We start from the raw sequence: 111883 nt of genomic DNA, 5'->3' as shown, positions 1-111883 counted from the left end.
ATAAGTTGGATTGGGTGTTTTCTTCTGATTAAAGAAACACCGAATTCATTCGTAAGTCTAGCAAGACAGTAAGATGGTAGACTAAATGTGTTCATGCATTTCGCAAATGACTAGATAGGAAACTATCTTTTTCTTAGAACAGAACTGAAAGAAAAAAGAAAGACCAAATTGAAAGATGAGTTTGAACATTCATTTCTGGTGCTTTGAATGTTTGCAGAACCATATGAAATAGGTTGGGGGACTCTCTAGAAGTAAACTCCTTGAATAGTAATAGTAAAAGCATATAATAGCTTCGGCTCAAGAAAAGAAAATCGCCTGTTACTTGCATCACTGATAGGAACTAAGAAAATGGACTCTGTAAGTAATTGCTTGATATTTCTTTCACAGATCGAGTGGATGTGCATCTAATTCTCTATCGACTCTTAGAAAACTCCAAAGTGATGGTCATCCATAAATAGCGTAAACGCCTTATTTTAGACTTTGAACCAAGAAACAACTACATAGAGTGTACATGTGTACCGCAGAAATGAAAACTTAGACTAGTTTGTTGTCTTCATCACATACATCAACCATGCTGACATTGATTGATGGAGCTACTTGAGGTGGGAAAGGTTAGCTGTGATCTCACGAGGTACGCAGCGATGACAAGAATTAGGGAGCAACAAGAGAGAGACTTGCCGTGTGGGGAAGGAGGTTGCTTGTTCTTGGGGTTCAAATGTTTGACTACCATTGACATCACAGAAAAATAAAAGAATACAAATAAGGCAGTGCAATAATTGTTCATTAGACTCTTCAGTACTCCTTAGGAGGGTATGAAACTTAAAAGGTGTGTATTATCTGATCGTGAGCCAAATTATCCTTGGAAAAGTTCAGCTTAAGGTTCATCAGGAGCCCATAAATGTAGACAAGAGTGAGAGTGCCAAGATGTAGAATGGTTTGCCGTTAAAAAAAGGATATTAGTTACCTTTGGGTTAAAAATACATGTTATCGTTGGAGGTGATTTTTTTCATTTCAATATTTTTGATGAAATCTTATTAGTTTGTTCAATTTATACTTTATTTCTTGAAAAAATGATAGGGCAATTCCTGCATAATTATAGATAGAATTGAAGTTTAAATAATCATGGATGATTGGTCCATAAAGTGGAAGTGCTTGAGTTTGTACACCTATAATAAATTAGCAACATAGTTGATTCAACATTCCACACCACCAAACAAATCTCAGCAAAAGAAAGAAAGAAAGAAAGAAAACTTTACCTTGTTTTACAGATTCCAAGTCAAGTTCATGTTCCTCATATTTTGAACTTCTTCCAAGGCCTGTTTTCCCATAACAGAACACATTCAAGTGGAATCCTTCTATTGCCATACATGTTGCTCTCTCCTGCAGTCAGTAGTAACGTAATCGATTTCTTTCAAGCTGCTGCTGCTGCTGCTTCCACCAGAATAGGGAAACAAAAATGCAGTACTCCCAAGGACAGCTTATTTGATGTGCCTGGCTGTTCCCCTACAACCCAGCTGCAGATCCCCACTCCCTTCTGGTAGGGCACACCGGTGGGAAGCGGAAGGAGGCAAGGAAAGGGGAAGATGGATGGCATGTGGCATTCTCTTTGGGCCCCGCTCCCCTCTTATGCTCGAAGCGATCACTGCGAGGTGTCAAAAAGTTGGGGAAAAGAGTGACCGGTGAACCCTTGGAGAAAGGTCTTTAGATTCCTCAGCTTTGACCACCGAAAACTTGCAATGAGGAGAAGATGGGTGTTGTTTTCATGTGGAAGATAGAAACCATGGCGCAAGGTAACAAGTCTGATCGTTCCATGTTGTGCTTGGGCAAAGGAAATTTTGTTGGTTTGTAGCATGCATGCATCACACACACACAACATTTACATGTATAAATTTACTTAGAGAAGATGTTAAAGTTTAGCAAACTTATTAGGAGATAGAGAGTGGTCATGAAATGAAAAGTAATTAATAGAGATGATGCCAAGTGATTAATACTTGATGAAAAGGAAACTTAGAATCAGGTACTATGGCTTGATGAATTTACCTCTAGTAATTAATCTCTAATTAGCAGTTATACATTAAGCTTGAAGTCTGACCATGTGTTTTAACTTCATTCATTATTAGGCCTTCTTGAGTTTACACTTTGCAACATGATATGGACAAAGAGGAAGAATTTTAATGCCTCAAACCATGAAGAGGACCACACTATATCTATCACTCCACAAAGTTATATCTAGATTGGCAAATAGACATCCTAATTTTGTGTGTATGTGGGTGTAGAGGGAAACAGATGCGGTTAGACACACTATTATTATCCTTAAAACACCATGTGATGTTTGTCAATAAATTAGTGTTTGTTCAAGACACAGTCGTTTGTATGTATTAATTCTACGTTACTGTGCAGGCATCAGAGGCCCCCACAAGCCTATCTCCTCTTTCTGTGCCCCTGACTGCTCTTTAACTCTTTAAAAAGGAGCAAGCAGTGGAGGAAGGGGAGAAAGCACTCATCTTGCTGAGGCTGGCAAGCAAAGCTGCACTCGTCTTCCCCCAAAAAAGGAACACAAAGTTTCGTCTCTGTGTTCTTTCTGGTGTTGTTGATTTGATGGAAACAGAGGCACAGGCTGTGGTGGCCAAGAGGTCATCTGCCTCGCGGTTCAGAAGGGTGTGTGTCTTCTGTGGCAGCAGCCCCGGGAAGAAGGCCAGCTACCAGCTTGCAGCTACCCAGCTCGGGCATGAATTGGTTAGTCTTCCATCGTGTTGTAATCAGCTCGTCGCCTGTAGGATTTGTAGAATTGATTCAGACCCATCTCCTCTTCGGCTTCGTTTTCCTTGACATCTTTACCCTGCACTATGGTAGAAGTCGTTGGACTCTGATGTGAGGACGAATGCTCTGTTTTTGCAGGTCCAAAGGAACATAGACTTGGTGTATGGTGGGGGAAGCGTTGGCCTCATGGGTCTCGTCTCCCAAGCTGTTCATGATGGCGGTCGTCATGTCCTGGGGTCTCTCTCTCTCTCTCTCTCTCTCTCTCTCTCTCTCTCTCTCTCTCTTGCTCTCTCCCTCTCTCTCTTTCTCTCATGTACTCATGTTGTTTGGATTTGTTGCAGAGTTATTCCCAGGACTCTAATGCCTAGAGAGGTATTTCTGCCTGTTTCTTATTCCTTGCTTTCTTCTTTGGAAGTATTAAGCTCAGCATCAGGATTTTTATCTTACAATTTCGACACTTAGATCAGGGGTTCTTATTTACCCCTACGAGAGCATGACCCGACTTCAACTCCTGGGATCTGCAGATCACAGGAGAGCCCGTAGGAGAGGTGAGGGCTGTCTCAGGAATGCACCAAAGGAAGGCCGAGATGGCCCGCCAAGCCGATGCCTTTATAGCTTTGCCCGGTAAACATTACAGCATAACTTTGCATGTACTTTTAGTAACTTAAGTGCGTACATATTGTAGATCGATACACTGCATAGCCTTTAGCATCGAACTCTCAACCATGCTTAGGTGGCTATGGAACCCTGGAAGAACTCCTGGAAGTGATTACTTGGGCTCAGCTAGGGATCCACGACAAGCCTGTATACTTCATACATCAACTGTACTGATTCTAACCTTTCCATCACCATCTCTTTCTTCTCACTCCATCATCTGTGGCTGTGGCAGGTGGGATTGCTGAACGTTGACGGCTACTACAACTCGTTGCTCTCCTTCGTCGACAAGGCTGTGGACGAGGGATTCGTCGCGCCCGCCGCACGCCACATCATCATCTCTGCACACACTGCCCACGAGCTGTTGTCCAAGCTCGAGGTACGGAGTTGATCGCTCCTTCCGCTTTAAGATTGACGCTGAGAATGCTGGTCTCATGCAGGATTACGTGCCGATGCATGAAGGAGCCGCAGCGAAGCTGAGTTGGGGAGTGGAGCAGTTAGGGCACCCACCCAAAGTGGACATCGCCCGTTGACCTCGGCCCTCCCCCACTCCCTCCGGTACACGTTGACCAACCCTCGTTCCCGAGGCCATTCTAAATTTTATTTCTCTCTTTCCGCTTTCTTCTGCTCACGTCGGTCATCGATGCCCCTCCGGTTCAGCTTTTTTTAACTGCTTTGGTTGTAGAAGTGGGTCCCACCGGTGACATGCCCTCCTCACCTTCTGTTCCGGTGGTTGACTTTTTTGACCTCAGACCGTGGGGTCAGATTAAAGTTGGAATCACCCAACAGGAAGTCTTGTCTCCTTCTGTCGGTAACCCTTTTCTTCCTCTTGTTCTGATTCCTCCTCCGCTCGTTAATCTCCCAGCTTGATGTGTAGAAAAAGGTTCTTTGTTCTCGAGTGCACCACGATGTATTATCCCGTTGTTTGTTTGTTTGTGATGAAATAAAAACCTGAGCCGATGTTCCCATCAGAGGGACACTTGGAGGGACAGGTGTGGTGGTGCATTGCACCGGTGCAAGCTCGGGGGGAGATGAAACGTGCACCATCGAGCACCATAGAAAGAGGATCCCGATGGAGAGAGAGAGAGAGAGAGGTGTGTGGATAAGGAGAGGAGGGGAGATGGGAGAACTGTGTTCACGTGAGGGAAAACCAAACCATCGATGGAGACATGACGACGACCCCTCACACACAGGGCAGCAGATGAGGAGTTGTTTGTGGTTGTTGATGATGATGATTGCATTCCTACCATAAATCTCATTGTAGTTCTTTAGTCATTTTCTTTCTTATTCTTTAAGTACATGTTCCTCAATACAAGAAGAAATCCTGACAACCATCAAAGAAGAGAAAATACATTCCTTTGTGCATAATTTCTTTTGGAGTGGACTGAAAAGACCATATTAAGTCCTGAAGATTTTCGACCAGCGAATTTAACTCTTTATGAGTTTGATACTTCGAATGCAATTAGTAATTCTTCACCAGAGTCTCAAATAGGGTCAATGTCCGAGTCCAGATGCCTATCATCTCAAACATGGAATTTCTTGGCTTATTCTTGTCTTCTTATCTGGAAGAACACGGATCCACTTGGCTTTTATGTTCCTAGTTAGTGCAGGTGATATTTTATGTGCTTAGCCACTTCATTTGTCAACACAGTACGAAGACTTGCTTGAATGTTAGGAAGAAAGATGCCTATGTTCTTCTTCACCTCAAGTGGTGAGCTTCTATGTTCCGACAAGGGATGTCAATTACCTACTCTCTACCTCCTCAATAGATAGAATAAAATTCTCATTGAGATAATTAATTCATTAATTTTAAATATAGATCTGAAACCATTGGTCTAAAATATTCAATCTGATTTATTCATAGTATATTCATTTATTTGTTTTTAGTTAGTCAATAATAAGTCGGTATTATTATGATCCGATCCCGTAGAATAAGTGATAGGATTGAAGATATAAGTTACTAAGATTAAATTGGGATAGTATACTTTCCTATTATCTTCAGCTGACTCATGGATGATATGTCTAACATATAAACCTCCAAATGGACTCTTTCAACCAAGAATATGGACTAATTCCAAGTATATGATTAAAGATGTCCCTCTCCTAATATTCGAACTTAAACCTCCAAATCGAATCTAGATTGTCATTAGAATTCAATCTATATTAAGTCCTCTCCTAATAATTTAAATTATTGGCCAAACAATAAAGATTTTATTATCGAACAAACAATTTGCTTTCACGATATAAACAAGATAATGAGAGTGTGACTGATGGTGGAGGGAGGAGGAAGACAAGGGCCAATGATTTCCTTTGTACTCCTGTGAACCTTTTCCAGGAGAAGAAGACCATGCTGATGATCCCCAACACAAGGCCTCGAGTGCCACAGTGATATGTTGGTTTGCTTCCCCTCTAAGCGTTCGAAGTGCTCATGGCAATAAAAGCCACTCGATGCCAGCAGTTGTCCTCTTCCATGCATGCATGTTTTAGAGGGTTTTGTTTGCATCTATATCCGACAGCAGAGGGTTGGCATCTATCTTGGAGTTCCACATGCACTTGCTGCCTGTTGAGAGAGAGCACTGACATGCGATGGGCATCGTTAATAGGTCCAACCAATACCAGTACAGCAAATGGTGTATGATCATTGGCATGAGAAATTAAGATCATATGGATTTGGGAGTGGTGGAGGATCCAACCTTGAAAGATGTCACTCACTCCATATATCCATGTCTCAAAGTAAAAGCTCATCAGAAGATCAAGTTAAGCAAAAATACTTTTTTATCATTTCCATGAAGGAAATAGCTCAACATAAAGGCCGCCTTTCAAATAGGGAGAAAAATTGAACCCTCAACCAGCTTAATTTATCAATTAAATTGCTTGATCTTTAAAGAGATTGAAATATTCTCAACTCTTAATTTATTAACAAATACATATATTTTTTTTAAAATTATTTAAATTTTTTATTATAAGGATGAAAGGGAACCAAATTTGAATATATTTGTTACTTTTTAGTCTCTGAATGTGTCTATTAAATTCCTATCATTCTCTTTCACTATATTGTAGAAACCATTTGTAGTTCAGCTAATTGATTATCAATTCGATTGAGAATGAAATTTAATCGTGTCAATGGCTGCTCCAATTCTGATAATTATGGATAAAACGTGATATGTTTATAGGTTCTTGGATTAAATAATAATAATAATGATAATAATATCTTTCATGAGAGCATGCAAGAACTGTGCAACAGCACTGCAACAGGTTCTACTAAAACTATATTACTAAGGGGATGGAACACCATCATTGTTTCATAGTTCACATGTCCTGTTTCAGACAACATTATAGAATACAGGATTTAGACTTTCAGAAGGTCAACGCAACATGCCTACAAGGCTACAGGAACTGTAGGTCAACTTTTATCCTCACTTGGGGGACAGCTAATAATGAAGTACACCTCCTTGTAGGAAATATGAACGAGTCCATTCATTTGCTACCATCAAAGCAAAAAAAAGTAAAACATGTACTTCCAATCAATCAAATGCCATCCTGAAGGATTCCAAGTAGGTAGGAAATGATATCTGTACAAGCAAGCTCTGCATGCTAGTCTTTTAGCATGGTTTGATTAATGGAAGCTGGCAATATCAAGTTAGACATTGAAAGAGAAAGATGAGGATGAGAATGATATGCTTCTTAAGCTATTTCTCATCCTTTGAGATTGTTTGGTGCTAATTGTTAGCATAGAAAATTAAAATTAGGTTTAACTTGGTTATTAAAAAACAAAATCAAATTACACATAGAAAGAAAAGATTCAGAATAAGAATTGGATGTGAAATATGCTTTTAAGGGAGAGACAAATCCCAAGAGTGTGATTTTTATATTCCTTGATTGTTTCTTTCAACTTTGAGTTGTAGACTAACCCTAGTTTATCAAACCCAAGTTATATAATAGTTTCCTTCTCTTTCTCAATCATATTCTAAACATATATCACTAGATTGATGGAGAATTATTATGCTGCATCATATAAATGTTCCTTTAGGCTCTCTAGATTTATGAGAGTCTGTAAAAAAATAAATTTGTTGAACTGAATTAAGAAAAAAAGACAGAAACAATTGAAAGATTAAAGGAAGAAAGAGAAGAAAACTTTCTTCAAAATTTAATATGGATTGATGATATAATGTTCTCCAGATTATTATTCTAATAAAGATATTAAGAAACTTACAAAATACTTCAGAAAGCATTTGATGGTGGAAACAAAGTAAGAGACATTTGTTTACAATCTTTACCAGTTAAGTTTGAAATATTATAATAATATATTTTTTAAATATATTTTTAACTATTTCTCAAATACCATTTCTATTATTCAGAAAAATGATAAAGAAATGAGTGATTAAAGAATAATAAACAATTATGATCTCTAGATCCAAAAATTTGCTTTTATAGTTATAATAATTGAAGAGTTAAAAGAGTTAAGACAAATATCTTTAAGAATTAATGGTTTCTCCCTAACTTCATGAATGAATGCTTGCAGAAAAGTGACAAGAAAGATCTGCCAAGCAAGTATTAGAAATCAAGCTTCCACTTTAAAACCAAAAGTAAATAAAATTAGTAGACAAATAGAAAATCATCATCTATATATTTGGATCAGTTGATAATTTCAAACCAATTACATTTTATGCCATACACCACATATATGGATATCTATCTTCTTGTTTATGTTTAAACTCTATTTAATTAAGTTATAATTATCCATGTGACCTTATAACATGTTTCGATAAATATGATTAATTAAGTAATTTTATTTTCTCATATTTTAATGATAAAATTAATTAATAAATTTTAAAAATTAAATCAAATATCAAATTGGAGAATCGAATATCGAGTAAGCGAATTGAATTTAGAGTTAAAAGATCGAATATTAAATTAGGGAATCAAGCGTCAAGGTTAAATACTATAGATAAATAAGATGTTTTGTTAATGTGTTAAAAGACAAGTTGATATGCTAAAGGATTGATTGACCTCATATTTTAGTTTCAATCTTGAAATATCCTTATATTAAATAATAAAAAATACATTAGGCTCGTAATTATGTCAATACTAAGGGGGTGGATTTTTTTTCCTAGAATATATATAGTTCATTGCAAATAATGTATTTCATGATCCTTTGAATGACAACAATTATACTAAACTTATTGGATCTTAAACATTAAGAATGACATGAAATTTATGTTTTAAGCACATCAATTGAAAGCAACTCCTCAACTAAATTCTTGTGTTTGTATTAAACCAGTGGCTAAAGATTTCCCTCATCAGCTACTAAAAGATTAAAATAAGGATTATAATTATCAGAAAGTTTAAATTATTTTTAAACAATTATTTTAAAATATAATCAAATTTGGTTTTATTCCAAACACTAACTAACCTTCTAAGTTTACTTATTGTTGGGCTTAGAATTGATTGATTGTCAATTTAGATATGTACTAACTAACCTTCTAAGTTTACTATTTATTTTTTTTTATAATATATTAAAAATAGTTAAAATAAATATTTTATTTTTTAAGTCTAACTAATTTTAATTTAATTTTATTTTTTCTTCCTCGTAACTCTTACGATCATCGTCTATGCACCATATCGCTATTGATACTCTTGCAGGTATGCTTCTTGTTATCAATCATAGTCACCTGACCTATGCTCCGTATCACTCCCTAGTTCATGCTTCAATATCGTTTTACGTTATTAGACCTTACTCACTGCCCTGTCAATACTTTTCTATCGAGAGGTACAAGAAACAAAAAAGGATGAAAAAGAAAGATGATGATATTGATGTGTATTTAAAAAAAAGATAATATCAAAATATTAAATTTTTTTAAAATGAGATTGTAAATAGTAACATCGCATGAGAAATTGAAAGATAATAGATAATGTCCTCTAAATGTAATCAATTACTATATCTACCCTTTTAAATTCCAGTTGAGTTAATCTTCTTTAATTAACTATTGTTTGGACTTTAAGGCAGTGTTTTGAATCCTCTAATGGACATTATGACCTTTCAAAACTCTAATGACGATGAGAACATTAAAGATATTTTATATAATCTTAATTTTAATTTAACTGAGTTTAATTAAGATTTATAAAGGCAAGTATACTATTAGAAACAATATATTCGCTCACCCCATGAAATAAGCCCAAACGGTGGGTCCTACCAAAACACAGGCTTGGCTAAAAGCCGGCCCCACACTTCCTGGGTTGGCGAAACCATCGTTGGTAGAGAATAGCTATAGAGCGTCCCATCGAACCGTCCATTCCATCTAAATTTTCGATCTCAGCCATTCGTTTGTTTTGATCAAATTAATACTATATCATCAGGTACTTCTTATTTAAACGAACGAACGATCGAGATCGAAATCCATGATGAAACGAACGGTTCCGATGGAATCTTCATGTCTTTCCCGTGGCGGAAGGCGCGCAGCCCTCTCGTTTCGTGCGTATCCTTCATGCAGCCGCACGCCCATTTCAGCCCATCGCATCGCCGTCCACAGTGCTCGAAGATTCACGCCCAACCTGATCTGCCGGACCATGGACGGTGACGATGGTCGCGCAGAGGAATAAGCTGTGAGAGAACACGTACGCAATATTTACTTGACCGGCTGTGACCGGTAAAACCCACGGGATCCACCGGTGCCACCCGGTCACAGTGTCACGTATTGGTTGCCGCCGCGTTCCCTCGACGCTTTAACGCCCCCTCGTCTACCGGCGAACGTAATGGTTCCATTCGATGCCCTGCAAACCGGCGCGGAGGTCGATATATAAAGTTGACACACTCCGGTTTTCCACTCCTCTCGTCCCCCCTCCCGTCGCTTTGCTAGGGTTTGTCTCGAAGTCGTTAGGCGGTGGAGTCTTCGATCGGATCTCCATCAGCTTCCATTCCACTTCTTCTCTCGATCGGACAACAGACGAATGGGTCCGAACGCCCGATCTTGCTCCCGTTTCTGTCTTCTCTTCTTGATTGCATCTTCGGGTTTTCCACTCGTTTGATTTTTCGTGTGGTTGCATGTGAGGGTTTGTTTCTTTGTTCCTCGATCGATCTGGTTCTGCTTCTCGTTTGTTTGCCATCTTTCGAAGCAAACCATTCGAGGTCGAGAAACTTCCTATTTGTGGGAATCTCGATGTTTTGGCATCCCAATGCAGCAGCTAAAAGTGGAAATCTTTCCCTGAACGTCGTGTTGAGTTTGCTATGGTCGACTTCTTTAATGCGATTATGAAACTGTTGCAATGTAATCCATCTGTAGAGATTTGTATGACTCCTTTATGCCAAAGTTTGGGAATAAGGGCGTATATTGGTTTTGCTGATACTTTGTTTTTGGGGATCGATAAAGCATACAAATGTACAATCATTAGAAATGCAGATCGATCAAAGTGGAAGATCTATAGAGATAGAACAAATTAGGATCTGCGGAACTAAACAAGAAAAGATAAAGACTCAGAAAAAGCATTTTAAATCCCTAGCTTCAACTTATGTTTATCCTCTTTCATTGAAGTCCAAATACGCTATGGTCATTGGGTTAAAAAACATTTTTAATATGGGATACAAGTGCTTTGGATCAATTGATTCTAATGTGAATAAATGATCATTTGATTTTAAATGTATCACTATCGTGGTATGAATGCTCGCGAAACTAATGTAGTTGTTGGGATGGCCAATTCTGATAACTCCGCCATAATGCCTGAAACTTATGTTGTCGATCTATCTGGAAGCAAAACGGATGTGAGTTGGTATCGCTGTAACAATTTGGATTTCGGGAATGTAGTTCACTGATATTTCACGTTTGTATCGCGCCGTGGTTCAACTTTCTTTTAACATAGTTATAGGGGTTAATTGTGTATTTCACTTGTATTTGATTGATCTGATTTTTCTTTTTGTCTTGAATGTATTCTATACAAATTTCATTAAAGATGAGTGATCTTTCTTAGAGAGTTTACATAGTTTCTTGAGCTATGATTGCACCTAGTAAGTGATAGAGAGGATAGGGTTTTTTCAACACTCTATTTCAGTCAGATCATAAACAGAGTTGGCGATTGTCTGTCTCTACCAGTTTTGTTGTTAGATATTGTTTTGATTTTCTAAGCAATATTGAGTGTTGTGGAATTTTGTTATAATTGTCAAGTATATTATTGTTTAAGCTTCTACAATTGACCATGGATCATCGTTTTTAGTGGAATATGGTCAGATTACTGAAAATATGGTTATTTGAGGCAGATTGCTGAAAATATGGGATATATGTTATCTTTCTATCCCTTTTCTGTTAACAAATTAAGTTTCATCTGTGTTGCTATTTTTTCTTTAAATTTAGATAAGCAAATGAAGCAAAGAGATAATACCTGAAAAGACATAGATAAAATTGGTCATATCTAAATGTGCAATGTTTAGAATTCAAACTTAGAAACGAAGGATATATCCAAACTGTAAATACGAAGTAAAGATTAAAAGGAGGAATGAGGGGACATGATTACATGCACATTGAAGGGTTGTAAATGCTGATGAAAGGTCCATATGTATACTAACGTGAACATGGTATGTTATCCATACAAATGCCATGCAAGAATCTCAACAAGTCAAATTGACTATAAGTGAAATCCAAATTTAATGGTCATTTGGTTATTGGAGTATCTGTTTCTTTTGTAATGTTAGATCTGATCGATTTAATTGATCTCTATGGAGGAATCTCTCTCTTTTTGGCATCTGTACCCTTCTCCTTTAAACCTCTATTTGGGTACTGTTCTTGGTCATAAAACTAGTGTTGGATGTCCAGTCCTGATCACTCAGGCAGAATGCATTATGTAACTGCAAACAATTAGTTGACTAAGTTTGGAGTTGTGTTTCAGAAGTTTAATTGCGATGTTGTTGCTTGCGGGGCCCTTGTCCCTTAAAGAAGTTTCTGATTTAATTTTATCTTTGGTGGTTTGTCAATTCCTCAAGAAATCTCTCGGTCTGGGACACCTAGACTTTGCCTATGTTCTTCTGATACAATTATTGGTGCTCTAATTCTTGCTTTTTTGTACTGGATGTATATCTTACCTCATCTACCTTGTTCGACTTGATCAGTGCAGACTGCTTGACACATCAACTAATTTTGAACCATCTTTGTCAACTTTCAGTTATGCCTTCCTTTACTGTGGATCCAGAGGATGATACTGAGAATAGTGGTACAAAAGCCAGGGAGTTAACTCCATTGAAAATCCAGGAATTTGATTTCTCAAAGCTAGAAATTAGGCCTAGGAACCATAACATTGATCGCCACAGGTCCTGTGAAGTTAAGGCATTATTTGAGCTATCCATGGCCAGTGCATCCCCTCGTCATACTTTAAAGAACCTTGATCACTTGAAAATCACAGAGCACCTAGAGAATGCTTACTCACCTTCTTGGAGGTCAAATGTGAATTCTCCAAAGGCTTCCATCAGTTCTCATCTACAAGCTGAAGCTTGGGAAGCTCTGAGGCGCTCATTGGTTCACTTTCGGGGACGTCCAGTTGGTACAATTGCTGCAATGGACCCTTCAGAAGAAGCACTTAACTATAATCAGGTTTTCACTTCTGTCAATAGTGTTCCTTTTAGAATTTGTTTCTGCCTCCAAATCAAAATATGTGAATTCTTGAATCTAAATTGGCATTCCTTTTTTATCTTCAGTTGCCCTGGCAATATATAATAGTCAGTTCCTTAATTCAATGCTAATTGACAATGTCTTGCTAAGAAAATTTTTCTCAGGGGTATACTGATCTGTCGAGTATTTTCTTTATATATTCTTATAAACATAAGTGGTATACTGATCTGTGAGTATTTTCTTTAGATATTCTTAGAAACATAAGTGGTTAACTCTACAAGCTAGAATGATGGACCAACACAGGGTTTCATGGATGTATAGTGGCTAACATGCACTGCTTTTTGTTTCGTGGATCATCCTTTACATCTTTATAAATTGCTCGTATATGCAAACAATTTTAGCTGTTTATGGTGAGTTCAAATCAACTGACCCATTGACATTTTACGGGGTACTGGTAATTGTTCTGCATATGATTTATGTATTGTTCTAAAGTTTTAATGTAGTGGATAGGTTATTGTAAACATGTCCATATGATGCGGTACAGTGCTGTTTTATTAGACTGATTTGGTGCTGCACAGCGTGAATGCTTCTCCTAGAAGATATATCTTAATACGGTGCAATATGTGGTAGCCTTACAGGTCCAGTGGCACTGGCTATTCAAATTATTTTAATTTCTCAGGTATTTGTGAGAGACTTTGTCCCAAGTGCCTTGGCATTTCTGATGAGTAGAGAGCCTGAAATAGTTCGAAACTTCCTCACGAAAACGCTTCGACTTCAATCATGGGAAAAGAAGATTGACCGCTTTCAGCTTGGAGCAGGTGTCATGCCAGCAAGTTTCAAGGTTTTCCAGGATCCCATCCGGAATACGGAAACTTTAATTGCTGACTTTGGAGAAAGTGCCATTGGAAGAGTTGCCCCTGTAGATTCTGGCTTTTGGTGGATAATATTACTTCGTGCTTACACAAGGGCTACAGGAGACTCATCCTTGGCTGACACCCCTGATTGTCAGCAGGGGATACGCCTTATTCTGTCATTGTGCCTCTCAGAAGGGTTTGACACATTCCCAACACTGCTTTGTGCTGATGGATGCTGTATGATTGACCGTCGTATGGTAATTTTTTCACTGCTTTTGACTTGATATCTTTTACATGCATCCTTTGCTGGACTTGAGTATGATTAACTTGGTTCACCAGCTCATTAGCATATGGTTGGTATGTATGTTAGCTGACTGCAAAAAGCCTGTATCTGATTGTACATAATTTAATTATATATTAGAAAGGTTCGCAAGGTTCACCTGAAAATTAGATTAAACAATTTTTGTATCTGAAGAACCTTATTAAATTTAGAATGAGACTTGTGGTAAAACAAAGAAAGAACTTTTGATAGCTTGACAAATAGTGTGATTGCCTACATCCTTTTTCTGTTTTTTACTTGTGTTGATTGGAGAAGCAATATATGGTCCATATGTGATCCACCAAATGGGAAGTTTTGTGATTTGAAATTATCTAAACTGTCCTGCTTGTTGATTTATAATCAGAAATTCAAATCAGGATCATGCATGTGCTATGAATGAATCATCCTACCAGAATGTTGGAAATTTAAAGAAAAACCATTTTGCAAAGTTTCTGACCTGCGAAAGTGAGATTGTGTTTGAATTTCTGAAAGAAGGAAAAAATATTATGCAATCAAAATATCTCCTGCAATTGTCTTAATACAAACTCTTGCTGCACAATATGTAACAACATAAAGTCATTGACTACTAAATAGACAACAACTCAACTATATTTCTGAAAATTTCATGCTTAAACCTTTGATTCTCGATAAGGAAAATCCTGTTTGCCTTACTAGCTGCCTGCTGGCTTGGGTGTCATTTAAGTCTTGAAGCTTGATCCTATGTTTAAGGAAATCTCCATCATGTTAGATAAGGATCACTCTAGAATCACATTGACACTAAGATAGTAATAAAGAAAAAGGCATTCAGCATTGTGCTTTTCAGTTTTAAAAACTGTTGTCAACTGAACATCAGTATGAAGTAATTCTGGTTTATTGGGCAGCTTTTACTGCTCTATTTGGCTTCTCTTCTGTCTTTAAAGATATCTCTTATCTCCATCTGCTGTTTTGCCTTTATCTTTATGTGGCTGTTGTTGAGCATCATTTCATTTTAACAATTCATGTTTCACTCTTTTGCAAAACAGAGCTAGAGTCCTTTAGGTTGGTTTAGAAAACTAAAAAAAGTGTTTCCTAGCATCATCACCCATCTTCTGAACATTAGGACTGAACTAATCGATTTCGCTGTTTAAGGTAAAAACAGTACTATTTTACTTTTATCTTTTTCTATGAACCTGGATAGCAATTTTTTTACACTTCACCAAGTTATACCTATTATGGTCACATGTGCGTATAAGCTATACCTAGTTGTCATTCATCACTTAAATACATTTATATCTAATGTGTTAGGCTGTGGGAACATTTAAGAATATCAATATTTAGCATCAGAAACATCCTATGAGAATGCACCAGATTCACATTTCTGGCAGACTGGCACTATGAACACAATGGTTAACAGAAACAGTAGGTGGTTCACCTTCAGCATATGGAAGTCATATTGCTTTTATGCATCTTGACTCTCCATCATAAAGAGAGCTGGTAGTTTCAATGTTAACATTACTGAAAAAAATGAACAATTAGCAATTCAAGAATAAGCTTAACAACACTTTCATAAGTTTAAAGATGAAATATATGGAAGTTGCATTTTATCAATTGGTGTGATATCAAATGTGCATATTCTCCTTTTGTTATAAGTTCAATATTTCATGGCTTTCTTTGTAACATTGGAAATTCAAATTGTTTGTGAGGCTTCTTTTAGCAAGAAATGCAACTGTACTACATGATTTCAACTGAGAAAATGATAATTTCTCTTGTTGCTTCATAAGTTACTCAGTGTACTGATTTAGTTAAGTGGTAACCATATTACAGGGCATCTATGGTTATCCTATTGAAATACAAGCATTATTTTTTATGGCTTTAAGGTGTGCCTTAAATTTGTTAAAACAAGATGACAAGGGTAAGGAGTTCGTTGAGCTTATAACTAAACGCCTTCATGCATTGAGCTATCACTTGCGGAGTTACTTTTGGCTTGACTTTCGCCAGCTTAATGACATATATCGTTATAAGACAGAGGAATATTCTCATACTGCAGTAAACAAGTTCAATGTAATGCCTGACTCTCTCCCAGATTGGCTATTTGATTTTGTCCCAAATCGTGGTGGTTACTTCATTGGAAATGTCAGTCCTGCTAGAATGGACTTCCGTTGGTTCTGCTTAGGCAATTGCATCGCAATTTTATCATCTTTGGCAACTCCCAATCAGTCTGCTGCGATTATGGATCTTATTGAAGCACGCTGGACAGAATTGGTTGGAGAGATGCCCTTAAAAGTTTGTTATCCAGCTCTGGAAAATCATGAGTGGCGAGTCATAACTGGTTGCGATCCAAAAAACACTCGTTGGAGCTACCACAATGGTGGTTCTTGGCCAGGTGAGACTTCACAAGCCATGTTTAACGGATCTAGAAAATAAATTCTTTTATATAACTTTTCTACTTCCACGCTTCTTGAATAACCTCACAATGCATGCTGCTGATATAGCCATATTTTATTCTTTGTAATATTCAAGTCATGATTCATCTTACCGGTCTATACCGGTGTATTGACTAGCTGTTAGTTTGGTATGTACCGAGCTCTATCGAGCATACCGATATATAGTATATTGGAGTGTATCGATGTATCACTCTGGTCCCCTATTAAACTAGTACATACCGCCTGTACTAAGCAGTATGTCATGGTATGATAAACCTTGATTCAAATATAAAAATAGTGTATAGGTTTGCACATGAATATAAAAGTATCTAATGTATAAAAGCATTTACTTGCTATAAATTTCAGCATACCTTTGGAATCTATTTTTGGTCACATCATTGTCGAATGTCATGTAGAGCCTAGGCATAGTTGAAGTGTTGACTCTTAATATGTCATGTAAAGGATTTTGGTCTTCCTGCCAATGATAGATTGACGAACAGACCTGGCCCTAGTCTTGCTCGATCGAACAAGTGGAGTTGGGAAGAGTAATGTCAACAAGAGGCTTGACCTGTAAGTACAAAGAGCATCAGAGATGGGCCCAACAGGGTCCCTCATTACATATATGTTATGAAGAGAGAGGGATATATCCATCTATGTTGTTGGTGTTGGACAATGTCTACATGTAGTGAGAGGATCAGTTGTCAAAAAAGTGTCCTGTCTCTTATCCACATCAACTCATATATTTATTTGTGGCTTGTCTTTAGAACCACTTGTATTTAAAATTTAGCATTGCAGTTGTCTGATGTTAGGATCAAGAGCGTACTAAGAGGGGGGGTGGTGAATTAGTGCAGCAGAAAACTTTCGTCGGTTAAAAAAAAACTTTCGTACGATAAAATCTGATTTCGATGAAAACCATTTCGGAAAGATCTTTAAATTGAGAGCATACAGAAGTGTAGTTGATGTAAAGCAATAAAAATAGTTTGCAGTTAAGATAAATGGTAGAAAGCAAATGCAAACCGAAATTTAGAGTAGTTCGGTCAATCTTGACCTACATCCACTTTTGGCTTCCTCCTCCGACGAGGTCACCAGTGTCAACTAGAGGCCTTCCTTCAATAGGCGAAGGCCAACCATCCTTTTACAGCTTTTCTCCTTTTGACGGGCTTAGGAGACAACCCTTATAAGTTTTCGCTCCTCTCTTGAATGATCAACACTTAGAAAGAAAAAGGGAGAAGAACTCTAGCCTTTACAACCCCGACTTTTAAGCTCTCAAATACTCAAGATTAAAGCAAGATTTCAGTGTACTACCGCCTAACAGTGCTCGAAGACCAAGCTCAGGTGGTATCAACGCTGGTAGTAACAACTGCCGCGGTAGCACTGCTTGATAGGGGTGGTACTATTGCCCAGAACTCCTGGGAGACCGAGTCTCCTGGGTGATACCACCGTCGGCTAGGAATTCTGGATTCGAATGAGCTGTTCCATTCGGCCTAATTTGGGTCTGTTAAGGGCTCAGTTGGCCCCTAATTAAGTTAGTGGGATCACCTCCCAATCCTAACTTAATTTACATTCTAACTACGACAATTAAGACATCATTACTACAATTCGTGTTCTGGTGCGTCAATCGCTTCTTCTGGCGAACATCCGACGAACCCTCGGCAATGCTCTAGAGGACTCCCGGCAAGCTCCTGGACTTCGCGACGATCTTCTTGGCGAGTTCCGACGAGCTTTTTTGGCAAGCTCCTGGACTTCTCGGATTGTTCCCGCAGAACTTCCGACGAAATATTGAACCCCCAACGTGATCTTTGTATTGACTCCGGCTCAATACCTGTTGCATGTCTTACTGCTATCGTAGTTAATCCTGCACACTTATCTCAATATATAGATTAGATACACAAATGACAATTGACTTCATCATCAAAATCCGAGATTCAACAATCTCCCTCTTTTTTATGATGATAATTAATTGATGACAGAGTTAACCTTAACTCCCTCTATCTATATGCCATACTTGAGATAAGTCATTCTTGAATTCAAAGCCTTTGAATTCAAGAGACATATTGATAAGTTAAGTTCATTTAAACTTATCAATACCCCCATCATGATTCCTATCATGATGTAACTTTCTGAAAATGATGTCAAGGCATGAAATCAATTTTCAAGTCTTATATTTCAAATATGAAGGATAGCAATCATAGCAAGTCATCATATGACAAGATATCAACATTGTAAAATTGCAATGTAAGCTCTAGATATCTTAACATAATGCAAATATGGCAATTCATTCTATCATCAATTTACTACATCTTTCTCCCCCTTTGTCATCAACAAAAAGGAGAACGATTCAAGCATATTTCAAGCATAATAATAAATGTGGTAAAAATTCATGTCATAAAAAAAAATTATACTAATCATATTTCAAGCATTCATGACATGGTTTTATTCAAAAGTTCTCAAAAAGGACATAGCTTTCATTACTTTTCCTTTTTTATTTATCATTAACACTTTGCATATAGGAGGAAAGTAAGGAGGAAAAGCTATAGATAACCAATTTTGAATGAAGTTTTATTTTTCATTAAAAATGATAAAGGCATACTTCATTTTTCACAAGGATTAAGATGTACATGTGAAATTAAATCCTTGCAAGTGTTCATCTAAAAAAAAAATCTTCCTTCATCAAGAAGGAATTCATGTAAGAATCATTACATAAAATCCATTTTTCGATTAAAAATTCAAAAGATAAATCCATGAGAGATGCATTTGTTAATTAATGCCATGTGTCAAAAATCATGAAGCATTGATATGAAATAAACTTGATATGACATAGGCTCATGAAAGCTCCATTCAAGAAATACATTAAGTCCGGAAGAGAAATATAAAATCATGCATTCGGACAATGTTTTGTTATAGCTTTTCAAACATAATTATGAAGGTAAAACATGCTCATCATCATGAAAATTTTTGGCATCAAGACACACAATTTCCAACATGTTATTGAAGCACATAATCATGTAAAATTCGTATCATAAGATTTTCTGCATTGAGTTTTTAAGTGATTGATCAAATAGTCAAGAAAGTCCGAAAATGAAATTTAACAAATTCATGCACTCAGCCATAGTTTTTCAATCATAATTATGAAGCCAAATTATTAGTGTTTTGTTATACTCAAAGATTAAGAATCCGATGTATGAACGAACCTTCTCAAATTCAACGAGAGTATAACATGCTCATCATGGAAACTTTTAGCACCAAGGCACAAAATTTTCAACTTTAAAGTAAACACGTTATTGAAGCATTCAATCATATCAAATTCGTATAAAATTTTCAGCATGGAATTTAAGTGATCAAAGAATTAGGAAAATCCGAAAACGAAATTCAATTAACATTAATATTTCTAACTCTGTAAATGCTCACCAAATAATACATCAAGTCATAGATACTAATAGTCAAACATATCAAGGATTTGCAATCATCAAGTTAAGTGGCATTGCGATCAAAGTGAGTAGCATAAGAAGGAATTGTGTTAACCTTTTCTACATACATATGCTCATTCAGGTGGTGAAAAATTAAAATGTCTAAACAGAGTGACAAACTGTTGGTGAATCTATTGCAGCTCAGATAAGATTTGATCTCGACAATGTTCAAGTCGATCTTGTCTTTGTTCAAAGCGATCTATCTGAATCCCTATGTCTTCGATAGATGATGAAGGTGCTTGCTTAATTGGATGTGATTCCTCAAAGGGACCAGTTGGAGGAGATTGATTACCCCTAAAGATTGGTGTTTTTGGTTCTGGTTCAGGTTGAGGGGGGTCGGTTCTTCTAGGAATTCTAACCCACATACCATTTCTAAATATACATATCATCCATCGAAGTAGATTTTTATTTATGATGTTAAATCTATCTAGCTTTATAATTTCTTCGTCGGGTGGAATTGTAATATCATAGGCATGGAGAATTCTAGTGATTATACCGCCATATGGAAGCATCATATCCTTTTTAGATATTTCTATCATGTTCTATTGGATAAGGTAATCAAAGCAATTGTTGTATCCCTTCATGATCCAATACATGGTTCCTAGTTCCATTTGACTTACTTCATCATGATGGTATTGTTTAGAGACAATGATACTAATTAAGATATGTTGAAGTATTTTGGTGTTTAATGGTAATAGATGTTCATAGCTTTTTGGAAGTACCATTAAGTTGAGATTGTCGAAAATTATTCCTAAGGCATCAACATATGTGGTCCCAACTGTTTCATTATCCCATTGTCCTCTAAAATAACAACCTCTATTTTTTACAGGTATGCTTATGATGTCGTAAAGGTATCTATCCGTAATAGATATATGACGTCCTAAAAGATAGGTAGACACCCTTTCTTCTTTATCTATATGTAGATTATTATAAAACAACCTAACAAGCCTAGGGTAGATAGGTTCACTTATTTATAGGATTGGGAGAAGGTCTAGATTTGCAAACCATTGAATTGATTCTAAATCACTTAGTTCATCTAAATCAATATATTTTTCCTTATGAACATTTCTAAATTTTATAGAAGCAAATTTTTGGGTATATAGATTTGAATAAAAAAGTATGGAATTATAGTTTTCTTCTAATCTCCTCTTCCTTTTATCCCTAGAGGATCTTTTAGAACCCATAAATACTGCTATTTAGGAAGATAAATAATGAACAAGAGTAGATGATACAAAACAGAAATCAAAACATTTTAGAGAATACCTTAGTTGAGATCTTCAAGAAGATGTAAGATTGATTCTTGATCTTGCAGGAAATAGGAAGTTTTGGGTAGCTAGAGGGGAAGAATGAAGTTGAATGAGGGTTTAGAGCTGCACGAGAGACACGGGAGAGAAGAAAATGAGTTGGGGTCGGTTCTACCGTCGGCCTTAGCTTGGTTTTAAAAGGGGGCACATTGCGGGCGGTGGCACCGCTGCTGGGTGGTGTAATCGCCTGCCACCCGTGACAGCTGATGTGAGTGTTTTCAATTTGAAAAGAGTTTTTATTTGTGGAGCAACCGACTTTGATTACATAATTATGTAAAAATTTTCATCACAAAAAAAGAAATTTTGTACATTCATGATAGATCTTGTGAAATGCATACTTTACTCAAATATTATATAGAGTTTTCAATGTGTTCATGACTCATCATGCAAGCTTGTAAGCTTCACTAGTTCATGATTTATATCATACAAGAATTTATATGTAAACTTGGCTTGCAATAAGTTCATGATCTTGTAAGATATAGTTGGATTCGAAAAAAATAAAGAATGAATGTATCTGATGAATTCGGAAATCCGGAGGATGTGTGAAGGGGAATTCATGCATAGGAGTTTACGAGTTTCAAAATTTGAGGGATCAAACTTAAGTATTTACCACACAAGATTGTATCAGTATCATTTTATAATTGATAGTTTTAAACTTTTAATTCTACTAATCCTTTTTTTTGTCATTTTAGCTAGAGAGCGTTATTGAGTCATTTTGGATCTCTGGTCATAGGCCTTGAGCACCCCAAAAGTAAGATATCATTCTTGCTTCTAACTTGTGATGATATATGTTTTTACAAAAGATGATGATTTTTAAGTACCCATTTGACCTTGGGTGCCTCAAAAATCGATCTAAATTGTTTATTATGTTGTATTGAGTTCTTTATGGTTCCTTTAGGAACCTAAATCAATTTGTTTAGACTAACTTTCTTGAATGGACAATGATAAATTCTATGTCCATGTTTGCAACAAAAGTTACATTTGTTTTGGTGCGAAATATGCAAGATAGGGCCTTTAATGAAGGTGGTTGGATTTTGGTGAGGGCTTCTCACAAATCCAATTCCACTTCTTTTATGAACATGACATTTATTTGTAAGGATTATGTTCAAGGACTTGCTACTAACCTCAAATTTCTTCAAGGTGTCCTTGAGTAGCAAGTTCACCTTTTGGAGAATTTCTAAATCATGGTATTTTATACATGTAGCTAAACTATCATTGTGCTCAAATTTTAATTTATCGAAATTACTAACAAGAGTATCATGCTCCTTTTTTAATAATTTATATTTTTTACTAATTATTTTATATTCATCAAATAAATTATAGAAAGCATTTAATAATTCATCAAATGATAAATCTGTATCAATTAAATTTGTTACCTCCTCTCCAATGGCCATTAGTGCATAATGAGTAACTTGCTCGGTGTTGGGCTTCTCTTCTTCGGATGCGCTTGAGTCATCCTATGTTGCTTTGAGCGCTTTCTTCTTTGGTGTTCTCTTTTTGGCTTAGGGACATTCACTTTTATAGTGTCCCGGCTTCTTGCATTCGTAGCAAATTACTTGGTCCTTTTTGGGTTCAAATTTATTTTTAGTATCATTTTTAATGAATTTTTTAAATTTTCTTGTTAAGTGTCAAGTCATCATCAAAGTTCTCATCACTTGAGTTTTCTCTCAAGTGGTCTTCTTGAGTTCTAAGTGTCATATCCTTCTTGTTCTTTGAAAGGGTGTCCTCATGTTCTTCATAAGCTTTGCAAGTCATTTCATAGGTCATTAATAACTCAATTAATTCTTCAAGAGGAAAGTTATTTAAATCTTTGACCTCTTGAATGACTGTGACTTTAGGGTCCCAACTCTTTGGAAGGGATCTTAGAATTTTATTAACAAGCTCGAAATTCGAAAAACTTTTACCGAGTCCTTTTAGACCATTGACGATATTCGTAAAATGAGTGTACATATCTCCTATGGTCTCATTCGGTTTCATTCGAAAAAGTTCATAAGAATGTACTAAAAGATTGATTTTTGACTCTTTCACTCTACTTGTGCCTTCGTGAGTCACTTTGAGTATATGCCAAATATCAAATGCAGTTTCACAAATCGAAATACGATTGAACTCGTTTTTATCTAGTGCTCAAAATAAGGTATTCATAGCCTTTGCATTTAGAGCGAAAGTCTTCTTCTCCAATTCATTCCAATCGATCATTGGAAGAGAAGATTTTGAAAATCTATTTTCTACAATATTCCAAAGCTCAAAATCTATGGAAATAAGGAATATCCTCATTTGAGTCGTCTAATAGGTGTAATCCGTCCCATTGAACATGGGCGAACGTGTAACAGAGTGACCCTCTTGGTTCTCGGCTAATGCTATCTCTCTTAGGTTTTAATCCAACTGAGAGTCAACCTTGCTCTGATATCAATTGTTATGATCAAGAGCGTATTAAGAGGGGGGAGGGGGGTAAATTAGTGCAACGGAAAACTTTCGTCGGTTAAAAAAAACTTTCGTACGATAAAATCTGATTTCGATGAAAACCGTTTCAGAAAGATCTTTAAATTGAGAACATACGAAGTGTAGTTGATGTAAAGCAATAAATATAGTTTGCAGTTAAGATAAATAGTAGAAAGCAAATGCAAATCGAGATTTAGAGTAGTTCGATCAATCTTGACCTACATCCACTTTTGGCTTCCTCCGACGACGAGGTCATCGGCGTCAACTAGAGGCCTTCCTTCAATAGGCGAAGGCCAACCACCCTTTTACAGCTTTTCTCCTTTTGACGGGCTTAGGAGACAACCCTTATAAGTTTTCACTCATCTCTTGAATGATCAACACTTAGAAAGAAAGAGGGAGAAGAACTCTAGCCTTTACAACACTTTTAAGCTCTCAAATACTCAAGATTAAAGCAAGATTTCGGTGTCCTTTTATGCAGGAAAAGGTGGGGTTTATATAGGCCCCAATCGGTTTGAAAATGAAGCTCAAAAGTGTCAATTTCCGGATTTCTAGGGTCCTGGCAGTACTATCGCCTGTTATCTGTCACTGAGCGATACCACCACTCTGTCTGGGCGGTACTACCACTTGACAACGCTCGAAGACCAAGCTCAGGCGGTACCACCACCTGACAGGGGCAGTACTACCACTCAGAACTCTTGGGAGACCGAGTCTCCTAGGCGGTGCCATCGCCGGCCAGGAATTCTGGTTCCAAATGGGCTGTTTTATTCGGCCTAATTTGGGTCTGTTAAGAGCTCAGTTGGCCCTTGATTAAGTTAGTGGGATCATCTTCTAATCCTAACTTAATCTACTTACTAACTATGATAATTAAGACGTCATTACTGCAATTCGTGTTTCGATGCGTCAATCGCTTCTTCCGACGAACATCCGACGAACCCTTGACAATGCTCCGGCGGACTCCCGGCAAGCTTCTGGACTTCGTGAGGATCTTCTTGACGAGTTCCGACGAGCTTCTTTGGCAAGCTCCTGGACTTCTCGGATTGTTCCCGTAGAACTTCCGACGAACGTCCGGACTTCCGACGAACTCTCGAACCCCCCAACATGATCTTTGTCTTGACTCCGGCTTAACACCTGCTGTATGTCTTACTACCATTGTAGTTAATCCTATACACTTATCTCAACATATAGATTAGATAAACAAATGACAATTGACTTCATCATCAAAATCCGAGATTCAACATTAAACTCTTAGATTTCTTTTTCTGCTTACTTTGGTTTTTGAATTGGAGAGCTTTCAACTTTTTATCTTTAATCTACATTATACTTATCAAATCTCTTGATTTTTCTTTTGAGTATATCTTATGTTTTTAATGATAAAAATCTTGCTCAATCCATTTTGTTGTCAGTTCAACGTTTTATGTATAATAAAAATTTAGCTTTATTATATGAATTATTAGCATTTACAGGATTCTGATATACAATCAAATTCAATTTAATAGAATAGTAAGTCTAGTAGTTGGTAGATCTAGTTTATTGAAAACTGTAAACAGACAAAACCGTAAACGGGGTGTTTGATGTAATGTTCATGTATGTCCGTGTCTTTCAGTTTTGTTCATATTTTGCACAGCATATAAAGGGCCAACAGTAGGCTTAACAGTCCCATTTTCTTTGGTTTTGGTGGTCGTCCTAGGCTTACAAACAAATGTTGTGTTATGTGAGCACTTGTGGGGATTTCGATTTGTAGTGGACCATTTTGGACCCTTTGTTGTGCGACTGTTCAGAGCTTGTAAAGTTTGTTTGTAATTTGCATTGACTATGAAGTATTTACTGAAATGATTACTTGTGGATCCCGAGTAAGACGTTTTCTTTAATCTATTTTCTTTTTTGTAGATCCTAAGGGACCAAAGGAGGTTTCGGGGAGGTTGACCTTTGCAAATGGACACGCGAGGGTGTCGTACGACTTAGGCAAAACCAGCTAAGTGCGTGACATATTGTCATGGACTTAGTTAGTTTTGCCTAAGTCGTGCGGCACCCTTGCGTGTCCGTCCGCAAAGGTCAGCCTCCCCGAAGCCTCCCATGGTCCTTTAGGACTTTTAAAAGAGAAAACGAGTTAGAGGAAACACCTCACTCGGGATCCACAAGTAAACATTCCAGAAAACACTTCATTGACAATGCAAATTATAAACAGACTTTACAAGCTCAGAACAATTGCACAACAAAAGGGCAAAATGGTTTATTACAGATTGAAAATCTCTCACAAGTGTCTACATGACCCAACCTTTATTTACAAGGCTAAATAGGCTACCAAACCCAACTAAAATGGGACTTTTAAGCCTTTGACAGTCCCTCTATATGCTGTGCAAAGTATAAACAAATAGAAAGACACGGACATACATAAGCATTACATCAAACATCCTGTTTCGAAGTTTGTCCGTAACAATAAGGTATCAGAGCGGGACAAGCACTCATAGAAACACTTGACATGCAAACATAGGGGACCTAGCAGGGCCACATTGAGAGCAGCCATCATACGTGACTGTTTGGGGGAAATGAGTATGAAGTTGTAGGAAAAAGGACTTACTCAGAGGAGCGAGCATATAGATTTGTAGTCTCAGATGCTGAAGCAAGGGGTTGAAAGGAGAACTGCTTGGAGAACACAGAGGTGTTGAAGTAAGGGGTCGAAAGGGGCGAGGAAGTAACGACGAGTCCAGAGGGACTTAGCTTTCCAAAAACCAGTGAGTCTCATGAGGGGGACTTGATCATACAAAGGTATGATCGGAGAGGCTGGAGAGTTGGATTGCTCTAGAGCTCATATTCGCTTAAGGGAGCCCGGTAAGTCAGAGGACAAGGTCGAGTAAGCGAATGTTGCTACCAAGGAAGATAAGGAGAACAGAATCAGCGTGAACCTTGTAACATGATGACGGAGGCCATGCATAGGAGTCGTAATCTGTCTTTTCATCAACTAAAAGGAACTGTTTGGAGAACACAGACGTGTTGAAGTAGGGGGTCGAAAAGGGTGAGGAAGCGACGACGAGTCCAAAGGGACTTAGCTACCCAAAACCAAGCATCGGGTAGCTAAGTCCCGCTGTTATGCCCATGGACCTAGCTAAGTCTCTAGGTGGACTTGGAGGATTGCCACAGAGGCATATCTACCGATCGCGAAGAAATGAACACGGATGCAAGGTGACCGATAGTAGGGCCATGGGCATAACAGCGTCATGGTATCGTAAAGGCGGGACTTCCGTGACGTCATCGATCCCTTGCTCTCATGGAGGGAAAGCACTTAATCATGAAAGGGGCCGAGGAGGTGGAGAATACTCCAAGTACCGAGACAAGGCTAAAGGACAGAAGCTAGGGAACTTCGTAAGACCGGTGTCAACGAACTTCTCATCAAAATAACTAAAAGTGAAAGACTTCGAGTCAATGCAAGAGTGCTTGACCAAGGAACGAAGTAGACAGTATGCGGTGTTATACCTTTGCAACTCAGAGGAGTAGGCAACAAAGATGATGGAGAAAATGGTACAATCCCAGAGGCGACCAAAACTACTAGAGAGTTGCTCCAAGTTGGGGTGAAAACTTCTTACATTTCAGAAGATCGATGACATTGAGAAGGTGAATCACAGTAGCTAAGTAGCTAACTCAACACAAGAAGTGCAAACACTTAGAGTGCAAACACTTAGAGTGCTTTAGAAGTGTGAGTAAAGAGCAGGCGAAGGCTAGTAACTAGCTTGATGCATAGAGTACAACCCTCGAGAGGCGAGCGAAGTCAAGTGACCTTTGCCTTCTCAACTCTTAAGAGAGTGGGCGAAACTGAGTACTCTAATTCTCTTATCTATTCAGCAAAGGAGCTCTGCACAGGTTTAAAGGCCCTTCGAAGAAACCAAATGAAAGACAATAGTTGTCAAATCCTCACGAATGATGATCAGTGCTACTGATAGTAGATTATCCGCTTTATTTCCCAACAGAATGTCATTCAAAAGTGGAAGTGATGCAAATGACTTTAAAGTGACGACTAAGTGGAAGAAGAATCGATAGGTAAATTTTATGGAGGAAGGATCCAAAAACTTTAAAGTCTGCGAGGCGATGCTCGTTAAAGCTCCAACAAACATTCATCTAGTTCAAGCGGCATGAATATTTGAGAGACTAATGCATACTAAGGATGATCTTTTCCTTCATCTGAGGAATCCGCATGAAACAACAGGGATCAACACAACTCAACCGACCCCACACCATAGTCAGAGTCATTGGTGAGTTGAAGCAGTATGGCGGATCAAAGTTCGACCACTTAACAACAGTGGTGGAGTCCAACTGGGAGCTAAGAGGCGCATTGCCACTAGATTAAAAGATCGAAGACTCAGTAAAGGCAAAGAGATGCAGCGTCTACAAAGGTTTCGACAAGGACATCAAAGGAATAAGTGGGGGAGAATGTCACGGATAAAACTATAAACGGGGTGTTTGATGTAATGCTCATGTATGTTCGGATCTTTCGGTTTTATTTATGCTTTGCACAGCATGTAAAGGACTGGCAGAAGGCTTAGCGACCCTATTTTCTTTGGTTTTGGTGGTCGTCCTAGGCTTGCAAACAAAGGTTGTGTCATGTGGGTACTTGTGGGGATTTCGATCTGTAGTGGATCATTTTGGACCCTTTGTTGGCAACTGTTTAGAGCTTATGAAGTTTGTTTGTAATTTACATTGGTTATGAAGTGTTTACTGAAATGATTACTTGTGGATCCCGAGTGAGATGCTTTCTTTAACCCGTTCCCTCTTTTGTAAATCGTAAGGGATGATTACTTGTGGATCCCGAGTGAGATGCTTTCTTTAACCCGTTCCCTCTTTTGTAAGTCATAAGGGACCATAGGAGATTTCAGGGAGGTTGACTTTCGCGGACGGACACACAAGGGCACAACTTAGGCAAAACTAACTAAATGCATGACAACGTTGCAAAAAATGGCCAGTTTTGGCCTATTTTTTGGGCTGTTTTCACATGCTGTGGTAATCGCGGTGAGCGGCACGAAACGTCGGCCATCTCAGCACCTTAGAACCCTTCGGATGGCACAGGGTTGGAGAGGACTCATTGATTCGCACAAGTGGTCATCGCTCTTGGTTAAAAAGCTAGTGGCGCGAAGCTACCGTGTGTTGGATTATGATTGAACGCCTCTAAGTCAGAATCCTAGTTAGCAATCGGGGTTCTAGGGTGCTGAGATGGTTGGTGTTTCACGTCACTCGCTGCAGTTGCCACAGCATGCGAAAACAGCCCAAAAACAGGCCAAAACAGGCCATTTTTGGCTGCACGAGCGAGCTGCACATTACAAATATATTAAAAGAGAACATCAGAAAAAAATAGTGGTAAGGTTTTCCTCTTACATTTGCCTCCTGTTCTTTCCTCTGTGTTCTGGGAATCCTCCATTATTATTGAACTCTCTAGACAATGAATAGGACATGGAGCATTTCTGAGGTTTTATGTTCATTTTTGCCACAATGTGATTGACTTAGTTGACACATCACATGCTCCGGTGTTCATCTCATGTATATAACTTTCAGTAACTTGTGTTCAGAAAAGATATGCTCAAGCCTTGTCTTGCAAGATTAAAAACATGGGATATTCAGTATTTAATGCTTGTGTAGGTTGCAATGGCATTGCAATAGTTATAATTCCTTCAAAAAAAAAAAAATCCCAGAATTGTCATTGCCAAATTTATTGATATTTGAACCAACTCAAGGTGTATGGAAGTGCTGGCACTTAAGATGCCCAACCTTTTTAAGTTTCAGGTCATTTAAGGTCAGTTATGGAACTATGATAACATTGTAAACCACAATCCAATATTTCATGTTGTAATGATTGGAACTGTCACCCATGGCACTAGCTTGTTTCTTTGTCAAGTATCCTCATTAACAAGAAATTTTGTTGTAACAGTTTTGCTTTGGCTTCTGACTGCCGCATCCATCAAGACTGGGCGACCTCAAATTGCTAGACGAGCTATCGAGCTTGCAGAAACCAGGTTATTGAAAGATAGCTGGCCAGAATATTACGACGGAACTCTAGGGAGGTACGTTGGCAAGCAAGCTAGGAAATTCCAGACCTGGTCGATTGCTGGTTATCTGGTGGCAAAAATGATGCTCGAGGATCCTTCTCATCTGGGAATGGTGGCACTGGAGGAAGACAAACAGATGACACCTCCCCTTAGGCGATCAGCTTCATGGTCGCGATGATAGCAATCAGGCACTCTTCCATATTTCTGACAATCTTCGCAACAGTAGCCAAGGTAGCTTTTGATGGTGTTAATTTTTGCAGGATCTTGAAGACACACAAAATGCTCATAAGATTACCAAGTTGTCTTTTTCCTATGCTTGTGCCCTCAGCAATGCCCCATTGCAAGACCCTTTTTTGTGGTGTAACTGACCATCTTTGTTAATGATGATACATTTGGTGAATTTAGGTTGCTTTTCTCAAAATACTTGTTGAAAATATATATTTTTTTCGGGATTTGGTATGCTATTATTCATGGCCATTATATTTCCAAAATCTAGATGACTGGATCAGGCATAGAGCGACAATGACATCTCAGATCTGGCATTTCATGTGCTGGTATCATTGGTTAACGGCCAGCTTGAGCTTTTTCTTTTTTCCCCTAGAAACTTGCACATGCATGTGTTTTGTTGGCCATGCTATTTAATGGTTTTTTTTTTTTCTTTTTTAAGAATATTGCAGGTGATCATTTTAGCAAGAGCAGCAATGACCCGTAGTAAATTTAAGCAGTAGACGCCAAGGTCTTGAACCGCTTGAAATTCCAGTCTTTTTTTTTCTTAATGAGATGTGTTAAGATTAGCAATACGAGTGTTATCAATATTTCTTTTTATGTATTATAATACTATTAGTTTTTTCTAATACAGTCTAAAATAACTCATGTAATTTGCTTTATTAAGATAATTTTATTATTTACATTCAATTATAATATATACATATATAAATATGAATAAAATAATAAAAAAGAATGTTAATTATAATGTCTATTTAAACATATATCACTTTATCTTTTATGGATTGCTTATAAATTTAATCATAAGAATACATCCTTTCAAATATTTTAGGTTATAAATCTTAAATAAATGAATCAATAATCAATTAAATATAATAGAGCTTAAGTTTTTAATTGATATTAGTTATTTTTATATTTTTTTCTTTGATCATAAAGTATTTTATACTGTAATGCATAGAGTTATAATAGTATTAATCATTTTTAGACAAGAAAATATATCACAAAGTATGTTTAGTAATTTGACAATTAAGTCTAATCATACTAAATCATTAGATAAAATTTCGAAATCATAAAATTTGACTAGTGGCCTCAAAGCATATTATAAAATTAGCTATCATTAATAATAATGTACTAATATATTACTTTATATTTTTTTCTCATAAATGTCACTTTCAACTGATTTGAATATAAATCGTAAAATGGACTTCCTATTATCAAGGTAATTTATGAAATCAACATATGAAAATTCTATCATTTCAAACTAATCTAATTATATATATATATATATATATATATATATAAAATCTTTTGTTAATTCAGGATATTTTATTACTTTCTTTGTAGTCCTTCAGTATTTTTATTCTTGGGTAACTTTAATATTTACCAAGTATTTTAATTATAAAACTGATATTTGATTTAGCATATGATTGAGCATATAGACTTTCAATTATGCATATATAAAGAATATTTTTATTTATATAATTTTTTAAAATTATTTTAAAAATACTTATTTTAATTAAAATTTTATATTTTTGTTATTTGTTGAACAAAACTATTTACTAAATCTCTTTAAGACTGAATCAATATATTCTTTTTATGATAGTCTTAGAAACTTTTGAGGTTTATGTTGAATCTCGTATTTTGATGATGAAACCAATTGATAAGTATTTATGATTTGATCTGCGTTTTTAGTGACACAAGATGCTTCGATCAGGATAAGACAATTAAAGTAGGAAGATTCATGTTAGGCCAGAGGAAAACATGTCTTCTTAATGAGATGTGTTTATAACATGTAAATCATAATTGTGAGTATAAAAAATTTGTTAAAATTTAAAATCAAATAATAAAAAATTAAATTTATGGTACGTGTCTTATGATGCTATTCAAATGGTTTTTATTTGATTCGTAAGCATTGTCGGATCTAAAAGCTATAGCAATGTTAATCTATAAAGAAAATTAGATTCATTTTTTCATTCATGAATTAAAAAAATATAGGCAAATAAATACAGTAACACTATCAAGTCTAATTAGCAATGTGAGTGTTATCAATATCATATTTCTTTTTATGTATTGTAATATTATTAGTCTTTCCTAATATAGTCTAAAATAACTCATGTAATTTATTTTGTCGAGATAATTCTATTATTTACATTCAATTATACTATATACATACATAAATATGAATAGGATAGTAAAAATAAATAATTTTAATTATGTAAAAAAATACTAATTATAATGTATACTTAAACATCACTTTATCTTTTATGAATTGCTCATAAATCGGATCATAAAAATATATTCTTTCAAATACTTTAGGTTATAAATCTTAAATAAATGAATAAGCAATCAATATAGTATAGCTCAAGTTTTTAATTAACATTAGTTATTTTTATATATTTTTTCTTTAACTATCAGTTATAATAGTATTTATCATTTTTAAAAAAGAAAACTATCATAATACATCACAAAGTATCTTTGGTAATTTGACAATTAAGTCTAATCATACTAAATCATAAAATTTTGAAGTTATAAAGTTTAACTAGTGGCCTCAAAGCATATTATAAAATTAGCTATCACTATTAATAATGTAATAATATATTACTTTATATTTTTCCTCATAAATGTCACTTCGAACTGATATGAATATAAATAGTAAAGTGGACTTCCTATTATCAAGATAATTTATGGAATCAACACATGAAAATACCATCATTTCAAGCTTATATATATATATATATATATATATATATATATATATATATATATATATATATAATCTTTTGTCTCTTCTGGATATCTTATTACTTTTTTTGCAGTCTTTTAGTATTTTTATTTTTGACTAACTTTAATATTTACTAAATATTTTAACTATAAAATTGATATTTGATCTAGCATAGGCTTGAGCATATATAAAAAGTATTATTATGACAAAATCATTCAATTCACTCAAAGGCATGACTTTCAATTGTCCATATATAAAAAATATTTTTATTTATATAAATTTTTTTAAAATTATTTTAAAAATATTTGTTTCAATTATAATTTTATACTTTTATCATTTGTTGAATAAAATTATTTACTAAATCTTTTTAAGAGCCAATCAATATACTCTTTTTATGACGAAATTTTTAGGATCTATTCCTGAATATCTAAATGTTAATAACATAAAATATCTTATTTATATCAATCATCTTAAACTTCTTATTGAAGAATTTTTTAGTTTAGTACAATAAACAAAGATCACTACTAATAAATAAAATATTATTTATATATAAGATCAATATAATAAATTTATTGATTGATCAATAGTATTTTTCTTAAATATGAAGGATGTAATAATATCAAAAAATTTTATATACCATTGTATAGAAGTTTGTTTAAGATGGATTTTTTAAATTTATATATTAAATTTTATATTTCTTTTTTTTATTAATCGTATAGGTTAAACTATATAAATATAGATCCCCATTCAGAAAACTTATTTTCACATTCATGTTACTCAAAATCATAATGAGCTAGTATTGTTATGATAATTTTTAATGAGATCATTTAAAAAAATAAAAAAATATTATAATTGATGTATTCTTTATAAGTAAAATTTTTGATCATATGTTTAGTTGTTATATCGTTCGATATTTCACTCTGAGTCATGTTTATGTAAAAAACTCTTTTATAATTATTGAATAATTTAATGAGTTCTCAAATACTATTTTGGTTCATTAATTTTAACTTTTCTTTTATTGCATCGTATCACTTTTCAAAATCATTACGTTCCTAAAAATAATAAGGGATCCCTTAGATTTTATATCATAATCTGTTTCTTATATATATATCATATAATTAACAAAAATGATATGTCTCCTTTTCTCTTGAGAGTTTATCAATATTAGTAGTGATATCAATATCACGTGTGAGTTTATCAATATTATTTTATTATTTATCCTCATCAATTCATTCGGTAATTTGAGGAACAACAATCTCTCAAATATAAACTAATAAAAGAGTATCAACTTATATCTCATTTATATCAAAATTAATCTTTTGAGATTTTTTACTTCAATTGATTTTATCATTGTTTTAGAAATTTTACATTACTAGATTTAATTATCCTCGTAATATGATTAAAATAATAAAATCTTTACCCCTTTGAATTTTTTTAGATAATTAATAAAATATTTAAAATAATCCTTAAACCTAATTTTTTTTATGTGATTTAAATATTTTTATCTTGTAATATAATCTCAAATATGAAAATATCTCAAGTTAAGTTTATTACTGGTCCACAACTCAAAAGGATTTTGAGTTGATATAATTGACTTATAAAGAACCTTACTCAATATATACATAATTATCCTTAAGTTTTCTCTCATTTTGATTCTAATATAAAAGAATAACCTATCAAGCTCCCATAATAATATGATTTTACTTTTCAACAATTTTATTCTACTATCGCACATATGATAAATCATATTAAGCATAAATATCTTATTATTATAGGAATCTAACAAAAGAATCAAAATTATATTCAGACTCATCATATTTATCAAAAAAAAATTTATCACCCGTTAGATTTAATAATTTTAACATTTCTATCTAATTATTTCTTGACTTCATTTATCTATACCTAAAGGTATCAATAACCTAAGACTTTATATGAATTAGATATATATAGTCATATTTCAATTGATTATCTACAAAGATTATAAAATCTCTCTCTACTAAAATATGAAATATGAAGGGACCCACAAATATAAGTATATATAATCTCAAAAAATTCATGAAACTACATTTCATTCTAATATTTGATTATAAGATTATTACAAATTTAATATTTAAATTAATTTTATATAGGCCATTATACATAATATAAAAGTTAAGTTTTATTGAATCATAAATATATTGAATTTATAACCACTAAAAGGAAAATAATATCTTAACAATTTTAAATAGTGAACTTAAAATTTATTAAATAAATAATCTCTATATATTCTAAAATTGTAAGAACATAACATATATCCTTAAAATTTATTAAGTGAATCATCTCTTGCACGATAAATATCAACTAGTATTGTTTTCACGATAAACATTTTATACTCTTTTAAATTTTATATTAAAATAAATTTCTATTATTGATAACCTAAGTTGAAGTATCAAAATCAACCCACCAAATATTAATATAAAATTTCTATGCCGTTTGATTTGAAACATATAGGTCAGAGTTATACATTTCTTTTTCAAGATAGAGATGGGAGTTACATAGAGATGGTTAACAATTCAAGATAGAGATGGGAGTTACATAGAACTTTTTCTAATAAAAATATCCTGAATGACTCGAACCACGCATGATCTGCCATCCGGTTTCTATCAAATCAGCATTTACTACGCGACTTCTTAAACCTTGTGCACCAGCACCCTATATGTTGTTGCAATGGGCAGCAAATAATTTACAACAATGTGAAGAATACCTCAAGTCTATGCACAACGGAGCCAAGAAGAGAAAACTGCTCCTACTAACCGAAGTTAAATAAACTGTGGGAGCCTAAAGGAACATTTTGTCAGACTCCAATGAATTCAACTGGGGGGTGATACCGCTGCATATGGCTGGAAAAGGGTGACGCAGGGGTTTGCGTCGTATTGCAATATATCCGCAGCTCGTTCGAACTCCTCCCTCAAGATTTTGATGCTGAACTTGTCAACCACACGACCGAGGTCGTGCGAGATATCGAATGGGTCCTCTATGCATATTAAATGTCGATCGTTCCCAATCCGTCTTGTCCAATCCTTTGCTTGCTTACTGCAAGTCAACCATTTGTTGTTAGAGAGAAGAAACAAAGCTAACTACTACATTAGAGCATTCTTTGAAGCACCACCAACTGCTTTCTAGAAAAGTCATAATTGATATTCTAACCAGCAATTTTCTAAAATGTAATAAAATGAGAATTGAATAGGTAAGTTGCAGAAATAAGATTTCAGAAGAAGCCAAAACAGAGATCTATTTGCTTATGGATTTAGCACATGGTATACACAGAAACAATTATCTGAAGTATCAATGATAAAGTTTGTACTTCTTAACTCAGTTACAGGTGCCAAACTATATTGATTAATAAATATCCCAGCAGAAGCACCAAAGATTCATGCAAATTTCTTAGCTTCATGTCACTGTTATCCAAAACAATCATCAAATCTTGTCTCATTTGACTATTTGTTAAGGCCAAACAATTGGAGAAAGGTTGAGTGGAGGAAAATAGTGAGCCAAAAAAAAAGGGAAATGGATAAGTAAGAACTTGTATTCTTACCCAAATAACTAAAGCCAATAAGATGTATAAAATTTTCTGACAAATAAAATTCTTTGCTAATTGTTAACATAAAAGTGCTGAAATCTACTCAATCTTTTCAGAATATCGAGTGGGAACTTTTGTATATGGCTAAGATATGACAATATTATTTTTTCCGCTTTCTGGTTATTGCATTCACATAATATAGATTATTTTCAGATATCCATAAAAGAAGCAATCTGCCTCTGGTGTGAGTCTTGGGGTACTGGTCGTGATATATGGATCAACTTTTGGACAGCCAAAAAACCATCTTTGCATGCACCTAAAAGTGGATATTGTCATGTACACAACTTAATAAAATTATGCACAGAAAAATGTAAGTTGGAATATCAGATCTAGCTTAAAAAAAACAAGAATTAGCTGCATAATTTGAAGATCACTGTATGATGGCAAAAGTGCAATGCATTCATGTTAGATACTACATGTCATGCTTGCATTAAACTACTAATTTACTCTTAAAGTGATAAGACATTACCTAATTATGCTTCCTGTGCGAATAGATATAACATCATTTGTGTAGTCATGATGATATGCCCAGTAATGGAAGAATGCCCATAGCAGCCGTGCAATACTTTCCTTATTCCTCACACCAAAAGCGCGTAGCCTTTCCACTTGATCAAAGTAAGTGCACTTAGTATTATCTATGGTAACAGTGTAAGTTGTATCCATTGCCTGTCAAATAGAGAAATAAGTTGCAAAGATATCACACTTAATATATCCTTGGAACATATTTAACAAGATTGCAATGGAACTAAATATTGCTATATTGTTCAGTTTTTGCATCATTTGATAGATCAGCAAGCAGACAATCTCATGATTTTGATAAGGCAATCAAGCTTCAAAATTTTTTATCTGAGACAAGTTTCAACACTTTGTTGGATTGGTATGATACAAGTATAGCAGGCAGTATAGGCATACCATCCGACACCACCGAAAAAATAAATAATAAAAATATGAATATCAACTAGTACAAAAATATGGTACGACATTAATCCCTTTTTTTTAATTTTGATGGCAATACTTCAGATTCCAAAAATGCATAATCATATCAATGATTGGATAACTAATTTTCAAGATGTTGATTGGTCATTGACTTGTCAAGAAAAGTTGCCTTTTTGTCCAATGAGTATTTGTCTCCCTCTATCTATTAAAATTGTATATTCACATGGAGATGTATATCTACATATATGTGTGTGTGTGGAGAGAGAAAGAGACCTTGGGTTGGGTTTTGAACAAATTAGCCAAATCTGTTAGGATTATAAACCTTAACACAGCTCCAACTTCAGCTGGGCATGCATTAACACTAACCTAAATCCCAATCCAGTATTTTACATATAACTCACCTTGTTTATTTTATTATGTACGACTAGAGTAATTCTATCCAACATAGCACCCTCACCGAAATAACCAACCCAAAGTACACCAAACCTGAAGTTGGTTGGATAAGGCTTCAAAGAAATTCCAAGCTTAGGCATCCAACTTCAGGTTTGGAAAAGTGTAACCAGTGTTGCGAAGTGTAAGTGCCCCTTGTGTTAAGGTTGGCCCAATCTGCCCAATCCGTTTAGAGTCACTGGACTACATTAAACAGATTTAATAACAAACAAAATTATCAAATGATAGGTCCAACTGATTTTTTTCATCGCACAGAAGGTAAGTTCACAAGATAATATATATTCCACTGACATATCACACCTCAAATTTCTTGAAGTTTCTATATTAGATTCTTTTGGACTCTTAGACACCTAACACCAATATAGCTTGCTCCAACACAAGCTGAATGACCAAAACCAGAAACTTAGCCTCTTGATATGAAATACTAGAAGTAATAGACCAGTCATATTAGTATCCTAACATTTTTCAGTTAAAATTTTAAGAAATTTTATGCCCAACTAAGTCATGCTGCAAGCTATATATGGTTTTAGCCTCATCAATTACCCATTTTCTTGCTAAGGTTAACAGCTTTAAATTGTCTGCTACCTCGGAGCATAACTCAACAAAATTTCAATTGTTAGCTATTACAACAGCCGGATTTGGCAAAGTTGCCACTTAAATAACCTTTCAGAATATCTGAAAAGTATTAATAATGGAGGTGGCTAACAGGATACACAATAACATATATTCACATAGATTCTCATTGTCAGCCGATAAACTGACTGGTGGCATATTAGAAAATTAAAAGAAGATATTGCATCCAAGTTGGACAAAAAGTAGGGCAATTTCATTTTTGTATCTATGTAGATATTAGAAAATTCATCTTAAAACACTGAATAAAGATCATGTACAGCTTAGCCTTCTGAGTCAAAAACTAATCATAAGTGCACTTTTCATGGATATATATAATGACTTGAATTATCACATAGCAAATATAAATCTTAAAAAACAATTGTTCATTATAGATCATACAATCCCATGGAGAAAACCAAGAGCCTACATACCTGTAAACATGGAAGAATTGCAGGTTTGCGAAGTTGTAGAAAGTGAATGCACATTAGCACATAGCTGGAAAGAAATCAAAATTCATAATCAACATCAGTATTAGGTCACTGCATGCCCAAAAACGAAAAAGGATTTCAAACATGTATGAGTGGTAATGAAACTCACGCATAACTAGAAAGTGTCCCTTGATATGTTTCATTGACACGGCGTGACCTGGCCCAGTGTTTCACGAGGAAAGCCAATTGTTGTAATCTTTTATCTATTTGTGCATAATCCTTCAGGAGCTTTGTGTTAACAACTGCTAAAAGATTATTCACACATATGTCACAAGAAAGTCCGGTAACTGGATCAATCAACTTCAGTATAGGGACCCTAGCATGAGTTAGTGCCTGCAACATTAAAAAACTTAACAAATCAACTTGAAATGCTCCAAATAATATAGAACAAACATTGTTTCATCATAGTTAGCACTAGGCCATGATCATATGTAAATTGTCTTCTTTTGTTTTTATTAACATCTTATTCTGACTCTTTAAAAAATGAGCTGATGGAGCCAAATACTTACCAGAGGAAAATGTTCCAAAAGAATAAAAAGAGCACACAGCATGAATAAAAATCAGCTATAAGAGAAAACATTATATTCTGTTCAACCTACGATGTTTCAATGTAGCAAATATTTAAACTGCTAATAAAAGTGATAAAAATTATGAAGAACAACAGGTTGTCATTACGTCATAATCCCATCATAAGAAAGAGAATAAGGCATCATTCTTTTTTGCAACTTTCTTGTGGCATCCTGTCACATTCTTTATGTAATACTCAAGATATCTTCCAAGACTAAAATTGTCAATTACTAGTAGATGTATTGACTAAAAAGTCAAAAGCCAGATCAGACCAAGCTCAAACCTGAGTCTATGCATAAGGTTAACCAAGCTATTAAATAGAACCAAACCAGCACTCTGACCAGGAACTGGACATATCCAGTCCAATAGATTATTTAAATTATGAAACCTACTCTTTCTCTTTGATCTAGAGGTTTCTTCCATGCAACACCTTGACTTGCTGCTAACACCAACTAAATTTGCAGTTGTGTTTGGACATGGAGACAGAAGCTGAAGGAGACAAAAAATAATCCAATTGTGTTTTGCACTTTTTTTCTCAAGGGTGGGTGACGCTAGCAACGACAGGTGCCATGTCATGCCAGCACATGCTAGCTAATGGTCAAAACTGAGATGCAGGCGACACTTTAATTCTAGAATCCATGGAATATTAAAATGTTTCTTATACTTTATCGCTTCTCTTTTACAGGCTTTCATATTGCACACTTCTTAGAAAAGAGTGCAAAAGAGAAATCCCTCAAATATATCTAAAGGTTTGAAGGAAAACTAAATGATACTCTATGTTTAGATGAACAAGGCCATCTTTTTTCAATGGACCCAGGGATAAGAGAAGAGAATAGGTGGTAGTTGTGATGGCTATGTCTATGAAAGCTAATTATTCAATAGAATATAACTGAATATGATTACACAATTAAGGGGCACATATCATTCACAAGGATAATGCTTTCTTAAGGATCCCAACACCCAGTTCACATGCTTTTACTAGGTAGCCGTAAAGCTCAGTAGTTCTTAGAGAGAGAATAAGCTCAAATTCTGCCATGCGATCTCTAAAATTGCAATGCAATGGCCATCATGTATGCAGTCTTGCAAAAGTATGCATCCTCAATGACAAATCACTTGGCTGGGTAACCCGTAACAGAAATGTCAACCTATAAGAGAAGTAGAAAATCTTCTCAAATCATTACACATGGGAATCAAGAAAAGTAAATAAAACATCAACTTTGCAATGCAAGACATGCACCTACACGAGACAGTTTTTCAGTGGAAAATATGCCATTTCATCAACCATTTATAAGAATTTAGGACGGATAGACATTTCAGTACAGAAAGTAGAAGCCAAATGTGACCCTCGCACTCAACCAAACAAAAGGGGAAAAACACAAAACTTAAAGATATAGCTTACTGATGTGAGCATAACTTGCACATTAAACAATTAGCCATCTGAATGCAATTCAGAGCAATTTGGAAATTTTATAAGAGAATTCATGCAGATTACCTGGACATTTTGCAGGTTACCAGACCGTAAAAGATCTGCTAACTTTAGCAAAATATCAGATTTGCTCAAGTCATGATCATCAATCGCTAGACAGACATCAATGTCACTCTTCAAGACTCCAAAAGAGTTAGCACATGATCCATAAAGGTGAAGCTTAGCATTTGGCCATTCTTTATTCACCAAATTCTGCAGTGATATTAAAAATTGCATCTGCTTGGCTTTTTCTTCTTCTGCAGGTACTAATGACTCAAAAATTGAAAGAAAACTGGAATTCAATGCCTCCATGTCATGGCGGCATCGGATTGCCCTTCTCTGAATCCTCATTCGTTGAGTTGATACATGATGCCCTCTAAAATGATCTGACCTAGAGTCCTGAACAAAAAAATTGCAAAATGTCATCGAGGTACTCAAAATACAGTAAGAAACAAAAAATAATTATTTTGTGTTAATTACTCACATAGGTCTAAAGGAAAAAAAACAAACCTCAGACCTACATATAGGGGTTTCAAAACCTTGGCTTTTCCAATAAGAATTTAGGAGGTGGAACATCACCAGTTTATCCAATAGTAGTTCCAGAAAAAAGCACTTAATTGTAAGTTTATTTCATTTCGAAAACACATAAAGGGATCTATGTTACATTAGCATCTTATCTCCCTTAAACCTAAAATTTTATGTAAAACATAAGAGATAAAGCAATGACAGGAGAAAAAAAGTTCGAAGGAAGATTTAGGAACAAAATATGAAAAAGAATGGTAATGCAAATATGTTTCCATCACAAGTAGATCTAGGGAGGTCTAATTACCAGAGTATGTCAGGGAACTGCTTAAAGCCAATGCCAACTAAAAAATTTACTCAATGCTTATTGATTAGATCAGCTAAGATATCCAGTAGGTGGACCACTAATTTGGTAATTCACTCTTAATAAACTTCAATGGGATTGAGTCCTTAGGTATATACAACCATCCCTTATAATATTTTTCTAGTGGTAGTGGAAAAAAAAGACACAGAAATTACAAGAGTAAAAAACTAAAATATTGTCTCTGTTGAGACAACCAGATTGGTTAGTGCGTTATTATATAAAATGATAGGTCTCAGGTTCGAATCTATGTATAAACATCATGCGTATCATTTAATGTAATAGAAATGTATTCTAATTAAAAAAACAAAAATATTGGGAACTGGAAATAAAGTCAAATTACAAATAATTTTATTCATGATCACATTATATTTAGGTTAAAAACTATATGATGATTATCCTTTGCACTGATGGCTTCTTTGAAATATATCCAGGCAACATATGAGTAAAAGGACCTGAATAAATTCCACATATAGTAATTTAACACCTGTGATTAACTGCTTCCGGTTTGAAATTATGATTTACCTTAGACAAAGTGCTCTTACACGTATAATAAATTGACAGACAAAGTTAACTGCTTCTAATTTAGAAGTATGATTTACCTTAGACCCCGAACTGCTTATATGTGTCATGACATTGTTGACTTCACGATCAACCTTCAACGTTGTAGAATTCATCTTTGATTCCCATAATTTATCCTCGTCACCTGAACCTTTGCTTTTGGTGTAAAAAGAAACGTGTGTACCCTGGTTTCTGATCTCCAGCTTGTGCATTCTATCTCCATTTTCTTCTTTGATAGCCTGACGCTCTGCGTCCTGATTAGATTCGTCGGTGTGGAACTGATGGCTCCTATGAATAGACCCAATGGATCTGTCAACCCGCGGCTTCCACTGAATCTCTCCGCCATCACTACTCCGACTCGTTGATTTCTTGCCATTCTGCAACTTCTGAAATCCTGGTGGGGGTCTCAAAGAACTCCGATCTTCTCTGCCCCGAGAGCTCGAAATATTCCTTCTTGGCGCCGTCTGATCCACGAGATTCCTATCATTGGGCGGGTGACCAAGAATTCCAACAAGATCGCTACTTGGAGGGGAGGCAGCAAGAGGATGGACGACGCCAGCGGAAACCCCTAATCTCTGTTGGTCAAGAGGAAAGAAGGGTTGATTACCTGGACCACGGGAGGAGCTGGCGGCATCACCGCCACCGAGAGGAAAGAATCCCGGCGGCGGAAACAGGGCCGGCGGCAGGCCTTGAGGCAAGGACAATGGAGGGGAGTGGAAGAGGAGGGGCGCCGAGAAGTGGCCAGGCGGCGGCGGAGTGGGGCGAGGGTCGCAGTCGATGGGCCCGACGGCAGCGACGGCGGGGTCGAACCATTGGTGGGGAAAGGAAGAGGAGGAGTGGGAGGCGGAGGGTCGGGAGGGTTGCGGGGGGTTTTGGAGGAGTTGGAGGAGGAAGGCGCCGTCCAGGGAGGGCGAAGAGTTGGAATTAACTCGACGGCCGGTGGTGGTATCCAAGGGGGAGGCAGCACCGCCACTGTCGGCCATCCGCTTTCGGCGCCCGCGGCGGAAGCGTTGGGGAGATCGGAGCTGGCGAAGACGATGCGACGGAAGTGTTTGCCTTCTGCTTTGCTCTCCCGTGTTCTCTCTCCACTGTGACGACCCAATTGGTTGAAGGGACCAACCGATGAATATATATATATATATATATATATATATATATATATATATATATATATATATATATATAAAATACTCTTTTGACGTTTTTTTGCCTTTGAAGAACTCTTCTTTTACAAATTTTAAATTTTTTTGTCCTTCCACTTGTTTTCCTATTTGGCTCCAAATGTATTTTTAAATAAAGTTCCAGAATTTTTTTTCTATTTTATATTTTTAAAACATAATTTAAATTTATTTTTATATTTATATACTTAATATTTCCTTTTTTATAAATTTTTAAAATTATTTTTAAATATTTTAGTTTTATTATTTATTTTATCTTATTTAATCAAATCCCTAACATTTGGTTTTCAGGTGAAGAGCGGTTAGAGGTAAAATAATTATTTAAAAAAACCCTATGAGAAATTTTTAAATTTGGGATGTTCTAAAAAAAACCCAAAGTTAGAGGATTTTTTTTTAAAAAATATTTAATATTTTCCTATTTTATAATTTTTACCATAACTTTAATTTTATTTTTTAATTTATATACTTAATATTTCCTAATTATACTTTTTAAATATTTTGGTTTATTATTAATTTGATTTTATTTAACTGGTTCTTAACTTATAACCACTCTAAAGATAATAAGGAGGGAAATAATAAAAAAAAGGTAATATTAAGGTTTTGAAATTTATGAACTATTTGTGAGACAAAAAAAAAATAGCATGTTTTGGTAATCTCTCATAAATATATATACTCAGCTTAATTAACACGAACCTTATTTATTTGCCACTTTTCCATCCTGTATCCCTTATCAATTTAATCTCACACAGGTCTTCAGATATTTATTTATCTTTATAAATATTTGTTACTAGTATTAGATTTTAATTTTTCATCTCAAATCTTAATCTTCATCAAGTATGTCATGTCATCATCATGTATAACCTTACAAAGGACTATGAAGCGTTCCCAAAATGCGTCGACTCTTAATAAGTTTTATACATTGTTTTCATCATAAAATTTTTAAAAATAATTGAGTCGCAAAAAATTATTTTTTAATTTTTTTAATGTGATGTCATGCCATTACTTTATACACATTCTATTGAGGGGAAAAAAAAGGGGAAGGTGATTTTTAAAAATTTTATTGTGGTATGGGGGCATTAAGATTTCATTAAATGTATATATATATATTTATTTATTACATATTAAAATCAGATTAATGGACTGAGTGGGAGATGCATACGAAGGCACTGAGAAGTTAGAAACTCATATCACAAACTCACAAAATTTGGGGACATGTTGCATTGGAAATAAATTAATATACCATTTTTCTTAAAGGTAAGCATTAAAGTATTGTTTTCTAATTACATTAATTTGAAGTTGCCAAGAAGATTATATGAGGCACCCTCACAATTTCGAGTTTAAATATATATAATTTTTTGAACCTATTTTGATTGTCTACTCAAACGTTGAATCAGATATGCGAAACCTCAAAATCGTTAATCTATGAGGATGTAATTCTCAATTAAAGAAGACTTAATAGTATCGAGTTATAAGTCATATAAATTTTTTGATGCTTAAGTTAGTTATAAGTTACGAAAAATAAGATAATTAAAAAAAACTTAATTTAAACATAAATTTATTATATCAACCAATTATCATATTTATGTCAAGAAAAAATTACCATTGCGATTTATGTTTTCCCTCTTTTATGTAAAATAAATATACATACAAACTCATTAAATATCAACCTATGGTAATATTGTATGTAATTAAGTAGACCACCAAACAAGTGGTAAAAATATGGAAGTAAATCAATCACAAATGTAAAATAATAAGTACTTATAAACCCTGCAATATTATGAGAGATTAAAGTCAGATAAAAGTCTTTCACTAATAAAATCAATAGATTACTAATAGGTCATTCTAAATCATCAATAGTTACAAATTATTAACTACTTTGAGGTTACAAAATAATGATGTATTCACTGTTTAGGTAGATCTCAACAATAAACCGAGAAAAAGTTTACGTGTTGTGAATAGAAATGGTAGAAAATAAAACAACAGTAGGAGACTTATTAAAGATCGACATGTATCCCGCAAACCCTAACCCCCTAAACTTATTAAAGATAATAAATATATCACAATGTAAACCACCAATCGATTAATTACAATAAATATTTTTTGAATTTGGTTTTGTTATTAGTCTAATGCGTCGACGAAGTCTCAATGTCATTCACTCAGGGAAAAGAAAGAGACCTTGACATTATTTTAATATACAATATTTTTTTATCACATTCTTTTGAATAAAAACAAATGGAATTTATCATCAACAACGTATAGATACATTCATTTGTTTACGAAAATGATGATATTATTTTATTAAAATAATATATATTTATATAAGTTTTGAAAAAAAAAAATTCAATCAGACACTCAAAAGCATGATTATCCATGATTAATTCTCAAATTATTATTGATCAAGGATTAGAATAGATAAGGAATACAAAATTATTATTTTATATAATTTTTTATTATGAACTTCTACTCTTATAAGATTAAACTTCTATTAAAAATATCAATCTCGGACCAATACAAAACATAATTTTTTATTATGTTTTATGAGAAAATATACTAATTGATTAGAAATATGAATATGAGAAACACATGGTTAACATCTATCAATTTAATCTCTAAATAGGTAGAAGCTAATGATAATATATTTCATTCATGAGTCGAACACTTAGTATATAGATAGGTGGCATTGATATTATTACAAGAGTTGATTGAGAGGTGATGCCAAGTTTGTGTAGCAAATTAGTATCTCAATTAAGTTATACAAAGGTGGTGGCAATAACCCAGTATTCAGTTTCAGTCATAGATCTTATAACTTTGTTCTATTTTTTAAAACTCTTACCGATCATATTTGCTCCAAAGAAAATAATATAAACTAACGTAGATGTTCTATCATCGATATTGTAAAGGCATGAAGATGAAGTGATTAATATTTACAAAGAAGTCCATGATTGAGAGTCCTTTTAAGATATCGTATGACATGTTTTAGTATTGACCAATGTGTAGTGGAGAATCGATACATAAATGAAATGTTAAAATATGTGAAAAATAAATATTGTATGTTGGAGTGTCATTAATTAGGAACTCGTAGCTTGGGAGCCCGATCCTCACTAATTAAGTAATATAATTAAAGAAAGAAGACTTTTATCTAGAATCACTTTTGAATGCTCACGACCCACGTTAGTGAGTTACTTCGTGGCTAACGCGATGAGTTATTGAGTTGCTTGTTCGGTTATAACTTAAGGACCATATAGAATGAAGTAAAGATATTCCCTTTTTTACCTACTTCAATTCTTATATAGTATGGTAATAAGGCAAAAGTGAGAATTGTGAGCGCGGAGTTATCTATGTCTATAATACCTAGCTCATTCTTCTTTCTCAAATCTTTTAACTACAAGAACTAAGTACTTATCGATACTATATAGAATCTGTATTAGAGCGAACATCATATGATTTGAGTAACTCAGTTGTGGAGAGTGGGGTGGTAACTTTTTTTGTCATTCTACATATTCGTCCTTAATAGTATATCTCGAATATACTTCTTTTGAGATAAAAAAAAAATGTTCAGAAGATATGAACGTTGCCTCCGCTCCTTGAAAATAACTTAAGATTTCTAAGTCTTTGATAGATAATCTATCTATCAATTGCTTATGAAATTATTTAATTTTCATGGAATTATTGATTGTGATGATAATGTCATCCATATATACAAGTAAATATATAATACATTCCTTTTGTTATTGTAGAATTGAAGAAGTGTAAGACTTGGAGTTGATGAAGCTAGTTGATATAAAAAACGAGCCAAGTTTGGTATACCAAGCTCTTGGAGCTTGCAAAAGTTCATAAATAGCTTTTTATAGTTTACAAATATTATTTATATATTACGGATAGACGAAGCCGGGGTTGTTACACAAAGACATCCTTAATCAAGATGCATTGAAAGAAAGTATTGTTAACATATAGTTGTAATACATGCTAGCCTTGAGTGATAGCCAAACTTAGGATGAGTTAAATTATCGTCAATTAATAACCGGACCGAAGATCTCTATGAAATCAATACATGATCATTGGTAAAACCCTTTGGTCATTAGACATACTTTGCATATAACAATATATTCATCTGGGTTTCACTTAATTCAAAAAATTCACCTACACCCAAAAATATTTTGTATGAGGTGAATAGTGCAAGGGTTCATATGACATTATGGAGTAAGACACTGAATTTCTCATACATGACTTTACACCAATATTAAGATTTTTTGGCTTTGGTGATGGTTGTGAATTCAGTAGACTCGTGTGGAGAAATTATAGTATCATGGAATCAAGGATTTAATATAATTTAAATATGCTATATTTAAAATGTATTATCATGTGATATCTAAGCTTGGTGATATTATTAAATTGTACTGAAGATATAAGAATTGATGAAGAGTTAATGACATATATCTAATCAAGTTGATACACTTCGATGTCACTTGGTTAAGGAGAGGATAAATATATCATTTGTGGTATCGAGGGCATTACTTCATTAAATATTATAGGGTGAGTTAATGGAAAGATAGATGAAGAGAAGGGGTAAGATGCTATTGAACTAGAGTAATAAAAGAATATAAGTCTAAAGGAGAATTGTTAGTTGATATGGCGAAAGATGTCTTTGAAGGGATTTGAGATGTCCTTATATAAACCTAATGATGATGGTTATTGTAGTGGCTCACATTGCTAAAAGACTAAGATTTTAGAATAGAAAGATAGACTCAACAAAAATAATATGATATAATACAAAGACCTTTTGAGTTAATGATCACAGTATCGAAAAGCATTATACTTAAGGGAGTACCCAATAAAGATGCTAAGCTTAGAACTTGGTATTAACTTATGTGAAGCATAGGGGCATAGCCAGAGATAACATAAATAACTAAATTTTTTAATTTTTTAAAAATTAAAGGCTTTGTTAAATAGTTATTCAAATGGTGACTGATGTTTATAAGTTAGGGTGAGCATACGGTGAATGAGGTATATAACTATTTAAAAGAATGTTAACTAAAAGATTAGTGACATAGAGGCTTAGTGAAGAAGGGTGAGATTAGTTTCAACTATATATCAATACATTCATTTAGTAGGGCCAACTAGTTTAAGGTATTTGCGATAGTAACTTAAGATGTTCTGTATCACATTATGAGAAGTAAGTTATTAGAGCTTGGTATTCACTTTCTCTATTAGAGTAAACTGTTTGAATGATAGACTAAAAGAAGTTATTAACTATCTTTTAAAAATGAGTAAAGACTATAATAACTTCGGATTTATATTTGAAGGGATATAATCATATATATTTAGTGAAGTAATCTATTAAATAATATAAAATCTGAAATTATCAAAAAAAATTATTGGGGTAAGACTCCAAATATCAGTATAAATAACTTTAAATGGTTTGGAGTATGATAAGAAAAAATATTTCAAAAGATAATATGTGACTTTTATTACTGAGGCAAGCATCATAATAAAATATAATTCTAATTAATTTAGAAGTTAGTTATTATTGACTGGAGGATGATGAATGACTAATATGATGATGCCACACATTGATTAGAACAACAACTGAAACAAAAGAGACTAGTTGAGTAATTTGTGAAGCTGACGATTACCCATAGATATTTTTATTTTGACCTGAGAATACCCTGGTGCTTAGATTCTTTATAAGAAACAAGTTAAAAAAGAATTCATGTTATTTTACTTACAAATTTGAGAAATAAAAATAAGATTATAAGGTGAACATAAAACATTATCAAATATAAAAGTATTTGTATATGAATTAAGTGTTATGGAATTAGTACGAGTGATAGGGATTTCTTTACTATCACTAATAATGATATTTTTATTGCCTATATAGTATGTAATTATCGATAATTTCTCCCTTAATATAAATTAATTATTATAAATGATATATTACTTTATTATTAACTTTTATATTTGTGTATTACAATTAAGGAAATGATTAAATTTGGTTTCCTTAATTATGTAGATAAGTTAGGAATTCTACTAATCAATTAAATTATTAATTTATTTATTTCCTAATGAGTGATTTGAATTTTTATGAAGTAAACAGTTTACATTCCATTTTTATGTGTGACTTATAAGAAATTAATATTATATTTCTTTCTTTGTGTATGAAAGTAAAATAAAAATAAATTAAAAATAAAAACTAAATTATTAGTTACATTTCGGAGAAATCTCTTCTTGTATATAAAGGAGGCTACTCCTCCCTCATTTTTCACCGAGCCTAATAATGGGAGGATTGAGGATATGATTTTTCGAAGAGATGATTATTGAGGAATGGATAGCCGAGGGCAAGTAGGATCATTTCTTTTTTAATTAGCTTTAATTTATATTTTGAAATCTTGATATTGAGATTATTATACTTTTATAATGTATAATAATGTTTTAATTTTAAATTTTCATGATTAGTAAAAAATGATAATTGATTTATAATGTTAGAATGATTATTTGATTTATACTGATCTTTTAAGCTTAAGTAAATTTTAACATTGATTTAATTATTAAAATTCTTATTTTTTGAATTAACATAATAGTTTTAATTTATTTAATTAGATATATCTATGTTTCAATAATTATGTGTAAATTTTTATAATATAATTAGTTTTAAATTTAAGAGCATGGATTTAAAATTTTAATTAATCGATTGAAGTTATTTTTTTAATAATTTTAAATATTGAAATCTAATTTGATAAGAGGAGTCTAATTAGGGTTTGACTTGAGTCAAGTTGATCTATTAGACCAGATGACTTAGCCCATGTGGTTATGTACGACCTAGCTCATATGGCCATGTATAACCTAGCACATGTGACTATATATAACCCAATAGGAGCCAGCACATGTGGCATAGTACAATCCAACCCATGTGGCTAGGCATGACCTAGCCCATGTGGCTACGTACGATTCAGTCCATGTAGTCATGTATAACCCAGCCCATATGGCAAGGTACGACCCAACCCATGTGGCTAGGTACGTTCAAATCCATATAACCCTGTATGACCTAGCCCATGTGGCCAAGCATGGGCTAGCTTATGCGACTGGGTACGATCCAGTCCATGTGATCAGATATAAACCCAACTCATGTGTCTAGGTATGATCAACTCGCGAGCCAAGCATGACCTAGTTCAATGGTAAGGCTCAGCCCAACTTATATGACCATGTATAACCTAGCACATGTGACTATATATTTGAATAGCTTAAAGGGGATTAGAGTTACTACATAGATATAAGTCCTATATGTTAGATAATAATTAGAGTGTTAGATATAGTGGACAAACATATTTTGAAAAGATGCTACAATACAATGTGAAAAATCCAGAATAAACTAATGATCTGATTTGGATGTATAGATAATAAAGATCTGATATGCTAGATGAGATCAGATACAAGAAGTGAATAAGAGAATATTTGATCTAATAGAGGAGATTAGATATAAAGGGTACAAAAATGAGGATATGATATGAGATATATAGAAGAGGTAGTTTTTTTTTTCTCTCCTGAGTCATTATCTTAATCACGAGTGTTGATGTACGATCAAGAGGTCGACCGTGGGTTTAAGACACTAGTGAGTTCGATGGTTAATAAGAAGGAGACGAGGACACCGATGAAGATATTGGGTAGTAGGCACTAGTATAAAAGGGAATGCCTGTGAAGTAAACTGAATAGCAATAGATAATCGTTGGAGAAGCAGGTATAACATTAAAAGAAGTAAATTAGATAAGCAAAGTAGAGTAGATCTGTAGAGCAAATTATACTAGGAGATCAATAGGGAGGAATTGCAACGCCATAATCCAAAAATATAAAATAGAAATAAAGAGTTGTATAACAATAATAGGGAGAACGAGGAAGAGAAAATCTTGTTGGAGCAGTAAGTCTCTAGTATTATAGAATTAAAGAATTTATTATGAAAGGGATATAATATTATTTGAGTCACTGTAAATTATATAGATTATGAGAAAAAAAAATTTAACGCAATTATACACTCCAATCATCCATTCAGATTGATCATCAAATCATAAATGGATTGATGATTAGAATATATAAGGAATATAAAATTATTGTTTCATATTTATTTTTACTATGATATTCTATCACATCTATCCTATTTTATTTTTTATTTTACATGTTTGGTATTCGATTCACAAATTTTTTTTTAATGCAAAATTACTTATAAAAAATTGACAAAATTATCACATTCAATATCCATTATACGAGGCTTGATAATCGCTAAAAATAAGACATTAGAGCTAATTTATAGAAATAATTTTGTGGAATGGTCGGATATCACTGAATGTGAGAGTCGATCAAATCATAAGACATTACAGCTAATGCCATTATGCATTGGGAAGATCATGCGAGATAATCGATTGATATATTTGGCTTACAAAGCGTTCGGATAGGTGTGGAGATATGACGAGTATGACGTGAAGATGTGTACTCGTCATATCTCCCGGTGGCGTTTTGAAATTTTAAATCTAAATTAATCTCAAGAAATGAGAAAAAAAGGGAGAACATAAATTTTCAGAAATTAACTCAGTTAAATAACACGTAGCAGTACATTTTTCCAGTGGATGAACGTTGACATTGGTCAGGCCACTGGGCCCCGCGCCATCCCTCTCCCTTATCACTTTGCCAAATATTCCTGACAACAGCTTACGTCTCCACGCAACAGGCCATATACAAAGGAGGAGATAGCGCCTAACTCTGCCAAAGCTTATTATGCTTGCTTCTCACAAAGAGGGAATAAAGCTTATGCCAGCTTCTCACACAGCAAAGCCAGACGTGCTACATGCATTCATGCTTTCCCACGCAGTCCACAACACAGTCATCGCCACTGCTACGACTGACGCAGTGAGCCCCCGCTGTTTCCGTGGGGAATAGTACTGTCACAAATTCCGGTGGTTAGCACCACCAGCTCAGCTTTGGAAGGCGGCGGAGGACAGGGCCAGAGATGCTGCGGTCTCGGCGAGGAGGCCGTCGAGGATACCCTGCTCCACTCCCACCACCACGTCGCTTGCCTCGTTCGCCACCGCGGGATGGCGCAGCAGGCGGCGCACGATGGCCTCCGGCAGGTCCGCTGCGACGAGAGCGTCGATGTCGGCCACCACGCGGCAGTCGGCGCCAGCCGGGAGGTTCTCGATCTGCGCCCAGAGTTGTCGCAGCAATGGCTGTCCGTTGTCCCTGACGAGGCGGGTGGTGGTGGTGGAGAAGAATGATGAGATCTCGCGACACCCGAGAAGGAGATCTACTAACTTCTCCTCTACCAGGTGGAACAGGAGCTTCCTGTTCCACCGATACCATAATGGACCGAGGAGGAGGCTATCGGAAGTGACGGTGCTTCGTTCCCCAAGGAAGAAAGGAAACTCCGGCTCCAGCTGATGGAAGACGATGGGGTCGATCGGAAGCGACGGTGAGTACCATCTCCACGTGTGAGCTCCGTCTAGCCCTGCACGCTCAAGTATGGTCTTCACGTATCTGAACTTTGGATCGCTGTACCTCAGTGCTCGGCCGTGGTTATTCTTTTGACAGTCCGATTGCTGCGCAAACGAAGAAGAAGAGGCAAAAGAGCGTGAGATTGGTTGAGATGGTAAGGCGCTGCATCTACTCTTATCAGGGATGTTCGTCTCTGGCAGCGAGTCAGCTGACTGAAACAGTGATGCTATTATTGGGAGTAAGCGAGAACATGACGGCCTGGTGGTCGTAGGTGACTGTGCTGGCTTCCTGATCCTCTCGGTGAACCGCTCGTTATCGGCTTTCTTGCACTTATCAAGGACCTTCTTCAGAGCCTTTGCTTCGCCGTGATCTCGGGAAGTTTTTGATGGGGGTAATCGGTCTGTTGCCTGTGACTGCAGAGGTTTAGGAGGCGGCATGATTGGCTTCTTCGTGCCACTTGCGATCTCCAATTTTCTCGTTTGAGGAGAAGAACGAGGAGATGGTGGATCCTCCATGGACAGTTTCTTCCCAGCTGGCCTGGTTCTTTTAGACTTAGACTTGGATTCATCTTCACCGCTGTGGCCACGGCCACGGCCGCTACCACCACCACCTCCTTGTCTGATGCTGATACCTTCCTTCACTTGCTTGGTGAACTCGCGAGTACCGTGGTGCCTCCTCCGGCTCTTGTTCTCGTCCTGGTGCCCGCCGAAGTCGCGCAAGTGGCCGATCTCTTGCACACCCTTATTGGTGTTTTCCTTGTTGAGTCGCAGAGAAAACCTCGGATCAACGTCGCAGGACCAAGCTGACGAAACCCTCGGTGTCTCCGGCAAGGAGCGGGAGCCTGCGTCGACCGATCTGATTTGAGTCGACGCTGCAACGTTGCAGTTTAACCTCCCGAGAGGCAGCCGGGGTGATCGCGACTCTCTCTTGGTACTCTGATCGCCAGCGCCATTCTTCTTCTTGTTTCGCACTCGAGACTGCGCTGGCGGCGTCCTCGGTGACGGAGAAGAGGCTTGCCCCGCGGAGGTCTCCAAGCCCATAAGGCGCGCGACGACGCCCGGAGTCCTCGGAGTCTCGGCCTGTGAGCTCCTCTTCTCCTCCTCCAACCACATCATCATCTTCTTGCTGCTCTTCGACAGTGAAGCTGAGGCTATTTCTATCCCGACCTGACAATAGTAACCAATCAAACGCTAAGGGAGAACAGAAAGAGAAGCCCGATCGTCTCGCTTGCAGACTCACAGGAACATCGTAAAGCTCGTCTTCGATGGCCGAGGTCGAGGACGACGCTTTCCCCTCATCCAGCTCCAAGCTATTCCTGGGCGCATCCAACCCTAAGTTGCATCCACAGGACAATCCAAAGTAAGTGATCTAGCTTGATAGGATGGAGAGATGAGGGGTTCTCCTTATACCTGTCGCTTGTTGAGACGTAAGCTCGATTCGAGGAAGCAATGACAGCGACGGCGGCGACCCTGGTGGATTTCTACCGCTGCCGGAGTAGAGCAATTGATGAAAGTGTAGGTAGTGAAGCATTCCACCCATGCAACCAGAGTTACTCTCCTTGCTGTCTCCTTTAGGCGAAGCCGTCGTACTCCATTGCGACTCTCTCCCCATTCTCTCTCTCTCTTCTCTCTGTCACCCCGATTATAACTCCTCTCAGAACGTGCCTGTAACTCCTGGGCACAACCTTTATGGTACCTGAAGGAATCAAAGCAGAAGAAAGAAAGAAAGAAGAGGAACAGCAGACGCAGAAGAAAGTAGATCGGCCGTGAAGGCCTCTCTATGGCTCTCTCTCTCCAATCTCAACTCCTCTCAGAGCAGGAGAAGACAGGAGAAGCAGAGGAGAGGAACACAAAAAAGCTTGTGAGCATGAGAGTCGCTCAAACACCGATCATTTCAAAAACACTGAAGACAGTGCTACGAACGCTGCAGGTGCCACCATCACGCAGCGGTCTGCCGCTCCATTAACATATCAGGTGGTTATATGCCATCACAAACAGATTCGTGTTGGGGAACGGGACGATCCCACCACGAGACGAAATGGATCGAGGGATCCACGTCGCAGCGCGCAAGGCTGCTGCAGCGGCGGTGAAAAAGAGGAGGTGGGTTTGCACTTTTGGAGGCACGCACATGGCGTGCATGGCAGCCATTAATGTGCGTTATTAATGCTGGTTTCTGCCCTACTGTATCCCTTCTATTTGAAATTTCAAAGGGCAGATTCCTCTCTCTCTCTCTCTCTCTCTCATTCATCGTACATATAGAATACGTTCGATCTCATCTTCAATATTCATTGATGCATATATTTATATCATACGATATGCTTGATTTGAGATTGGTAGGTACGGAGGGAGCGATGTCACGATGACGCTCGTGACATGTCCGGAATTGGACAGTTCGTTAGGCCGACAATTGGAGTAACGTAGGAGTAGGTGCAGGTAAATCTCATCAAGTAACATAGTAAGTGTATTGTTCTTTTGCATCGAGATTCGCAACAATGTCACGTGTGAACCTGATCATTTCGTCAAGTACCACCCTGATCAATATCTAATAGAAAGGTTAATAATTTGAACTATATATATATATATATATCAAATTTTGAGAGATAAATATGAAAATATCAAAATCAGATGATTGCTTATTAGTAGAATAATGATGATTAAATTAATTTCATATAAAACTAATTCCGTTGTATTATTACAACAATAAAATCACTAAGATCCCCCATGGAAGGGAATTTTTCTTTGTGGTGACCTGATTTAGATAACGGTGAAGTAATGATTAGCATATGAAGAAAAGGAAAAATATAGTTTCTTTTTTTTTTTGAACATGTAAGGTGAATTTTGATGTCATAATAAGATGATTTATATATGATAAATAAAACTTATCCACTTGGGATAATAATTGACATACTTATTAAAATAATATGTACTCTAAGAGAGTATCGATACGTTGATTTCTTTGTAAGCATGCATAATTTGGGTGCTGAAACATAGCTTATCAATAATTACTCTTCATTAACGAATGACACTGTTATAAATTGTTCAAATTAAAAAGAAAAAAAAAATTATTTTCAAAAGATTTATTTGAAAAGGTATTTTCTTTTATTTTTTGATAGTTATTTTTGTTGTGTCTTTTGAGAAAATAGTTATAATTTTCAAAGATTATGTCTTTTGAGAAAATAGTTAATTTTCAAAGATTATGTCTTTTGAGAAAATATCTATAAATAGCTATTTGGGGGTAAATTAAAAAGATAACTCTTTCATGCTCTTCTTCTTTACTCTCCAAGTGATTAAGTTAGACATTCTCTAATTCCTCTCTGAAGATTCTTTATTGTTTGCTCAATACAGATCTTCTAAAGGCTTGTCATATCCACTAAAACTATTTGCATCAAACCCAGAGCAATCTTATCGAGAAGAGGGTGCAAATATCGTTTTTAGGAAAGTGTTTATACACGTTTCAAGCCTAAATATCTTTCCTGAAGTATTCTTGATCTTGTGTTTGTTATTTGTTTCCATAGTGTTTTTTATCCTATTTTTTGTCGTATCTTTTTCCCAACAATCTAAAAATGATACCTTGTGAGTTTATACAAATTCACTATGGAGGATACAAATACCATCATATTATTGAATCAAGATTTTGTTCGTTTGGATTGTTTTGATTGAACGAATTTTACCTATTGGCAAGACAAGATGAAGTTCATGTTGACTGCTTTGAAGATCTTCTATGTGCTTGATCCAAATCTTCAACCAATTCCTGATCCAACCGACGATGACACCGATGAAATCAAGGCTGAACAAAAGAAAAGAAATGAAGATAAAGTCATGTGTAGAGGACACATTCTCAATGCTCTTTCGGACCGGCTTTATGATCTTTATACGGTGGAACCATCTGCAAAAGCAATTTGGAATGCTTTGGAATTCAAATATCATGCCGAGGAAGAAGGTACAAAGAAAATTTTAATTTCTAAATATTTTGATTACAAGTTTGTGGATGGCAAGCCAATCTTGGCACAAGTACATGAGTGAGTTGCAGGTCATTGTTAATCAATTGAAGGCTGAAAAAATTGAACTTCCTGAACATTTTCAAGTAGGGGCTGTAATAGCCAAGTTGCCTTCATCTTGGAAAGGGTATAGGAAGAAGATTTTGTATGACATGATCTTTATACGGTGGAACCATCTGCAAAAGCAATTTGGAATGCTTTGGAATTCAAATATCATGCCGAGGAAGAAGGTACAAAGAAATTTTTAATTTCTAAATATTTTGATTACAAGTTTGTGGATGGCAAGCCAATCTTGGCACAAGTACATGAGTTGCAGGTCATTGTTAATCAATTGAAGGCTGAAAAAATTGAACTTCCTGAACCTTTTCAAGTAGGGGCTGTAATAGCCAAGTTGCCTTCATCTTGGAAAGGGTATAGGAAGAAGATTTTGCATGACTCCAAGGATATCACTTTGGAGCAAATTCAAAAACATCTTCGAATCGAGGAGGAATCGAGGATGAGAGATAAGAGTGAGAACTCTTTTTGCAATATAAAAGCAAATGTTGTGAATCAGCCTAAGAATTCCAACAAAAACAAACAAAACAAGGAGAATCATTTTGGCCCCAAAAGAAATCAAAGAAAATTTAAGAAGCCACAGAGTAGAGGCTGTTTTGTTTATGGAAAACCTGGTCATTTTGCTAGGGATTGCAGATTTAAAAAAGGCCAGAAACCAAAAGCCAACTCCGTTGAGGGAGATGATAATATAATCGCTACGATGAGCGAAGTGAATGTCATATTTGGCAAGGTTTCTGGTTGGTGGTACGATACTTGTACTACCGTCCATGTTTGCTATGATAAGGGACTCTTCAAGACTTACAAAGAAGTCACAGAAGGGCAAGAGATTCAAATGGAAAATGAAGTTCGTTCTAAGGTGATTGGTAAGGGAAATGTGGAACTCACTTTCACTTTAGGTAAGAAAGCCACTCTTACTAATGTTCTTCATGTACCGGATATGAGTAAAAATTTAGTGAGTGGGAATCTCCTTAGCAAACCTGGAATTAAATATGTATTTGAATCCGAGAAGTTAATTCTATCCCGTAATGGAACTTTTTTTGGAAAATGCTATTCCGCTGAGGGAATGGTCAAATTATCTATTGTTAACAATGATTCTAAAGTTAATAAAGATGTTGCTTCTATTTATATTGTTGATTCTTATTCATTATGACATGATAGATTAACACATATTGGAATTAGCATGATTCGAAGAATGGTTAAGTGTGGCTTAATAAATTATCATTTTGATGATTTTAATAAATGTGAAATTTATGTTAAATCAAAGATGATTAAGAAACCCTTCAAAAGTGTTGAAAGATATACTAATTTGTTAGATTTAATACATTCTGATATATGTGAATTAAACGGCATATTAACGAGAGGAGATAATAGATATTTTATTACTTTTATAGATGATATGTCTAGATTCACATATGTGTACTTATTGAAACATAAAAATGATGCTCTTAATGCTTTTAAGGCATATAAAGCAGAAGTTGAAAATCAATTGGGGAAGAAAATTAAAGCTTTAAGAAGTGACAGAGGAGGAGAATACTTTCCTAATGAATTTAACTTGTTTTGTGAACAACATGGCATAATTCATGAACGTTCAGCACCTAGAACACCTGAGCAAAATGGATTAGCAGAAAGAAAAAATAGAACTTATCTAGAGATGATTAATGCTATGTTGTTGCATGCTAAATTATCTTATAATTTGTGGGGAGAAGCTTTATTGGCTGCATGTCATATCTTAAATAGAATTCCCTCTAAAAAGAATAAGATCTCTCCATATGAGTTATGGAAAGGAAGACGACATAACATTGATTATTTTAAAGTGCGGGGGTGTCTTGCATATTGTAAGAATAATGATCCTCAAAAGACAAAATTAGGACCTAGAGGAATCAAATGTGCATTTATAGGCTATGCCTCAAATAGCAAAGCATATAGACTTCTTAATTTGGAGTCTAATATCATAATAGAATCTCGAGATGCGGAGTTCTTTGAACATTTATTGACTTCTAGTAATAATGTTCATCCTCCAACTAGTGAAGAAATCTCAAAAGGTTGGTGAGCAACCTAAAATTCCTTTGATTGGACATCAATCAAGTTCACAAGAGGTTGGAGAGCAATCTTATGAATTAAGGAGAAGCACTCGTGTACGAAAAGCAAAAACATTAAGATCGGATGAGATTGATTCTCAAAGTATTTCTTTTTACCTTGTAGAAGGAACTAATGAGAGAGTATTAAAAACAATTCCTCTTGTTTTACAAGTGGAAGATGATCCTAAAACATTTAAAGAAGCTATGGCTTCTCGTGATGCTGCTTTTTGGAAAGATGCTATTAATGATGAGATGAATTCTATTATGTCAAACCATACTTGGGAACTTGTCGATTTACCTTTTGCCTCAAAACCTATTAGTTGTAGATGGATATTTTGTAGGAAGTATCATACAAATGGTACTCTCCAAACGTTCAAAGCAAGGTTAGTTGCTAAAGGATTTCGACAAAAGGAATGAATAGATTATTTTGACACATATGCTCCTATGGCTAGGATCACATCTATTAGAATTATTTTTGCTTTAGCATCAATTTTTTATCTTTATGTTCATCAAATGGATGTCAAAACGACATTTCTAAATGGAGACCTCGATGAAGAGGTATATATGGAACAACCCGAAGGTTTTGTTCTACCGGGAAATGAACATAAAGTGTGTAAACTTATTAAGTCATTGTATGGTTTAAAGCAGGCTCCAAAACAATGGCATGAGAAATTTGATGCAATAATTCTTTCTAATGGATTTGTTCATAATATTGCAGATAAATGTGTTTATCTCAAAACTTGTGATGACTATATAGTGATAGTTTGCCTTTATGTTGATGATATGCTAATAGTGTGCAACAACATAAAAGGTATTATAGAAACAAAGAGGTTTCTATCTTCAACATTTAAGATGAAAGATCTTGGGCAAGTTGATACTATACTAGGTATCAAGGTAAAAAGAAATAGTGGGGGATATGTTTTGAGTCAAACTCATTACATAGAGAAAGTATTGGAGAAATTCAGTCACTTAAAAATCAAAGAAGCAAATACCCCATTTGACCCAAGTATCAAATTAGTCAAGAATGTTGGAAGAACAGTGGCTCAATTAGAATATTCAAGTGCTATAGGAAGTCTTATGTATGCAACGCAGTGCACAAGACCTGATATAGCATTTGCAGTTAGTAAATTGAGTAGATTTACTAGCAATCCAAATGTAAAGCATTGGAAGGCTATTGAAAGAGTTCTTGGGTACCTTAAACGAACCAAAGATTATGGCCTACAATACTCAAAATTTCCTACTATTTTAGAAGGATATACTGACGCAAGTTGGATATCGAGTTTTGGAGATAACAAATCCACTACTGGTTGGGTGTTCACCTTGGGAGGTGGCACTGTTTCTTGGAAGAGCAAGAAACAAACGTATATAACTCACTCAACTATGGAATCAGAATTTGTTGCTCTAGCAGATGCAGGAAAGGAGGTTGAATGGTTGAGGGACTTTCTATTAGAAATTTCATTAACTTCTAAGAGTGTGAATTCAATTTCTATACTTTGTGATAGTCAAGCCACTTTAGCTCGTGCATATAGTGAAATATATAATGGAAAGTCAAGACATATAAGTCTTAGACATGATTATGTGAGGAAATTAATCAAGAGTGGGATTATTTCACTCACATTTGTGAAAACAAGTGAGAATTTGGCTGATCCATTCACCAAACCTCTTACAAGAGAAGTTGTAAGATCAACATCAAAATGGATAGGGCTAAAACTCCTTGAATAAAAGATCCACCAATGATAGCAACCATACTCAACATTATGAAATGAGTAATGAAGAGTTCAAAGGGTAAGAACAAGTCATTGATACGTGGAGTGGTTCAGCACTTTGAAATATTTTATGAGTCCCATCTAAAGATGTTAAAGTGCTGGTTGTCACCGAATGAGGGTTGAGTTAATTATACTTTTAATGAAGTTCAGTCAAGTTAGGACAAGTATCTCAAAGAGTGACAAAGATACTATAAGAACTTCACCTATATGAACTTAGAAGTGGTGCCGCTTCGATTGAGAGTTGGAGTTTCTCTCATAAAAGTTCATGAACTTGGATGAGCCCAAGGCCATATTAGGGCTAAGCGAGATTTTATGAGGAATACAAGAATGTTGTATTTATGTGTGTGGTATCACTGGTGTTGTCACGAGGAATAACAAATTCAAAGCTTTTATGCTATTTGGGATTTCGAGTTCACTTTATGATGCTTACACTAAGGTAATATTTAAATCGAAAGATATATTACTTTATTCATAAATACTATTTAATCACTTGGAGAAAATTTTTAAATTTGAACAAGTGGGGGATTGTTATAAATTGTTCAAATTAAAAAGAAAAAAAGAATTTCTTTTCAAAAGATTTATTTGAAAAGGTGTTTTCTTTTATTTTATTTTTTGGTAGTTATTTTTCAAATGTCGTATCTTTTGAGAAAATAGTTATAATTTTCAAAGGTTATGTCTTTTGAGAAAATAGTTAATTTTCAAAGATTATATCTTTTGAGAAAATATCTATAAATAGCTATTTGGGGGTAAATTAAAAAGATAACTCTTTCATGCTCTTCGTCTTTACTCTCCAAGTGATTGAGTTAGACATTCTCTAATTCCTCTCTGAAGATTCTTTATTGTTTGCTCAATACAGATCTTCTAAAGGCTTGTCATATCCACTAAAACTATTTGCATCAAACCCAGAGTAATCTTATTGAGAAGAGGGTGCAAATATCGTTTTTAGGAAAGTGTTTATACACGTTTCAAACCTAAATATATTTCCTAAAGTATTCTTGATCTTGTATTTGTTATTTGTTTCCATAGTATTTTTTATGCTCTTCTTTGTCGTATCTTTTTCCCAACGGATACAAGTCCATCTTTACTGCCAATATAAGCGGAGCCAATAGGGCAGACCTTAATAATTAAGTATTGTTTAAAGCTTTATCGGGCTTAAGTAATGAACATTGTCCACTGCTGTACAAGCAAAAACAGAATGCAGGATTGCCATCCAATCAAACGACGAACTTGTGGGCAACACACACCGAGGCCCACTCATTTTCTACGTAAATAATCCTGCGTTGGACTCAGGCAGGGACAGGAGAACCGCACTTGAAAGCTGATGAGCGTGAAACGTGTACGGCTACGATGCACCCGACTGTGGGTGTCGACCCACTTCGAGGGCACGCTCGTCATTAAGCCAAACGATGACGACCCCGCGCCAATCCTCGCATCCGCTGCTCCCCCGTCTCACCATTACAAGTCAAATTTCCCCTCCTCGTTGGGCGTATTTGTTCCAGTAATCGAATGCCACGTAGGGGTCTTATCTACTCCGCAGATAACCAAGACCGAATCGCCTGCAAAGTTAGCACGACGAGCCCGTACATTTCCACGCATGGAATACCCAAACTTTTACTGTCTGATCTCCATCAGACGGCCATACCATCTTAGCGCCGTCAAAATAGAGACCCTTAATTCAACCCGAAGGCCCATTGGCGGGCGCGCGCGCGCGCGCTCTCTGCCTCTCGCCTTCTACGACGTGAAGCACTTAACCGCCTTTCCGCCTCTGAATCTTGATCTTGAGAGGAAAGCGCAAAGGAATCGGAATCATCCCCGGGATATTGGAATTCTAGATTTGAATCAAGAAAGAAGGATCGGGGTCGGCTGTGGCGGCGGGATGTGGGCTGGTGATCGGAATCGCCGATGATTGGATTCCTGACGGGCGGCGATGATGGTGATTATTTGGAGGAATGCGAGACTGGAGAAACGTAAGGCCGCCGCGCCGAGGAAGCTCCACGGGGCAGTGGAGGTCGAGACAGGTTGGCAGGTGTTCCCCCTGCCCGCCCCGCCGACGCTGATGTCGTCGGTGGGGACGCGACGGTCGACGAGGGTGTTAATCCCCAAAATCTCCTCAGTGGCTAGGGTTGGCGACGGCGTCTCTAGCGTCCTCGGATCTCCGAAGACGCTTGCCGTACGGAGGCACGGCGATAAGTGGTTGGGGGTCTTTGGCGGCGGTGGAGCCGAGGATCACCGGTGCGAGAAGAGAGAGAAAGGGGAAACACGTGATCTTGGATGCTCGGATGGGTTGAACGAGCCTGGTGAGACCGCTGGGAAGACACCGGAGTCCGATGTTCCGGAGGACTCGTGCGATACTTGTCTAGGGAGGAAGTTTGGGATCGTTTATGGGCGTAGGAGGCAGAGGCACCTCTCTGGTGGTGGGGCTTCGACATCTTCTTCTGTCGGGCATCGGGCTTCGGAGATAAAGAGAAGAAACGGGTTGGTTTTCGTGCGGAAAGGTTGCAGGAGGAAGTCAGATGTGCCGACTCTACACCAAGAAATTAAACGAGATCCAGAGCTTGCGGAGACCTCGATTGAAAGAGGAATCATAAAAAGGGAGCTTAAAATTGCAGTCTCTGCTGGGAACTTTGCAAAGAAGAACGCCATCTTGGAAAATAGTTTGTGCACAAACATCAATGATCGTATGGTGCTGACGCTGTTCGTGGAATCCTCTTGTGCCAGTAGTTCACTCTGTTTTCCAAGATTTCTGATCACCACACTCAAATGGATGAGGAGGTCCACGGTGACAGTCCAGGAATTTGCTGCATTCTTATTATCTGGATCGTTAGCTACCGTCTTTTCTCGGCAGGGAGTTCATGTATTACCACTCAGGTGGCAGAAGAATGTAAGCATGTGTTTGAACGGCATTTTCTGCTTTTGTGTTAATTTTTCTATATGTCTAAATGCTGGATGTTGTTTTTCAGAATGTTATTTTTTCAGGCGTTCTGCATTGTTGTGGGCTATGCAAGATTTATGGTGCTAGACAGTCTGTTCCACTGCTACTGCTTGATTTTTCGGCGCTTCCAATTTACTTTAGGAGCTTGCATGTCAGTATGCTTCTCGGGTCCCTTTATTTACCTCGTGTTCTTACAAGATACTTAATGTGCTTGTCTGGGGCTGTCAATTATGAAGAAAATGATTCATGTGTTCTTGTGGAGGCAGGTAATTTGGGAACTGAAGTTTCTATGGTTCCTGTTACAGTGAGGCATGAACAAAATGATACCATTGATGCCTGTAAATCAGCAATAGAAAATGCAACTAATTTGCTCGGTTCAGGGCTAAGCAAGCATTGCGGAAGGAGAAGTTTCTCAGGAGGTTGGAGCTTGTCTGGGGCTGTCAATTATGAAGAAAATGATTCATGTGTTCTTGTGGAGGCAGGTAATTTGGGAACTGAACTTTCTATGGTTCCTGTTACAGTGAGGCATGAACAAAATGATACAATTGATGCCTGCAAATCAGCAATAGAAAATGCAACTAATCTCGGTTCAGGGCTAAGCAAGCGTTGCGGAAGGAGAAGTTTCTCAGGAGGTTGGAACTTGTCTGGGGCTGTCAATTATGAAGAAAATGATTCATGTGTTCTTGTGGAGGCTGGTAATTTGGAAACTGAACTTTCTATGGTTCCTGTTACAATGAGGCATGAACAAAATGATACCATTGATGCCTGTAAATCAGCAATAGAAAATGCAACTAATTTGCTCGGTTCAGGGCTAAGCAAGCATTGCGGAAGAAGAAGTTTCTCAGGAAGTTGGAGCCTGTTGAGTTCAAATGCTGATGCATTGTTACCATTGCACTCCAATCAGTGTGGTGCTAGTGGTTTATCAGAAGCTAAAGCAAGTTTCCATGCTGAATTCATGGCAAAGCCAATTTGTCCTGAGGTGCCTGATGCCTGTACTGAGAAGGTGCTCAGTTCCAAATATGAGAGTGATGTCTCGACTCTTTTCAGTTCCCATCGGAAGCAGAGGAAGTCAGCTAACAAGGAGCTGAAGTCTGCATTGGCCGAGGTGAAGAAGAACATAGACACCTCACGTTGCAATGCAAATGTCTTGGTTGTTGATGCTGACAGGTGTTGGAGGGAGGAAGGCTTTGAAGTTTTGTTGGACACCTTGCCCTCTAAGGAATGGCGTATAGCAGTCAAGTCACAGGGTGAAACATAGTACCTGCACAAACCTCTGAATATGAGACGCTGTGTCGTCAATCGTTTCACTCATACCTATATTTGGGCTGCTGAAGATAGGTGGAAGCTCGAGTTTCTGGATAGGTGGGATTGGCTTGTGTTTAAGGAATTGCATGAGGAATGCCAGCAGCGCAACCTGCAGGAAGATTCCTCCAGGACAATTTCGGTGCCTGTGTACAGGGAGGTTTCTGGCTATGCCGATGGTTCTCGATCAACTTTTATACGCCCTGATTATTATATCAGAACTGAGGATGATGAGATCCATCGAGCTCTATCAAGTAAAATTGCTCGGTATGATATGGATTCCGGGGATGAGAAGTGGCTCACTGATCATAACTCTGGAATTCTGCATCCGGGCCTTGGTGAACTAAAAAATATTTCAGCGGACGACTTTGAGAAAATAATTTATGCAATGGAGAAGGGTGCTTACAGCAATGTGGATCATGTGTTTGATAAGGAAAAGGCATTCAAATTTTGTCAGGATTTAGGAAAGAGGGAGATATTGGGTGCCATTTATGACTACTGGGAAAAAAAGAGAAACAAGAAACATACAGCTTTAGTTAGAGAATTTCAGGTATTAATAATTCTTAGTTTTTATTTTTCTTCCTCCTTCATAATATTGCTAGCCTCAAAATTAATTGCAGAATTGTGTTGGGTACATATGCTTTTATATCTTTGCACTAATTTTATGGTATTTGCTAGCAGCTAATTGTTGTGTATTTCTTTATGTACATTTCAAATCACTTCCTCATATTTTATGTCAAGAGTGGGTAACTCCTGTCAATTTTGTAGAATAGAATTGTCTGAATGTCGAAGATATTGATGTCTTTACTGCAGTTGCATTAATTGTTAGATAAAATTTTAATCTCTTTTGTGAGAGCTTTTTGGATTAATTTGTTGCATCACCCATCCTTCTATTCCTTCCATGTGGTGGACTTTCTTTTTCCTTTTACACTTGATAACGGGTTCCAGTTCAGGATGGTGTGTGCCATGTCATGACTTGATAACATATTTGCGAAGTGCTTGGAAAAAGCTTTAACCCTATTATTCAAAATACTTAAGCCAACTTATTAGTATAAAACCCACATATATTATATATATATATATATATATATATATATATATATATATATATAGTATATAAAGATAATACTTGCAAACTTGAAAATCAGGTTAAGCAATCCTAAGATAATATAGCAATAATAAATATTACTTATAATCTTGCAACATCTAGTTTAGCCTCACATAAGCCTAAAGACTTGGATTAACCCATGGTTAACTTGAGCCTATGTATTTTGGATTAGTGGTTTAAATTCAACAAAGCTAATAAATTAGTTATCTTATCAAATAGGGTCATCCCAATTAATATCTGAGTTAATCTAGTATTAGGTATTGTGAGAGTCGATTAAGAAAATGCTATCAACTATACTGTTTAGTGGGGCCAAGCCCTTAAATGTAAAAGATTATGATATTTAAGTTTAGTCTGAGGAGTGTTTAAAGACTTATATTGATATATAAGGTCTAATAAGTACATTATTATTTATTTAGATTTAAGCATTTTGCGTCAGTACTTCAATATGTGAAAATAGATCAATATTTCATCAAAAAAATTAGATAATAGATAAATTTGTATATCTCATATTTTATTCTTAGATGATACTTACACGAAAGCTTTCTGAGGAGAGTATTCTATAAATTACTTAGACATACTTGTTTGCAAGATATATTTACATCCATAAAGTTGTATTGATATAGTCTTATTCCTAAATAGTTATCTTCGTATTTCTAGGATTTACCTATATAATTGTATTCCTAAAATATAGGATTATTATTGTAGGAAAGTTATATTTATTTTATTGTATTTTTTAAAATAATATTTACAATAGACGTTTAGGAAGACGTATGTCTAAACCCAAGCGTTTGGTGACTCATGCATGTGCTCAATCCAAATAAAGCATGGGTTTAATTGGACTTTGATTGAGTTTAAATAATTGGAATTAGTTGGCTCCACCTTATCACAAGCCTCCTCCGGCCTACATTTTTATCTGTAGCATTTTTTTTTTGCTTTCATCGTTGATCACGAGACTCCTCTGTCCTACACCATCATGTGCAATATCTTTCTGAAGCTTACATCATCAATCATGTGTCTCTTTCTCTATGTATCATCGTGTAAAGCTTTGTTTCTCTGCTCTTATAGTATATATCATCGTGTGAACCTTGCCTTAGTCAGAGAACCTTACTTTCCTCCATCGTGTGCCCATGCCTTCCTCGGGTGCCATGCTCCATGGCCTTTTGCCAATTGGTTACTTCTTCATCTTCTATTTCTCAGTCTATAGGTAACAATAACATCTTTGTTAAATGATCTCTTATTTTTAACGTTAGCTTGAGCACATTGTTAAATGATTTTTTTTTCTTGACTTTGTTAAATTATTAGAAATTTATGAACACTGTTAGATGGATAGGAGTTACGACATAATAATAGACCGTTAGTTAGATAATAAGGATATCTTATTTCACTTATTTAATATATACATTTTTTAAATTTTAAATAAATAATAAATATATTTTTAATTTTATATTCAAGAACATTTCACTTCGCTTGGGTGAACACTTGCCCTAGGCATTTTGGCATCTAGTGTTTTTAAAAATACTGTTTTGGGATATAAATGCTTCTTACATATTTGTAAATTAATTAAGAATTTAATCATTCTACAGTGGTCATATAAGTTAATATGATGGTTGCTTAAAAAAAGTTACTGTTATCTTTTATTAATATTGTAGCAAACTCTTTTGTTTTAATATAATTGTTTGATTTGGTAACCTTTATATGCATTCTGAACAGTCTCCGCCTTTGCTGAGGTCACTGTTGGTGCATACACCATTTCTGCGTAAAAAGAGATCTTTCAAGAGATAGTGGAGCCAGACACCAAGAACATCGCCAGAGGTCATTTCACAAGGTTTGTTTTCCTATTCTCAAAATTGTTTGTTTTCCTCTCCTTGAACCTGCTGTGAAATTCATCGGGAGATATAGAGCATTGATATGGAATTCAGATGTCTGTGTAAAAAATATGGTTCGAAGCCTGAAGTTTGGTGTCCAACCCTTCTTTTGGTTTTTTAATTATTGTAATTTTGGTTATAATAAAGTGCTTTGTCTCGTGGATGAGGAAAGGCTTTGAGATAACAAAGTTCCTAAAAGAAATCTTGATCATTTAGGTTTATTCAGCGTTAGAAATTTTTTATGGTTTTATTTTAGTAGATGTCTTTCTGATTATTTGTGTGTTTGACTTTGACTTTGCCCTTTATAGTAGAACTTGTCACAGCCCTTATATATATATATATATATATATATATATATATATATATATATATATATATATATATATATATATATATTTATTTATTTATTTATTTATGTGGATCTCAGATAGTTGTCACTTTGGTATGAAAGCTAAAAGCCAATGAATATGGTACATTGGTGATTGGACTTATAATCCATACTTGCCTCGTAAGTTACAGGGTCTGGTTCTCGACTTCATGTTGCAGCCTATTGTGAAGGTTTTATTGAATTTTCATGGATCCTTTTTGGATTGTGTTCTACAGCCAACACCCTTTTAGTTAGGAAGAGGCTTGGTGCCATATGTAGTTTGAAGGATTCAGGTGCAAGTACCTCTTTTTGATGTTTAAAAATCATGCACTCTTTTGTTGTTCTGACACTAAATATTGAGTCTGAAAAGTCTGATCTATTAAGTTCTGAAAAACTTCCTGTTTGTTGCTTTTGAAAGTGACAGACCAGCTTCTGTTCTATTAAGTGTCTTGTTCAGGTATCCATATACCAGGAATTTAGATATAGCGTTTTTAGGCAACCTTGTCAACAGAACTTTCTATGGTATAAGTTGCGAACATGCTTCCTTGATTACTCTCTCTATTCATTTTTTATTTCACGAAATGGTACACTGGGATTGACCAAGTTGCCATTCAGCCAAAAATAGGTTTTCCTGAGTTTCTTGTTTCTAGCAGCTTGACAAGTCTCAGACAAGGCTAAACGAGCTTTATTCAACGTCTTTTTGGCTAAATTATTTTTCTTTCCATCCATGCCCGATAACGTGTTTGTTTGCTTTTCTATTAGTGCCATGCTGACTAGTAAAGTAGATTATATTTACAGTAGCTAAAAATGCTGTCAACAGAGCGGTGGAGTTCGCCATCCATTTACGTACTAGAGTTCAAGTGCTCATGGCAAATGCTGAGATTGCAGTATACAAGTCTGTCATGGCTCTTACAATTGGCGGAGGCTATTGAGGCATCAGAAACATCTAAATTAGTTTTGTCGATTCTGGACTGCATGGCAGAGCCATCGAAACATCGAGATTTATAGAACACACAGTCTCTCATGATTCTTAGAAATGTGGAACCTTTTGAAGGCACCAGGAGCTTCCCATCTTGCAGTTGTCTATGCAAAATGGGCTCAAAAGAAGTATACCTTTCAGTCACATACTTATCAGAAAATGTTCAGCGAGTCCCCGGAGGAGAACTTCTCTATGGAACCAACTAAAATGATGTAAGAAGAGAGAACAATAGCAAAGTAATATAGGTTTGGTGTAAAGAACCAAATAGTGTACAGTATTGTACAGTACTACATTTCTTCATTCATATGGATTGTGATCCTTCCTGACTTGTCCTTTTTCGTTATTTCCTAGCTTGTCTCTGGAAGGATAATTGTAGAAAATCTGTTCACTTTCTTTAGATGTGTGATCCTCCATGAAAGCTTACATGACAGGATTCAAGACTGGCCTCTAGGTCTCTCTCTCTCTCTCACTCTCTACTTATTTTCAGAAAGAAGCCACAGGTTGATGGTAGGTGCATAGTCATATCTTCCATTAAAATCTTGTTACATGAATTGACACATTAACAGATCCTATTTGGATGAAACGATTTGAGTTATGCTGATGATACATCACTTTCTGAAATGATATGATGTACATTACATTTAAGACCTAGGAATGTGTCCCTTTCTTTGTGCAGATATGGGGACTAGTCATGTGTCAGGGCTGGGAGCTACATACATGTACAGAACACTCTGCACTAAGAGACATCAACATGAGTGTGACTTGCCTCTACCTAAAGATTCTTCAACAATCTATGAGGTATGTCTTCTATCGAACCATGATTCCACCATCTGCATCAAGGCAAACAAAATTGTTTCTTTGTCCTTAATAGATTAAGGAAATTATGGAGGAGTCATGGAGGTGATGTTCTTTCCCTTTGGTCATCCCTTCCTCTTGCACCAACGAGCTGGAGATTCATGCCTGGGACTCATGATCACTGATGTTAAATTGTTAATAGAGACATGCAAATTTTCCTGACTTGCATACCATCTCACAGTCATTCTGAATAAACAATTCCATGAATCTAATTCATCTTCTTATTTGATATGTTTGCCATATCAAATCATACAAATGCCTTCACAAGCAGAATGCATTTAGCAATTCTTCTCTAGGATTATATCGACCATTTCGTGTAGCTGCATTGCATAATATCTTGCGGGAAAACAGAGATTCTGGATCAATATTTTAATGAATCTCATTTAGAGCACATATGCACCAACTCTGTTTCCATACCAAATCAATTTCCGTTTCAGATCATACATATGCACCCATAAGTAGACTTAATATTGCATTCAACAAATTCTTATTTTCTTCAAATAAGCAACATTTTTTCCTTTCTTCTTTTCTTCTCTGGGTTTATATTAACCATTACATGTAGCTGCATCACAGGATAATCCTGGTTCAGTATATCCATGAATCTTATTTATAGCATATTTGAACCACATGTGTTTTCCACATTATATCATTCATTTGCACCCCCAATTAGACCTAGCATGCATTCAACAATTTCTTTTCTTCAATGCAACAACAACCAACTACTTGAGATCAACTACTTTTATAGTGATTGAGCTTTCGTTAACTAAGTGAAAAATATTTAAATCTTTATTTTTAATTTCTGGTGAAGTCTGTTTAAGTTTTTCTCTATCTCTACTTGTATAATTGATAGTAATATTGTCACCTCTTTTAAGCATCAACTTTTAGTAGAAATAGTTAAACAAGAAAAAATTTGCAACAACATCTCTATATGTTCCGAGAGAGAAAAAAAAAAATCACAAATCTTATATGGAATTAATGGAATAAACTAAACTTGAAACAATTAATTTTGGAAAAAAATTCTTTAAAAATACCCTTTTTTTTGGCATCGTATCTCTTATTTTCAAATTTTCTATAGGACATCTACATTTTTTTAATAATATCTGTAGATTATGTCCTAAACAAGATTTTTCCGGAAAAAAATTATATAAATAAAAAGATAAATATCTTTGTTGAGGTATCGAGTTGGTTAGTTTATTGCATTAGTGATAAATTTCGTATTCATGTGAATGTCATGTATGTTATTAAATAAAATCTTTTTATTTTTAATAAATATTTTATGAAAAATTAAAAATGAGAGACATTCTATTTTTAAAAAAATAGTTTTTTGGAGCAAATTTTACATGTATCCCTTCAATTGAATGACCAAAGTGCCCTGCTGCTGCTTCCGGGACCCACTCATGTGGGACCCACTGCCCTTTCCCTCAATCCTGCTGTCGTGAAGGCTTCATCTCTCTCTCTCTCTCTCTCGGTACAATATTATTTTGACCAAAAATATCTGCTTTTTAATCTATTCCGCCAATTGCCCCCACTTGTCCGACGCGAATCCAAAGCCCCTTTCTCTGTCTTCTCCATTGTTGAACTCTGTTCGTTTCTTCTCAACTTTGATTCGCTTTTGGACTGCAAGGCTGACCTTTCCTCTGCATACATTGTGTTGTTTGCATTGACGCTAACCTGCAACTGTTCGCAGGCTTTCTTGTGATCTTTCCTCTAAAGCTCTCTCTCTCTCTCTCTCTCTCTCTCTCTCTCTCTCTCTCTATCTTATTTATATCTTTGGTTTACTACTTGCTATTGCAGTCGCCATTAATGATTCATTCTCTACCTTAGTGTTTTAGAAGGTTCCAGCTTTAAAGCAGAGGTTTTGAGCTATTCCTCTGCTGTTTCGCCCTCCAAAGATTGCTCTTTTTCTACCCTATTGGTCCCTCTTCTTCGACTTTCTGTGATCGTTTAGGTTTTTGTCGTTCCTCCTCCGTGAATCAACACTACAATCAAAATGGTGCCGCTTTTGATCTCAGAACCTCCCTACGAGTGAGATCTGGTCCAGAGGCGGTGAAGGACATAGAGGGCCGAGACTGCAAAGAGGAGAGGAGGTGCCAAAGTTCTAATCTTTCCTCGAAGATTTTTTCGTTTGTGTCAAATGAGGTCGGAAGCTCGGCTGGATTCCGCGGTCTTCCAGCTCACACCGACTCGAACCAGGTAAAGTGCCACATCCTTACGGAAGCAAGTGTTTCTTGCTCAATGCTGAGGGTTTGATCGAGGTGAGTGGATGGGGCAATCAGATATTTCGAGAGCAAACAAGTTCAGATCTTGGAAAGTTTCATGTTCATTTGAAATGTAGTGTGGGGAAAGTCGGACTGTGAGTTGATAAGATCTCTTAGGGTTTCTAAAGGAATCCATGAGCTCCAAGGAAATGAAAGGAAAAAAAAAAATGATTTCTGAGTTTCAGGATACAATGATAGGAGATTTGGAGAGCTCGAAAAAACTGATGAATTTTTCTATGGTGTTGGGATGGATAAAAAATGATTTTGTAGTCAACGGAATTTGCATCGGGATGTTCTCCCTGAACAAAATTCAGGTAATAATTGAGCTGAGAATTTTGGTTTAGTAGCGAAATACCAGGTTTTGTATTTAGAGTTATGCCATTTGGTTTGGTAAAGACTCACTTCTGTTTCTATAACCCTGTAGATCATTGCTTGTGAAGTTAAAACCATGGTAAAATTATTCCTGTCCAATGTGTAACCTAGAAGTTTATCCCATGCCTTTTGCTTTTTCACGACTGTATATATTGGTAACAATTTTGTGGACTTAGGTTTGAGTGAATCACCGTAAGATGGTTTTGGCCCAGGGTAGCATTATAGGTTGCTGAGGATGTTTGTTCGATCATGGACTTGTGGTCTTCTTTTTGTCAGGTGTGATTTGGTCATCGTAGCAAATGGTAAGACAGAGAAAATTGCATCTGGCTTGTTGAATCCCTTTCTTGCCCATTTAAAGGCTGCCCAGGATCAGATTGCCAAGGGTGGTTATTCCATAATCCTTGAACCAGACCCAGAAACTGATGCAGCATGGTTCACAAAGGGCACAGTGGAGAGGTGAGCAAAATCTCTCTGAAGTGTTTACCTATACTGTAATCGCTTTTCTTTGAACACAACCGGTCTACCTAATCCATGATCTAGGTGCATTTTATATTCTGGGAGAAACTTTCGGCAAGTGGCCAACTTTAATCTGTTAAAATACATAATTTGTATATCTACAGGTTTGTTCGTTTTGTGAGCACACCTGAAGTTCTAGAGCGTGTAACGACCATAGAGTCTGAGATCTTGCAGATCGAGAATGCGATTGTGATCCAGAGCAATGATAATCTTGGCCTGAGCAGTGTAAACAAATGGTCTATGCATTTGTTTGTTGTTATGATAACTCGTATGACATCTTTTATTGTGTGCCTTTTGGCAGGTGGATGATCATCAAATGAAACCAGCAGAGTCCATGGAAGGTACCTTAGACTGATTATTTTACTAATTCTGGACTGCACCTTTAAAAGACCAGAAAGATTTCCAAGAATTTCTGTTGCACATTTAAAAATGTGCATCTTCCCAGGGTTTGGTAATGTGGTCCGAAGGAGTAAAAAATATGTAGTTTGTGACCAAATTACAACATAATAAATAGTCTTTGTAGCATGGGCTTGTTGATCACCCAGTCAACTTGTGAGTACTTTAGGAATTCTTTCTTATCCAGCAGTGAACCACCTGTGAAGTGTCATCCATATATCGTGTGTGTCAACAACATTGTTGCCTGTTAGTGATGAAGGCTATTGTGATGGCTTTTCATCAGGATCAGATGACCTCTTGATCTCCATATCAAAATTAATCATGTTCTTCTAGTAAATCTTTGAACATCTTGTTAAGGAATTTTGTTTTATGCATGGTTGCTATTAGCATTTATCATTAAGTTTGCTGAAAGAGTTGACTGTTTTAAGTGTTTCTACTAGGCCTCAATGACCCATATGTATGCTATGGACCCATCATATCTCCATGTGAATGTCAGATTTTGTTCCTCTAGTGTTCTTAGCTATTCTGACCTTGATATCATTATTTGCTCATCTTTAGGTATCAAAACCTCCGTTGATAGTGATGCAGAAAAGGCGATAGTTCTTTATAAGGTATGATTTTTTGCATATATAATGCATATATATTTACAATTAAATCCACACACCTGCAGAGCACTAATGTGGATATGGATATTGAATACCAATACAACACCATATTGACTCTCAACGTGACAAAAAAGGTAGAATAGAATATGGCACATGCATGCACGTTTTTATGGGTGTTAGAATTTGTTCTTAAGGATCATGTTAAATGACTACAAGAAATTGACTAATGCCCCATTGTATTCACCATGAGTCAAACTATTTTTAGTGACAGTACTTAAACAATGCATAGAAGGCAACAAACTAGCAACAGATGAAGGCAACATAAAGTCATATGCAAGCTTTTTAGAGACGGGTCTAATATTGCTTTTGACAACATTTGGGACTAGTACTGGGAGGTATACCTGGAAAATATACTGATCTCGTACGATCTGGTATCACTTTGAGAAGATATCCGACATGTTTCCAAGACGTATCCCACAAGTAGTGACATCTGACAGAAAACTAGTTTCTCATAGACACACCCATATTCATGTACCTGTTTATGAATTTATATATATAACTGGTGCTTGTTTCTCAGAGATTGTTTGGCCTTCTGTTAATTTATGGCAGCCTGGTTCACAATCAAATCCACCAGATTCAAATGGATCCACCACACAGGAGGAGAACTCAAAGTATGAGTAACTTAACATGTTCTTAGTCTTCTCTTTCCCGTATTCTCTTCTTGAACATGCAAAAATAGTAGTTACCGGACGGAATGTTGTCTTTCCTAAGGGTGTACAGGTAGTTTATGTTGTCTTTCTCTTCCAATTTTTTCAATTACTAGTCAATTGAATTAATAACAGAAAAATAAGGCATATTTTTGTATTTTTAGATGCTAATGGAAATATATTTACATGAATGAAATGGCAATGGAAGAATGAATTTCTTGCTTTTGTGGATGCTTGCATCTGTTTACCATCTATTACAAGTTTGGTGACTGCATGTAGAAATATACTTCTAGTACTTGGCCATAATTTTCATTATATTGCATAACAGTTTTAGTATGAAGGTATTCTTATTTCTACTGCACAATGTTTTTTTGTAGGGTTCAACTTTTGAGAGTGCTTGAGACCCGCAAAATAGTATTGCGGAAAGAACAGGGTATGGCCTTTGCACGTTCTGCAGCGGCTGGTTTTGATATGGATAAAATGGTAGATTTGATACCATTTGCTGAAAGCTTTGGTGCCTCACGTTTAAAGTAAGTGTTTTCTATGTCAAGTAATACATATTGTAAAATACTCCTTGTTCTGGTTATTTGATTTCCAAGTTGTCAGATCGAGATTGCGAATACCCATTCAGATTGTGAATACACAATATTTTGATATGGATAATTTGTCAGATCATTCAGCAATTGCAAAGAACAGGAGAAGTGGGATTATATTTGATGTTTACCTCTGAAAAGGATGCATGAAATGAGGGAGCAAAGAGTAATATGAAAGCATGAGATATCATTTGAAAAACAAAATTTTAGACATACTTCATAACTTCTAATATAGTCAAAAGGCTATGATACATTTCTCATGATAGTTGTCTGATTTGTTTGTTTATCTTAGATTCAACTCTCGCAGTTCTGACTTCTTCTACCTTGTCAAATAGGGAAGCCTGCTTGCGATTTATGGAACTATGGAAGAAAAAGCATGAGAGTGGACAGTGGCTTGAAGTTGAGGCTGCAGAAGCAATGTCAACACAGTCTGAATTTTCTGCTTTGAATGCATCTGGCATTATTTTTGCCACAGATTCTATGATGAAGAAAGATCATGGGTATTCACAATCTATTGCTGGTGATATGGTTGTAGAGACCGATGGTAAAGCTGGTATATACTCTGAACATGAAAGCTGCAATCTTTCTGAATCTACCATGATGTCGTTTAGGTTTTGGCAGCTAAAAAAAAAAACTTATTATGACAATCTATATTAGATTTTCTCATGAAGAAAATGTTCAAATGTCTCTAATATTTGACCTAAGAAATCTTAATTACTTGATGTACCACGACCCTTTCTGATTCTACACTTTGATGTATCATTAAATGCACTCTCTCCTATCAGCAAATTTACAATAACTTCATTTTTTTTAAAACATAGCAGTTTCCAATTTCTTATCATTAATAAGACATAATATTCCACATGAAATTTCCTTTGAGAAAACCTTTCATTTGGTGATCTTTGTTTTATTTCAATACTTACATAATTTTAATCTATCTTCATTTACATAAAATGAATTATGAAACAAATGCATGCATGAAACAACTGGAAAATGTTTTTGCAATTGCAAATTGCATTTCATCTTTAGCTTTACTTCAATTTTATTTTTTCTGTGATTAGTATTTCAAAATTGACCTATCAAAGTACCTTGAATTCATATGTTTCTCCTGCCTAGACAAACAGATCCCTTCAGATCCAAAGGTGTCATCAGGACACCAGGAGCATTTACAAGGTCAATTTCAGCATCCCATCTATCCACAATGGCCTATGCATTCTCCACCAGGTCTTCCTGTGTTTCAACCTTATCCAATGCAAGGAATGCCTTGTTATCAGAACTATCCGGTGAGCATCCCGTATTTCCATCCTTCATATCATCCAATGGAGGATCCTAGATTCAACAGCTCTCACAGAAAGGGGTTGAGAAGACAATCTATGGATAACAAAGATATTGAATCTGAGACTTGGGAGAGGAGCACACATTCCCATGATGATATGGACCAAAATACATCAGATCTTGAGAAAGAAGGTTCTCATGGTCATAAATGTCATAAAAGAGTTGGTCGACCAGGAAAGAACAAGTCTGGTGTTGTTGTAATTCGGAACATAAATTATGTCACATCTAAGAAGAATGGTGCTGGAGAATCTGAAAGTGAATTACAGTCTGTCTCTGAATCTGAAGCTGAAGAAGAAAGTGATAATATGGGTTCTAACATGCGAAAAAGCAAGCATGGGCACTCCACAAAGACTTTCAAGAAGGAAGATGGACGAACAAAACCAGTAGAATACTCGGATGCCTATAGCAATGATAAAGTTACATGCGGAGAGGAGGCAGATTCTGGAAATTGGCAAGCATTTCAGCATTTATTACTAAAAGCTGAAGAAAAGTCGAGAACAGTTAATGAAGACATGTTAACAGGAGAAAACGAGCCATCAAAGAGAAAACAGAAAAAAGGTGAGGCTGATCCTATCATTCCTCCTGACCGAGATTATGGTGATTTTCGTGACCGGAAGATGGTAGGGTTTGATTCAGTTAATGGTTGGGCAAACCGAATGAAGCAGGCAGCTTCTGATGATCAATTGTTAGTTTCAAGTATTGGAAGAGACTCAATAGAGAACCAGTTCAAGGAAATAGAAAATGGAGGAGGAACATACCGGCGTATGAGCAGTGATGAATTTATGATTTATGGCCAAGAAAATCATTTCATCAGTAAGAACCCTTCCGATCCACTAGTTGATCATATGGGCAAGCATGCTGTTAACACAATAAAGCGTTCATCATACAGTGTAACAGATGAGTCCTTCATGCTTCCTTATAGGTCAGGTTCACAAGATCTTGGATCAGACAGCATAAATGCTATTGACATGGATTCTGAGATCCCCTCAGCCCTTCAGAAAGCTCAAAATTCGTATGAGGTCAAAAGCCAACTTAGCCATGAACCAGACGATCTGTCTTTGGTTCATGAACGTGGAATGGAAAGTGTATCTATGGGTTATGATCCAGCAATGGACTATGATTTTGAGGTTCCTATTGGAAATTCTGTCAAGCTGGAAGCCATTAACACAGCGGATCTCTCAACAAGCATTAAAGAAGAATCAAAGAAATCGGACAAGGAGAAGAACTCAAGAGCCTCAAATGATAGTATGGACAAAAGGACAAAGGATGCACTGGTGAAGAAAGGGCCATCCTCAAGGCTTAAGCCACTGACTGAAGCACAAAAACGTGCAGAGAAGGTGCGATCTTACAAAGCTGATCTTCAGAAAGTGAAGAAAGAAAGGGTACCTCTCATGATTCATCTTATGTTGGCACTCTAGATACCTTCCCAGTAATTATTCTAGTTGCTAGCTAGAGAGGAATATAATAAAGGGTGCTTAGAAGGGAAAGTCTATTCTGAGAAATTTGTAGAATGTGTAAACATAATATTTCTCATTATCCCAGACAACATGAACCTGGCGGCATATTTCCTAAATTCCTTTAGCTACTTTTTTTTTTTGGCATAAGTTTGAATCTACCTACGAGTCATAATTTACAAGTTTTCTCCTTGAGTAACATCTTGGGGAAACCTTTCTTTAAGCAAACAGAGGATGGAGCACTGACGTCCCTAGGAAGTCATATGCTATGTCATTCATATAAGTCCATAATGAACTTTTTCCTCCTATTAATTCATATTGGGTTTGAAACTTTGTAACAGTTTTAGACAAGTATAATTGACATTTTATGATGATATTAAAGATTGCAGTTCAGCTGACATTATAAATCGTTTATGTGATGTTGTTATTCCAGACTCATGTTAATGATGTATTACTATATGAAAAAAACTCTCTGCTAGTAGATAGTGGTTTAGTTAGGTTGTTTTGGTTGTCTGCTTGGCTAATTTTGAGTATTTCCACTTTTAGGAAGAGGAAGAGTTGAAGCGTTTGGAAGCTTTAAAAAGACAGAGGCAAAAGAGTATAGCTGCAAGAAGTAGTTCGAGTGCCACTCGGATGGCAGTGACTCCGCAGCAGACAAAAGCCCGTGTAGCTGCAAAGCCTTTCCCAAGTCCTTACAAAGGGTCAAAGTTTAGTGATTCAGAGCCTGTTTCTTCACCTTTCCATAAATTGCCCATCAGAACCTCTTCAATTGGATCCAGTGTTCCCCAGAAAGCTACCAAATCTAGCAAATTAAATGGCAGTAATCATGGGTTAACTCGATCATTATCTTCATTGCCTGAGATTAAAAGGGAAAGTAAAGGACTCACGCCAGAAGCAAAGGCAGACAATCTTCGACCGAGAAGACTGTCTGATCCAAGAGGTAGTTACACTCAACGTGCATCCTCAGTGAAGTCCATAGCTTCTGCTCAAGTGCCTAAGAGAAACATACCTGATGAGTCTCGGGAAAAGATTACTGCAATTATGCAATTGGACAAAAGTAAGTCGGCAACTCTGCCAGAGATTAGAATTAATTCACCAAAAACTTCATCTGATAGAGTTAAAAAGGAATCAGTTAGCAAAGATCTGTTGCAGAGAGTGACTGGAAGAAAATCTTCTCAGGCTTCTGATAGCATCAACGAGAATTTAACTGGTGATAAGCCACCTAGCAACAGCAATGAAAATCCGGTGATTGAGAAGACTGTTGTAATGCTTGAAAATAATGTGGTCACTGCTCCTGTTGTCCAGCAACTCGATGAGACATTAGACACAAAAGAGACATCACATGGAGAGGAGTCATGTACACCAATTGTTATAGATCAGGTTGAGGATTCTGGTGGAGGCAAGTTGGATGAACAACTGAGTTCCTACAAGGTATATTTTATCAGAGAACAGTCACACATCTTTAAGTTTAGGATATATTGATGAAGATATGTTTCAGAGGAAGTAACAATAGTTACTAGCTTCTGTTTAAAGTCTATATTCCCAAACTGGAGCATGATGTTTACTTTTAGCTGCAGGCTGTAGGTCACTTGTATGAAAAGGCATACTTCACTAGTATACCTCTTTGTATCCACTTTTCTTGCATGCATCATGTTTCACAACATCTTTAGCATTTTGTTGAGTTCATGTAAAGGAATTAGTTCTGTAGTTTGTTCATTTAGGATTTAAGTGATTCTGATTGATGCCTGAATTTCCATGTTTAGTGCTTTTCTTTACCTGCATTATACATGAGCAAGTTGTTTACATAGTAAATAGTACTCAAATATGGCACATGAGGTCCTTTCTGGCTATGGATCCAAGTACATATATTATCATGATCAAGAAGAAAAGTTATAAGTATGTTGGTCTTTTCTTATGCTTTAGCGCTTAAACTTTTTGGTAGATGAAGCTTCCATCTACATTGCTTGAGCTACTAATGGGCTGACCGTGAATTGATGTTGCTAATGCTGATCAGATGGTTGTTCCTTACACAAGAAATGAGCCTCAGAAGTTCTCAAACTCAACTGCGGCAGAAAAGAATTATCAAGCCCCTTCTTCCAGATCAACCCCCTTGGATGATCCTTTAACCACTAATTTAGGAAATGATGGAGGTCAACGTACATCAGAATCTGAAATGGTTGCAATATGTGCTGTGGAAACCACAACAAATATATCCAATTTTGAGAACCTGAGCCTAGGGGGTCAACTTCATGAAACATATGAGAAACCTCGAGGCAAGGAATTAAAAGGTTTCAGAAAGCTGCTAAAATTTGGTCGAAAGAGCCACAGCTCGGCATTGGGTGAAGGTAACATCGACTCAGATGCTTCATCTGTTGATGATCAAACAGTTGGTGCGGCTTCGTCCAATGATGGTAAGATCCCACCTCCTGCTGATTGAGGTTTACAGACGATTTTGTCAATAGTATACTAGTTTATTTGCCTAAACCACTGAATTCAAGTAATCAAAAAATGAAAAGCCTTACCTTTTATTAACCTGGTTCCTATCTCTAACCTAGCTAGCTAACTCATCCATTTTCTGGCTATAATGACTATTTCATTTTCCTGCATTTATTCTGCAGTTACATGAACTTTCAAAAACAACATTTATGATCTCGTTATCAGGCAGCTTGCAGCTATCTTTGTGCATCTTAGATTCTTCTATTCCTTATCTTTGCGGCTGCCTCAGATCATACACTACCTGTAATAGAATAAATATCAAAACTCTAGCGCAAGCATGTTTGAAACCTCATGTCAAATGATACTTGTATCTGATGCATTTTCATTTTTGTTTTCCAGTTCATATATTGAAGAATCTCATTGCCCAAGATGATACTAATGCTGGAGGCACGCCGACTAAAGGTTAGACATGTCTTTCTCAACTCTCAAGCTGTTCGATTGGTGTCTACATGATGTATGTAAAAGCGCTTATGATGAAAATTATTAGGAACCTCAAAGTTCTCGAGTCCTTCTCAAAGACTTGATTCTTGTTGCAGTCTCTCGTCCGTTCTCCCTCCTCTCGCCCTTCCGCAGCAAGAACAACGAGAAGAAACCGGTCGCATGATGAGCCCACTGCCTGAAATCATACGAAATCATGGGAGATGAATCAACACATGGAAGATGGATCTGCTTCTGTCAGAGCATATAGCATGGAATGAGTTCTTTTGGTCTGCTAATTGGTCACACACATGATCACACTGCATATCATCATATTTGGTCCTTACTTATATCATCGTCATGTAAAAGAACCAATTTTATAGTCGGATATTTGATGCAGACTTGTATGCCACTGTCGTTCTTCATGTGAACTTACGTATCCTTGGGAGAAATACTTCAATGACTCAAAAATAGACTGAAGGTGAGTTCCATTCCATGGACGTTGCTTGTGCCGTTACCATATTTGGCATCGAACATGGATCCTATATAAGATATGCCGCATCAATATATAATAAGAAGATTCGTCTTTGAATTCGACTTTATGAACGTCATATATATATATATATATATATATATATATATATATATATATATAATTTGATATAATATTTTTATTTAAAAAATATATAAGAAGAAGATTTAATTTACATACAAATGAGACTATATTTATAGAGAAACTATTTTGTATCCTGATCTTCCAAATCAGGAAATGAGCTACAAAATTAGTATGAAAAGCGTACATTAACGCTCTTAGATCACTTAGAATTCTCAGTGAAAAGATACTTAATTTTGTGAGATAAATCGAAAGGTCAAGGTAATCAAACATGATTTACATATCCTGAGGAAGTCATGTTTAAATTTCATCTCCTGTTTCGTTTGGTATGGACTTTGTCTCTAAGCAATCAAACATGTTCTTTAATAAACTTGAACAACAAAGAAATTAGACAGTAACAACATTTCAAGATTAAAGAAAGTCACAAGGATTCATCCTCTAATAAAAAGATAAGTTGCTTCTGATGTCAAAACGATTCATTTTAAGCCTTCAATTATCTCCAGAAGTCAAGCAGCTCAATGAAGCATGGTTCTAACCTGTATCTAGTAATCAAGTAGGCACCCCGGCATTTCATTCCAGGTTAACTAAAAACTGCTGCGAAAACATGACCTAACAAGTTATATTTCATGATTTTATCACTTTGTTGCCGAAATTCCAGGATAAATGATGATAAAAACATAACATTAAAACCATAGCTCAATCAGTGTCACAAAAACCTTTTAAGAGCTCCAGTACCAAATGCAAAATCTAAAGTCACATCAGAGATTTTTGATTTAAGACAGACACCACTGCTTGACAGGAAATAAATTTGACAAAATTCATCAACTTTAATGAGAAGCTCAAGCTGCATTCTCCTTTTTAAGCTTGGCCAGCTCTTGCCTGATAGCACCTCCTCTCTGAACAAATATATAAAGACTTGTCAACATAATGAACTGAAGCGACCTAAAAGAATCAAATCAATGGTGCAAGAACATTAAATTTTTAAAGGATTCAATCTCCACCTTAATCTTTGCCAACATGACCTTGAACCTGTCAAAGTCATTCAATGAAGCTCTCCTCTTCTGCACAATCAACTTCCTGCCCCATGAGCTTTTCTCCCATTTGTTCTTCACATCTGTGGCAGTATATTAATTATACAACTGTAGAATTCTATGTTAATTTCATTGTTCCATGGGGAATATCAATCATCCTACCAGCCGCTTCCATGGCATCAATAAGGGTCTTCTTTTTGGGGACTCGTGGTATGTCAATCTTTATGTCAGTAAGAGAGAGTCTCTTGAAGTTCATTTGGCCACGTACCATGTCAGGAGCATCAACCAAAGCCTAAAATTTACAGCACATTTCGGAAAAGACCAATTATTAACTCGTAACCACAAGAACTAAAAATTCTTGCCGTAAGAAGACAAGTACAGTGCACTTACCATTGATGAAATGATGAAAGAAATATGCAGGCATATATAATCTTGAGACGAATTACCATGTGGACAAATAAATCATATTGGCATCAAAAGCCTCTATTAGATGCTTCAACATAACTAGCATACTAATTTTTATGAATCAACAAAGTCCAACTTCAAATCATTGGTGTCTAACATGGACACAAGATTCTATGCTCTATCTAAACTACCATGTACGAGAGAAATATTTGAGCAAAAAATAGAAATCTAAGAATCCAATGAAGATCAAAGAACTTCCATTATAATAAGACATGAATTTTAGGTTCCAGGTAAAAACCAAGACTGCACCGACATTGGAAAGATACAAGATTTCAGAGCATGTAGACTTGTATCATATGTATGGTAGTCGTACAACATTTATCTAGAACAGGGATGAAACTAACATTAAATTGCATGGGAGCAGATGCTTAGGGAAAAAATAGTCTCGAGGATCTAAAGAGCAAAATTGAAAGAAGCATAAAAAAGACAAATGAACAGAAAAAGACAAACCTAAGACCATAGAAACAGCTTCAGACAGGAGCCTAAAATTATCTACAAGAAGGAGATCAAGATCTGATTTTAGCACCTTTCTGTTGTTACATAGGACAACAGTTTAGTTGATTGATCTACAACAAAGTTTGCAAAACATATATATGTTTCATCAGAAAGAATAGCACAGAATCTTATATGCCTCCCATATATGATTCTCGGATATGCCAATGAGAATTATATATTATGATTTATCAAAGGGGGCTTAATGAAAATATGCATGCAATGACATTTGAGGCTTTGCTGCAAATAAATAACAAGGCAAAACAACTTGGATGACATGTAAAACAATGTAGAAATCCCATGCTATGGTTATAACTGGATCGCCAAATATATACAGAAGTCATCTAAGCTTTTACACTGTGGTCTTAGTTGAAGTAGCATCGACCAGTGAGCACCAAAGAAAAAAAAGGACTTAGATGTTTAATTATTATGTTTCTCAAGATACAAAAAATAGATTTCCATGATGAAGGATATACACACTGTCATTCTTCACAAACCTAGTCATTGATTGTGACTGTTTGTTGAACAGCCGACCAAACAATCCACATGACACTTCTTTATAGTGGGCATAGAAAAACCAATTCTCTAAAGCATTATGGTGGCAAAATTGAACTGCTAAACTTTTAATCGAGTTCAAGTTATTTAAAAAAAGAAAACCCCAACTATAATCTCCCCTGTGCAACTAACTGGAAACACAAAAGCACACATCAAAAGAGGGCCTTTTGATAACAGGAATAGCTGTATAAACAACTACAGAAGGCTAATGCATCCTACATAGTAGATAACATCACATATTTTGATGACTAATGTCATATGTAACTTCGTGGAATAAGGCAACAAAATGAAGCAACAACTACTTGAGAATGAAAAGGTATACTGTAAATAACGGATTTTTGACGCATGAGAAGATAATTACAACTTTAGTAGCCCATATGTTAAACCGCGCAATAAAAATCACGTCCAAACTCGATTCTTTCTCGAGATCAAGAGGAAAAGAGAGCGAAGAACGTTAAGAGACGCACTCTGTTCTGATCGATAACGTCGACAATGACGACAAGCCGGCCATATTCCTTCCCATAGTTCACGAGGGCAACCCTGCCGATCTCCACATATCGTTTGAACGGCTGCAGAAACCATCGGAAAAGGCCCCCAAATCAGCTCGAGAACAAAGAACAAGAAGTAGAACAGGCCAACAGACCCAGATCCGATTCGACAGATCAAAGGATCAACGAGCAAAGGCAGTATAGATCATCACCATTTTGACGGCGAGAGAGGGAGACGTCCGCCGCGGGCGAGAGAGGGCAACAGAGGGGTAGATTAGGTGGGCTAGGGTTTTATAGTCAATCAGCGCTTTAATCTTGCATTCCTCACCGTCCGATCTAGGGCATACTACTAGCATCAAAATCACCCTATATTTTCTTGAAACCACAAAATTACCTGCCTTCGCGGTAGTTAAAATCAGTCAACGTGACACAATTTTGACTCATTTAGCCTAATTTTGACCGTTTAACACATCGACAACACAATCTATATATTAGTATTCGATCATTTCATCAAGTAGATCCGAATCAATCAAATCAATCTTAAATCCGAGATCACAACAGCCACTTTGAGCCTCGAATTCGTAAAAACCCAAGCAATTCGGTCTGAACTGATACATTTGAACCGGTGCACACGTCCCGGACCGGCTTGACCTGAGCCGGGTCGGGTCCTTGATCGGCCATCGGATGGATGCATGTAAAAGTTCTTCGGTAAATTTACCCACACATTTACTTAGATTCAGGTGGGGCCCTGTGGAGCCCGACACTTTGGATCAAGATAACTGCAATGAAAGGTCAGGTAGATAAGGGGGTACGAAAAACGTCGTATTTCCAAGACGACGGCGCTACAGTTTCTTTGTTGATTCGATTCGTTTCCCTCTCTGGCTGCTTTACCCAAATTCACTCTCTAAGAATTCACCGTACGAAGCCATTAGCTCGTTGATTTTTCAAGCGTTTTGTTGGCGACCTCTTTATCTTGATCTGAAAGTCTTGGAGAATCGAAGAAAGATAAGCGATTGAGTCGGAGAAATCCCATCGGTTAGTTCCCGGCCAGATCACCTGAAAGCACTTCTTACAATTTTGATCGATTCTTATGAGTTCTGACAGAAAGATCGGATCTTTGGTTTTTTTGTTATTAGATCTGAACCCAAAAAACCCAAAAAGATGGAACTTTTAGATGGATCTCTGTTCTGAGAATGCTTTCTTATCCCCTTTTATGCGTACACTAGGTTAAAATGTGTTTATTGATAAGAAGATCTGAGGTCAAGAACTGTTCGGCACTAATATTTCCTTTTTTCGTTTACCGTTTTCGAGTTAGATCGACTACGATTTGCCTGTTAAACGTTTTCCATTATATGGGTCATTCGTTGGATAAACTTTAGTGGGAAGTCCGTGATACTTGGATCAGATCGCTTGCCTTTGTGACTGCTTTTCCATTAAGGTCTATTTAGTTTTTACTTTTTGTATGTACCTTCTGGGGGAAAATTAGAAAGCTTTGTTTTACTGTGACTTTGATAGGTTGAAGGATCAGAGAGTAGAGATGGAAGGGACCGTGTTCACTGCCTCATTGGAAGGAATCAAGCATGTCAAGTCTGAGAATGGAGTAATTCTAACAAAACCTTTCCTTGAAGTGTGCAAGCACATCCTGCCAGTTTTAGGTACTTGGCTTACTCTGCTTATTATTTCATCCAAGGAGAAAGTTCCAGTGGAGCTCTTTGCTTTTTGCCATGTCTGGATCTCAATAGAGATTTTTATTTTCTTTTTATAGACATGTTAGGCCAACCTAGGCATGATTTACTTTTTAATTGCTTATATGCTGTTATATATTTTGCTAAGTTAGTATCTCAGTGAGTATCTGCAAAGATGCTTTATTACAAGATATTTACAAGAAATTTAACGATCAGATATTTGATGGCTTATTGGAAGATATCAAACATAACAAATTATATTATTATGTTGCTATCTCTCTGGTTGTGCACAATAGCTCTATACACTCTGTCACTTTTTTATTAATGTTTACCAATCTGTGTTATGTTTCATCGCACGAAGCCCTTGATTTTAAGTTTTCATATTGATCTAAAAAGCATTTCTCAAGAAAATGACATGTTCACTTACATAGCTCAATAAATGTATGCTTATCACAGCCATGAACCAGTTTTCCGTGATGATAGATTAGAGCATCTTCTTTTCAGTAGTGATCCTTGTTCCTTTGGCTACCATCAATGTGTCAGTGTCTTTAGTTTTATCTAGTATACTTTATAAGCATGTATATCTTATTTATTCTTTAACTCTATAACTCCTGCCAGCTTTGAGCTGATGCTTGATTCAGTTTTGGAACTTATTATTATGAATTTTGCTGCTTACTAAAAATGTGAAGTGTAATATATCTTGTTCATCAGATTCTTCTTCCATTTTTTAGAGCTGAATATTTCATCTTACAATATCTGCCTCCATGGCATTTCTTCTAATTTTCACTTTGGTTTTGCCAGACAAGTTTGGAACGGCCATGTCACTTGTCAAATCTGATATAGGGGGTAACATAACGGTGAGAAATCTGTATTCTCGTTACCTTTACTAAGAAGTTAGGCTTTTTAGGATATTTTTTTAAATTTCTTACTTGAGTGAGTAATTTTACTCTGGTATTGTTTGGCAACAATCAGTTGGTCTGCTGCAATTTTTATCATGCAACTAAGCTAATTCACTCATTCATTCGGCATAATATTTCAGCTGCCTTGTTTTTCATTTATATCACTTGCATATATTTCGCTGATTTATTTTGCAGAGGCTTGAAACCAAGTATAATTCTGATCCATCAAAGTTTGAACATCTATACAGCATGGTGCAAATTGAAATTGAAGCTAAAACGACTAAAGGTTCTTCAAGCTGTACCAACGGGCTTCTATGGTTAACAAGGTGTGTTGTTTGATTCGTTTTCAGTAAGCTTTTAAAATTTCTGAATGGTATTGTAACATGTGAGAACTTTCACATCATATGTTTATGTAATGCATGTAGAATATAAATGTGTGTATAGAGACATGTCCAAGTATGTCAATATAAATTGTGGATAGAGACGATATGCAAAATTTTCATTCATCGTGGTGACAAAGGATGTGACATGTAGATCCATGTGAAAACATAAGTCGCCAAGAATTGGACAGAAACAGTTGGATAGAAGCAAGAAGTTATTGTAAACTTTAACTACTAGAACCAAAGAGCAAGTACATGATCCCTTTAAACAATAAAGTTGACAACGATGAACACGTTTACTAGTTATATCATCTTGAATTACCTGAAACTTGAAATGAGATATTTCTCGCACCAATCACATAATTTGTTGAGATAGATCATCAAAGAGATCTTCCTCGAGAAACATATATCAGAACTTCGTCTCATATGGCTTAAGTATAAATTCATGAATGTTGATGTCTTGATCCTTTAATAGTTAAACACAGCAAATAGTTCATCTCCTAGAGCTAAAGATATTTTTATTAACTCTAGTAGTGCTTGGGTATGTTGTTTTTTACTATTGTGGCAAAGTTTTAGATGAATACATCCATCAATTATTGAGGTGGTTACATGCATCTTGATGAATTTAAGAAGCAGATAATGTCTCTATTTTTCATGGTGTCATGTGCATAAACATAACCAACACAAGGAGAGCATCTTCAAGTCACTGTTCCTGCTGTATATGGGTACTTGTTAATGAAAAAGAAATGCTCTTCAATTTACATATAATCTGATGTGTAGATTACTTTTTCAAAAGGCATCTGGAAATGTATGTAGGGTATGGATGTTGCAGGTCATAATGAACAAGTAGTCATCAATGTCATCTTTTCAACAAAGACTCTTGATCGTAGCGTAATTGAATCATTTACATGGTAAATATCAGTAGGCAAATATATGGTTCATGTATGTACTTATATTTCAGGGCAATGGACTTTCTGGTGGAAATATTCAGTAACTTGCTAGAGCATCCAGGCTGGAGTATGTCACAAGTTTGTACTGATTCCTACAGCACAACCTTAAAAAAATGGCATGGCTGGCTTGCCAGTTCTAGTTTCACGGTAACATATGTTGTTTGTTTTGGGGGTTTCTTCTTAACATCTTTATGTTTGAAGCAACTCCTATATTGAAAATATAGGAAACCCGATAGACACTTGGCATTTATCACTAAGCACTTGTAAGTTCAATCAGTTCAACTATCGGATAAATATGTCATCCTTATTGTTTCCCCCCATCCTTCTTTGTAACTTATACATCTCCAAGAAAGAAAATCCATGTCACCATGAAGCCCTCACTCAATTTCTTGTCATATAGTTTTGATTGTTGCAATTGGAACCTGCTTCATGGTCCCTTATACAACTGACAGTGAACTCATACTTTCGATACCATAGTATTATCCGTTTTTGTTTCTGATCTTCAAGTCCATTTCCTGTCTCTTTGGCAACAGATCATGCTTAAATAGCTCATAGATGTAACTCTTTTTGAACTCTCAAGCTTGCCATGTGACTCTCAATAACTTAAAGGTTTATGCTATCCAACTGACAGATAAATTTGGTTGTAGGTTGCTATGAAACTTGCTCCTGATAGGAAGAAATTTATGGACGTTATTGGTGGATCAGGTGATGTCAGTGCTGATATGGAAAAATTTTGCACAACCTTTGCCCCACTCCTAGCAGAGAACCACAAGTTCCTCGTAAGAATCACATGCTCAATTTTCAAGTTCGAGTACATTTCCATCAAGTGTGAAACTCATTGCTTTGCTCCCTCTGCAGGCCAGTGTTGGTCTTGATGATATGAAGGCATCTTGATGCAAGGACCAAGGTTGCTCGCTTCTCATGATGCCGACTTGATTGCCAATTTCATTTGAATATCATCATGATGAAGGAAACTAACTGCAACTGCATTGGACGAGAAATAAAAGTTAGTTATCCTTCTAATATCGTGTTCCATCATCGACTTTAGATGTCAAGAACAATGTCGCAAATAGCCCTTTGATGTCAAATTTGCATATGCTTGACAAGTACTATTCTGATCTGATCTTTAAGTCGTTCTTGTTATTGGAACTGTTTGAATGTATCTTGCCTATATTTAGTCTGAAAATTAAGAGATCAGAATGGGTCAATTAAAACTAGCTCTCTTGTTCTTCAATTGTCTATGATGCAAGCTTACATTGCATTCTAAGTATGACTAGCTTTTCTAAGTCCTTTAAATTTGCAAAAATTAACATGTTTACGAAATTAACTAATAAAGTGGGCAAGTTCAGTGCTCAATATTTTTGCCAAATGTAAGATCTAAGAAAGAACCAATGTAATTTTGGTGTTAAAGATCAAAGACATCTGGTATAAAGATTACTAAAGATTTAAGAAATGTAAATCCAAAACCCTAGGAAGTGAAATAACAATCAAAAAAGAAAAGAAGAAAGAGCTATATCAAACTAATGATCTAGACACAAGTTAGCTAGTTAGGGTTTGGAAAGGCTTCGTCTAGCAATATCTATTCATCCCTCAAAGTATGTCATTCCTGAATTTTCTCGAATAGCTCAACGTCTTATCTGAGTTACTTAGTTTATGAGTCTTTATACATAATAAAATCTAGTTTCTTTGACCAATGATGATAATAATAATAATAATAATAATAATAATAATAATAATAATAATAATAATAATTCTTTTACATTGCTTAAAATCGTAGGTCTCTTGTCATTTTTAACAAATGATTATAACATTGTATCCGTGATCATTGTTCTAAAAATTTTTCGATGCAAGTCCTTTTACGGAAAAACTACTATTTGAATATCGTACAATTTAATTATGATCATGGTAAATACCAATATACAAGATATATATATATATATATATATATATATATATATATATATATATGGAATCGACGATCCAATTAACAAATTATAAGTAGTCCTTTTATGATCTTTAATGTTAAAAAGGATGTCCGATCAAAATCAATCAACCATTGATGTTTTCGAAGCTGATCATAGAATAATCATTGGGTCCTGGAACTTTCTCATAATACATAATTGTACATTATCCAAATATGTTAGTGTTTTCTTCTATATTAAATGTGCACTAAATATTTATTAGGTTATTATTTCTTATAGGCCTAACTCAAATAATAATTGCTGTTTCTTTCCATCATATATATGTATGTATCTATCTAAATTTTCAAGATGACATAGATATCATTTTATAATGCAATTATTGTCAAAAATGTAACAAAATATATCATCCACCAATAGTTGCGTAAAACGTGGATGCCATGTGAACACCATATGCATCTCGCATGAGAGTCATAGGGATGTCATTTGGGTCACACATATCAGTGCAATCACGTGTATAGGTTGATACTAACATGATGATGTGACCTCATTACATGAGTCTATTGAGGATGCGTCTTGCAAAAAATCCTTTCCATCATCAACAAAAAAAATAAATAGATATAGATAAAAACACTGTCGATCTAAATTTAAATTTAGCATAATATCATAATATCAATAACATACTAAATGACATTAGCAATTTCCAAAATAAATATTTTTTTGTAAATTGATAATTTTATATTTATCCCTTTCGATTTAAGTGTACAGTGAAAAAAATTAAAGGGCACATAAGCATTTTAAATTTTATTTTTTAAAAATAATCTTAATAGTGTTTATTTGTTAAGGATTTAAATATATACAATATATATATATATATATATATGTAATTTTATTTTCTGTATTTTCTTTTTTGTTTAAGGTTAACATGGTCAATTATGTCAACGACCATTTCAACGGCCACTTCTTCTTGCCGCCTTTCGCGGGAGACCCAACTCCCAAGATGGGAAACACTCGCCACCACCACCCATCTCTGCCTCTCCCCGCACATCAGCAATAATAAAAACAAAGCAGCAGCAGCAGCAGTCCGAAGAAGAAAATGTTAGGAACGTAATTAGAAGGGCCTCCTCCTCCTCCTCCTCCTCCTCCTCCTCCTCATCTTCTTCCACTCGTTGACTCGCATCCATCGGCCACCTCGATCGGCCGCGTTCCGAGTGCGAGGTGTCAGGCAACGACCCCCCCCCCCACCGCGCTGTCACCTTGAGGAGGAATCGGAGATGGCTCCCCTTTTGGCCATGACAACGCATTCCGTTCCGTCGTCGCCTCTTTCTTCTGCTTCTCCTGTCTCGCTCTGAGCGTTTCATTTGGACGCCTCTTCTTCCTGTTCTTGACTGGTCCTGTGATCTTGGAGGTAGGCTTGCTTCTGTTCAGAACAATTGATCTTTCTTTTGGCTGTTCTTCGAATCGTTTTGTGTTCGCTACGTCTCTCAGATCGCCACTGCATCCGCCTGGGTTCGATTCAAGCAACGCCGGTGTGAAGTGGGAATAGTAATTCCGAGCTGAGCTTGGTACTTTCTTCTCCTGTTCTTCGTGGTTGGGTCCTAGAACAGTCTTCCTCTTAATCTTCTGTGTTCGATCCTTCCTGCCATAAGCATTTTGAGTTCTTCTCCTGTTCATGCAATCCAGATTTTTGGAGATTCCTTTTGCTTCATCAGATAATAATTATATCTTGTGGCTCTTGGGACGGTCTGCTTAATCTTCTGTCTTCAGTCCTTCCTATCATAAGCTTTTGCAGTTTGTTCTCCTGTTCCTGCAATTCAGGTTTCTGCACATGCTTAGTGAGAAGCATTTACTTTCTGAAAGCTCAAACTCAAATATGACGATATATCCTTACACCATCGGTGATTTTTTGTTGTTGCATGAATCAGTGATCTCTATATGTATCCAATACAGTTCTTGCTCATTGTTTTTAAGGTTAGAAGAGCTCACATAGTACCAGAGGCAGAGGCAGACATGGGCACAAAGATGAAGAAGGGTATCTTAAAGCCCCTGAAATATTTTTCCCAAATATTTGGTATGCCAAAACACTCTTGGATCTCCTTGTGATTGGTTTCTGATGGTGCACGAGTCTTCAACTGAGAAGCAATTCTTTCACCACAGACAAGGAGGAAGCTGACATGCAGATTGGGTTTCCAACTGATGTTAAACATGTGGCACACATAGGATGGGATGGACCCAGTGTTAGTTCCCCAAGCTGGGTAAATTTAGTAGTCCTAACTGAGGCCAGAAAGGAATTCATGTTTTGGATGCTGTTCATTGGTTTCTGTTCACAGCTTTGATCTCTCATTTCAACTGTGCATAGATGAAGGAGTACCATTCAGCACCACTCGGCTCTTCCTGTGGAGAAGATGGCAGGGAAAGCTCCCCCCCAGAGTCATGGGGCTCTCAAGGTTAGAATTGCTACCAACTGATTTCTTCAAGAATGCAACACCCAATCTAGATTTTGCTACATGAAAGCATCAAAATTATTTCTATAACCATCTTCATCTTCTGGTGTATCATTCTTGAGATTTGCCTGATGGTAAGTCAATTAACCTGCTTCTTCACCACTTCGTCTACGTGAAGATTGGAGTCGATAAGCTCTATGATCAGTTTCATCTGGTCATCATCATACACATCAGAGCTTCAATCTTCCTTCTAGTAATGTCACTCTTGAGATTAGTCTGAAGCAAGCCATTAAGACCACACCTTACCCCCTTTAACCACATGAAGATTGAAGTAGTGTTTCATGAATGAAAACGATGCAGATCAGTTGATCACCAGTTTTATGCACAATTTAGTGTTTGCTATCATCAAAATATGCTCCATGATCAAGTACATCTGGCCATCATCTGCTTCTTCACCACTCGAACTACATGATGCAGGTAGCTGATCACCAGTTTAGTAGCAGAACATCAAAGAAGACAAAATCTAGGAATCAGACTATCCTGTTCTGCATTACTATAAATAACAGAAGCTGAATTACATTTTATGCAGATTCTATTGATACAAAAAAGGAATTTGGCATCACAAAGTTAATTGCAACCCAACTATTTCTGCTTCAACTACTGCTGGGAATTTGTGTAGCTGATGCAGAGTTCAGCAGTAGTTCACCAAAACATGCATCAGTGCAGGCTACACATCTCACTTTGTGGTTTGGGTTATGTGATGATACCTTGCAATTGCTGCTGCAGAGTTTGCAAGCGGAGGGATGGAAGACTCATCAGTTCGACAAGCGGCGGGGCGCTCAAAGCCCAGCTCTTCTGCAGTCGAGCCATCTCCCGACTCCCCCGACTTGCTCCCTGCGTCCACCAAACCCAAGCATTCAAGACGGCACCAATCGGATGGAAGCATGTCGGGCGACTCCGCCGAAGCGCCGCGGCGCAGCCGGAAGCCACGCAAGAAGGAAGCGGCCGGGCCGTCGGACTCACCGGGGCAAGACATGCCAGCCATCCCCAAGCAGTCACACCGGAAGAAAAACAAGGGCTCTTCGAGCACCGGGGGCTCGGTGAAGAGCTCCAAGTCGAAGGCCCCAACGTCGGCGCCGCCCGCAGGTGAGGAGAGCAACACCAAGCCGTCGTCAGAGGCGGCGGAGGAGGACTACAGGGTGCAGTGACCAAAGAAGCTGCTGCATCGCTGTTGGTTTGGTTGAGGCCGAGAAACAATGTTAATGTTGAGTGTTATGAGATAGGAAACACCACAAGGGAATTGTATGTTGTGAACAAAGCCAACTAATCTATGATTCTTTGCATGATGCCATTGTCTGCACTCTGTTCTTGGCTTCAGAAGACACTATTCATTATTTATTCTAGGATGGTAGGAAGATCTTATGATGAAATATCATTTTGATTATTTATTTATTTTATTAAAAATATTATTCTTATATCTAAATATAACCGGATTTTGATACACCGGGCTCCTTTTATTAAGGATTGAGAATTCAAGATCTTATCGAACAAATTTTTAAAAGCGTCAACTAACTAAACTCATAGAACCTTGATTATTGATAGTAAAATTTAAGATATATATATGTGGCTTCTTCTATTGTTCTCTTACTAGTATGAACTTTTACCAAAAATTAATTGATATTTGGGATCGCTTGATAATGTTCCAACTATTTTAGATCGACAATATGAATATTATATAAAATAATATCATTAATCAAATTTAAAATATTAAAATATTTATTTATAGTTGATAATACCTAAATACTCATGTTGAAACAATACAGCATGCTACTGTTTTTAAATTTGTGATTACAGAATGCTATTTGGTCAGTATGCTCTTTAATACTGGAGATTCCATAAAATCTGTGATTACAGCATGCTATTTGGTCAGTAGATCACCATCTAGTGCCATTGATTATAACACTCCAGAGGAGGTATGTTCTGGAACCCTACTGAGACTCCCACTTGAAAACATTTGGTTGCCTTATGCTCATGTTTTTAAATGTATATTTTTGAGTAATGCACATGGCATAAGAGGTACAGATTATTGTGTTGAACAGAGATCTTCTAGACTAATATCATAAGATGTTAATGTTAAATAAGTCTGCTATTTTGCATGCCAAGGCGTCTAGCCAAATAAGTGGAGATCATTCTCCCGAAGAGCATGTGAAGTTTTGAGATATGCAAAAGATCATTCTGTGAAGCTAGAACTTAGGTGTTTAAATATATATTTTTGAGATATGCATCTGGGTTAAGAAGTACAGATTATTGTGTGTTGAACTGAGATCCTCTAGACAACTATTATTAGCAAAGATGTTACTGCTGATAAGTTTGCTATGTTGCAAGCCAAGGCATCTAGTCAGACAAGTGGAGATCATTCTGCAAAAGAGCATGCAAAGGTTGAGGAGGCAGATTATGTCTTCAGCACATGAAAAGACATTTATCTAAGACATGAAACGAAAATAGAATCATTTACTAGGTACCACATAGGTGAGATGACTGGTGGAAAACCTGAAGAGCTAACACTACTGAGAAGAAAGAAATATTGAACTACAAACCGGCACGACTACAAAACACAAGACAAGAAAATCTCTTACCTCTTAGAAAAGAAGATAAATAACCATCCAAAACACTGATGCCAAACACATGTTCAAAGGGTCTGCATTCATATCAGCATATCCGCAGTTTCTAAACTGAACAATCTAAGAGTCCTCTTTAAGGATCTTGTGCTCGATAAACACCTTGCGCAGTTTGGTAGCTGCCTCAGTCATTCCAGAGGCTGCAACTGCTCTAACTAGTGATGTGTATCCTGCTTTACTGGGTTTACTATATCTTGATACCATTATACTTACAATCTCAATAGCAGTATCTAGCTTTCCATTTCTGCATAGTGCCTGTATCACAAGGGTAAAAGTGCTGCCTCTAATCCTGCAGTTGATCTTAACCATCTCTTGTAGCATCTCTACTGCTTCATGCACCATGCCTTGCTTGCAAAATCCCATAACTAGAGAACCATAAGTGATATCATCAGGAGTAATACCATCATTGACCATCTCATCAAACAAAACCATTGCTTTCTTTATCTCACCCTTCTTTGCTAATCCATCTATCAAGGTGTTATATGATATGACAACCAGAGAATATCCATTATCCCTAAGACTATGAAGTATCTTTAGAGCCTCTTCTATCATGTCCACTTTACACATTGCTGCAAGAAGGGTGTTGTAAGTGACTATATCTGGGGAGCATCCCTCATTTAACATTTTATGCAAGACATCAATTGCCCGATCGAGAATCTGGTATTTGCACAAGCTGTTGATTAAGATATTGTATGTAACCACAGTTGGAGGGTATGAAGCTTCCTTCATGATAAAAAGCATATCATCAGCTTCAGCCCACTTTCCCTTAATACAGAATGAGTGAAGTAAGGTGTTATAGGTGACTGCATTGGGCTCCAGACCATGTGACATAAGGCCACCTACAACCATTGCCACATCCTCAAATTTACCCCTTTTGCATATCAAATTGATAAGAGAATTAAAGGTCACAAGGTCAGGATGGCATCCGTCAAAGGCCAAATCTTCCATAGCATTCATGGCTCGCCGAATACCACAGTATTTGCACACGAGTTCGAGAAGAATTGTGTAAGAAATGAGATATGGCGGATAACCTTTCCTTAACTGATCTTTCCAAAACCAGATTGCCTCATCATACTTACCATGCTCAAACATGGACCTAAATAAAGTGTTAAATGTAATCACGTCTGGAGGGCAACCACAGAAACCCATATCTTCAACTAGTTTGATTGCAGAATTCAGCTGACCTCTCCTGCAGAGACCACCGATTAATTTGTTATACGTGATTATGTCTGGAACCCCACCAGATAAAATCATCACCTGAAGAACACGAACGGCCTTCTCAATCCTATCAACATTGATCAAACCACGAATCAGGTTTACGCATGATTGGAGATCTGGTACCTGACTTAACCGAGCCATAACATCAACCAAATTGCAGGCTTCCATGAGTTTTCCATTCTCACAGAGATTACAAAGGACATCATTATTGGAGGTCTCATCATGCTCCACATGATACCCATCAAGGGTCGAGCCACTTGCATTGGAAGTTGATAATCGCAGGGGTTTAGCATAATTGACTGGTGTTACCTTTTCTGAATTATAGTTGCTTCCATCAACCGTATCCGCAGGGCCAACTCGGAGAGCTGCAGAACTATCAAGCTGTATGTCATGCTTAAGCTTGAGCTTCTTCGAGTAATCCACATGAACCACAGAGAGCGCCGTAGATGAACATGCCTGAGAACCATACGCATGGATTGAGCGAAATGGGAATGATGATCCATAAGAGCAACAAATGTCACTCGCGCACTGCTGCGTGAACACCATCTTCACCATTTCATCTATTCCAGTTGAAAAATGAGATTACTGACGCTCCATGTAATCAAGTCATCCTTCTTATCATATTACTCCCCAGTGTTTGAACAAGATGACCACCATATGGAACAAATCAACGATTAACTGTTAAGAATAAAATATATACATAAAATACCGTCGATCAATCTTCTTCACGAAACAAGATAGAAATCAATAGACCGAGACGGGAAAGCTGCTCTTTTTTCTATCAATACCAAAAAGTCACAATGACCCTAAAAAAAAGAACAAATTTTGGGACCTCGACACTAGAAAAATCCACAATGCCAAAATAATCGATACCAAAGAGGCGAATTTTAGTTCCTCATTGTAACTACAAATCAAGCCCACGTATTTTTTGACGAGAATTAATCCCTTTTTTTTCACGGAATCAGGAGAGATGGGGAAGGCCTAAAAGAGCATACCCACATCGAAGATATCGAAAGACTAGCACGGTGCTGTTGTAAGAAACCCCAAAATTGTTCGGAAAAATCGCATTTAGCCAAGAACCAGTAGCATCAAACCCAGCAGAGAGATGGGGCAGAACACAATACGTACACCATCCAGCGTCCTGTGAGTCCGTTGTGGCTTCGATTCGATGCTCCGCTTTCGGTTCGGCGAAGAAAGGAAGGGAACTCCCAGGGCCGTTAGGGTTTTAATCATTCCACAAGGGATATGGGCGGCCTCCTCGAGGTCGGTGGGGCTTTACGACTGAGGGGCAGGGGTGCAGCTTCGTGATTCGTGCTGATCAACACCCCCCATCCCCATGGTTCATCAAGACGGCGGCTTTCATATAGGGATAATCAATCAACATTGGTAATAGTCGTTTCTTTGATGTAAAGTTGCGTGTATCATTTAAGATAGGGATAGGGATAGGGATTCTTAACCTCAACAATGTCACATATTCTTTTAAATTTCCAGATTAAGATATGTCTCAACATAGTCAATTCGAAACGATTTGAATTGTGTCATATCCGTGTTCGCATGAATTCTTACTGGAGGCAAATCAATTGGAAGTGTGTTACGCCTAAAACATTAATACGAGGGTGTTCTAATGCAATCACCGATAGTTGAAAGTTTAAAACTTTATTTATCCCACTCAAACTATATTGATTTACCAAACCCTTTAATGAGCATTAATATATAAAAAATATAAAATTATATATATATATATATAAAGAAAAATTAGAAATTAAAATCCTGATATACGATATTCTGTGCATTTCCCCAGCTCAAGATATAATTTTTATTTTTATTTTAAAAATAAAAAATACAAGAACGATAATAAAAAAATTAAAAAGTTAAAAAGATGGAGGGGTTTAAATAGAGTTTTTTTGGGTCTAAATCGAAGGCAGCCGCCATGTGTCAACACACACGTTGAGCCTTTGCGAATGGACACATAAGGGTAACACATGACTAAGATAAAATCAGCTAAATCCATGACAAATTGTATCAAAGTGGGACAAGCACACATAAAAATACTTGGCATGCAAACATATGGGACCTAACTGAGTTGCGTTGAGGGTAGGCAGCACGCACGATCGTTTGAAGGAAACGAGCATTGAGATATAAAAAAAAGGAATCACTCAAAAGAGTGACAATCCAAGATTGACATTTAAAGAAATGACTAACCATTCATACGAGAGACATCACGAGAACAAATGGATTGGGAAGAACGCCTAGCGCACAAAAGTTGTGATGGCTAAGTTTGAGCTATGGCTTGATATTAGCAACCAAACTTAATGGTGCTCAAGATAAGCATGATGTTTGATAAAGGATGAGACCATGTAAAGTGTGATGAGTTGCTCCACAATTGAAAGAGTTGTGGAAAGCTCACTAAGGTGGGGAATTGCTAATTTAAAAAATTCAATACTCATACAAAGGATTATATACGGACGATGGACTATTTGTAGTCATTCCAAGGCAACCAAAACTTGGCGCTATGGATCATTGAGACTTTCTCATCAGTACGGGAAGGATATATCCGTAGAAGGCTAGAGTGTGTAGTAAATTCAACATGTTGTTAGGCCTTAAGAGGCATAGTAGGGGCTGTATTAACGAATAGTCATAATCTAGCAAGTGCACTTGCATGGGCGAAATATTACACAGTTCGTTCAACAAGGCGAAGCAGTTCAAGGGGATGGTGGTCTCCAAAACTTCCCGAGGAAATAATGCAAAGAGAAAATTTACTTCAAATAAGATAAATATACAAGAGAGATAAGTCTTGATTCTTTATGAGAGAGAATCGTATATAACGGACAACACATATTGAAGAGATATACCTTAAGACAACAACTCCGCAAAATCTCAACGGACCGAGTGAGCGGTGAGAAGTCATCATATAATCTTGCATGATGTAATACATTAGTGGATGCATTATGAGTTCAATTAGAGGAGCGACCCAAGACAACACCAAATGAATGCACACTTAGAGTTGATGTGAAAATTGGCATCAAATGAGGGCTAACCCATGGAATAGTGGGATCAAGTGCTATCATCAACTTAATACAAACTGAGTAGCAAAGTAACTTAGATAAAACTTTGTGAAATGCCTAAGCCATATAAAGGTAGTCAACACAAAAAGAAAAACATAGAGCGGAAGTGCTAATCATAGGTGTCCTGCAAGAATGATGACACGTGTGATATGCGTTAGGACCGTTTCAGCACTAAGAGAGGGGGGGGTTGGGTGAGTTAGTACTTTTGTAAAAATTATGACGATTCGAAACTTTATTCGATAAAGCTCGTGTCGAAAAGATGTTAACTTGAAAACACGTTCGTAACCGTAATAAGAGTAGTGGGAGTAAGAAATCAGTTTGCAATGTAAATGAAAAGTATAAAGTAAATGCAAACTAGATTTTATAGTGGTTCGGTCGTCGTGACCTATGTCCACTCCTGATTCCTCTTTACTCGAAGCCATCGACTTTCATTACCGATCTTATTTCAATGGGCAAAGATCAACTACCCTTACAACTCTTTCTTATTTTCATAGGTTTAGGAGATAACTTTTACACCTCTCAAGGTAACCCTCACACACCTCCCTTAAAACAACATCTAAGCTCAAGGATGAGGGAACTCAACTTTTCAACACTTTTATCTCAGAATCACAGCCCCTTTCTACTCAATTTCTTGCTTCCCCAAGCAAGAAAGAGTGGGATATTTATAGATCCTAAATGACTTAAAAAATAAAGCCAAAAAATATCTCATCCAGGGTTTCCCGGGTCCTAATGGTACCACCGCCTATGCTGGGCAGTACTATCGCTTGCAACACTAACACTGGGTGGTACCATCGCCCAGATTGATGGTACCTCTGCCCAGTTTGGTAGTGTCACCGCTTGGGCCAATTATGGGTCACTAAATGGGCCTCTCACTTAGCCTAAAACAACCTTAATTCGAGCCTAATTAGCCCCTAATTAAGTTAGCCTAATTACATTATAAATCAACCTAATTAGAACTAAAACTACTTCAATCTAGAGAATTATTACAAAGCATTAATCAAATGTTGTCCGACATATCATTGGTTCATCCGGTACTTCATCCGACTCTTCGATGCATTGTCCTCTCCTTCGGTATATTGCCCAATTGGCATGTTGTCTTCTCGCAACATATGATCTCCTTGGTGCAATGTCCGATCTTCTTGGCTCGATCATCGAACTCATGGCATGAAGCCTTCTGTTGATATGTCGACCGATCCTTCAGCTCAACGTCTAATCTTCTGACATATTCCACTTCGTCCTAACATTGATTCTTTATACTTTAATCAAATTATCTCTCCATGATCGAAGCTAGTCCTGCGTCACTCAAAATATATATTAGATCATAAACTTATCGATGTTGAATCTCGTATTTTGATGATGAAACTACTTGATATATGTTTATGATTTAATCTGCGTTTTGAGTGACGCAGGGTGCTTCGATCAGGATGAGACAATTAAAGCAAGAACATCATGTTGTGCCGGAAGAACATGTCAGAAGATTGGACGTCGGGCCGGTGGATCGGTCGACGTATCGACAGAAGGCTTCGGGTCGTGGACTCGGGCATCAGGTCAAGAAGAGCGGGTATTGTGCCAAGGATATCGGAGTTGCGGAGTCAACTGGCCGATTGGGCAATAGGCTGCAGGAAAGGACGATGCGCCGAAGAATCGGACGAAGCGTCGAGGGACCAATGACATGCCGGACAACTTGGTTAATTGCTTAGGATTAATTGTCTCGATCGAAGTTTTTGTTTTGAGTGTGCAGGATTAACTACGATGGAAGAAAGACAAGCAGCAGGAGTTACGCCGGAGTCAAGTTCATGATCACATTAGGAGTTCGAGAGTTCGACGGAAGTTCGGACGGTCGTCGGAGGTTCTGCGAGAACAGATCCGAGAAGTCCAGAAGCTTGCCAAGCGAAGCTCGACGGAACTCGCCAAGTGGATCGTCGCAAAGTCCAGGAGTTTGCCGGAAGTCCGCAGGAGCATCACCGAGGCATCGGATGATCGACGGAAGTTCGCCGGAAGAAGCGATTGACGCACCGAAGCAAAGCTGCAGAAATTGTCTTAGATCTAATCGTAGTTAGCACATTGATTAAGTTGGAAAATGGGAGGTGATCCCATTAGCTTAATCTTGGGGTAATTGGGCCCCTGAAAGACTGAAATTGGGCTGAATGGAGCTAACCATTCGGACCCTGATTGCACCAGGAGGTGCAACCGCCTAGGCCAGGAGGTGGCACCGCCTGGGCTAAGCCTCCCAGCGAGACTGGGCGGTGCAACCGCCCCAGCCAGGAGGTGGCACCGCCTGAGCTCAGTCTTCGAGCTAGACTGGGCGGTGCAACCTCCCTAATAGAGAGGTGGCACCGCCTGAGCTCAGTCTTCGAGCTCTGGCAGAGAGGTGCAACCGCCTCAGTCAAGAGGTGGCACCGCCTAGGGCTCAGTCTCCAAGCCAGACTCAGGAGGTGCAACCGCCCCTGACACAGAGGTGCAACCGCCTGGGCTCAGTCTTCGAGCTCTGCCAGGCGGTGCAACCTCTCCAGTCAGGAGGTGCAACCGCCTGATCCCGGAATTCCGGGATTTGATCGTTTTGAGCTCCAAATTTGAACTGGGTTGGGGCCTATAAATACCCCACCCATTCAGCACTGAAAGGATAGAACACACACTCGAAATCTTGCTATCTTTCTGTGTTTCTTAGAGCTCAAAACTGCTAGTTCTCCTATTTCTATTCTTCAAGTTTGAGTTGTAAAGAGAGGAGAGAAAACTTCTGTAAGGGTTGTCTCCTAAGCCCGTCAAAAGGAGTAAATCTGTAAGAGGGTAGTTGGCCTTCGCCTATTGAAGGAAGGCTTCTAGTTGACGTCGGTGACCTCGTCGATGGAGGAAGCCAAAAGTGGAGTAGGTCAAGACTGACCGAACCACTCTAAATCTCTGGTTTGCGTTTATTTTGAGCACTTTATCATTACTGCAAACCTCCTACATAGCTACTGCTCTCTGCGCCTTTACGAACAAGTTTCTAAGTGCTGATCTTTCCGAGTCTGTATTCAGACGTAAATCGGTGTTTTCATACATTACAGTTTACGTTTACGTTTTGATTCTGCAAAACTGTCTTCTGCGCTTTTACGAACGAAGTTTCTAAGTTCAGATCCCTGTAAAACTGTGTTTTAGACGTAAACTACTTTTAAACATAAAACTACGTTTAGACGTAAAATTGTGTTTAGACGCAAAGTGCGTTTAGACGTAAAACTACGTTTAGACGTAAAACTGCGTTTAGACGCAAACTACGTTTAGATGTAAAACTACGTTTAGACGTAAAACTGTGTTTAGACGTAAAACTGCGTTTAGACGCAAACTGCACTGCGCTTAAATGCAATCTGATCTTAGACGCAAACTGCGCTTAGACGCAAACTGCGCTTAGATGCAATCTGCATTTAGACGCAAACTGCGTAAACTGCGCTTAGACGCAAACTGTGCTGCACTTAATCATAAGTATTCTTAGAATCGGCTTTTGCATCAAAATAGTTTTTATCAAACGAACGCAGCTTTCGTTTTTTATCGCTGAAAGATTTCCGCTGCACTAATTCACCCCCCCTCTTAGTGCTCTCGATCCTAACAATTGGTATCAAAGCGGGGTATTTCTCATTTCGGATTTACACCCGAGAGAAATGGCTCTTCAAGAGGGTTTTTCGGTCTTTCGTCCACCGTTCTTTAACGGATTGGACTATACTTATTGGAAAACTCGAATGAGAGTTTTCTTGATTTCTCTAAATCTGGATTTATGGAATATCGTTGAAAACAGTTTTCAACTTCCCTCTAAACCGACGAACGAATGGTCGGATTTGGAGAAGAAGTATTTCTCTTTAAACGCAAAGGCTATGAATGCCTTATTTTGCGCTTTGGACAAAAATGAGTTCAATCGGGTTTCTTTGTGCGAAACGGCTTTCGATATTTGGCGCACTCTTGAAATCACGCATGAGGGAACTAGTAGAGTCAAAGACTCGAAAGTTAATATTTTACTGCATGATTTCGAGCTTTTTCATATGAAACCAAGCGAAACCGTTGTTGACATGTACACCCGTTTTACAGATGTCGTCAATGGTTTAAAATCACTTGGTAAAAGCTTTTCGGATTTTGAACTCGTTAACAAAGTTTTGCGCTCACTTTCTAAAACTTGGGATTCAAAAGTAACTGCTATTCAAGAATCGAAAAACTTGAACCAATTTCCACTTGAAGAACTAATTGGTTCATTGATCACATATGAAATGACGTGCAATGCACGTGAAGAACTTGAGAACCACCTTCCAAAGAACAAGAAGGATTTGGGACATAGAACATTTGAAGACCACTCGAGCATAAGCTCAAGTGATGGTGAACTTAAACAACAAATGAAACAAAAATTAAAAAGTAAAAAGAACGGAACTACTTGCTTTGAACGCAAGAAGAAGAACAAAAATTGGGATGAATCGAGCTCCTCCGAAGACGAGGAGAAAATCAACAAAGGCGAGGTGGCAAACTACGCCTTTACGCCTTTCGACGCTGAGGTAATCAAAATACCTTTAATTTACTTTAAAATTACATGATGCTTTTCATAAAGCATTTCTCCTTTTTTAATTTTCTTGAAAATTGCATGTTTAATAATTTTATAATGAAAATACAAACGATTAGGAAGCATGCTTATCATTCTAGTAATTTTGAAAATAATCATGAAAATTGCATGTTTATGATAAACAAAATAATTTTGATTAAAAATACCTTATGAAATCATGCTATATGTGGTTGAGAAGTAATAATGTGTATCATGTTGATTTCCATTGTTATTTCTCGATTTTGAGTATATGAAATCATGTTTAATTTGAAGTTATGATTAATGAGTATATATTTTTTAAATTATGTATGATGATTCTTGATTATCGATTTTCATGATAATAACAGTGGCTTTAAAAAATTGATGCATGTTTTCATAGATGAAAAGGCATGCTAACATGAAATCGACCACTTAAAATGAAACACTTAAAAAGGGGGAAAATATATTATCAATGAAATCATGAATCTATTTATGTTATAAATTTTGTGAGCCATAAAAATGATTTTGATGATTTAAATTTGCAATAAGTTTTATCAAAATCATGATCTTGATTTATCAAATTGAATGAATTAAAAATGAATGATGATTTTTCTCTTGAATGATTGTGACTTGTATTCCTTGTATTCATGATATGATTTTTATGCAATTCTTTATACTCATGAAATATTTATCTCATCACCCAATTATTTCTTTTCAATATTCCTCAAGTGATGATATGAATGCATGACATATTCATGAATTTATATTGATGTATGCAAATGAGAAGTTTCGATCATGCATGGTAGGATGCAATGTGACAAATTAATACCATGATGATTTGAAATATTTATGATTTGGAATGATGCATATGCTTTTTATTATGATAATGTATGATGTATCATGAATCCTTAAAAAATTAAATAAATAAATGTTTATATCATGTTAGATGGTTTTACATATTATGCATGATAAGCTATAGTGATGAGTGAAACAATGATTGAAATAATATGAATGATGAGTTGGAATCATGCATATAATAATGAGTTTATATATTTTGAAAATGTGCATGTTTTAATTTGAAAATATAATGATGCACAAATGAGATTGATACTAACCTTTGTCATGATTTAAAAATTGATGTAAAGGGTTTTTCCCTTCTTTTTGACAATGACAAAAGGGGAGATAGCTAGCTTGCACAATTCAAGAAGAAAGCAAAAATTGCACTTCTCAAAAGAGAAGAAATTGCTATCTTGAACATCACCAAGAAGTGCTATCTTGCAAATCTCAAGACACACAAATGCAATCATGCAAAATTTGTTATTTTGCACATCATTAAAATTTATGATGCTTTGGTGATTATGCATGTTCTAAAATGTTATAAAATTCACTAGCTTGCATGATGTAGAACTTAGCTATATTGAACATCACCAAGGAATGCTATCTTGCCTATCTCAAGAAGCAAAAAGTTAACTTGCACATCTAGCAAAACTTATATTTCAAGAAGCAAGAGTTGCTTTCTTGAACATCTCAAAATTGCTAGCTTGCGGGCCTTAAAATGTAGAAATTTTTTGCTAGCTTGAATATGGTAAACTTGCTATCATACTACCATGATGATGAGCATACCTTATCTTCATGATTATATTTGAAAAACTATGGCAAAAATATGTCCGAATGATTAAACGTGTTAAAATTATTTTTCGGACTTTTTTGATTGAATGATCAAATTACTTGATTGCCATAATGATTTTACACAATTACTTGCCATGATTACATGTTGGAAATTATGTGCTTGAATACAAAAATTTTCATGATAATAAGCATGTTTTACCTTCATGATTGTAATTGAATATCTCTAGTAAAACTCTGTCCGAATGTATGAAAGTGTCAAATTTCATTTTCGGATTTTCTTGATCATAACAATTGGATTTTCTTGATACATTATCCTCTTCCGAACTTAACAAGCATATGTCATATCAAGTTTAATTCACATCATTGATTTTTGACATATGGAATCATCTAGCAAATGCACTTATCATGTGAAAAATATTTTTCGAGAAACATATTTGATGATTCCCTCTTATAAAAGGAAGATATTTTTACATACAAGGATTTGACTCACTTACATATCTTAATCCTTGCAAAAATGAAGTGTTCTTTAATATCTTATCAATTTGAACTTCATATATGGCTTTCCTCCTTCATGTAAAAAGATAACAAATAAAAAGGAAGAAGCAATAAAAGCTATCTCCATGTCATGTTTTCCTCCAGATGTTTACATAATTGGTATCCTATCACTCACTGTTGAAAAATGACATGAACCAACTTATGGCATCGCACTTATATTTAAAATTTGCTTATATCGGTCTCCTTGTTGTTGATGACAAAGGGGGAGAAATATATAAATTGATACTATGAGTGCCATATTTGATGAATATGAATAGATGTTATGAATGCTATATTATGATGAGATATCAAAAGCAGCATTCATATGAATAGGTGCTATGAATGTCATATCATGTTAAGATATCAAGAAATTGAATCGTAATTTTACATGTTGATATCTTACCATTTGATAATAGCAAACTTGTATGATGATAACAATAGATATTATGTTTTTCATGCAATGAGTTAAACTTACATCACAAACACTTGATTGTGATACTTCTCCTTTTTGTTGATGACAAAGGGGGAGAAGTATGTTGATGAAAGTATGTTGATGACATGACATGTGATGCATAAGTTTATGCATATGTTCATGTTGACGTGTTGCAAGTATTCATGATGAATATTGCAATGACTTGAATTCAGTTTGAATTCAAGGTTCTATCAATATGGCATATTGATAGGGGGAGTTTGTTTAAACTCCGGGAGTTAAGTTTAACTCCGTCATCAAGTGGTTGTCATCATCAAAAAGGGGGAGATTGTTGAATCTCGTATTTTGATGATGAAACTACTTGATATATGTTTATGATTTAATCTGCGTTTTGAGTGACGCAGGGTGCTTCGATCAGGATGAGCCAATTAAAGCAAGAACATCATGTTGTGCCGGAGGAACATGTCAGAAGATTGGACGTCGGGCCGGTGGATCGGTCGACGTATCGACAGAAGGCTTCGGGCCGTGGACTCGGGCATCAGGCCAAGAAGAGCGGGTATTGTGCCAAGGATATCGGAGTTGCGGAGTCAACTGGCCGATTGGGCAATAGGCTGCAGGAAAGGACGATGCGCCGAAGAATCGGACGAAGCGTCGAGGGACCAATGACATGCCGGACAACTTGGTTAATTGCTTAGGATTAATTGTCTCGATCGAAGTTTTTGTTTTGAGTGTGCAGGATTAACTACGATGGAAGAAAGACAAGCAGCAGGAGTTACGCCGGAGTCAAGTTCATGATCACATTAGGAGTTCGAGAGTTCGACGGAAGTTCGGACGGTCGTCGGAGGTTCTGCGAGAACAGATCCGAGAAGTCCAGAAGCTTGCCAAGCGAAGCTCGACGGAACTCGCCAAGTGGATCGTCGCAAAGTCCAGGAGTTTGCCGGAAGTCCGCAGGAGCATCACCGAGGCATCGGATGATCGACGGAAGTTCGCCGGAAGAAGCGATTGACGCACCGAAGCAAAGCTGCAGAAATTGTCTTAGATCTAATCGTAGTTAGCACATTGATTAAGTTGGAAAATGGGAGGTGATCCCATTAGCTTAATCTTGGGGTAATTGGGCCCCTGAAAGACTGAAATTGGGCTGAATGGAGCTAACCATTCGGACCCTGATTGCACCAGGAGGTGCAACCGCCTAGGCCAGGAGGTGGCACCGCCTGGGCTAAGCCTCCCAGCGAGACTGGGCGGTGCAACCGCCCCAGCCAGGAGGTGGCACCGCCTGAGCTCAGTCTTCGAGCTAGACTGGGCGGTGCAACCTCCCTAATAGAGAGGTGGCACCGCCTGAGCTCAGTCTTCGAGCTCTGGCAGAGAGGTGCAACCGCCTCAGTCAAGAGGTGGCACCGCCTAGGGCTCAGTCTCCAAGCCAGACTCAGGAGGTGCAACCGCCCCTGACACAGAGGTGCAACCGCCTGGGCTCAGTCTTCGAGCTCTGCCAGGCGGTGCAACCTCTCCAGTCAGGAGGTGCAACCGCCTGATCCCGGAATTTCGGGATTTGATCGTTTTGAGCTCCAAATTTGAACTGGGTTGGGGCCTATAAATACCCCACCCATTCAGCACTGAAAGGATAGAACACACACTCGAAATCTTGCTATCTTTCTGTGTTTCTTAGAGCTCAAAACTGCTAGTTCTCCTCTTTCTATTCTTCAAGTTTGAGTTGTAAAGAGAGGAGAGAAAACTTTTGTAAGGGTTGTCTCCTAAGCCCGTCAAAAGGAGTAAATCTGTAAGAGGGTAGTTGGCCTTCGCCTATTGAAGGAAGGCCTCTAGTTGACGTCGGTGACCTCGTCGATGGAGGAAGCCAAAAGTGGAGTAGGTCAAGACTGACCGAACCACTCTAAATCTCTGGTTTGGTCAGTCTTGACCTACTCGAAATCTTGCTATCTTTCTGTGTTTCTTAGAGCTCAAAACTGCTAGTTCTCCTCTTTCTATTCTTCAAGTTTGAGTTGTAAAGAGAGGAGAGAAAACTTTTGTAAGGGTTGTCTCCTAAGCCCGTCAAAAGGAGTAAATCTGTAAGAGGGTAGTTGGCCTTCGCCTATTGAAGGAAGGCCTCTAGTTGACGTCGATGACCTCGTCGATGGAGGAAGCCAAAAGTGGAGTAGGTCAAGACTGACCGAACCACTCTAAATCTCTGGTTTGCGTTTATTTTGAGCACTTTATCATTACTGCAAACCTCCTACATAGCTACTGCTCTCTGCGCCTTTACGAACAAGTTTCTAAGTGCTGATCTTTCCGAATCTGCATTCAGACGTAAATCGGTGTTTTCATACATTATAGTTTACGTTTACGTTTTGATTCTGCAAAACTGTCTTCTGCGCTTTTACGAACGAAGTTTCTAAGTTCAGATCCCTGTAAAACTGTGTTTTAGACGTAAACTACTTTTAAACGTAAAACTACGTTTAGACGTAAAACTGTGTTTAGACGCAAAGTGCGTTTAGATGTAAAACTACGTTTAGACGTAAAACTGCGTTTAGACGCAAACTGCGTTTAGACGTAAAACTACGTTTAGACGTAAAACTGTGTTTAGACGTAAAACTGCGTTTAGACGCAAACTGCACTGTTCTTAGACACAATCTGATCTTAGACACAAACTGCGCTTAGACGTAAACTGCGCTTAGACGCAATCTACATTTAGACGCAAACTGCATTTAGACGCAAACTGCGTAAACTGCGCTTAGATGCAAACTGTGCTGCACTTAATCATAAGTATTCTTAGAATCAGCTTTTGCATCAAAATAGTTTTTATCAAACGAACGCAGCTTTCGTTTTTTATCGCTGAAAGATTTCCGCTGTACTAATTCACCCCCCCCTCTTAGTGCTCTCGATCCTAACAATCAATTTATTTCATCATCAAAATTCGAGATTAAATAATCTCCCCTTTTTTAATGATGACAACCAATTGATGACGGAGTATAACTAAACTCCCCCTATAAATATATCATATTGATACAACCTCAACATGTCATATCAAAGCAAGTCATTACATTATCATTGCATACATCATTCAAAATGTCAAATAATAATTTCAAAACATCATCATATATTCTCCCCCTCCGTCATCAACAAAAAAGAGAAGTGCAATTAGCAATTTTTTAGACTTGCAAGTTAGCAATTTAGTAAATTTTTCATCATTTTGCAAGATAGTGAATTGTCAAGTTTTAATTCTCTTTCAAGTTTTGAGGCTTTGCTTTTCTTGAGATGAGCAAATTAGCATTTTGCTTGTCTTTTGAGATGTGAAAGCTAGCAAATTCTTTTTTCTCTTTTGAGAAGTGCAAGCTAGTAAGTTTTTTTTCCTTTGCAATGTGCAAGCTAGTAATCTTTCTCCCCCTATGTCAGTGTCAAAAAGGAAGGGAATAATACAATGTTGTAAATAATTTTCCTTTACATCAATTTTCAAACATGACATAAGGTATACAACCAATACAAAAGAATTGTTCATATGAAAATCATGACATGAAAAGATATCAATATCAAATATCATGAAGGATCAAGTCATGATTCATTTTGATAAGTCATTTCTTTTGTAAATAGCAAAAAGAAATCTTAGGATATCAAATATCAAGTAATCTTTAAAGGAATTCTTAAGTCATCAATTTTGAGAAATCAAGAGAAAAATCATGATTCATAAATATTCTCTTTAACAAAAGGAAACATAGGAGAACAAGGATCTTGATTCACAAAAAAAAATCTCAAGTATCAAATTTTCAGAAATCAAGAATTTGATATAGATAAGACTCATTCAAATTCAAATTGTCAAAACATCAAAATCACTTTAAAGAGATTCAAAATGACATAAATAGATTTTTCAAATTTTTTTATTAAAAAATCGATAAGATAGAGATAGAGAAATTTTAAAAATGCATTCCTTGTTTAGTTGTTTCAATTCATGTGATAGATTTTATACGAGCATACCCAAGTTTTTTTTTTAATGTCAAAATCATGCATCATGTTTGAAATCAAAAAATAAGATTTATCACAAGAGTCATCCAGATCAATAAATCATAAATCATGAAAATTATCATTACTTCAAATCATCATGCATTGTTAAACAAGAGTCATCCAGATCATTAAACATCAAGCATTTTCAATCAAAATTATTTTGTTTGTTGTCGTAATATATTTTTCTTTTTAAGTGAATCTAGTTCTTCATACTTAATACAATGAGTTAATATGTAATTATCATACTTAATTTTAAAAAAAAATTCAAAATCACTGGAAAGAGAAGTATGATCCCCCCCTTTTATATTTCTAAAAACAACTTATGAAATAAATTTTATATTTCTTACTAATTAATTTAAAAATAACTTATGAAATACATCAAGTAATTTTATAGTAAGGTAAAGAGGTTTAAGTTGGGTTACCTCATTGTTGAAAGTCAC

General features: G+C 36.5%; 10 protein-coding genes across 20 annotated transcripts; 6 read left to right on the top strand and 4 right to left on the bottom strand.

Moving 5' to 3' along the window:
* Positions 1-2424: 2424 nt before the first annotated feature.
* On the top strand, positions 2425-4689 carry LOC135597396 (cytokinin riboside 5'-monophosphate phosphoribohydrolase LOG1-like). Its single transcript, XM_065090301.1, has 7 exons — positions 2425-2736; positions 2899-2996; positions 3102-3132; positions 3285-3384; positions 3494-3564; positions 3650-3793; positions 3855-4689. The coding sequence occupies exons 1-7, from the start codon at positions 2599-2601 to the stop codon at positions 3945-3947; spliced, it is 675 nt and encodes a 224-aa protein (XP_064946373.1). The 5' UTR covers positions 2425-2598; the 3' UTR covers positions 3948-4689.
* A 5474-nt stretch (positions 4690-10163) lies between these two features.
* Positions 10164-30698, top strand: LOC135597395 (probable alkaline/neutral invertase F). Its single transcript, XM_065090300.1, has 5 exons — positions 10164-10366; positions 12562-12986; positions 13684-14115; positions 15981-16539; positions 29701-30698. Exons 1-5 carry the CDS (start codon positions 10363-10365, stop codon positions 29994-29996), a joined length of 1716 nt encoding a protein of 571 aa, XP_064946372.1. The 5' UTR covers positions 10164-10362; the 3' UTR covers positions 29997-30698.
* Positions 30699-35214: 4516 nt separating this feature from the next.
* On the bottom strand, positions 35215-43454 carry LOC103971638 (UTP:RNA uridylyltransferase 1). Its single transcript, XM_009385702.3, has 6 exons — positions 42388-43454; positions 40930-41301; positions 38980-39203; positions 38814-38877; positions 36854-37050; positions 35215-35837 (listed from the first exon to the last, which is right to left on the bottom strand). Exons 1-6 carry the CDS (start codon positions 43327-43329, stop codon positions 35615-35617), a joined length of 2022 nt encoding a protein of 673 aa, XP_009383977.2. The 5' UTR covers positions 43330-43454; the 3' UTR covers positions 35215-35614.
* Positions 43455-52071: 8617 nt separating this feature from the next.
* LOC103971637 (uncharacterized) lies at positions 52072-55070 on the bottom strand. Its single transcript, XM_009385701.3, has 3 exons — positions 54408-55070; positions 54238-54329; positions 52072-54164 (listed from the first exon to the last, which is right to left on the bottom strand). The coding sequence occupies exons 1-3, from the start codon at positions 54607-54609 to the stop codon at positions 52482-52484; spliced, it is 1977 nt and encodes a 658-aa protein (XP_009383976.2). The 5' UTR covers positions 54610-55070; the 3' UTR covers positions 52072-52481.
* Positions 55071-62686: 7616 nt separating this feature from the next.
* On the top strand, positions 62687-68071 carry LOC103972532 (uncharacterized). Its single transcript, XM_018820425.2, has 3 exons — positions 62687-63774; positions 63854-65677; positions 67946-68071. Exons 1-2 carry the CDS (start codon positions 62821-62823, stop codon positions 65081-65083), a joined length of 2184 nt encoding a protein of 727 aa, XP_018675970.2. The 5' UTR covers positions 62687-62820; the 3' UTR covers positions 65084-65677; positions 67946-68071.
* A 3743-nt stretch (positions 68072-71814) lies between these two features.
* LOC135597394 (COP1-interacting protein 7-like) lies at positions 71815-81950 on the top strand. Of its 2 annotated transcripts, XM_065090298.1 has the most exons (13): positions 71815-72494; positions 73208-73387; positions 73552-73672; positions 73749-73788; positions 74402-74454; positions 75058-75119; positions 75533-75685; positions 76084-76301; positions 76865-78465; positions 79084-79968; positions 80552-80948; positions 81373-81435; positions 81570-81950. In XM_065090298.1, exons 1-13 carry the CDS (start codon positions 72436-72438, stop codon positions 81635-81637), a joined length of 3900 nt encoding a protein of 1299 aa, XP_064946370.1. In that variant the 5' UTR covers positions 71815-72435; the 3' UTR covers positions 81638-81950. The 2 variants fall into 2 exon arrangements, with proteins under 2 accessions (XP_064946370.1, XP_064946371.1); XM_065090299.1 differs by lacking the exons at positions 71815-72494; positions 73208-73387; positions 73552-73672; positions 75058-75119 and having other exon boundaries at positions 73756-73788.
* A 777-nt stretch (positions 81951-82727) lies between these two features.
* LOC135597393 (large ribosomal subunit protein eL14z) lies at positions 82728-85429 on the bottom strand. Its single transcript, XM_065090296.1, has 5 exons — positions 85307-85429; positions 85074-85175; positions 83257-83386; positions 83065-83177; positions 82728-82959 (listed from the first exon to the last, which is right to left on the bottom strand). The coding sequence occupies exons 1-5, from the start codon at positions 85307-85309 to the stop codon at positions 82903-82905; spliced, it is 405 nt and encodes a 134-aa protein (XP_064946368.1). The 5' UTR covers positions 85310-85429; the 3' UTR covers positions 82728-82902.
* A 498-nt stretch (positions 85430-85927) lies between these two features.
* LOC103971634 (glycolipid transfer protein 1) lies at positions 85928-90225 on the top strand. The gene is made up of 7 exons (XM_009385698.3): positions 85928-86129; positions 86610-86749; positions 87581-87636; positions 87874-88004; positions 89020-89155; positions 89656-89787; positions 89867-90225. The coding sequence occupies exons 2-7, from the start codon at positions 86632-86634 to the stop codon at positions 89900-89902; spliced, it is 609 nt and encodes a 202-aa protein (XP_009383973.2). The 5' UTR covers positions 85928-86129; positions 86610-86631; the 3' UTR covers positions 89903-90225.
* Positions 90226-91934: 1709 nt separating this feature from the next.
* On the top strand, positions 91935-94604 carry LOC135583829 (CRIB domain-containing protein RIC5-like). 5 transcript variants are annotated; one of them, XM_065090294.1, is made up of 7 exons: positions 91936-92335; positions 92416-92492; positions 92611-92745; positions 92899-92998; positions 93085-93182; positions 93287-93374; positions 94158-94604. In XM_065090294.1, the coding sequence occupies exons 4-7, from the start codon at positions 92938-92940 to the stop codon at positions 94577-94579; spliced, it is 669 nt and encodes a 222-aa protein (XP_064946366.1). In that variant the 5' UTR covers positions 91936-92335; positions 92416-92492; positions 92611-92745; positions 92899-92937; the 3' UTR covers positions 94580-94604. The 5 variants fall into 5 exon arrangements, with proteins under 5 accessions (XP_064946367.1, XP_064946366.1, XP_064946365.1 ...); XM_065090295.1 differs by lacking the exon at positions 92611-92745 and having other exon boundaries at positions 91935-92335; positions 93085-93164; XM_065090293.1 differs by having other exon boundaries at positions 92416-92745.
* LOC135597392 (pentatricopeptide repeat-containing protein At1g08610-like) lies at positions 93894-98595 on the bottom strand. 6 transcript variants are annotated; one of them, XM_065090290.1, is made up of 4 exons: positions 98396-98595; positions 97391-97945; positions 96008-97306; positions 93894-94599 (listed from the first exon to the last, which is right to left on the bottom strand). In XM_065090290.1, the coding sequence occupies exons 2-3, from the start codon at positions 97820-97822 to the stop codon at positions 96113-96115; spliced, it is 1626 nt and encodes a 541-aa protein (XP_064946362.1). In that variant the 5' UTR covers positions 97823-97945; positions 98396-98595; the 3' UTR covers positions 93894-94599; positions 96008-96112. The 6 variants fall into 6 exon arrangements, with proteins under 6 accessions (XP_064946362.1, XP_064946358.1, XP_064946359.1 ...); XM_065090286.1 differs by having other exon boundaries at positions 93894-94265; positions 94395-94599; positions 96008-97945; positions 98396-98594; XM_065090287.1 differs by having other exon boundaries at positions 96008-97945; positions 98263-98594.
* Positions 98596-111883: the final 13288 nt, after the last annotated feature.

The sequence above is a fragment of the Musa acuminata genome, chromosome BXJ1-11 (genome assembly GCF_036884655.1).
Source record: "Musa acuminata AAA Group cultivar baxijiao chromosome BXJ1-11, Cavendish_Baxijiao_AAA, whole genome shotgun sequence".
Lineage (NCBI taxonomy): Eukaryota > Viridiplantae > Streptophyta > Magnoliopsida > Zingiberales > Musaceae > Musa > Musa acuminata.
This window is presented reverse-complemented; position numbering and strand designations above follow the sequence as displayed.

Excerpts from the sequence above, each read along its gene's own strand:
- LOC135597394 (XM_065090298.1), top strand. The coding sequence starts at position 72,436 with ATGAGGTCGGAAGCTCGGCTGGATTCCGCGGTCTTCCAGCTCACACCG. Across the intron at positions 73,789-74,401 it reads ACCAGCAGAGTCCATGGAAG|GTATCAAAACCTCCGTTGAT; the intron begins GTACCTTAGACT and ends GCTCATCTTTAG. Across the intron at positions 75,686-76,083 it reads TTTGGTGCCTCACGTTTAAA|GGAAGCCTGCTTGCGATTTA; the intron begins GTAAGTGTTTTC and ends CTTGTCAAATAG.
- LOC135597393 (XM_065090296.1), bottom strand. Across the intron at positions 83,178-83,256 it reads TGATGCCATGGAAGCGGCTG|ATGTGAAGAACAAATGGGAG; the intron begins GTAGGATGATTG and ends ATACTGCCACAG. Across the intron at positions 82,960-83,064 it reads TCATGTTGGCAAAGATTAAG|AGAGGAGGTGCTATCAGGCA; the intron begins GTGGAGATTGAA and ends ATATTTGTTCAG.
- LOC135597396 (XM_065090301.1), top strand. The coding sequence starts at position 2,599 with ATGGAAACAGAGGCACAGGCTGTGGTGGCCAAGAGGTCATCTGCCTCG. Across the intron at positions 2,997-3,101 it reads GGCGGTCGTCATGTCCTGGG|AGTTATTCCCAGGACTCTAA; the intron begins GTCTCTCTCTCT and ends GATTTGTTGCAG. Across the intron at positions 3,385-3,493 it reads TGCCTTTATAGCTTTGCCCG|GTGGCTATGGAACCCTGGAA; the intron begins GTAAACATTACA and ends AACCATGCTTAG.
- LOC135597392 (XM_065090287.1), bottom strand. The coding sequence starts at position 97,822 with ATGGTGAAGATGGTGTTCACGCAGCAGTGCGCGAGTGACATTTGTTGC.
- LOC135583829 (XM_065090294.1), top strand. The coding sequence starts at position 92,938 with ATGGGCACAAAGATGAAGAAGGGTATCTTAAAGCCCCTGAAATATTTT. Across the intron at positions 92,999-93,084 it reads ATATTTTTCCCAAATATTTG|ACAAGGAGGAAGCTGACATG; the intron begins GTATGCCAAAAC and ends CTTTCACCACAG. Across the intron at positions 93,183-93,286 it reads GTGTTAGTTCCCCAAGCTGG|ATGAAGGAGTACCATTCAGC; the intron begins GTAAATTTAGTA and ends AACTGTGCATAG.
- LOC103971638 (XM_009385702.3), bottom strand. The coding sequence starts at position 43,329 with ATGGCCGACAGTGGCGGTGCTGCCTCCCCCTTGGATACCACCACCGGC. Across the intron at positions 38,878-38,979 it reads GGGACACTTTCTAGTTATGC|CTATGTGCTAATGTGCATTC; the intron begins GTGAGTTTCATT and ends ATTTCTTTCCAG. Across the intron at positions 35,838-36,853 it reads CGCACAGGAAGCATAATTAG|TAAGCAAGCAAAGGATTGGA; the intron begins GTAATGTCTTAT and ends GTTGACTTGCAG.
- LOC103971634 (XM_009385698.3), top strand. The coding sequence starts at position 86,632 with ATGGAAGGGACCGTGTTCACTGCCTCATTGGAAGGAATCAAGCATGTC. Across the intron at positions 87,637-87,873 it reads ATATAGGGGGTAACATAACG|AGGCTTGAAACCAAGTATAA; the intron begins GTGAGAAATCTG and ends TTTATTTTGCAG. Across the intron at positions 89,788-89,866 it reads CAGAGAACCACAAGTTCCTC|GCCAGTGTTGGTCTTGATGA; the intron begins GTAAGAATCACA and ends CTCCCTCTGCAG.
- LOC103971637 (XM_009385701.3), bottom strand. The coding sequence starts at position 54,609 with ATGGGGAGAGAGTCGCAATGGAGTACGACGGCTTCGCCTAAAGGAGAC. Across the intron at positions 54,330-54,407 it reads TACGTCTCAACAAGCGACAG|GGTTGGATGCGCCCAGGAAT; the intron begins GTATAAGGAGAA and ends GATGCAACTTAG. Across the intron at positions 54,165-54,237 it reads ACGAGCTTTACGATGTTCCT|GTCGGGATAGAAATAGCCTC; the intron begins GTGAGTCTGCAA and ends TACTATTGTCAG.
- LOC135597395 (XM_065090300.1), top strand. Across the intron at positions 12,987-13,683 it reads AAGCACTTAACTATAATCAG|GTATTTGTGAGAGACTTTGT; the intron begins GTTTTCACTTCT and ends TTAATTTCTCAG. Across the intron at positions 14,116-15,980 it reads GTATGATTGACCGTCGTATG|GGCATCTATGGTTATCCTAT; the intron begins GTAATTTTTTCA and ends ACCATATTACAG.
- LOC103972532 (XM_018820425.2), top strand. The coding sequence starts at position 62,821 with ATGATGGTGATTATTTGGAGGAATGCGAGACTGGAGAAACGTAAGGCC. Across the intron at positions 63,775-63,853 it reads CACTCAGGTGGCAGAAGAAT|AATGTTATTTTTTCAGGCGT; the intron begins GTAAGCATGTGT and ends GTTGTTTTTCAG.